Source organism: Scyliorhinus canicula, chromosome 4, assembly GCF_902713615.1.
Source record: "Scyliorhinus canicula chromosome 4, sScyCan1.1, whole genome shotgun sequence".
NCBI lineage: Eukaryota > Metazoa > Chordata > Chondrichthyes > Carcharhiniformes > Scyliorhinidae > Scyliorhinus > Scyliorhinus canicula.
In genome coordinates, this window is record NC_052149.1 from 206,426,290 (window position 1) to 206,570,468 (window position 144,179).

Genomic DNA, 144,179 nt, shown 5'->3' on the forward strand with positions numbered 1-144,179 from the left:
TTTGCTTCTCCCTCCCCCGGTTTCTCATTTTACCCCTCTCCCACCCATGCCCCCCCTCCCCCCTCCCCCATCTACATCTGTCACAGCTTACCATCTGATTTTAGTTTCTCTGCCGTTTGGCCTTTCACTGCTTTTATTGCCTCTGGGGACGGCCATTCGCACTCTCTTCCCTTTGTTTCTGTGGCTATGATTCATCTTTCATTCCCTCACCCTACAGTATAAACATCTCCCACTTTCAATGTCTTTTAGTTTTGACAAAGGGTCATCTGGACTCAAAAGGTTAGCTGTTTTCTCTCCTTACAGATGCTGCCAGACCTGCTGAGATTTTCCAGTATTTTCTCTTTTGGGTTCAGATTCCAGCATCTGCAGTAATTTGCTTTTATCCAATTGCCATATCAGGCTGCGAGGCAGCAGGTAGGATGTTTTCTCTCGTGCACCTGTTAAAATTTCCTGACGAAGTTGAGCGCTGTTGTGTTTTCTTGGTCATAGAGCCAATGGTGGCCCAGGACAGATTATTGCTGATTTTCACACCTAGGAATTTGAAACTGTCAACCATCTCCACCTCAGCACCATTGATGCAGACACAGATGTGTACAATACTTTGCTTCTTGAAGTCAATGACCAGCTCCTTAGTTTTTCTGACACTGAGGGAGAGATTGTTGTCGTTACACCACGCCATCAGGTTCTCTAACTCCCTCCTGTACTCTGACTCATTGTTGTTTGATATCCAATGGTCATTTCATCAGCAAACTTGTAGAAGAGGTTGGAGCCAAATTTTGCCACAGATTTGGGGCAGCACGGTAGCATGGTGGTTAGCATAAATGCTTCACAGCTCCAGGGTCCCAGGTTTGATTCCCGGCTGGGCGGAGTCTGCACGTCCTCCCCGTGTGTGCGTGGGTTTCCTCCGGGTGCTCCGGTTTCCTCCCACAGTCCAAAGATGTGCGGGTTAGGTGGATTGGCCAGGCTAAATTGCCCTTAGTGTCCTAAAAAATAAGGTTTATGTGGGTTGTTGGGTTACTGGTATAGGGTGGATACGTGGGCTTGAGTAGGGTGATCATTGCTCGGCACAACATCAAGGGCCGAAGGGCCTGTTCTGTGCTGTACTGTTCTAATTCTAATTCTAATTCGTGTGCGTATAAGGAGTATAGTAGGGGATAAGTATGCAGCTTTGTGGGATCACGGTATTGAGGACTATCGTGAAGAAGGTTGTTTATCCTTACTGATTGTGGTCTGTGCGTCAGGAAGTTGAGGATCCAGTTACAGAGGGAGGAGCCAAGTCCTAGTTTTTGGAGTTTTGGTATGAGCTTGGCTGGGATTATAGTGTTGAAGGCAGAGCTATAGTCAATGAATAGGAGTCTGACGTAGGAATCCTTGTCAGGTTGATCCAGGGATGAGTGTAGGGCCAGGGAGAAAGCGTCGGCTGTGGACCTATTTTGGCGTTATGTGAATTGCAGTGGATCAAGGCATTCCAGGAGAATAGAGTTGATGTATCGCATGACCAACCTCACGAAGCACTTCATAATGATGTATATTGAGGCCATATGGCTTCAGTTGAAAAGCCTTCTCAGATGTCATCCCTGCTTACTGTTGTAATTGATTCCCTGATCAGAATTGGGACATCTGCACCTCTTTTACCTCCTTCCCTATCTCTCCTGAAGATCATATGTTCTGTAATATTGAGTTGTCCATCCTGCCCTTCTCTCAATCATGTCTCAGTGACAGCAATGACATCATACCCCCAAGTCTTAATTTGTGCCCTTAATTCATCTGCCTTGTTCATCAGCCACCTTGCATTCAAATAAATACCATCTAATCTTGCCAAACTCCCTTGTGACTGAACTGGACACAAGACATTTTATGGCTTCTTGACTCATTTGATGTCTCACCTAATTTTGGCTGTGCATCTATCCCTGTGGAACCTTCTCTCATGATCCCAGGCTCCTGCCAAGTTAATTTAAACCCAACAGCACTAACAAACCTCCCTTCAAAGGCACTTGTTCCATTTTGGTTCAGGTGTAAACCGTTCACCTTGTACAGGCCCCAACATCCCCAAAAATGTTCCCAATGCTTCAGAAATCTAAAGCCCTCCTTCCTGCACCATCTCTCCAGCCACGCATTTATCTGGACTAACCTTCTATTTCTACACTCACCAGCTCGTGACACCAGAGGCAATCCAGAGATTACTACCTTCTGGGTCCTGTGTTATAATCTACTTCCAGCTCCCTAAATTCTGCTTTCAGGATCCCAACCCTTTTTCTGCCTATATCATTGGGACCAATGTATACCACGAAAACTGTCTGTTTGGCCTCCCTCTTCAGTATGCCCTGAAGCCGTTCAGTGATATTCCTGACCCTGGCACCAGAGAGGCAACATACCATCCTGGAGTCTCTTTTTGGAACCACAGAAATGCTTGTCTGTTCCCCTTGCAATTAAATCCCCCACCACTAAAGCCCTGATATTCTTCCTCCTCACCTTTTGTGTAGCAGACCCACCCATGGTGCCATGAGGTTGGCTGCCACTCCTTTCCTCTGCACAGTAATGTCATTGAACAGTATCCAAAACGGTATTTCTGTTAGAAAGGGGAATGGCCACATGGGACTCCTGTACTACCTGCCTTCATCTACTCTGCCTGGTGTTCTCCCATGTCCATTCTGCCTGTTCACTCATCACCTCCTTCATCTACTTTGCCTGGTGTTCTCCCATGTCCTTTCTGTTTGTTTAATCGTTACCTGCAGTGTGACCACCTCACTGAAGGTGCTATCCACAATCTGCTCTGTATCACAGATGCTCCACAGTGAATCCACCCTCAGCTCCAGCTCGAAAATGTGGTTAGCCGGTCACTGCAGTTAGACACACTTCCTGCACATGTGGTCATCAGAGACAACAGAAGCTTCCATGATTTGCCACATAGTACGGGAGGAGTATATCACCGGTGCAAGCTCTCCTGCCATTACTACTCGTAAGTCCATTATTTACTCCCTTTGTGCAAAAGAATACTATTTACTTACCTCCCTGCTAACTTTACTTCCCTTATACTACTTTGCTTACCTATATTACTTTATTATAATAACCCTGACTTACACTTATTTGTGCTGTTTCTCAGTTATTCCCCTCCTAGAAGGAAAAAAAACTTTTTAAACTCACAACTGCATCACTATGATGTTGGTTGTTGCAAAGTCAATGAGAACAGGAATCCGACCTTAGTGATTATGAAAGTCAGCTGTTCTCCGCTCCTGCCCGGATTGATGTGGAGATGCCGGCATTGGACTGGGGTGAGCACAGTGAGAAGTCTTACAACACCAGGTTAAAGTCCAACAGGTTTGTTTCAAACACGAGCTTTCGGAATGATTCACCTGAGGAAGGAGCAGTGCTCCGAAAGCTCGTGTTTGAAACAAACCTGTTGGACTTTAAGCTGGTGTTGTAAGACTTCTTACTGTGCCCGGATTGAGACTGAGCTCCACTGTATCCAGCCCTGCCACTGTTTTACAACTGCTCTGCTATTAAATGTTTTATAATGGACACTTGCATTTCCCCCACTATCGACATAATGTTTCCTTGTTATAGTTCCATGTTATCTCTCTACCTCCCTTTTTAAAAAGTGGGGTTACATAGCTACCCTCTAATCTGTAGGAACTGTCCCAAGGTCTGTAGAACCCTGGAAGATGACCTCCAATGCATCCACTATTTCTAGGGCTATATCCTGAAGTACTCTGAGATGTAGATTATCAGGTCATGGGGATTTATCGACCTTCAGTCCCATCAATTTCCCCAACACCATTTCCCTACTGATACTGATTTCCTTCAGTTCCTCCCTCTCACTAAACCCTGGGTTCCCCAACTTTTCTGGTGCATTATTTGCATCCTTCTTTGTGAAGAAAGACCCAAAGAATGTATTCAGTTGATTAGCCTTTCTTTGTTCCCCATTATAAATTCCCCTGTTTCTGGCATCTGGCTTCACCAATCTTTGTCTCTTCACATACCGAGAGAAACTTTTAAAGTCAGTGTTCATGTTCCGTTCAAGCTTACTCTTGTCCTCTATTTTTGCATTCTTATGAATCCTTTTGTGCTTCTTTGCTGAATTGAGAACTGTTTCCAATCCTCACGTCTGTTGTTTTTACTCTGGCCAATTTGTAAGCCTATTCTACTGTTTCTAATTTCCCTTTCAAGTCATGGTTTGGTCACCTTTCCTGTTTTATTTCTGTGCCAGACATGCTCTCTTTGAATGTTTGGCATTACCTATCCACCATCCTCATATTAAGTAACATTCCCCCTGTGGTATTGTATGATGCAAATAATGGCATGATGGGAAAACTAGTCAAGTCTTCTTGGTACAATTGAATTTAACCTAAGACACAGATTCAGAATACACATAGACAGTATGCCCTGAGAACTGGGTGACTCTGAGAGTCTAGATAAGGCTTGAACTTAAAAGTAGTCTCAATACATAACAAGCTGAACAACTGTCTCTTCCTGTATGTAAACAAATTTCAGTTCAAAGTTCAGTTTTGCTTACCTAATGAATTATGTTTATATTTCTCTATCACAGTCAAGACGCGGGGAAAATATTGAATACGACACCCCAATCCATCACAGCCAACTCACGCTTCCTATCATTATAGTTTCCTTTATTTAGATTCAGGATCCTTGTCTCAGAATCAGATAAGTGGCTCTCCAGCTTGATGAAAAATTATGGTCACACAACCAGATTTCCAATTATTATTTTCTTATTACACAATACCCAGTCTCGGAAGGTCTGTTCTCCAGTTGGTTTCTCAATGTATTGGTTCAGAAAACCATACACTCCAGGAATTCCTCCTCTGCGGTCATGGTGATAATTTGATTTGTCCGATCTATATGTAGGCTAAAGTCACCCATAATTACACGTTTAGTGCCATTCCCAGCATCACCACTGCAGTTTGGGGTCTTCAATCAATCCCCACAAACAATTTTTGTCCGTTGGTGTTTCTCAATTCTAACCGTACAGGTTCCAAATTCTCGGAGTTAATATCCTTCCTCACAATTGTGTTAATTTCCTCTTTAACCATCAATCCAACCTCACTGGGAAGCAACATACCATCTGGAGTTTCACTTGTGGCCATAGAAACACCAATCTTTTCCCCTTACTATTGAATCCCCTATAATTATTGGATTCCCACACTTTTTACTCCTACCCTGTGCAGTAGAGCCAACTGTGGTGCAACGAATTTGGCTGTTGCTACTTTACCCTGAGATGTCATTCCCCCACACATTTCCTGCACAGCCTGTCTAGTCCTCTTCCTCTGCCTCATGGTCACCCATTCCCTTCTGGCCTGTGGGGTCTTAGCCTGTGGTGTGACCACCTCTCAATAAGAGCTATCCATGATACTCTCTGCCTCATGGATCATCCACAGTGTCTCCAGCGGCCACTCCAGCTCTGAAGTCTGGGTGTCCAAGAGCTGAAGCAATCTTGAAGTCTCCAGCAGTACATCCTCACAGCCCTGTGACATTCATTGGCTTTACCAGTGCTGAATCCCTGACTAATCATTGTGAGAGGAGTGATTTTTCAGTGAAATTAACTTCTCTCATCCCCAGGGAACATGCTAAAACTGTTACCAATTGTTAAACACTTAATTTGTTTGCCTGATTCTATGCAATTGCTGCACCCCCACATGGGGTTAGTGTTATTTTTTTAAAATATAAATTTAAAGTATCCAATTTTTTTTTTTACAATTAAGGGGCAGTTTAGCTTAGCCAATCCATCTACCCGCCACATCTTTGGGTTGTGGGAAGGAGAACCACGCAGACACGTGGAGAATGTGCAAACTCCACACAGACAGTAACCCGGGGCTGGGGTCGAACCCAGCTAATCGGTGCCATGAGGCAATAGAGCAACCACTGAGCCACCATGCCGCCTCATTAGTGTTAAAATTAAAACAATCTGATAACTGTTCATCCACATTTTCCTTTACATTGATTGATTATTGCATCGGAAGCTGAATTGGAACTGAGTTGACGATTCTCTGTGAAAAATCTTTATCAGCCGCTCTAGTGACGGTTGTGGGATATATTTCTAAATTTAAAAAATTCTGAAATGTCTTTTAATTTGGTGAAATGGGGGTAGAAAAATAATGGAATGGACAGACCGTGATAGGGTGGTAAATGGGAGACAATAACTGACAAAAGTGTTTCAAAGACCAAACATAGGTTAAGTGATTTATTTTAGAACACCTCTGTTGACTTTGCAAGCAGGGCCCTGTAGTTTGGGTGGCCTGCCATTTTAAATCCCCAACTTGTTCTCGGATGACGTCTCTGTCCTCAGCCATCTGCAGTGTTCAAACACAATCTTTGTCATCATTTTGTTTCACTGTGTATTTCTCTGTTAATTTTGCCTCTCTCATGTTTTTGCTGTTAATGAGTAGCTGCTCATTATGGGCAGCAGGGTAGCACAGTGGTTAGCACTGTTGCTTCACAGCTCAAGGGTCCCGGGTTCGATTCCTGCCGTGGGTCACTGTCTGTGTGGAGTATGCATGTTCTCCCTGTGTCTGCGTCGGTTTCCTCCGGGTGCTCCGGTTTCCTCCCACAAGTCCCGACAGACATGCATGTTTGGTAAATTGGACATTCTGAATTCTCCCTCAGTGTACCCGAACAGGAGTCGGAATGTGGCGAAAGGGGATTTTCACAGTAACTTCATTGCAGTGTTAATGTAAGCCTACTTATGACACTAACAACGGTACTTATTATTATAATTATTCTATCATTCTCCGTATATTTTTTGTTTCTTTATGTAATGTGAGGGCAGCACGGTAGCATTCTGGATAGCACAATTGCTTCACAGCTCCAGGGTCCCAGGTTCGATTCCAGCTTGGGTCACTGTCTGTGCGGAGTCTGCACATCCTCCCCGTGTGTGCATGGGTTTCCTCCGGGTGCTCCGGTTTCCAAAGATGTGCGGGTTAGGTGGATTGGCCATGATAAATTGCCCTTAGTGTCCAAAATTGCCCTTAGTGTTGGATGGGGTTACTGAGTTATGGGGATAGGGTGGAGGTGTTGACCTTGGGTAGGGGGTAGGGTGCTCTTTCCAAGAGCCGGTGCAGACTCGATGGGCCGAATGGCCTCCTTCTGCACTGTAAATTCTATGTAATCTATGTGAGGTTGAAGTTTGTGGTCTGCATTAAGGTTATAAAACAAGGGGCGTGATTCAACCATGACTTGCGGCCGCCGCCGATCCGGGTGAACTGGGTAAATAGCGGTAAAGGCCAAATTCGCGATTCGGGCCAGGCGCAAACCATTTAGCGATTTACACAACCCGCTCCCAATGGCAAGTTCCGGATTAGACCGAAAAATGCCGAGAATATCACAAATCCTCATCTGCATTCAGTTCAATCCCATTAGCGAGACTGAAGCCGAATGCAACGGTCCCCAGGAAATACCCAACTCGGCAGCGGGTAGTCGTGCGGGCGTCGTTTAGAGCTCCTTTTCAAAAACGGGAAGTTGGCACAATGGCTACTGAGCGGAAGTGAGGTGAGTAACCATTCCATTTTCCAGCATGCAGCTCTCAAAAACACAGGAGCTGCCGACCCAGTGGTGTTGAGGGGGATGTGGAGGTGGAGGTGGGTGTGGAGGGACCCCACTGGAGAGTTGACCTTGGTTGGAGGATTTGCCCCTGGTCCGGGGGGGGGGGGGGGGGGGGGGGGGTCGGTGAATGACTTTGCGTTTGTGAGGCCTTCAAGCCATCTTTAAATATTGTGGAAACCCATAACAGGGCCAATCACAGCTGAAGCTGTCCTACCAAACTCTGCCAGGACAGAGCCCTCCTGTGGCTTTTATCCTGAAATTCAATTTTACCCCTTTAACTGTGAGCAGCCGCTAGCTTCACAGCTGCAGGCTATTTCAGAGGAGGAATTAACCTTGCTGGTTGTGATAGCACTTCACACTCAACCCTCAAGTGTCGTCTCGAGGGCACATATGCCATGTCTCCGAGGATGATTAGTGCATTGCATGCCCAGCAAAGCTGAAAGCCTGAACACTGCCTGAACTCTCGGAGCGTCAGCACTACAGCGGCAGCTGCAGACAATCAAACACTAAAGAACAGGGCTTCAGCAATGTGGATCTTCTCGCGACCAAAGGGTAAGAGTGTGGATAAGCATAGTGCAGTTGAGAACAGCCATTCAGATGTTTGGGGTCTGGAGCTCCTGATGTGGCTAGGGATGAATGTGCAGAGTAAGGTTTGCCAGAACAACGGGCTCGCTGGTCGGCACTCTGAGAGAAGACGGGACACATAGGGGTGGGGGAGGCTGGGATATTTGAGAGTCCTGGGAAGGATGCCCTAACTGTTTTTTAGTCTCTCTTCTTCTCTATTTCCATACTGATATAATGATATCTGATGGAATCGATCCCGCAGCTGCTGCCCTTGAGTTGCTTGCGGCAGCCGAGGTGGGCAAATGCCGGAGATGGCAGCAGCACAGGCTGGAGGCAGCATCCTATATGCAGGGGGCCATCACACATCAGGCCGCCCATCAGGCTGAGGTGGGACCCAGAGGTGGACAGGCGTCATTGATCATTCAATGAGCTGAGGACACCATGTGCCACAGAAGATTGCATCTCAGCAGAATAACAGTGCAGCACCTGTGCACATCTTTCAGGAAGTCTTGTGCAAATATAAAGATATGTTCCAGAAGGAGTTGGGTCGAAAAAAGAGAGTAAAGGCCAAGATTTATGTCAACTCAGGCTCAACAGCAAAGTTTTTGAAACTGAGACTGGTCCCTTAAGTTTTGCATTAAAAAATTGGAAGCTGAACTTCGACGCCAGGAAGAACTGAGAATGATCAGACCCGTGCAGTTTTTTGAATGGACAACCTCCATTATCCCTCGATTAAAACCAAACCACTTTTTTTCGGAAATGTGGGGATTACAAACTTACAATCAATCAGGTATTCTAAGTAGATAAATACACAATTCCCTGAATTGAGGATGGCAGTATGCCTCATGTACACCAAACCCCAAACACCAACCTCAGTCATGCCTACGTGCAGTTAGAATTGGATGAAGATTCGTGAAAGTTGCAAAAATTAACACACATAAAGGCCTGTTTCAATAACCAGATTGCCCTTCGGCATCTCCTCAGCCTGTGCAATATTCCAGTGCACAATGGAGAATCTACTCCAGGGCATCCCGAAAGTTGTGGTCTTCTTTGATGATGTCCCAGTTTGAGGGACATCACATGAGGAGCACCTGGCAAGATTAAAAGAGGTGCTGAGAAGATACAGGAATCTGATTGAAACTTGAGAAGTGCACATTGCAACCTAGTGAGGTCACTTACCTTGGGTTGAAAGTGGACACAAAGGTCCTGCATCCACTCGAGGATAAAGTCATACGAGAAGTCCCAGCACCTGAAAATGTTCCAGAGTTAAAGTCCTTTTCAGGATGATAAACTATTATAGTAATTTTATTCCCAACCTAGCAATGGCATTGGTACCACTTCACTTGTTCTTCATAAAACATCAGCTTTGGCATTGGCAGGAAACCACAGGAGCAAGTCTTCCAGCACATTAAGCAGGACTTACAGTTATCAAATCTATTGGTTTATTTTGATCCGAGGAAACCCATCATTCTGACCTGTGATGCATCACCGTTTGGGGTAGGGGTGGTCCTGTCCCATAAAATGGATGATGGGTCAGAGAGGCCATTTGCCTCTAGAAAGCTTTCTGATCCATGAGTGCAAATACGCACAGATCGAGAAGGCAGGCCTCATCATAATCCACAGAGTCAAGAAATTTCACCAGTCTGTTTATGGGCAACATTTCACATTAATAATGAACCACAAGACTCTGTTGGGCCTCCATCATGAAGATAAGCCAATCCCCCAATCTCCTCTGCCAGAGTACAATGTTGGACTTTGTTGTTGGTGGCCTAAGATTACATCATGCAGCATAGGCCAGGCACACAAATTTCAAACACTGATGCACTCAGTTGGCTGCCACTTCCAAAGAAGCTGGAAGCCACGGCGGTACCTCAAGAAACCATCCTGGCATTGAACGTTTTGGGCACCCAGCCAATTTCATTTGGTCACAAAGTATTGGACTCAACGTGACCCAGACCTGTCCAAAGTGAAATATGCTATCTTCACCAGGTGGCACCATCATACATATGACCAATTAAGATGTTAGCTTACTCTTAAAGACAAACTCAGTTATTAAGATGGAGTCATCCTCTGAGGCTATCGAGTGGTTGTATCACCCCTAGCCCAAGAGCTGTTGTCATAAGGATTGCATAGTGCCCATCCGGCCCAGACAAAAATGAAACTTCTCGCTCTTAGCTACATTTGGTGGCTTGGCATAGATAAGGATATTGAACACATGGTCTGCCAGTGCGACCCCTGGCAGACACCCAAAGCCAACCACCACCCTTGGAAGTGGCATGGACGGAGGTATCTGTGACTTTGAACAAAGAACAAAGAAAAGTGCAGCACAGGAAGACGCCCTTCAGCCCTCCAAGTCTGTGTCGATCATGATGCCCTAATTAAAGAAAAACCTCTCCCCATCCTCGCTCCGTATCCCTCTATTTCCTCCATGTTCATGTACCCATCCAGACGCCTCTTAAATGTTGCTAATATGCCTGCTTCCACCACATCCTTTGGCAGCGCGTTCCAAGCACCCACCACTCTCTGTGTGAAAAACCTATCCTGCACATCTGCCTTAAACATTTCCCCTCTCACCTTGCCCCCTTGTAATTGACACTTCCACCCTTGGAAAAAGCCTCTGACAATCCATCCTATCTGTGCCTCTCATACATTTGTACACCTCTATCAGGTCTACCCTCAGCCTCCATCTTTCCAGTGAAAACAATTCAAGTTTATTCAACCTCTGCTCATAGACGGCACCCTCAAGATCAGTCAACATCCTGGTGAACTATTTTACACTCTCTCCAAAGCGTCTATGTCCTTCTGGTTACATGTGACCAGAACTGCACGTAATACTCCAAATGAGGCCGAACCGAGGTTTTATACAGCTGCAACATGATTTCCTAACTCCTGTACTCAATTCCCGGCTGATGAAGGCAAGCATGCCATTTGCCTTCTTAATCACCTTGGCCACCTGTGTTGCCACTTTTAGGGAACTGTGGACTTGCACGCCCTGTTCCCTCTGTATGTTAATATTCTTAAGGGTTCTGCCACTTGCAGTATAATTCACACCTAGATTTAATCCTCCAACATACATCACCTCGCATTAGTCCAGATTAAACTCCATCTGCCATTTTTGTGCCCAAGTCTCCAATCTATCTATATCCTGTTGTATCCTCTGACAATCCTTGGAACTATCGGCAACTCCGCCAATCTTCATGTCATCTACAAACTTACTAATCAGACCACCCACATTTTGCTCCAGATCATTTGTATATACTACAAACAACAGTGGTCCCAGCACCAATCCCTGCGGAACACCACTAGCTACAAATCCCCATTCTGAAAAACACCTTTCCAGTGCTACTCTCTGTCTCCTATAACCAAGCCAGTTCTGTATTCATCTAACCAGCCCACCCTGGATCCCATGTGAATTTACTTTTTGTACCATTCTGCCATGCGGGACCTTGACTAACACCAAAGTCCATATAAACTACATCTACAGCCTACCCCTCATCAATTTTCTTTGTCACCTTTTCAAAAACTCAATTAAATTGGTGAGACATAAACTGCCCTGTACAAAACTATGCTGCCTGTCACTAACTAGTCAATTTTCCTCCAAATGTGCATACATCCTGTCCCTCAGTTTCTTTTACAAAAGCTTCCCACCACTGATGTCAGGTTCACTGGCCTATAATTTGGTGGATTATCCCTGCTTCCTTTCTTAAACAAGGGAACAACATTGGCTATTCTCCAGTCTTCTGTAACCTCACCTGTGGTCAAAGAGGATGTGAAGATATCTGTTAAGGTCCCAGTTATTTCTCCTCTTGTCTCCCGCATTAACCTGAGATAGATCCCATCCGGCCCCAGGGACTTGTCTACCTTAATGCAGTTAGGGATACTCAACACTTCCTCTTTTGATATATTGACGTTCTCCAGAGCGCTTACACACCTGTCCCTGACCTCAACATCTGTCATGTCCTTCTCCCTGGTGAATACCGATAAAAAGTACTCATTAAGGATTTCACCCATTCCTGTAGTTCTATGCATAACTTCCCTCCAGTCCTTGAGTGGACATACTCCTCTTCTTGCTTCCCTCTTTCTCCTAATGTATGCATAAAAAACCTTGGGATTCTCCTTGACCATGTTTGCTAGAGACATTTCCTTGTCCCTTTTAGCCCCCCTAATTCCACGTTTAAGTTCCTTCCCACTTCCACTGTACTCCTCAAGGGCTTCATCAGTATTTAGATGCTTAGACCTATTGTATGCTTTCTCTTTTCTTTTGACTAAGCTTACAAATTCCCTTGTCATCCACGGTTCCTGAATCCTGCCATTTCTATCCTTCATTTTTGCGGGGACATGCCTGTCCTGCACTTCAATCAACTGGCCTTTAAAAGTCTTCCGCATGTCTGACATTGATTTGCCCTCAAATAACTGCTCCCAATCCACATGCTCCAGTTTCTGTCTAATTTGGATGTAATTGGCCCTTGCCCAATTAAGCACCTGTCATGTTCTGTAGACTGGCTGATATGAATGATGCACCCCAGAACATCTAGATTAAATTATTTATTATGAAACAACTGCGTGGTAAAGATAACTGGAATAAATAAATAACAAACTACTAACACTAACTAACTATTATAGAGGTACTGCAAACTATGTCTACCCACCAACACAACTTACTCCCAACTGCCCACGCACAGAGCCACATGTTAGATTTACACTGCCACCTGCTGATCGGAGGTTGTGTATAATTTTACATACATAATTGCTTTATGCAAATCATCACAGCACCTTCACCCACAGGCCACTCTTGTCCTTATCCATGACTACTCAAAATCTTGTGAAATTATGGTCGCTAAGACCAAAATACTCCCCCACTGAAATATCAATCACCTGGCCTGGCTCATTCCCCAATGCCAAGTCTAGTATGGCCCCATCTCTGGTTAGATTGTCAACATACTGTTACAAAAAGCCTTCCTGGACATCTAACAAATTGCTCTCCATCTGAACCCCTGGCTGTAAAGGATTCCCAGTCAATATAGGGGAAGTTAAAATCACGCATCAGAACAGCCCTGAATTTTCACACCTTTTCAGTATCTTGGAATCATAGAATCATAGCATTTACAGTGTAGAAGGAGGCCATTCCACCCATCGAGTCTGCACTGGCCCTTACAAAGAGCACCCTACTCAAGCCCATCATGTCTCTACACTATCACCATAACCCAGTAACCCCCACCTAACCTTTTTGGACACTAAGGGCAATTTAGCATGGCCAATCCACCTAACCCGCTTTGGACTGTGAGAGGAAACCGGAGCACCCGGAGGAAACCCAATCAGATGCGGGTAGAGCGTGCAGTCTCCACACAGATAGTGACCCAAGCCAGGAATCGAACCTGGGACCCTGGAGCTGTGAAGAAACTATCCTAACCACTATGCTACTGTGCTGCCCCAACAATAATAATCGCTTATTGTCACAAGGAGGTGTCAATGAAGTTACTGTGAAAAGCCCTTAGTCACCACATTCTGGTGCCTGTCAGCGAGGCCGGTACGGGATTTGAACCCGAGCTGCTAGCATTGTTCTGCATTTGCAAGCCAGCTGTTTAGCCCACTGTGCTAAACCAGCCCCAGACTACACAATTGCTCCCGTCTCCTGCAGACTGCTGGGAGGTCCATAGTACACTCTCAACATTGTTGTTACGCCCTTCTTATTCCTGAGCTCCACCCATTATGTCTCACTGCAAGATCCCTCCAATGTGTCCTCCCTCAACATAGCTGTGATCTGTTTCCTACCCAGCAATGCAACTCCTCCACCTCTTTTTTTTGGCCTTCCGTCCCGCCTAAAATAACAAAATCCCGGAATGATAAGCTGCCAGTCTTATCTTCCTTTCACCACGTCGCCGTAATTGCAATTACATCATAGTCTTGGTCCATCCTTGGACAAAATGGGCTTGGTTCTCCGCCCTGCCGCACTACTTTTCTGCCCTGACCCGCCAGCGGGATTCTCCATTACGACAACCGGTCAATGGGGTTTCCCATTGCGGGGTAGCCCCACGCCGTTGGGAAACCCCCGGGTGCCGGCAAAATGAAGAATCCTGCCGGCGGAGAACCATGCCCAATGTTCGTCGCTTTGGTCGATGGCCAATCAGAGTGGATGGAGGTTCAAGAGATGGGAATGACGACCTCAGCAGCCACAGTAGAGGCCTTGTGGCAGGTGTTTGCTACGCATGGCCTCCCCAATGTAATGGTGTCAGAGAACAACACTTCGTTGACTGGTAAGGACTCTCAGGACTTGATTCGAATGAATGGCATTCATACCAGAATAGTTCTCTGTCATTCTGCCTCAAATGGGTTATTGGAGAGAAGCAAACATTCATGATGAAGAGGTCCAGTGGTCTGTCGATCAAGTTTATTTTGTTGTATAATACGAACCGCACCACCGCCCCCCCCCCCCCCCCCCCCCCCCCCATGTCTCCACCTGTATCAGACCAGCTGAATTGCTTATGGGCTGTTGTCTCCGGACCCACTTAAACTTGGTTTTCCCGAATTTGGCGAGGAAGATAGAGGCTCTGTAGGTGGAGGGCTCGCTCTCGCTGACGTCTTTCTCAAAGCGGGCATAGAATGCATTGAGCTCATCAGGGAGGGGTGCGTTGGAGCCGATGATTTTACATGCCTTCACCTTGTAGCCCGTTATGTCTTGCAGACCTTGCCATGGTCGGCGGGAGTCCATGTGGCTAGCCTGATTTTAGGGTGCCAAATTAGGAGAGAGTGCCTTATTAGGAGAGAGTGCTTTATTTGTAGAGAGTGCTGTATGAGAGTACTGTAGGAGGAGAGGGTGCTGTATTAGAGAACAGTGCTGCTTTGATGTGAGTGCTGAATTTGAGGAGAGTGCTATATTAAGAGATTGTTCCATACTATGTGAGAGTGCTGTAGAAGGCGAGAGTGTTTACCACAAGGATCTGTTTTGGGGCCGCTGCTGTTTGTCATTTTTATAAATGACCTGGAGGAGGGCGTAGAAGGATGGGTGAGTAAATTTGCAGATGACACTAAAGTTGATGGAGTTGTGGACAGTGCAGAAGGATGTTACAAGTTACAGAGGGACATAGATAAGCTGCAGAGCTGGGCTGACAGGTGGCAATGGAGTTTAATGCAGAAAAGTGTGAGGTGATTCATTTTGGAAGGAATAACAGGAAGACAGAGTACTGGGCTAATGGTAAGATTCTTGGTAGTGTGGATGAACAGAGAGATCTCGGTGTCCACGTCCATAGATCCCTGAAAGTTGCCACCCAGGTTGAGAGGGTTGTTAAGAAGGCGGACGGTGTGTTAGCTTTTATTGGTAGAGGAATTGAGTTTCGGAGCCATGAGGTCATGTTGCAGTTGTACAAAACTCTGGTGCGGCCGCATTTGGAGTATTGCGTGCAGTTCTGGTCGCCACATTATAGGAAGGATGTGGAAGCATTGAAAAGGGTACAGAGGAGATTTACAAGGATGTTGCTTGGTATGGAGGGAAGATCTTATGAGGAAAGGCTGAAGGACTTGAGGCTGTTTTCGTTAGAGAGAAGAAGGTTAAGAGATGACTTAATTGAGGCATACAAGATGATCAGAGGATTAGATAGGGTGGACATTGAGAGCCTTTTTCCTCGGATGGTGATGTCCAGTATGAGGGGACACAGCTTTAAATTGAGGGGAGATAGATATAGGACAGATGTCAGAGTTAGATTCTTTACTCAGAGAGTAGTAAGGGCGTGGAATGCCCTGCCTGCAACAGTAGTGGACTCACCAACACTAAATGCATTCAAATGATCATTGGATAGGCATATGGACAATAAGGGAATAGTGTAGAGGGACTTTAGAGGGGTTTCACATGACGGCGGAACATCGAGGGCCGAAGGGCCTGTACTGCGCTGTAATGTTCTATGTTGTTTTAGGGGTGGGTGTTTTATTTGGGGTCTCGAACAGTGCTCTCCTTTTTTGAATCTTTAATAAATAAATTGTAACCCGAACCTGATGTTCCCTGCGGTTAGTTTGTACAAGTCCCACGCAACAATTCCTTTCCTTCTCTGCAGCTGCCTTGCCTCATCATTAAGATATTGTGATTCAATGTGTAATTCAGCTTGGTGAACAAATTGGCACAACATAATCGATTGGGAGCAAGTTCTTTTCAATCATTAAAGTCAATGTTGCCATTTTCATGGTGTGCGAAGAGTGTATTTGAAGCATTTTTTTCTTCTTCCTAGAATGTTGGCAAATTGATAATTGAGAAAACAGGAGCTGGTGCGGGAGACTGCTTTCAACCCTCTCGGAACAATGTCCCGCCCATCTAAGTAATTTTCACCAATGTTGCCCAAATGTTTTGGACCTGGTTTCAGAAAGAGACCGGGGTCTGTTTGATGGTCTAAAGCCTGTAGGTATTATGACTGCTGACAGCATACGGGGCATTGATCTACATGATGTGCTTAGTATGATTGGACACTATCTGGTCACTGAAGGGTGAAATCTTTTATAGTTGGGATACATTTCAGAATTTACGAACAGTGCCCGTAATGTGATGTGGCTGCAGTAAATTGAACAATAGGAATGTTGGCACAATTTTTTGCCTTAAGCCTTTTTGTAGCCATGCCATTTTGCCAGCAGTGAGAATGGGGTCAGACGGCCAGTCCTCCTAGACTCCAATTGAACTCCTTAAGTGTTCAGTTTAGCATCACTTTCCACCCTGCTGGCACTTTACTCGTGAAACGGGGAGGCTTCCATCATGTTGTGATACTGCTGGATAAACTCTATTGTAACCTCTCAGCAGGCTTTGACCCATGGAGAGTCTCCTGGCAGCAATAGCTTCCCTCATGATATAGGTACTGCTTGCCTTCATTAATCTCCCTCCCTTCTCCCCAACTGCCCTCAGCACCCAAGAATCCACTTATCTGTTTATGAACGGTCAGGTCCATCACTATATCCTTCTCCTCCGATTGCAGCCCCAGCCATGACCACCACTCCATGTGGGCACTTCTGAGTATCTGACCCTCTGATTGGGCTGGCAGCTCTTGGGGGCTAATCGTACTCCTTTAATGGGTTTCTGTGTGCTCAGTGGCAGGACTTAATTGGCTGCCCCTTATAAAATGCAGCCCCGGAGCTAGCCACCCACTGAAGTGTGATCAACCCCCACCCCTTCTTTTGGTCCTTGTGGTGGGTTCCATTCTGTCTCCACAAAATCCCAACTAATAGCTTCCCCTCATGCCACATCATTGCCTGTGAAGTTTGGCAACACTGAGTGTTGGCATGTGGGCATACACCCACAATCACTTCAACTATCTCGGCAACAGGCAGTAGAAATCAATCAGCAACTGACCCATGAGTTGTTGATAATCCCGTTCTCTAGGTCTATGTATGGGTCTGACAATGAGTTCTTCCTGTATGTTAAGAGAGGGCTTAGCTGGAGAGTTGAAATCAAAAGGGGCTGATTTTGCACAGTGGGCTAAATAGCTGGCTTTTGAAGCAGATCCAGGCAGGCCAGCTGCACGGTTCAATTCCCGTAACAGCTTCCCTGAACAGGCGCTGGAATGTGGTGACCAGGGGATTTTCACAGTAACTGCATTTGAAGCCTACTTGTGACAATAAGCGATTTGCATTTCAAAAATGGCTCCTTGAGAATCAAATCGACAATACATGCTAACATCGCTGACTGATTAGCCTACTCTGCATACTTTCTTCACCCACACTTACCAAAGTGGTATTGGCTCAGCCAGAAGTAGATGCACATTGTGGATTTGTTCCCCATGATTTTTATCTCCTCAGACATTGGAGCTGAAATTCTGTTCACCTTGTCATGGCACAGAGGGATGGAATATTAGCATTTCATCCGGGTTTTGTGATATTCCTGTATTGGGAGAGTGAAAGGCTTCAGCTGCTGTGTGATGCAGACCTCATTGGTACTCTTGCAGTAATGGATTTGGGTTTGTGGTATGTTCTTGATGTCGTGTAAGCTCCAGTCAATTGCATCACTGGCACAATACTCATGCTGTACTCATGCTTTAAAACTGAAAACTAATTACACGACACTGCAGCTTCAAAGCCCCTGGAGGTACTCCTAAAAATTGTACCTCAGTAATTCAGGAGTGATTGTTTCTGAGTTTTATTTGCGTTTTACATTTGCAGGTACATTTCTCTGATAAAATTCCTTGATTTTAACGATGTGTGCACAACAGTAAATGCAATATATAAATGCAGGTTGTTGCCACGGTTGATGAAGGATGGGGACTTTTACATTCACTCCTTCTGGCAGCTGGGCATCTTGGCACTTCTGACCTGACAGTGCAGGGTGCCAAGGTGGCATTGGAGGCTGGCAGTGGCACTGCTAGTGTGCCAAGCTGGCAGTACCAAAATGCTGGCAGCCAGTTTGGCACTGCCAGCGATTGGGCCTGGGGGACCTTACATAGGTTGGGGATGGGAGGGCTATCAAAACTGGCGGGGTGGTCGAGATCGTGCTGAAAGAGGGAAGGGGGAGGGGGAGAGACCGGGGCAGACAGAGAAAATGGTGCCCCAATCAGCGAGGAGCCTTTCCTGTTGGCAGTAGATGTGCAACTCAAGTGCAACCTCAGCAGAGAGAAACTCCCCAATGCCAAAATAAACAACAAAGTGCCGTTGAATAGCGGGGTGCTTCATGGCACTGTTGTTGCCAAGAAACACCTCACTGAACCCACTCAAAACCGGACATAATAATCTATAAAGAGCCATCTGTTATTCAATAAAAAACCAACAATCAATGAAACACATATTTGAGGGGTGGTGGAGAGTTCGTCAGAGGGTGTGGCGGTAACTTGGGTGGTGGGAAGTGTCGTCATGTGTAGGGTTTGGTCAGAGGGCTGAGGGTAGAAGGATTGGATGATCAGGTTGTTCAGACGTGCCAGGAGGGTGAAGTTGGGATTGGGTGCCAGCCGGGATGCTCAGCGGGTTGGTCATGGGAGTAGTCAGGGTAGTCCAGTGGGATGATTGGGGTGGTGACATGGGGTAAGTAGTACAGTTGCCAGGAGATAGGAGTGGTTTTAATCCTTCTAACTTTTCCTGGGGAGCTATGATGTAAAGAGAGTCAGAACGGTCTGAGCTCTTCGATTTAAATCAGAGTTTCGGATGGTTCCCAGTGCAGATTCCCCACCAGAAGATGAAACTGCCATGGCAAGTCCGGTGCAGTCCTTGCATGAACAAGCCAGGCAGCTCGCCGAGTCATTTTCCAGTGTATTTCTTGGGTACAACACTCGTAGAGAACAGAAGATCTCGGCCTCTGTTGCATTTTTAATCTCTTCTTTTTACCCATCCTACGTGGCAATCAGAATGGTCTTTATACTGAAGCTTTTTAAAAAGCTTCACACAAAAAAAAACGGAATTTTCATCTTATCACTGGCTCAGTCAACAAGCCCCTCATTAACTAATTCCTTTCCACTGAGTTAATATATACTGTATTACTAGAGGAACAGAAAGAATGATTTATGGTACCACGTGGGATTCAACAATAGCAGACAAAAGCATTTCTGTGTATAACCAAGTAATTGTAATAAAATGAATAACAATATTATTTGCAGAGTTACCAACACCTGAGCAATAACTTATATATGGAATACAGATATGTTTCTGTGTGGTGCTTAACTTAATTTGAGTTGGATTTCATTAATTAGTCAACCACATGTACTTGAATTGAAGATTTCAGTTTCTACTTCGGGGCAGCATGGCAGCATAGTGGTTAGCACAGTTGCTTCATAGCTCCAGGGTCCCAGGTTCAATTCCCAGCTTGGGTCACTGTCTGTGTGGAGTCTGCATGTTCTCCCCGTGTGTGCGTGGGTTTCCTCCGGGTGCTCCAGTTTCCTCCCACAGTCCAAAGATGTGCTGGTTAGGTGGATTGGCCATGATAAATTGCCCGTAGTGTCCAAAAAGGTTGGGTGGGGTTACTGGGTTATGGGGATAGAATGAATATGTGGGCTTTGGTAGGGTGCTCTTTCCAAGAGCCGGTGCAGACTCGATGGACCGAATGGCCTCCTTCTGCATTGTAAATTCTCTCTCTCTCTGATACTTACACACAAGGTGAGTTCACTCATAAACAGACAAGTTGAAACACGCTCTATTATGGTCACATGAATCTGACCAAAATATTAAGAAATAGACCATTCAGCTTCTTGAATTCTAGCCATTCAGTCTTATCATGGCTGATTTATACCCTAACTTCTCTTTACCTATCTTGGTTCCACATGATGGACTGGATTCCCTATTGCCCGATGTCGGTATTCAAGAAGGTGGAAAGTGGAGTGTCGGCTGAAAAGCGGGATCAATGTCGGGTGCCAATCCCGTTCCGATGCTTCAGTCTCCTGCCAAGGGAAGCAGTGAGTTACATGCTCAGTGCCAGTGGCACCATGCAAATAGGTGATTTTCATCAAATTGCATCTGATTAATAGGCTGGAAGCCGGAGTCTCCACCAGGGAATAACTTGGTGGCAAGGGTGTTAATTTGGGGTTTCCTCTTGCAAACAGAGTGCCCTGGCCGAGACCCTCATTGCTGCCCCAAGTCACTTAAACCGCCCCCGAAGGTTCAAATTACAGGCACCTGGCTGTTGAAACAGCTGACTGCTGACAGTATCCTGCAAATGCTCAGATCCCCAACCGTGCTGCCCTTCTGGAAACCCGAACAATATCATCAAGGGGATGGGTGTGATCAGGCTCAGTCGCCAGCCCACCAGGTGTTGGCATTGCTCAGTGCGCTTTTCAGAAACACAGCTCCACAGCCAAGCAAGCAGGCGGTTAGCAGAGCTCACCCAAAGGGCACATACATTGTGGCCGTTGGAACCCACACTGGCACATAGCCCCTCTCAGAGTAAACGTCTCACCAGTGACACTGTCAGCTAGCCCACCCCTGAGGATCACGAGATATCTCCAAGCTCTGCCTGTCCACCGCACCCCTGATCCCATCCCAGCCAGAAAACCTGACCAGCTCCCTGTCACAACTTGTGTGTAAAACCCAGGACCCACATAGCACTGCAGCTAAGGTCCCAGTAAAAGCACATATCGCTCGCTCACCCTCATCTGGAGGACCTGCCCACATACCAGGCTCGAAGCATGGAGGTGAATGGCTCCACAGTATGAACGTCTCCACCACAAAACCAGTTGCCACCTCCTGGCAGGGTAGCAGAAGGCTCACCCAGTGAGAATACCCACAGTCAACCCCATTAGGAGAAACAGGACGGGGGCCACAAAACCTATCGCTAAGACCTGTTGCTGCAGCCATTGGTACCCCTGTTGGCAGGGATGGATGGTGAAAGTAGAGGCTCCCCACATCACAGGCACGGTGCCAGTCACTAATGGGGAGAGGGTTACAGGGCGGACTGCATCATGTCGAAAGAGCCGAGGGAGGGGGATGGGGGGCACATATTGACGGTGGCGCAGTAGTATAACTCGGGATGACCGGGTAACCTGCTGGCACTGGATGGTCGAGGGAATACTAACCTTGCTGACATTCTCTGTTTCTTCCCCCCCCCCCCCCCCCCCCCCCTCCCGATTTCGGATTATAGCCAGCAATGCTTCGCGAGAGCACCAGGCTCAGCCCAGGGAGGACCCTACACAAGAGGAGCCTGCCTCAGGGGAGCAGGTCCAGCCAGTGAGGCTCAGTGCTGGCTATCCAAGATGCCGAGGAGGAGATGTGAAGGAGGCACGCATCAGGCCATGTGTATAATCGTCGGAATCAGTTCTTCGAGGAGTTGCCAGGCCGTATGACCCATTATAACGATGCTCACAAATCAACTTACCAACTAGGAGACATGGCCAGCAGCAGCTCCACCGCCCTGTCCCACCTCTTCTCCCCCCTCCCCCTATTTCAAACCTCACCACTCCAACACAAAATCCACCTTCCTCTGAGACTCTCAACCTTCCTTCCTCCCTTAGTCCCACCACCCTTCCCCTCTTCCTTATTTCATCCACCCCTTCTCTGTCTCTTAGTCCATCTGCCCCTTCTCTCCCTTAGTAATTCACTCCACTTCCCCCTAGCCTTTTGCCCATCCCACTACCACAGCTCCCCCTTAAGGGTCACAGCAGAATCACCACAGGGTGTTGTCCCTGGGTTGGCAGTATCAGTGGGCTTATCCACAGGATGGAGGATGATGATGTGACTCGCTGTGAGATGAGCCCTGCTGTTCCTCATTGTCTGACAAATCTCCTGCCTTTATGATAACATATCATTCTCCAGCCGGATGATGACTGCATGTCTGCTGACGATTCCTTCTCACGGGTCCAAATAAGTTGGTTGGAGATTAGTGACATTTGGATAAAACCCTCGTATTGGGTGCCCAAACTTCCCTCCTATTTTAGGTGGTATGTTTCACTTAAAAGGAAAATCGGGTTTCATCGGACCATGATTACCATTTTAGGTTGCAACTGGCCAGAGTATGTGCTGTGCACAGACAGTTCAATTGCAGATGGGAACCAATGAGTTCCAGCCAAGTTAAGTCTTTATTAGTTTTGTTAAATACCAAGCAGTAGAAAAACTCCTCCTGGTTTGACTAAACTAATGAGCTGTTGCTGCCACGGGACAGCATACTGTGTGATTCTGGCCCAACTCCCAGGGCTTGCTACTGGACAGGGCAGCCCATTAATGGGAGACTTCAAGCTGATGAACAGCATCAGAATACCTTTTGTGTTCTTCACAAAGTAGCTGCTGGATGTTATTGAGGTCAGCACCTCGGGTTTACAGCTGTTTCTTCTCTGCTGGAGTGGGTGATCGGTCAGCCTGCCTGCTCCATTGGTCTGTTGTCCAAAGGTAAAATCCAACCCATAATACATTTGTTGTCCAAACTGTGGCACTGCGTAGTGTGTTACATGAGAACACATTCTTGATTCCGAACGGAAGTGAGAATATGTAGGAAACCTAAAATAGTGCAGCATCCCATTTATCTAAGTACTTGACAGTAACCCCTGAGTACCTCGATTGCCGAGTATATTTCAATAGAACATAATGTTAGTCTGTTACATAAACAATATCTTGTCCATTTCTCCATTGCTGCTGATCTGGGGCCAAGGCTGGGTTAAATTTCCTCCTTTTTACTGACCACCGCATTTGCTTCTCCACTCGTTCCATTTATATTGAATTGATTGTGGTTTCTGTCATTGCTTCCACATTTGAACCTGCAACCAAATCAAAATAAGCGTCATCATTCCCTGTCACATTTCACTGGGTAGAGACATTTGTTTATTTCATACCAGATTGCTTTTGTTTCCATAATGCAAAGAGGTTTGGTATCAGCTGGGATGTCACTGAAGCTGGCTCTGTTAAATTTGTATCTGTGAAATTGATATCTTTCAGTCAATCTCGGGTTGATCAGGGAAGTCAATCTCAACTCAGTGGGCAGGGGACACAAGCAAAACTATCTACATTCAACAATAAATGGACAGGTGGAGTGGAAAATGGGTTAGGCAGATGGTGATGAGGATCAAGCACAGGATTCTGAGCAGCCTTTTCGGAACTCACCCATGACAACTCCAGTAAGAAACAAAGCAAAAAGAAAATCCTAGAAATGGCCTTGTTTGGGAAGCTTGAACCTTTTGATGTGAATGTGGAGGAATGGCCCCAGTATGCCGAACGCATGCACTACTTCTTCTGCGCCAATGGCACAGAAGAGGATGACAGACATGAAGTAATCCTTCTGACAGCATGCGGACCCTGACTTTCAGCATTATTAAGTGTTTAACTTATCCTGCTGAACCTGACACTGAAACAAAGAACAATTACGATTGAAAGCCGTTGTAATCCTCCAGCGTTACCTATTCATCATAACTGGGGGAGGACCACTGGGGAGCCAGTGACAGAATTCCTGGCTAGATGGGGCGGCACGGTGGCGCAGTGGTTAATACTGCTGCCTCACGGCGCCGAGGTTCCAGGTTCGACCCCAGCCTCTGGTCACTGTCTGTGTGGAGTTTGCACATTCTCCCAGTGCCTGCGTGGGTCTCACCCCATAACCCAAAGATGTGCAGGGTAGGTGGATTGGCCACGCTAAATTGCCCCTTAATTGGAAAAAAAAAATTGGGCACTTTAAATGTTAAAAAAAATTCCCGGCTAGATTATGGAAGTTGGCCGAAGGCAGCGAGCTTGACCCATCCCTGACTAAGATGCTACGCGATCGGCCAGTGTGTGGGATCAATGATGTCGCAATATCAAAAAGATTTTCACCAGAACGCATCCAAGACCTTGAAAGGGCTATAGAATTATCACTCTCCTTGGAAAATGCTGAAAAAAGGGGCCAAAGAACTCCAAGGGATGATGGACAGTAGCTTTCTCAGGCTGGGGAGTGGGGGGACCCCACTTTCAGAAAAGCCAGCATTCCCAGGGAAGGCTCCAACATGCACCATTGTCTCACCCACCACCAACTCAACATTCAGCCAAGACATTCTGACATCTCAAAAGACTGCGAGATAAACCAGAAAGCTTCCCTGGAGGAAGACAAGTGTCAGCCGCAAAGCTGCTTTGACTGTGGCCAGAGACAACGACTCAGGCAAGGCTGCCAGAATCAGCAGTATGTGTGCCACCCAGGTCCAAAGTCAAAGCTACCTCAAACCGTGGCCTTGCAAGTCTATCAGCCCGTAGCAGATGAAATGATGCAACTAAACTGTTTAATCGCCCCTGAGGTTGCCCCGATAAAGATAACACTTGGTGAACGGCCATTCCCTGGAAATGGAGGTGGATACGGGAGCTGCCATCTCTATCATCTCCGGATGGGCATCTTGCCCCTTGGCCTGTGAAACACCAGGGCCAGGTTGACCTCATATACTGGACTGGTTTTATTATTCCTTCACACTCCAATCTCTTGATTTCAGACTTTCTCCCTTAATGCGAAGGGTACCGGTTGGGCCTTGTAGAATTTTGGGACTGCCTCTGGATCTCCGTGTAATGCCGCCTTTACTCCCTTTATTGTTCCGAGCCCTTCTCAGAAAACCTCTGGGTATTTGCACAGGACTTCGGTCAGGCGGCCATTTTCCAGCTGGAAAATGTTTACCCAATCCAGCTTGATCTCTTTTAGCCAGTTTTGTCCCAATAAGCTTGGCCCCACACCTCTCACTACCACTAAAGGCAGCCTAAACAGTTGCTCTCCATAAGCCACAGTTACATGCGTTGTGCCCAACACTCTCAGTGGTTCCCCTGTGTATCTCCTCAGTTTTGCCGAGGTCCTAGTTAGATATAAGGGTTGGAGTCCAGTGCGAATTTTATTAAATACCGTTTCCCCTATCATTGATACGACTGCTCCCGTGTCGATCTCCATTAATGTTGAACGTCTTATGGTTATGGTCTTATGGTTAATTTAATGGGTCTTGATTTAACCATCGTTACACAATTTAGTTGTTCCTCGTCGGAAGTAGGTGGGGCTTCCAAGGTGTGCATTCTGCTGCACCCCGGCCTACGTGTCCTGTCCGAAGTGTTAGTTTTGGACTTCTATTTTTCTTCACTGGCTCCGAACTCTGGCGACAACGACAATTTCTTGCCGGGCGGAAGTCTTCAGGGGCTGCTGTCTGTCTGGTCCCAATATTTCCTTGCTTGGGAGCGGTTCTGCAAGTGGGCCTGGGTTCCTTAGTATCCAAGTCATTTCTGAGGATGGCTATGCAGTTGCCTATCCCCCAGCAGTAGTCCCTTAACTCAGTTGCACTGGTGCGGGCATCTACCTCCATTGAAGTACCTTGTAACTCATGTGCTCCACTCACCACTTTATCCAAGGACAAAGTCAGCTGCAATATTTGTTTGCAATACAGCTCAGCCTCTGCTAGCAGATATTTTTGTATTACTAAATTATTTATTCTGCACACCAACCGGTCTCAGAGCATCTCATTTAGCGTCAGGCCAAATTTGCAAGCCTTTGCTAATTGCTTTAACCTTGTTAAAAATTAGTGACTGACTCCCCAGTGTCTCGGAATGCTGAGTAAAACCGGTACCTTCGCAGGATCAGAGGTGGCTTAGGGTCATAATACTCTTTTACTTAGACCTCCAATTCCTGGAAGGTTTTCCTGTCTGGTACCTCCGCAAATGTGAGGCGCCACAAAATGGCAAAAGCCGTCGGCCCACACAAGGTCAGCAGAATGACCCGTTGCTTTTCATCCGGAACTATTATCGTTCTCCCTGAAAAAGTACTTCATCCGCTCTACATATTGGGCCCAGTCTTCCACTGCAGGGTCAAAAGAGCCCAACTTCCCAAATAAGGGCATTTTGCCTGTCAGAAGCTTACTCTCAATATGTGGCAGCTGATAATGAGAAGGTTCCTTTGGGTCACTCGTTTTTCTTCGTTGTCACTGTAATAAGTCCACGGGGGCAGAAGTTCCTTCACCAGAATCCCTTTTATTAACAAAACCAACAGCAGTACAACCAGGTGCATTCAGCTTGCTGTCTACCCTGGAAGTGAAGAGGATTTGACACTCCCTGTTATACACTGAGAAAGGGGTTCCCTGATTGGCCCACTAATCAGGAAACTCGTATTCCAATTGGCCAATCTCAAAGGCCTAAGGTCTAAGTCATTACAGGGGGTCAGGAGGGAGTTACACGCCGTAGGTTTCTAGCCTTTGACCTGTCCTGGTAACCACAGTATTGACCTAGAGCATGTTGTGGGGTGAGTGTCACCCAGCAAGTAAGTAAGTAAAGTCACCACAGTCCCAGATGACCATAGACTGCTTTCCTCTTTGAGGGGGAGAGCTGACTGGCGGTGTTTAACATGAGGATCACCAGACCTCAGGCAAAGGGCAAGGTTGAGAAGGCGGGGGCCATCATAAATTGCCTCAGCTGGTAGGGGTATTGAACCTGCGCTGTTGGCCTCGCTCTGTATCTGTCCAGACAACTGAGCTAAACCGGCCCCCAGAGCAGTAAATATTCAGGCATTGATGCATTTCCCCGTCCCCGTGACTAAGCAGGATATAATGCAATTTCTGGCCATGTGTAGGTCCTACCGCAAGAGTGTCCCAAACTTTAGCTCTATAGCTGCCCCACTCAAAGATATGTTACAGTAAAAAGCAAAGGTAATGTGGTCGGGCGGGTGCTTAACAGCTTTTAAGAGGTTGGAAACCATGTTAGCACTGAACCAATGCTGCAGCGCCAAACTTTACCAAACCTTTTGAAGCAGCTATTGATGTCATAACGGTAGGTGCTATGCTCCAAGATGATGGACAAGTGATTGAGAGACCCGTTAGGTATTTCTCCTGAAATTTAAACAGACACCGAAGAAGATACCCCGCTGAAGAAGGAAACTTTAGGACTATTACTGGTTCTCAAAATACATTGAATATATGTCCAAAATAGATATAGAGACATCTTAGTTCATGAAGGTCACAATCCCTTGACATGTGTGGAGAAATTCAAAACCAGAATGCAAAGCTATTTCAAAGGAGTTTATTTTTCCTTGAAATCTGGATATTCTTTTGGGGGTAAGGTTGTAAGCAATGTGTATGATGCTTTATCCAGAGTTTAACTCTACATGGCACCATCTTGTTACAAAAGTTCAAATAGAACTTTGCTATAGCAGAATAAAGTTGAGGTGTAAGTTTTTGATGATGAATGCACATATTTTTTTAAATTAGAACCTTATAATGAAAGTTTACTATTGTTACATTTCATTTTGTGTGGCGTGGAGGTGCCATGAAGATGTGCTTTATGTCAAATAATGATTTTTAATCCAATGGGTGAAAATATGAGCAAATGCTTCAAAAATACCTTTTTAAAATATAGAGACAAAAGTGGTTTTCACTCACAACCCAATATGTCTAACCCCAGTTTGTATCAGCCATCTCCTGAAGAACAACCAACTCAGCTGAATACATCTTTTAAGTCGGAAAAATCCAGAGCATTGGATTCAGCGAAGTCAACAAACTACATAATCTTTTACTTTTAATGGTCTCTAGTTAGCCAACCAATCCTTCCCCACCTTGAAATCTGTCTTTCTGTGTGTGTGTATTTTGAGTTTTTATGTGTGCATGGATGTACAAACATTTTTTTTTACAAATTCAAATTACCCAATTGTTTTTTTTTCGAATTAAGGGGCAATTTACATTGCCAATCCACCTGAATCAGAGGAATGTCACGGCTCCCATTATTTGTATTCAGAATTTTGACATTTGTGTTTGATTTGTCAACATTGTATGTTCTTTGTTCGTTCATTTACAATAAGGTAAACATTTATTTTGCTTTAATGGCTGATTTGGTTGGATGAATGCAATAGATGCCTGATGTAGCACAAGCAACCATATGGCCTTGTTTCATGCTGTTGTTTTCGGTTGGGTTAGTATATCAAACTGTTGTAAACATAGAAACATAAAATTTGAAGGAGACAGTGATCTTGCACAAGGAAACATCAATGCCTTAGAGCCCAAGCTGAAGGTGTACAAGATCAAAGCATCACTGGTGTCCCGTCTCCTGAAGGTTCCTGTCACCTGCCCTCACATCCTCATCCTGTGCCTCTCTTTCCTCCGTCTCTACTGGGACCCCCCTGCAGGAGCCAGAGCCAGATTGCGCAGGGTGCAGCATGCCACAGCTATGAGGAAGACATGCTCTGAAGGATACTACAATTTTCTCCCTGATTTTGTTCAGGCTCCAAAAGGACATCTTTTTTTAATTGTACCCAATTATTTTTTTTCCAATTAAGGGGCAATATAGCGTGGCCTATCCACCTACCTTGCACATCTTTGTGTCGTGGGGGCGAAACCCAAGCAAACATGGGAATAATGTGCAAACTCCACATGGACAGTGACCCAGAGATTGGACCTGGGACCTCAGCGCCGTGAGACAGCAGTGCTAACCACTGCACCACTATGCTGCCCTCCTAAAGGACATCTTGAGCAGTGTAAAAGTCCCTCGTGTTTGATTCTTGTTTATTATTGAATTTCCGTTTTATTTTATATTTTTTGCTTTTGCCATTTTAATCCATGGATAATTAATGGACCTGTGACTTTAATGCAGCCTGTATCTTTAAGGCAAAGCAGCCTACAGACGCCTATACCTTTAAATTCAAATAGAGGATTGCAGCAGCAGGAGACATCAGTGATAACTCACTTTGATGGACTTGTCTGGTCACCAATGAAATAGCTCAAATGCCCGGTGGCCAGTGATGATTGGTTTTGGCCCTTCTGGCATGTTTCTCAAGGCTGATTTTCTCGTTTCACTCACAATTTTGCAAGCTGGATGGAGGAATACTAACTCGTTTCAAAGATCTGCTGTGGGGCTCTCCCTCCGCTGGATCTTCTGCCCCTCCGGCTGCGTACCCATTCCTGCACGTTTCCCAATGGCATGGGGTGGCTCACAATGGAAAACCCCATTGGCCGGCTGCAGGAACGGAGAATCTCGCTGCTGGCGGCGGGAGAGAGGAGGCACGCAGTGCCAGAAAATGGGGCTGGCGGGACACAGTATCCTGCCCCTGATGAATTTTCTCTAGAAATCCAGTGGAACAGCTCTCTTTCTCTCTCTCTCTCTCTCTCTCTCTCTCTTTCTCTCAGGAAAAGGCTATGCACGCAGAATCCAGAATCTGATATGAGGGAGAAAGGAATGGAAGAAGATTCTGAAAGGATTAGAGGGATGTGCAGCATCAATGCTAGCATAGGGCAGGTAATCCTCTTTCCATACTGTAGACTTTTTTATTTCCATATATATTTCAACTATCATAGCATTGCTTGCTTTCACCCAAATTTCACCAATATAATTATATCTCTGTACATCCATCTCTTTCAATGCCCTTCTTGATCGTCTTCCATGAACTTCAAATCATCTTAAGCTCTGCCATTTTCAATCCATTCTCCAATATGTTACCTTCAGCTAGCACCTCCCATCCCAGTTGAATTCTTATCCCCCATTTACTTACAATTCTCATTCTTGCTGCAAAATGCTTCACAATCTCATTTCTTGTCACCTCTACAACCTTCTCCAAACAATTGTTCCTTCCCTTCTCTCTGAACCTGGCCTCATCACCATTTCCACATACACTTCATTCTATCTTTCATGGCAGAGCCGTCAGTTACTGTAGGAGTGCTCTTTGGAAATATCCAAACATCTCCAGTTCTCCATCCCTCCCTCTCTATTTCACACACACTTCTTCAGTCAGGCTTCTGATCACCTCTTCTAACTCTCTCTCAAAGGACTTTGCTTCTTTTCTTCTCAGTGAAACACGGGGCATGTTGTACATTGAACATATAAGTATTAGTTGCAGTTTAGAGCAGAATTTCAGTTTTAGAATTGGAAAGACTATATATACTTACCCATTCATTGTCTGCATCTGGTCAATGGTGTCTGGGAGAGGAACATTCACAGTTTCAGGCAGAAACAAGACTCCAATTGCTGATGACATTGCCAAACCCCCCATCAGAATGAACGGCAGAAATTCATGATAAGTATCTGTGAAAATAATAATATATGTGAAAAATAAACGGTCATTAACAACATCAACGTAAAACCATAGATTGCACATGGATCACAGGTCTAGTGTCCAATAACCACCCTGACATGTCTCAATTAAGAATTAATTGCATGAGCATAAAATCCTGATCTATCATTCCATGACACAGCGCAGTGAGACAGCAACATATAGTGCTTTGGGCTGGGACTGTCCGGCTCCGGCATGGCAGATGCGGTAGGTCAGCCAAAAATCTGTTGACTTCAGGAAATCTGGCCCAGGATGTCAGATATTTTGTGTGTTTATTACAGAATGTCCTGTGTACCAGGACAAAGTTCAAGTATCCTAACTCACATCAAGTCCTATTCTTGAATTCACTTTTGGAACAAAGTGAGTATCATCCTGAAATAAAAAGTCTGACCCCACATCTATATTGATGTCACCCAGGCCTACCTCACCTGGTGGGAAGAGAGAGCCACCAACAGGCAAAAATCTATGTTTAAAAAAAATTAATTTACAGGTTGTGGGCGTCCCTGGCTGGGACAGCATTTATTGTCCATCCTTAGATGCCCTCTGACTTCATCCTCGTGTGATGTCAAATAATGACAGAAGACACTGAATCCAGCAGAGGCTATGGGCCTTGACAACATCCCGAGAGTGCTTCAGCCCTAGCGTCTCCAGTATATCTAGAGCACAGACATCAAATTAATTGTAGAAAATTACGCTGATATGTTCTGTCCTTAAAAACCAGGACAAAGCCAATCCAACTAATTACCAGTTTACCTTCAAACTTCAGCAAAATGATGAAAGGTGATGCCGACGATGCTATAAGGGGTCTTACTCAACAAGAACATGCTCATCAATTCATAATTTGGGTTCCGCCAGGACTGCTTGGCATCAAACTTCATTAAAGATATTCCCATGTCCTTAGTGCGCAGAAATATATTGATCTGAGTACCGATCGACAATCCACAACCATTTCCTCTGAAGAAATCTAAATATTCAGTATCCTCTGAATGAAAACCTCCCGGGAAAAATCTGGAGGGCCGTCGTGAACTTGGCCGAGTTTCACGACGGCCTTGGAGGTCGCTCCTCGCCCCCTATTCTCCCCTCCCGGCGGGGCTAGGAGCGGCGCTCCGTAACTCTCGGCCGCGAGGGCGTCGCGCCAAAGAATGACGTGGCCGGCGTGCCTAATGACGTCTGCCGCGCATGCGCAGGTTGGCCGGCTCCAACCCGCGCATGCGCATCTGACGTCAAGAAGCTGACAGCTCGAACCCGCGCATGCGTGGTGGTCGTCTTTCCCCTCAGTTGTCCCGCAAGACGTGGCGGCTTGATCTTGCAGGGCGGCAGAGGGGAAACAGTGCGTCCGATTGAGACGCCGGCCCAACGATCAGTGGGCACCGATCGCGGGCCTGTCCCCTCCCCAGCACAGTCGTGGTGCCCATTCCCCATCAGGCCCCCGACAAGCCCCAAACGGGCATCTCCACACCCGTTTCACGACGGCAGCGACCAGGTGTGGTTGCCGCCATCGTGAAACGGTCGCGAACGGCAGGCCGCTCGGCCCATCCAGGTTGGAGAGTCGCCGGTCGCCGTGAAAAACGGCGAGCGGCGATTCCTCCGAGCCGGGGACGTGGGGGGGGGGGGGGGGGGAGAGGGGGGAGAATCGCGGGGGGCGCGTGGGGGTGTGAAATTTGTCGGGGGACCCTCCCGCGATTCTCCCACGTGATGTGGGGAGCGGAGAATTGCGCCCAATGTTCCTCCAAAACTGCAATGTCTGCCACCTGCCCAATTGCAGCCAGAATATGGGAATACCACACATCCATCTCCCCCTCCTAGTTACACATTTTCCTGACTTGGAACTATAGACGGAATCCACACATCCTGCCACAATGGGCTGCTTAATAGTGGAAACACAATTTTCACCTCATGAAATTTCATTAAAACAGCTGGCTGCTGGAATCCCGTGAGGCCTTCCAATTGTGTTATGTCAGTGGGAATTACATCGTTCTAAAACCCGATTGATGAAGGGCAGAATATTTGGACTTTTCTGCAAAATGTCACAGCAGGTGGGAAAAGCAGCAGTGAAGCCACCAGTCTCCACTGCGACTTTCTCCACCGTATCCTTAGCTTGACAGAAAAAACCTCAAGCGCAGACAGCCTACCCCACCTGCAATGTAGTTTTTGAAAGAACAATAGGAGCAGCAGGGTAGAGCACCTGGGGCAGCAGGGTAGCATGGTGGTTAGCATAAATGCTTCACAGCTCCAGGGTCCCAGGTTCGATTCCCGGCTGGGTCACTGTCTGTGTGGAGTCTGCACGTCCTCCCCCTGTGTGCGTGGGTTTCCTCCGGGTGCTCCGGTTTCCTCCCACAGTCCAAAGATGTGCGGGTTAGGTGGATTGGCCATGCTAAATTGCCCGTAGTGTCCTAATAAAAGTAAGGTTAGGGGGGGGGTTGTTGGGTTACGGGTATAGGGTGGATACGTGGGTTTGAGTGGGGTGATCATGGCTCGGCACAACATTGAGGGCCGAAGGGCCTGTTCTGTGCTGTACTGTTCTATGTTCTATTAACAGGGCAGCCTTTAAAAAGGATGGGCAATACATAAATATAAAACAGAACATCCTCCTCCAAACACCAGCCGCCTCCCTGCAAACACCTCTCTCCATGCACACACACAACTCAACACCCGCCCGACACACACAAACAACCCCACACGCAACACCCCTCCATGCAACACCAACCCCCATGCAACAACCACACCCATGCAACAGACCTGGAAACTGCACTGTGCCACTGATCCCTGGCACTGCCTGGGCAGGACAGTGCCAGGATTCAGTGCCTATGCAGTGCCAAAAAGTGGTGCCAGGAGCAATGTGCAGATAGTTCCAGGAGGCAATGCCTGGTGTCCAGGTACTGACTGGGCAGGAGGCTCTCCCCCGAGGATTGAGCCCATCTGAACTCCTCTGGTGAGTTCTGCTCGCCAGGTGCATTCGGTGGGAGATCTGTTCTAATTCATGTTTGGCACCCTTATGCCAACGTGGATAGATAATGTATCAGGATAATGTAGAAATGCTCACAGGGCCACACATTCTCTCGTAGAGCAAACCAGAAAACGTTTGAAGATGTGACTCGGGTGCCAGGACTGTTCAAGTGGCTCTCTGCAATACGCAGCAGGGAGTATTTGCCACACGATCACAGTTTGCTGTGCCCTTCACAGGTCTGAGAGGTGAGGAGAGTGGCAAGGGCCTGCCAGAGGGTGACCTGGAAGTAGAGCAGCCCTCCTCAGAAGATGAAGGTGAGGAGGTTCAGGAAGCCAGGGGCTGCTGAGGGGCAACATGGACATGCTGATGACATGAAGAAGGGAAAATGTGGAAGGCGTGATTGTGATACCCTCATAGCTGACAGCTTTCTAGAGCAATAAAACTAAATCCAATCATCAGCAAACATCTCCTCCAGCCCTCCAAGCCATTTTGGGACTTGTGAGGGAATAGCCGAACCATCGCTGAGAGGATGCATTCATATTTGGACCTGAAGAGATCATGACTCACTGGGTTTAAATCAGTGGTCTGCTAATGTGCTCACTCTGCCAACTTAAAGTCCAGCTAGGATGAATAGCGATGCGAGTCGAAGTAGATACTTCTTACGTAAGGATGCAAACACTCCCCCCAAGGAAATGTGGAGAAGCGTAGAGCTCTCATCCTATTGTTCATGTCTTGGTTTGGGACGCTATCAGTTAGGAAACTCAGATACCCAGGGAGTCACATTGCTGATGAGCCTCCCTCAGCCATTGCCATCACGTGAGCACTAAGGTTTGAGAACTCATCCATTAAACACTTCATCCTGACAACATACATGGGTCCGGAAACAAGTTGGACTGTGGTTGACATCGAATTAATGTTCATCTTAAAAGTGGACACTCGGAATGTGAGGAAGTCTGAACTTCGGGATAAGAGGGTTGCAAAGATCCAAATCAAAATGCTTTCATTTGACTATAACATTCAAATACCCATGGAATGGTTTTCAAAAAGTGCAATTTATTCTCAGTGACTGAGCACCTGTGACCCTGAGGTGACATCAAAACTTTATAACTTTCCTAACCCTACCGCAAGCCTTGGTTCAGCCCCGACATCCGCAACTGGGGTGGAGACAGCCTGCTGGCTGCTGCATCCTGATGTCTGTGATGACCTTGGCAGAGGTTCTCTGGTGGTCCAAGCCCTGGTGGGGCCCAGTCTCACAAGGGTCTCCTGCTCAGGGGCAGAAGCACCGATGGCAGCTTGTGCTGATGGAGTTGGCATGGGCACAGGCAGAAGCGACTGTGAACGGCTGCACACCCTTGGCGTGTCTTGAATGGAGGTCCCCAGGGTGTCTGGCTGATGCTCACCCTCCCTGTGGGTGTCAGAGGATCCCGACAATGGCTTCTGCAGGTGATGAGCACCTGGAGGGAAGTCAAGCTGCTTTGTCCCCATTTGGTCTACATCCTGTTAGTTTCCACAAGAGTGTGTAACCATGGAGTGCACAACCACGCAAAAATCCATCAGTACCTGCTGGACCGAGGTCTCCATGGTGGACACCAACCTTCCCATGAGGGCCTTGAAGCGCTCGCATGTCGGAGCCAGAACATCAGACTGAATGTGGACAGATTACCTCCATCATGCTCTCTGGTCTGCTGATTGACTGTCGAATCTCTGCCCCATATTCCGCTGCTTCCCTTTGCATCTCCACCAGTCAGCTGGCAACCACTTCCAAAGGGGCATCATCTGAGCGCGACCGATCAAGTGGTTGGCCTCCAACAGTCCTCCGAATGCCTGAGACTTGGACTGTTCCTGCCTCCGACTGTTGCGGGGACGTATCTGTGAGGTTTTCCCCTGAAAATGACCGAGTCTAAACTTGAACTGTGCTCCACCAAGGCGTGCGTCCCTGCACTGGTGGAGGGTGGGGGTGAACGCTATTGCAGTTCTTCCTGATCCCCCTCAGCTCAGCTCAGCTCAGCTGACTAGCTGGCTGCAGTCTGCCGGTACCCAAACAATAAAAAAGTCAATTTTGGTGGATAAGCTGAAGCGAATTCAAAGTACATTGCACACAGTGTGAATTGCAGGATTGGTGAAGTGATGGAGCTGATATCTGTACTAGGTTGTTGGGAGAGGCCAAGCCTTGTGTTGCCACAGGAGTGATCCCTTTCCTCCCTGAACTCTGCAGCAGCCTAGCTGAGGACAAGTATCTCTGCAGTTCCACCCCCAGTTTGTGTTTGCTCATATTAGTTGTGTGCACGTTTGGCCGAGAGACAAACAGGGATAGAGCAGAGTTTGGATGAAGTGCATGTCCCCTGTATGTGGTATGCCCCAGCCAGGAGGGCAGAGAATGGAGTGTTCGGAACTGGACAGATGGGACGGGGGATGGTGGTGTTGTGAATGTTTTGTGGAAAAAGTAAGTGTTGATGCCTGGAGGCCCGGACTCCTTCAATAAGGGCCTTGAAGGCCTTGGTAGTGGAAGGAGGTGCTGCTGTCTTCTTGAGACTGCTTGCCTTTTGCATCTGGTTTCCTGACTTGTTGGAGGTGATGTGTTAGGTGGGTTGGTTTGATGTTAACTGCAACTGGATGCAGGGAAGCTAGAAACAAACGTCTAACACCGGAGATGATCCCACACAGTTTTATTTAAACTATGAACTGCTGTACATGTTCAGCTGTGGGTTGACACTCTACTAATCCTCCTGACGACCTCTTACTGGCTCGACCAGACTTACTAGCTACCACATGGCTCGACCAGACCTACTAGCTACCACATGGCTCGACCAGACCTACTAGCTACCACATGGCAATAATGTCCACTGACTTGTGCACTCTGACTGTCTCAGTGTCTGGGTAACGAAAAGAGCGGGAGTCTTAATGCCCTGTGAGCTTTATAGTGGTGGTGTCCTGTCTGGTGATTGGTTGTTCTGTGTTGTGTGTTCATTGGTCATCCTATGTGTCAATCACTGCCTGTCTGCATCTCATCACATACATGAGTGGATATTATGACATCTCCCTTTTTAAAAAATAAATTATGAAACGTGAAGGTATATACATGCCTGACTATGTACAAATGGTGAGTTAACGAACATATGTACATGGGAAGGTCTCTATTGTGCAGATACAGAGCAAACTGAACGAAATGTACAAAAGTCTATAGATTCAGTCTTTGAGGCGGGCGCCAAATTCTGGTGGATTGCTGCAGAGGTGGAGCAGGAGGCATCGGCACTTGGACAGGCGGGATCGCTGGCATTGCGGCGGTGTCGTGGACAGGCGGGATCGCTGGCAGATTGGTGTCCTTTTAGCAGGAAACGTCCGGAGGAGGCACAATAGCCGGCGGAGCAAGTGGTTAGGTGGTGGGCAGGGAACTCTCTGCAGCGCCCTCCTGTTGCGCCGGAGAATGGCGCGATCAAACAATTGGACAATGAAAGGCCCTGGGACGGCCTTCCTGACAACAACAGCTGGGACCGACCAACCTCCCTCAGGCAACTGGATGCGAACAACATCTGCGGGAGCCAGCGCAGGCAGATCCATGGCACGAGCATCATACGTGATCTTCTGCTGGTCCCTGGACCAATGCACTTTTTACAGCACCGTGAGGTGGTCAAGGTCTGGAATATGGATGGCTGGAACAGTCGTCCTCAGGTTGCGGTTCATGAGCATCTGCGCCGGAGACAAACCAGTCGACAAAGGGGCTCCCGTAGGCCAGCAGCGCCAAGTTGAAATCGGAGGCTGAGTCTGCAACCTTGCACAACAACCGCTTGACGGTATGGACCCCTTTTTTGGCCTTCCCGTTAGATTGCGGGTAATGGGGACTGTAAGTGATGTGTCTGAAGTTGTAGGATCATGCAAAAGCAGACCACTCCTGGCTGTAAAAACACGGACCGTTGTCACTCATTACTGTGAGTGGTATCCCGTGTCTGGCAAATGTTTCTTTGCAGGCTTTGATGACGGACCTAGACATGAGGTCCAACAATTTCACCACCTCCAGGTAGCTGGAGAAGTAGTCGACCAGCAGAGGGCAGCAGAGCGGAGCTACTGATTGGCTGTTCCGGGGAGATTTGCATACGTGCAGTGCGGTCAGCGTAATTTGAAGGTGTACCTGTGCAAGAGACCCTAGGTGTTCAAGTGAAGGCAAGCATCCAGCAGAGGGCAGCAGAGCGGAGCTACTGATTGGCTGTTCCGGGGAGATTTGCATATGTGCAGTGCGGTCAGCGTAATTTGAAGGTGGTTTGTGGAGGGGCTGTTGTCAAATGACAGTTAAAACCCATAACACTTCCTCACTGCTTCCACCCCACCCCCTCCTCTAACCAAAAAAACAACAACCGTGATTGTCGGGGAGGTAACTTTATCTCTTTAAAAACTTACCTTGAAGGGTGACATCACAGCAAAGCAGTGACCTGATTGGCTGGTAAGGAAAGTGCTTCAATTAGCAGTAGCTGGGAGAAATTTAACTCTGTGCATTGGTATGTATTGTGATTGTAAGTAAAATCCTTATTCCTTTCATTTATTCATTTTTTTATACTTTATTTGTAATCAGTTAAGGTAAAGTGTGAAAATGGCAGGAGATCCCAGACCGATATGCTCCTCATGCTCAATGTGGGAGTTCAGGGACGTGGCCGATGCCCCTGACTCCTTCATGTGCAGGAAGTGTGTCCAGCTGCAGCTCCTGTTAGACCGCATGATGGCTCTTATCTGCACCACGACAACTGGCTGTTCACACTCCCCCTTCAGTCTGTCCTGCAGCCAATCTGAGCCTTGCGAATGGACTTACTTTGGAGCATCCGTGATGCTGAGGAGGTCGTGGATAGCACGTTCAGTGAGTTGGTCACACCGCAGATTAGGATTGGTGAGGAAGACAGGGAATGGGTGACCAAAAGGCACAGAAAGAGCAGGAAGGCAGGGCAGGTGTCTCCTGCGGTCATCTCCCTCCAAAACAGGTATACTGTTTTGGATACTGTTGGGGGAGATGACTCACCAGGGGAAGGCAGTAGTAGCCAGGTTCATGGCACCGTGGCTGGCTCTGCTGTACAGAAGGGCGGGAAAAAGACTGGCAGTGCTATAGTCATGGGGGATTCAATCGTAAGGGGAGTAGACAGGCGTTTCTGTGGTCGAAAACGAGACTCCCGAATGGTATGTTGCCTCCCGGGCGCACGGGTCAGGGATGTCTCAGATCTGCTGCAGGACATACTGAAGGGGGAGGGTGAACAGCCAGTTGTCGTGGTGCATATAGGCACCAACGATACAAGTAAAAAATGGGATGAGGTCCTACAATCAGAATTTAGGGAGTTAGGAGATAAGTTAAAAAGTAGGACCTCAAAAGGTAGTAATCTCAGGATTGCTATCAGTGCACCGAAACAGCCAGAGTAGAAATGTAAGAATAGTCAGAATTAATACGTGGCTTGAGAGATGGTGCAGGAGGGAGGGGGTTCAGATTTTTGGGACATTGGAACCAGCTCTGGGGGCGGTGGGACCATTACAAATTGGATGGTCTACACCCGGGCAGGACTGGAACTAATGTCCTCCGGGGTGCTTTTGCTAACACTGTTGGGGAGGTTTTAAACTAATGTGGCAGGGGGATGGGAACCAGATTAGGAAGTTAGAGGTCAGTAAAGAGGCAGCAACTAAAACTAGTAAGGTACTGGATAATAAACTCAATGTGACTAAGGGGAAGAGTAGACAGGGAAGAGATGATGAACGCAAAGGGACAGGTGGTCTGAGGTACATTTGTTTTAATGCGAGAAGTGCAGCAGGTAAGCAGATGAATTTAGGGCTTGGATTAGTACCTGGGAATATGATGTTATTGGTATTACTGAGACTTGGTTGAGGGATGGGCAAGACTGGCAACTAAATATCCCAGGGTATAGATGCTTCAGGAGGTATAGGGAGGGAAGTAAAAGGGGTGGAGGAGTTGCATTAGGGTGCAGGACAGACATGTTCCTGTGAAAATGAGAGATAGAAATGGCAAGATTAGGGAACCATGGATGACGGGTGGAATTGTGAGACTACCTAAGATGAAAATGGAACCATACATAAGATCGAGGCGACTCAAAACTGATGAAGCTTTGGAGGAATATTGGGAAAGTAGGACAAATCTCAATACAGAGATGATATCACAGCTGTGATTAAGGAGGGCACGATGGAGGATTCGAGCTCTGAGGCAATATGGATATAGCTAAGAAATAGGAAGGGTGCAGTAACATTGTTGGGACTTTACTATAGGCCTCCCAAAAGCGAGCGTGAAGTAGAGGTACAAATATGTAGACAGATTATAGAACAATGTAGGAGCAATAGGGTGGTTGTGATGGGAGATTTTAACTTCCCCACATTGAATGGGACTCATGTAGTGTTGGAGGCGTAGATGGAGCAGAATTTGTAAGGAGCATCCAGGAGAGCTTTTTAGAGCAGTATGTAAATAGTCCAATTCGGGAAGGGGCCATACTGGACCTGGTATTGGGGAATGATCCCGGCCAGGTGGTTGACGTTTCAGTCAGCGATTCCTTTGGGAATAGCGATCACAATTCCATAAGTTTTAGAATACTCATGGACAAAGACGAGAGTGGTCCTAAAGGAAGAGTGCTAAATTGGGGAAAGGCCAACTATAACAAAATTTGGCAGGAGCTTGGGAATTTGGATTGGGAGCAGCTGTTTAAGGATAAATCCACATTTGAAATATGGGAGTCTTTTAAGAAAAAGTTGATTAGGGTGCAGGACAGACATGTTCCTGTGAAAATGAGAGATAGAAATGGCAAGATTAGGGAACCATGGATGACGGGTGGAATTGTGAGACTACCTAAGATGAAAATGGAACCATACATAAGATCGAGGCGACTCAAAACTGATGAAGCTTTGGAGGAATATCGGGAAAGTAGGACAAATCTCAAACGCGCAATAAAGAGGGCTAAAAGGGGTCATGAAATATCTTTGGCTAACAGGGTTAAGGAAAATCCCAAAGCCTTTTATTCGTATATAAGGAGCAAGAGGGTAACTAGAGAAAGGATTGGCCCACTCAAAGACAAAAGAGGGAATTTATGCGTAGAGTCAGAGGAAATGAGTGAGCTTCTTAATGAGTACTTTGCATTGGTATTCACCAAGGATTGGGACATGATGGATGTTGAGGCTAGGGATGGATGTTTAAATACTCTCGGTCATGTTTGCATAAGGAAGGGGGAGGTTTTGGGTATTCTAAAAGGCATTAAGGTAGACAAGTCCCCAGGACCGGATGGGATCTATCCCAGGTTACTGAGGGAAGCGAGGGACGAAATAGCTGGGGCCTTAACAGATACCTTTGCAGCATCCTTGAGCACGGGTGAGGTTCCGTAGGACTGGAGAATTGCTAATGTTGTCTCTTTGTTGAAGAAGGATAGCAGGGGTAATCCAGGGAATTATAGACCTGTGAGCTTGACGTCAGTGGTAGGCAAACTGTTGGAGAAGATACTGAGGGATAGGATCTATTCACATTTGGAAGAAAATAGACTTATCAGTGATAGGCAGCATGGTTATGTGCAGGGAAGGTCATGTCTTACAAACCTAATAGAATTCTTTGAGGAATTGACAAAGTTAATTGATGAGGGAAGGGCTGTAGATGTCATATACATGGATTTCAGTAAGGTGTTTGATAAAGTTTCCTATGGCAGGTTGATGGAAAAAGTGAAGTGGTATGGGGTTCAGGGTATACTAGCTAGATGGATAAAGAACTGGCTGGGCAACAGGAGACAGAGAGCAGTGGTGGAAGGTATTGTCTCAAAATGGAGAAAGGTGACTAGTGGTGTTCCACAGGGATCCGTGCTCGGACCACTGTTGTTTGTGATATACATAAATGATCTGGACGAAGGTATAAGTGGTCTGATGAGCAAGCTTTCAGATTATACTAAGATTGGTGGAGTTGCAGATAGCGAGGCAGACTGTCAGAGAATACAGCAAAATATAGATAGATTGGAGAGTTGGGCAGAGAAATGGCAGATGGCGTTCAATCCAGGCAAATGCGAGGTGATGCATTTTGGAAGATCTAACTCAAGAGCAGACTATATGGTCAATGGAAGAGTCCTGGGGAAAATTTATGTACAGAGAGATCTGGGAGTTCAGGTCCATTGTATCCTGAAGGTGGCAACGCAGGTCGATAGAGTGGCCAAGAAGGCATACAGCATGCTTGCCTTCATCGGACGGGGTATTGAGTACAAGAGTCGGCAGGTCATGTTACAGTTGTATAGGACTTTGGTTAGGCCACATTTGGAATACTGCATGCAGTTCTGGTCGCCACACTACCAGAAGGATGTGGATGCTTTAGAGAGAGTGCAGAGGAGGTTAACCGGGATGTTGCCTGGTATGGAGGGTGCTAGCTATGAAGAAAGGTTGAGTAGATTAGGATTGCTTTCATTGGAAAGACAGAGGTTGAGGGGAGACCTGATTGAGGTCTACAAAATTATGAGAGGTATGGACAGGGTAGATAGCAACAAGCTTTTTCCAAGAGTGGGGGTGTCAATTACAAGGGGTCATGATTTCAAGGTGAGAGGGGGAAAGTTTAAGGGAGATGTGCGTGGAAAGTTTTTTACGCAGAGGGTGGTGGGTGCCTGGAATGCTTTGCCAGTGGAGGTGGTAGAGGCGGGCACGGTAGCATCATTTAAGATGCATCTGGACCGATATATGAACGGGTGGGGAACAGAGAGAAGTAGACCTTGGAAAATAGGCAACAGGTTTAGATAAAGGATCTGGATTGGCGCAGGCTGGGAGGGCCGAAGGGCCTGTTCCTGTGCTGTAATTTTCTTTGTTCTTTGTTCTTCGTTCATTTGACCAAAAGCACGTAATCACGCCCATTGTTGTGAAAGAGGTCTACTCCCACTTTAGAACACGGACAGGTCACAAGCTTGTGCTTTTTGCGGTGTGTCTTTGGGCTGAGCCTGTTGAAACTTCTGGCAGGTTGAGCAGTTGAGGACTGTGTTAGCAATGGCCTGGTTGATACCCGGCCAATAAACCGCCTCCCGAGCTCTGCGTCAACATTTTTTGACCCCAAGGTGACCCTCATGGATCTGCCCGAGCACCATAGCTCGTATGCTTTGAGGAATGACGATCCTGTCCAATTTAAGAAGGATTCCCTCAATGACCGTTAACTCATCCTTTACGTTAAAGAACTGGAGACACTGCCCCTTTTGCCAGCCGTGGGCGAGGTTTTGCATCACGCGCTGCAGTACAGGATCTTTGGCAGTTTCTTCACGTATTGGGACCACACGTTCATCAGTGGCTGGTAAGTTGCTGGCACACAACTGCATCTTAGCCTCTATGTGGCAGATGAAGTTGCCCTGTTCACACGGCGTGGTGATGGACCTGGATAGGGCATTTGCGATGATCAGCTCCTTACCCGGTGGGTAGATGAGTTCAAAGTCATAATGGCAGAGACGAAGAAGAACGTGCTGTAGCCGAGGCGTCATGTGATTTAGATCCTTCTGGATTATGAGGACTAAAGACCTATGGTCTGTTTCCACCATGAACTACGGCAGGCCATATACGTAGTCATGAAACTTGACTATTCCTGTCAGGAGACCCAAGCACTCCTTCTCAATCTGGAAATACCGTTGCTCGGTCGGCGTAATGGCCCTGGAGGCGAATGGCACTGAAGCCCAGGATGAGGAGTCGTCTCGCTGGAGGAGCACCACCCTAATGCCATCCTGGCTAGCGTCAGTAGATATCTTGGTGTCCCTGGTTGGGTCAAAGAACGCCAGTACTGGGGCTGTGGTGAGCTTCGCCTTTAGCTCGAGCCACTCCTTTTCATGTGCGGGCAGCCACTGGAACACTGTCAACTTCTTTACGAGATGCCGGAGGGCCGTGGTGTGGGCTGCCAAATTGGGAATGAATTTCCCGAGAAAATTCACCATCCCGAGGAAGCGGAGGACCGCCTTCTTGTCCTCCGGGGTCTTTATGGCGTTGATGGCCAACACCTTGTTGGCATCAGGTTACACCCTGTGTTGTGAAATGTGGTCACCCAGGAACTTGATAGCGGATTGACCAAATGAGCATTTGACCCTGTTGAGCTGGAGGCCATTTTCGTGAATCCGATGGAAGACTTGTCGGAGGCGGGCAATGTGATCCTCGGGCATTGTGGACCAGACGATCACATCGTCCACATATACTCGCACCCCCACGATGCTCTCCATCATTTGCTCCATGATGCGATGAAGTACTTTGGAAGCTGATATGATACCGAAGGGCAAGCGGTTGTAGCAATAGCGGCCAAATGGGGTGCGGAACGTGCACAGCTTCCGACTGGACGCATCCAGCTGTATTTGCCAGAAACCCCGGGAGGTGTCCAGCTCGGTGAAGAATCTGGTGTGAGCCATCTCACAGGTTAACTCTTCACGCTTCAGGATCGGGTAGTGCTCCCGCATGATATTGCGGTTCAGGTCTTTGGGATCAATGCAAATGCGGAGTTCACCAGAGGGTTTTTTGGCGCATACCATGGAGCTAACCCAGTCTGTTGGTTCTGTGACCCTTGAGATGATGCTCTGGTCTTGGAGGTCTTGAAGCTGCTTTTTTAGGCGATCCTTGAGCGGAGCCGGCACCCGGCGTGGTGCATGGATCACTGGGGTGGCATTTGGCTTCAGCAGAATTTGTAGCGATATGGGAGCATGCCCATTCCATCAAACACATTGTGGTATTGCGTGAGGTGTTGTCTATCTCAGCCTGGAGATTCACATCGGTCGAGGTAGTCGCTGGTGTCGAGGACATGGTGTGGACTCGCTGGACCAGATTCAGGAGCTTGCAGGCACGAGCACCGAGCAGGAACGCCCTGTCAGGCCGAATGATCTCGAATCGCAAGGTTGCCTTGAACTTCTTGTGAGCTACCCCTAGCCGACACGATCCACTGGCAGCTATGGCATTGCCATTGTAGTCGAGGAGTTGGCACGCTGGTGGCAGAATGCTTGGTCAGTCGCGGATGCTGTTGAGATCTGACTGCGATAGGAGGTTCGCAGACGAGCCGGTGCCCAGTTTAAATCGGATGCGACCCTGGTTGACTGTGAGGATAGCACAGCACTGATCGTCGGGATCCACACTGAGGATTGAAAGGCGGGTTGCAGGTGCAGTGGAGACCAGCTCGCCTGTGGTTATGATGCCCACCCGATATGGAGATTCGAAGCAATCAGCATCAGGATCCGTTGGGCTGCCGGGATCAGTATCCTGCATGTCTGTTGTACTGAACAGATACTTCTGCGCCGTATCTCGGACCGCTGGCTGATAATCAGTGGAGCGGACCTGCAGCAGGCCGCGTAATGGCCAGGATTCCCACACTGTAGGCATCGCCGTCCCTTGGCTGGACATTGTCGCTTTAAATGGGCAGAGCCACAATTCAGACACGCCATCACGCTGACGTCAGCGCGTTCTGTGCACCAACGCTCATGCACGGTGCGGTCGGCCGACAGACGCACCTGCGCATTAGGGTTGTCGGCCTCGTCGACCACCCGGCTGTGGCATGCATGCGTAGGGACATGGGAAAAGCACGCGAAACAGCCACTCTCCTCGATGCTCAGGCCTTGCATTTTTTTTATGGTCTTCATCCGTTCTGCCTCATGGGAGGCCAGTTTTCCATTTTCCGCCGCCCTGATGTGGGAGTAACGATTCCTGGCATGCTCATGGACCACGCACGCCTCAATAGCGACGGAGAGAGTTAGCTGTTTTATTTTAAGGAGCTGCTGCCGAAGGGAATCGGAGTGGACCCCGAAAACTATCTGATCCCGGATCATAGAATCAGCTGTCGAGCCATAATTACATGACTGCGCCAGGATGCGGAGCTGGGTCAGGAAGGACTGAAAAGGTTCATCCTTACCCTGAAGCCTCTGTTGGAAGATGTACCGTTCAAAGCTCTCATTCACTTCAATGTCGTAGTGGCTGTCGAATTTCAGCAGGACCGTTTTAAACTTCGTCTTATCTTCGCCATCGGCAAACGTAAGCTAGTTGTAGATATGGATGGCATGACCCCCGCGGTTGAGAGAAATAGTGCCATCTTCCTTGCATCCAAGGAAGGTCGGAGGCCTCGATATACAGGAGGAACTTCTGCTTGATGATCTTCCAATTGGCGGCGAGGTTGCCGGAGATGCGGATCTGCGGAGGAGGCTGGATGTTTTCCATTTCGCTGGATGGCCGCTTTCTAGTCGTTGCAGATTTACTCGAGGTAGGTTTGGCAGGATTAATAGCACTCTGGTACCATGATGTGTTAGGCGGGTTGGTTTGACATTGACTGCAACTGGATGCAGGGAAGCTAGAAACAAATGTCTGACACCGGAGATGATCCCACACAGTTTTATTTTAACTATGAATGGCTGTACATGGTCAGCTGTGGGTTGACACTCTACTAATCCTACTGATGACCTCTTACTGGCTCGACCAGACTTACTAGCTACCTCATGGCAATAATGTCCACTGACTTGTGCACTCTGACTGTCTCAGTATCTGGGTCCCGAAAAAAGCGGGAGTTTTAATGCCCTGTGAGCTTTATAGTGGTGGTGCCTTGTCTGGTGATTGGTTGTTCTGTGTTGTGTGTTCATTGGTGATCCTATGTGTCAATCACTGCCTGTCTGCATCTCATTATATACATGAGTGGATATTATGACAGGAGGGTCTCCTTAAGGCAGGTGGGCTTGACAGAGGAATATGAGTGTGCTGGACTGGTGTTTAAATATTGTGCCAGGACTTTCAAACTTGGGAGTAATTGTCAGGCAGATGAATCAACTGCTGGTCCACCAGGTGATTCGGAAACAAACTCGCCTACGCAATTAGTGAGCTTCCAAGTGTAGAATCTGGCGTGAGATCCCACCAATCTAGCCCACGGTTAAGACACCCATGGCACAGCCCCCCACTGTACTTAGTCTCAGAGATGGATAGTTCTGTCCTCTGTCCCTGTCGCTGGAATCCTAATTCTGGAATGTCCCCCACAACAGCACGGTGTTGATGCCTTTTCAATTAATGATGGCTTTGCATGTGATACTCACATCCCATGAACAAATAATAGAAAGAGTCACCAATTGCCAGAATCCGAGTCAACGGCGATCACATCCTGTAAATGAATGTTTTTTAAAATGGTAATTGATGTTAGGTCAGTTGTTAACTTTAATACTGAGATTGATCACTTTTGCTAATCCCACTGAATAGTAGCAAGGACCTACGTTTCTAACCATGAATGTATACTCAGAACATATGTCCAATCTACAGGAAGTACTAAAACTATCCCAGTGGTTATATTTAGAAGAGATATCCATGTATCACTATCACATTTCTGTGGAGAGACGTAGCACAAGCAGTCAATTCTATGTCATATTATACACACCAGTATATCATGGTGCAGACACACACTGATTGACACACAGCAAGACCAATCAACACACACAACACTGCAGCCAATCACCAGTTAGAGCACACTCACTATAAAGACAGAGGACACTAGTTTTCCCGCTCATTCAGGATGCAGCCTCTAAGAAGGACAGAGCTCACAGCTTGTAGCACAGACCTTTACCATGTGCTGAGACTATAGACTGGTTAGGATAGGCATAGGTCTTCAGTTTAATCTAAAATAGTGTCGACCCACAGTGAAAGAATATTCAACAGTTTCTATCTTAATAAAATAGTGTTGTACTATTTCAAGTGTTGGTAGCCTGTACGTGTTACTGCTGAGGTAAACGCAGTCTCCACAAATCCAGAGTACCCAATACATCATGGTACCAGTACGTGATGTTAGAATTTATTAGACATACCTGCAAGTGATCTGCCTTCCACCAGCATACAGCCATCCTGCAAAATGGACAGCGTCCGCCCCCCACCGCCGCTCCGCATCACCGGTATCCTCGGGGCCAACTGGAAGATCTTCAAACAACGATTCCAGCTTTACCTTGAAGCCACAGACCTGGAAGATGCTTCAGATGCCAAGGAGATCGCTCTCTTCCTCTCCACGGCCGGGGACCACACCATCCACATCTTCAACTCTCTCACTTTTGCTGAGGGTGAAGACATAATCAAAATTCAAGACGGTCCTCCTCAAATTTGACAGTCACTGCGACATCGAGGTGAATGAAAGTTTCGAGCGCTGTGTCTTCCAACAGCGTTTGCAGGGTAAGGATGAACCTTTCCAATCCTTTTTCACCCACCTCCACATTCTTGCGCAGTCCTGTAATTACGGGTCCACTTCCGACTCCATGATACGCGACCAGATTGTTTTCGGTGTTCAGTCGGACCCCCTACGCCAGCAGCTACTCAAGATTAAGCAACTCACCCTCGCGATTGCCATCGAGACCTGCGTGCTGCATGAACACGCCACTAATCGGTACTCACACATCCAAGCGGCTGAAACGGCGCGGCAAGGTCCCCACGAGGCAGAACGGGTCCAAGCAATCAAGCAACTCCAGGGCCTCAGCCTGAATGAGGGCGGCCATTTTGTGCGCTTTTCGTGGCCTCCCGCGCATGCACGCACTGAACGAGGGGACGCCGACATGGACGATCGCACTGCGCAGGTGCAGTGGCACAACGAGCGTAATGACGCTACAACGTGCAGCAATTGTGGCTCCGCCCACTTAAAGCGGCAATGTCCTGCAAAATCCCGACGCTGCCTACAATGTGGCAAACTTGGCCACAATGCTGCTTTATGCAGGTCTGCTCAGCCTGCCAACTCTCGTCCCTCCAGCCAGCTACGCAGGGATGTCCGCGCCATCCAACCCACGGTCACCGAACCTAATGCTGACTTACTGCCTGGCATTGACACCGAGGACCCAAAGGCATCTTTTTGAGTCTCAGGACACTGGTTTTAGGGCACTGCGCAACGCCATTATTAACCAATACCACGATGTTTGAGGGTATGGTCATGCTCCCATACACCTACAAGATCTTATTGAAACCGAATGCCACGCCTGTGGTACACGCACCTCGCAGGGTCCCAGCGCCCCTCAAGGACCGCCTCATGCAGCAGCTGCAGGACCTCCAGGACCAAGGAGTGATTTCCAGAGTCACGGAACCGACCAACTGGGTCAGCCCCATGTATGCGTGAGAAAACCTTCCGGCGAATTGAGAATATGCATTGATCCCAAGGACCTCAACCGCAATATTATGAGAGAGCACTATCCCATTCCCAAGCGCAAAGAGCTCACATGTGAGATGGCTCGCGCCAAGTTCTTTACCAAGCTAGACACCTCAAAGGGATTTTGGCAGATCCAGCTCGACGAGTCCAGCAGGAAACTCTGCACGTTTAATACCCCCTTTGGAAGATATTGCAACACCAGGATGCGTTTTGGGATCATCTCTGCATCAGAAGTGTTCCATAGGATTATGGAACAGATGATGGAAGGTATTGAAGGTGTTCGCGTCTATGTCGATGACGTAATCATCTGGTCCACCACCCCGCAGGAGCACGTTAATTGCCTCCAGCGTGTCCCCAGACGGATACATGAGCATGGCCTCCGCCTCAACAGGTTCAAATGCTCCTTTGGTCAACCAGAAATTAAATTCCTCGGAGACCACATCTCCCAGTTTGGTGTGCAGCCGGATGCGGACAAGGTAGCTGCCATCAAGGCCATGAAGACACCGGTGGACAAGAAGGCGGTCCTCCACTTCCTGGGCATGGTCAACTCTCCAGGGAAATTCATCCCTAACCTCGCCTCTCACACCACGGCTCTCAGGAACCTGGTCAGGAAGACGACAGACTTCCAATGGCTCCCTGCCCACGAACACGAATGGAGGGTATTCAAGGCAAAGCTGACCACGGCCGGCCTTAGCTTTTTTTAACCCAGCCAAGGAGACTAAAATTTCTACAGATGCCAGTCAATCTGGCATTGGAGCAGTGCTCCTTCAATGTGATGAGGCCTCATCATGGGCCCCCGTTGCATACGCGTCGCGTGCGATGACCCCCACCGAACAGCGTTATGCGCAGATTGAAAAGGAGTGCCTGGGCCTTCTGACCGGAGTCGTTAAATTCCATGATTATGTCTACAGACTCCCTCAGTCACCATAGAGACAGACCATAGACTGCTGGTCAATATCATACAAAAAGACCTGAACGATATGACACCTTGCCTCCAGCGTATTCTTCTCAAGCTCAGGCGATACGTCTTCCAGCTGGTATACACCTCGAGCAAGGAGAGCATCGTTGCTGATGCTCTCTCCCGGTCTGTCACCACTCCATGTGACCCAGCGGGATTTGTCTGCCAGGTTGATGCCCATGTGGCATTCGCTGCCTCCAATCTACCTGCCTCAGATGAACGCCTTGTTCAATTTCGTCGTGAGACGGCTGCCGACCCCTTGCTCCAGCGTGTCATGCGCCACCTAATGGACAGGTGGCGCAAGGGACAATGCCCTCAATTCTATAATGTCAGAGATGATCTGGCGGTAGTGGACGGGGTTCTTCTAAAACTGGACCGCACAACATGCCATCATCATCCACAAATCAAAGAACATCACACTATTCATAGTAGAGAATCACCTACAATATCTTCTCTTCCGACATCACCATTACATCTGGTTTCCCCCACTGATCTATCAATGGCCCCTTCCTGTTTCCCATGTGCATACTCACCCATAGTGACACCATCCAAAATTATTCAAAGAAATTAAATAAGCACCAGAAGAAGTATTCAACGATTGCGAAGAAGACTTTGAGCTTGGTGCTGGCATTGCAACACTCTCAAATTTATATTACAGTACCAGCAAATCATCTGAAACAATTATATGAACTGATAATAATCCATTGACGTTTTTTTAGCGATTCCGGAATAACAATGCCAGACTATTTCGATGGAGTTTATTGTCATTTCATTCAAAATAATACATGTGGCAGGACAAGAAAATGTGATAGCCGATGCTTTGTCACGAATGTGATGAAGAGAAGCAGGTTCGGTGGAGGAAGAAGAATTAGAATGGACTATGTTATTATAAATGTATGCGTGTTTTGTTTTTGTTTACAAAAAGGTGTATGTATTGTCAATTTTGCTGAAAAGAAAGTGAAAAGGTGAAAAGTGAAATCAACTTAAAGTTGATGGTTAATTTTTTTTCTTGGGGGAAGTTGTCATGGGAGTATCACTTTAAGAAAAGTTTGTCTTCTCAAGTGGCTGCAGTGATGTCATCGTGTGGGTGGAGCTGGGCTCTCGCTCTGCTTTTTACTTTTGTTTTGAGCTGGAAGCTGTTTTTGGCTCTGAGTTTTAGTTTTGGTTTTTAGTTGGGGAGCTACATCCAAACCAAGAAAGTATATTTTTGGTCTCTCTCTCTGCATGCTAAAGAATGTCTCCAGATCACTTGATGATTTCAAAGTAACACCTGTTTCTGGAAGGAATGCAATCCTATTGTTTTTTGCAGAAAAAAAGGGCGTTTGGCTTATGGATGTTGTTAGGAAAGTTATTTAGGGTAACCTATAGAGTACTGTATCTTAGGGGGGGGTGTCAGTGTTGGTCGTTGATAAAATGTTAACTGGTTTATTGAATAAACATTGTTTTGTTTAAAAATACTTTAGGGGCACGATTCTCTGAACCCCCCCCCCCCCCCCCCCCCCGCCGGGCCAGAGAATCGCCGGGGTGCAGTGTGAATCCCACCCCGCTGCCCCGATGCAGGATTCTCTGGCGCCGGTTTTTCGGCGGGGGGCGGAAATTGCATCTCGCCGGTCGGGGGCTGTTGGCAGGGGCCCACCCGGCGATTCTCCGCTCCGCAATGGGCCGCGTGTCCGCCCGCTTTCAGCCAGTCCTGCCGGCGTAAATCAAACAAGGTCCTTAACGGCGGGACATGGCTCTGAGGGTGGCCTGTGGAGTCCTAGGGGGAGCGCGGGAGGATCTGGCCCTGGGGCAGCCCCCACGACAGCCTGGCCCGCGATCGGGGCCCACTGATCTGCGGGCGGGCCTGTGCCGTGGGGGCACTCTTTCCCTCCGTGTCAGCTGCTGTAACGGTCCGCCATGGCCGGCGCGGAGAAGAACCCTCCTGCTCATGTGGTGGGATCACGCCAGAACACGCTGGCGCTCCTGCTGATGCGCCAACTCGCACCGGCCGGCAGAGGCCAATCGGCGCTGATTGGCGTGGCGCCAGCCCCACCGCCGCCGGCTGGCGTGGCGGCAACCCCGCCGCCGCTGGCCTAGCTCCTGAAGGTGCGGCCCAACGCCAGAGTGCTTCACGCCACTCCTCGGCGTCGGTACGGCCCACCTTGACGGATAGCTGAGAATCCCGGCCACGATCTCTGTTGCATCACACCTAGAAAGTGGGCCCTTGTGCTCCTCATAACCAAAATCTATTAAAAGTTGTGGCTCAGGTGAACTCCATGATATACTTTGGTGTTCTCTAATCCCTGGCCCATACTAATATAGATAGGTTAGGGGAGTGGCCTAGATCTGACAGATGGAGCTTACCGTGGATAAGTGTGAAGTCATGCATTTTGGTCAGAAACGTAGGAAGGCAACTTATTATCTAAACGGCGAGAGACTTTAGGGTTCTCTGTTGCAGATCCATTCATGAATTGCAGAAACTAGCATGGAGGTACAGCAGATAATAAAGAAAGTGAATGGAATGTTGGCATTTATAGCTAAAGAAATTGAGTATAAAGGTAAGGAAGTGTTGTTGTAACTAAACAAGGCATTGGTGAGACTACACCAAGTGTATTGGGCACAGTTTTGGTCCCATTATTTGAGGAAAGATGTAGTGTCGTTGGAGGCAGTTCAGAAGAGGTTCATTAGATTGATTCAAGAGACGAGAAGTTTATTGTATGAAGAGATTGAATATTTTAGACCAATCCCCCTAGAGTTTTGAAGATTTAGGGGAGATCAAATTGAGGTATACAAGATGATAAAATGTTTGGATAAAGTAGACATGGAACGGATGTTTCCTCTTGTGGGGCATTGTAGAACGAGAGGTCATAGCCTTACGATAAGAGGTAGCAAATTTAAAACGGAGTTGAGGAGAAACTACAGACGTGATTCACTCAACTAATTGGGAACACGTTTAACCATGTGTTTCCCAGCACTCGCAGTGCCGGTAAATGCATGGCTATGCAATATGACTTGTGTTGTATAAGGGGCTTCAGTGGTGAACGCAAGGCCAAGGCTGCACATAACCCTGTTTTGTACAGCGGGGAGCTACGCTCACCAGAACTCCCCAGTGTCGCGAGAGATCGGGAGGCCATTTTTAAATGGTGCTCCGATTTCCAAGGCCCTCAAAGCGATCTCTGACAACCCCCGGCCCAATTACACGTGCACAAAAAATGCCACCTTGGCAGTGTCAATTTGGGGGGGGGGGGGGGGGGGGGGGAACTCAATCAAAACTCCAGTGAATGGGTGGGAACAGTTAAAACACCATTTCACAGTATTTGACTGGAAAAAGAAAGCTGCCACTTGAGAGGCAAAGACAAAGGAGCTGCTGGAGGAATGTCACGTGAGAGTACCTTTAAGAAATGGATGTTTAAGCAATGTACCTTTAAGAAATGAACCAGCTCACATTACTGCAGTGATGTCAGAGGGTGGGGTTAGCTGAGTTTTGAGAGAGCAGCTGAAAAATGCCTGGCTGCTTTGCTGAGAGCTGCATGAAGAAAAAGAGCTTGGGTGTGTCTGTGTTTCGCAGTGAGCTGGATCTGCGGAGATCTCTGCCAGGAAAGAATACCTCGGAATCACTTGAGTGATTTAAACTCATAACAGTAATGTCTTCAACCTGATGTGTTTCTGTTTAAAGGTGTTAAGTCTTTTGGAGGTTTGAAGGAACATTTTGAGGAATTATTTAGCGTTGTATTATTTTAGGGGTTATCTTTGAAGTAAGGGGTGTTAAGGTACCCAATGTTTATTTAAAAAGGTGAAGTTGAATTCATGGAATAAACATTGTTTTGTGTTTAAAAACCCACGTGTCCATAATTGTGATATCACACCTGGAAACCAAGCTGTGTGCTTCAAAAGCAACAATACATTAAAGGGAGAGATTGGTTGAACTCCATGATACATTTTGGGGTTCTGAAAATGCCGCTCCCATAACAGTAAAGCCAAGGGCACTATTTTTGTGTTAACAACCAAACAAGATGCTGGTGAGAGTTTTGTTTTACTAAAGAAAATGAATAGAACAGGTGGAGACTCTCGAAGTTAAGGAAAGGGGAGATATCGGGGGGATTCTCCGTCCCGACGCACCACATTTCTGCCTCACCACGCTGGCGGGATGCTCCGTTACGCCAGCCAGTCAATGGGGTTCCCTATTGTGGAGCAGCCTCACACCGTCGGGAGTCCCCGGGCGCCGGCAAAACGGAGAATCCCGCTAGCGGAGAATCCCGCCCTTCAAGTTGTACCTTGCTGTGGGAATCATTTACTGGAAAAATTAGGCTGAGTAGAATGATTGTCAAAATCATTCCTTTGGGGTGAGATTTTCTGTCGGCTGATGCCGGATTCGGGAATGCGATTGGGCAGAGAATCAACTTTGACGGCGAAATCGTGGCAGACACCAGTTTGATGCCAAATCACAATTCTCCGGTGCCTCGACAGTGGTGTCAATGCGTTCCACACGTACTGTAAACGCTGTTGGCTTATCATTAGCGGGCCTGACCGGTATTCTGCGGAGCTTCACTGAGGGGTAATCCATCCGGCACGGTTCACTTATGCTTTTAAGAATTGAGTAACAGGCGCCGTAGCTGATGAGGGAGAGAGAGGAGGTGGGACACACAGAGGCACAACCGTGGGCTGCTGGTACTGGCACACCCCGCTGACCACCCACCTTGGCCCCTGGTTCTGCAGAGTGACACTGGTCATATGGGTGCCCACCAACACAACCGCACCCCAGCCCCCATTCCCTATCACACCCTCTGCCAGACCTCCCCCTCGCACACCCAACAGTCTACCACCCGCCGGCGGACCATCACGTGACCCACATAATGGCAACGTCCACAGTAGCCCCTACAGGGGGCCGCCGGACGGGGGTAGCAGAGTGTACCGCTGACAATGGCAGCACCAGCAGATTGTCTCCCTGCCAGCAGGGATGAGCGTCAGGGCCAGAAGCCCGTATGGTGCCGGGCACCGATGGGTCTAGAGTCCACAGTGCCAACTGTGGCTACATTGTAGCCTGATGGACCTTGTAGCCATCTAAGATGGACACTGGGCTACAAAATGGAGAACTGCTAAGACTGCAGGGAAAAACAGTCATAGTGAGGACAAACAGCTTGCAGAAGACTGTTTTGCATTCTGCACGTACAGAAACCAGTTTCTGGCCAGGTGCAGAGTTTCAGCCAAAGGTGCAAATGGGAAACAGATCTGCATAGTAATGAGGTGATCCAGATCCAGACCCCGGACAATAGAAACATTTAAGTATCAATGGATACTTTTCCATAGACGCCCAGACAGAATGGCGCCAAAGCAACCAACACAAAGAGCCGTAAGGACCGCCCCACCCATCGAGGAACGACCCTAAGATTGGGGAGTTTGAAAGATATCGATTGGGAAAGACCCAATCGATACCTAGCAGGTGAAAGAACCCGCCCCAAGGGGCACGGACTTCTAGGACCTATAAGAGTAGGTCCCGCACATGGTTCGGTCTGTTGTTTGCTCCGGCCCAGACCTGTTACATCGCATCCTGACTCCAGTTTCATCACCGGCCGTTGAGCCTCAGCCATCGAACTGTAAGTGCCAACACAACGATCGCTACGTGATCCAGACCTTGCTAGCCCTTGACAACTTTGCAAATCAGAAAGTTACAGACCAAGAACGGGACGAAGGCCTTGCTCCCTGACCTTGCCTGTTCCTGTCTAGATAAGTATTTAGTTGTTTAGTATTAGAAGTAAGTTAGTCTCTTTAGCGTATGCATGTGTATTTATTATATTTGTTATAATAAACACCAATCGTTTGGACTTACTAATCGGTGTACGGATTTATTACTTTGAACCTGACCTTGATATACTTGTGACGGTGTCTCAATACGGCACCTGGCGACTCCGAGCATAATTACACATACAGAGCCATAGTAGTGTTAAGCACACGGCCTTTAAACGGAGGCGTGTTAATCACACTCCAGTAAAACGAGCAACAACCTGATTGGGAGCGAGGGTACACACTCTGCCAACATGTTGACCTTTCACCCCCTGCAGATAATGGATATTGGAATTCAACCAGAAATTGTGGCCTTTATCGTAGTAGCCACAGCCCTGGGGGATGCACTGAGGCTGTATTAATTGGAGCTGCCCAAGGAGGAGGAAGCACCAGCATTCGCAGCCTGCCCCAGAGGAACAGAAGGCAGCCACTGAGGATGGAGAAGCCAGCCGCCCAACAGTCCGATGAGGCGCTGCATCAGGCCTCGTGTTGACCGGCACAGCATCTCATTCGCGTTCCTGGTCACCATATCAATAATCCCTGCCACATTCTTCATCTACACCATCTGTATATGAATGGTGTGGATTCAGAAATGTATCAGGATAGTGCAAGAATTTTACCTCGAGACAGAAGTTGAACCAATAACTTACCAAGATAAAAAATGTAAGGTGAGATGATGCTGCCAACCCTGGAGGCTGTTGTGCTCATTCCGACACCCATGTTTCTTATCGTGGTTGCATACAGCTCTGCACAGTAGACATAAACTATGGCAAAGGCACTTGTGATCCCAAATTTTCCAATCATCACCAGCACAGTGGAAATTACTGAAAGATCTGGAAGAAACATGTGTACCAGTAAACTTAGTGGAATGTGTATTGCTTTATAAGTGCCTGGCTGTATAATACCATCACACACTCAACACCTGGGCTAATTTTCCAATTGAGTAGTTCTAACAACACCTCTCCGTCAACTGGTAGTACATTTTGGAACTTGATGACGATGCCCCCATCCATTAAAATTAATGAACGGAAATGCACGATCCACATTTTCCAATTATATACTCCGAATGGATGAGATGAGAGGGGTTGGAGCCTTGAAGACGGAGGGATTGAGGGATCCATGGGGAAGTGGGGGGGGGGGGGGCAAGGATGGTGGGGTGGGTGATAAGAGATCATGAGATGGAGGGTTCGGAGGTAAGAGAGGGTGGCTGGTGGTTGGGGAATCGGGTCAGGTGGGAAAGGGGTCTGATCAGGTCATGTCCACGGATTGTGAGGCAAGGGTGGGGGAGGAGTCAGTTCGGGTCCACAGATCGGATACTTAGCGATTCAGGATGGTGGGAGTGGGGGGTGGTGCGTGGCCGGGAGTGCAGGGAAATCCCCTGGGGTGTCAAGAGTATGGGGTGGGTCCCCTGGGGTTGGCTGAAATCGGGGGGGGGGGGAAATCGGGGGATGGGCCTTGAGCTTTCTAAAATTTACAAAGAAGTTCGAGGAGCTTTTAATTTTTCTACTGTTTTTGGAACTATTTGCATAACCCAAGTGGAACCATCTGAAGTTACCAGTTTTAATGGTTTCTATGAGAAAATTCATCATTCTAATTTACAATTTCTTATTCAGACCTTACAATGGTCCATTTCCAAATCCTTATACACAGTTGTTCATTCAGGTCCCAGATGCCCTTGGGCAATGCGCCATGTCAGTCTCCCACCTTTACACAAAATATAGTGCCAATTAAACAGAAAAGGCTGAGTCTGGCATAATGTTTTCTTTCTGTTTCTGTTGTAATGCTATTTTGCTGATACTTCATGTTTCTTATTAACAAAAAGGCGTTTTTTTTGTATACATCTCTAGTCATGTCTTAATTTGATGGTATAATCATTTTGGTTAACATCCTATTGGCCTATTTGATAAAGTATACGTGATTAAAGGTAGCACGGTGGCACAGTGGTTATCGCAGCTCCCTCAAAGTGCCAGGGACCCAGGTTCGATCCCAGCTTTGGGCGACTGTGAGGAGTTTGTATCTTCTCCACGTATCTGCATGGATTTCCTCTGAGTTCTCCGGTTTCCTCCCATAGTCCAAAGATGTGCAGGTTAGGTGGATTAGCCATGATTAATGTGTAGGGTTATGGGGACAGGGTGGGGGAATGGGCCTAGGTAGGGTTGGCTCAGACTTGATGTGCTGAATGGCCTCCTTCTGCATTGTAGGGTTTCTGTGAATGAGGCTGCTGTGTTAATACTGACACAGTATTAACTGTGCATATGGTTGAGGAGGATGAGGAAGGATAATGCACTACAGTCACATTTACAGTGAACACTGGTCATGACCTTGATAAAGGCAGTTTTGGTCCTACAGCAGGGATTGGAACACAGAATTGAAGGAGAGATGGGCAGAACAAATTCAAACATTTGGGGGCAGAAATAGACAGTCACAGAATTGTTACGGTGCAGAAGGAGGCCATTTGGCCCATTGCATCCGTATTGGCTCCCCAAACAAACATTATGGCTAAGTGCCATTTCCCCATAGCCCTGCATATTGTTTCTATTTAAGTAATCATCTAATGCTCTCTTGAATGTCTCGAATGAACCTCCCTCCACCACATTTCCAGGCAGTGGATTCCTAACGCGAACCACTTGTGTGTGAAAACGTGGGTGAAATTCTCCGTTTGAGTAAGTATTGACCCTGGGGCTGAATTGCGTGCCGTTTGTGTTCCAGTTAAGGGCACTATTCGGGGAGAAATTCAGGACATGCTAATGGACCATCATTCTGCTGACGCAAATTGTGAGCTGTTCACTGCCCAGCGGGCGTTCTAACTGCTGGGACTGGAGTTAGCGCCAAAGAGCCTGACAACTGGAGCTGTTTTTAAGCATCCCACTTACCACACGCTCACTGCAGCCACCAACATGGCTCAGAGAAGACCTACCCCTCCGAGGTCAGGAGTCTGAGGTGGACTCCAACTCCAAGCCAGTGAGGAGCAGAGGGCACCCTCTTCCCCAGCATGGGGTGCAGATGAAAGCCTGCACTCCTGAACACTGCCTGGGAGGTGGTGGCTGAGTCAGTCAGCGCTGCCAGCATCACCAGGAGGGGACAGCCGGTGATCTGGAGGGCTGGGGGTCACTGGTGAGTCCTCTGTCATGAGAGGGGCAGAGAATCAAGGAGGGTTCTGTAAGCCACAGTGTGGGTGTCCTCTGGTTGGGGCGGGCTCTACTGAACCCCTGCTTCCTCTGCAATGGGGCAGCATTTTGAGGAGTGGCAACACCTGGTGGGCTCCTGATTGAGCTTTATCTTTGACGATGCAGCTGGGGAGTGAGGGTTTCCAGAGGGGCAGCCTGGGTGGGTCCCAGATGACCAGAGACCTTCTGACCATTTAAAGGACAGAGGCAGCACTCAGCAGTGTGAGCAGCCAGGAGTCCGTAAGTAGCACTAAAGGGGTGCGTTTAAAACACAGACTGCAGCAATGGCAGTCTGAGACCAGACACCCTGATCCCAAGGGGGACACCCCATGTCCAGGGACCAGGCACCAAACCACTACCCATGACTGTCCCTGGCTTGGGCAGCCACCCCCCTGTAAGCCTGACAGTTGTCAATGGTTTTTCAATGTTTTCATAGCCTCCGCTCCCCTTCCGCAGCCATGGCACCCAGTCCACGTCTATCAATACTTGTATTAATTCACACCCACCTGAGAGGAGCGGAGCATCGTGGAAAGGCGAACCGTAGTGTGTTCAACCAGCTAATCACATTTATGTGCATGCAAATGCCGGTTTTGCTTTCTGGCGCCAACGCGGGGCGCAAACGTCATTATCGCCACCAGCGAGGGACTAGTGCATGGCATCAGAATTGGCACTGAGCATGGAATTCAGTTTAGGACGGACACCAGGTCGCAGTTTGCGTTTGCGGCATCGCGAGGCGGAGAATTGCGCCCGGTGTTTTCTCACACCACATTTGCTTCTTTTGCAAATCACTTTAAATCTGTTCCCTCTCATTCTCAGCCCTTTCACAAGTAAGAACAGTTTCTCCCTATCTACTCTATCCAGCCTCCTGATGATCTTGAGCACCACTATCAAATATCCTCTTAGCCGCCTTCTGTTCAAGGAGTCCCAATTTCTCCAATCTATTCTCTATAACTGAAGTTTCTCACCCCTGGGACCATTCTTCTAAACTCTTCAGCACTCTCTCAAATGCATTCACATCTTTTCGATAGCATGGTGTCCAGAACTGTACATGATATTCCAGCTGGGGTCTAACTTGTGTCTTATTGATGTTGAGACATTGAAAACTAGGCGCTAATTTGATTGCGGATATTTTTAAGGAAGGGAATTATGATAGTGATTTTGAAGGGAAGAGGAAGAGTCCTGAGTGATTCGGACTCATTTACATCCTGGCAGCAAAGCTAGGTGATCAGCTCTTAGATGCTATGTGTGAATTTATGATATATTTGAAGCATGTGAACCATGGCAGTATCTGTACTGGGACTCTGAAACTCAAAAGAAACATATTTTGCATTTGGTCATAGCATTCCTGCAGTGCAGAAGGAGGCCATTCAACCCACCGAGTCTGCACTGACCCTCCAAATATGCACCCTACATAGGCCCAATCCCCCTCCCGATCCCCGGAACCCCAACTAATCTTTGGACACTAAGGGGCAATTTAGCATGGCCAAGCCACCTCACCTGCACATCTTTGAGAGAAAACCGGAGCACTCAGAGCAAACTCTGCACAGTCACCCGAGGTCGGAATCAAACCTGGGTCCGTGGCGTTGTGAGGCAGCAGTGCTTACCACCATGCTGCCCTATGTGTGAGGGTTAATTCTCCCTCGATAAAAGGTGGTTTGATGTATCAGCTCATCTGCCAATGCAAGTATTGAGTGAAGTATGAGGTGCACACAACTGAACTAGGGTTTGATACCCACCAATTTTGCCTCCCTCATCTTCTCCTCCCAGCATCTCATCCTTACAACACAGCTAAGATCAGTAAAACTGCGATGGCTTTTCAGTTTGTGGAACAGTGAGCCAGAATGCTAAAATCTCTGAAGGACAGCATGCATATTTCAATTTATCCCGAAATGCTGTTTTAAAATATTCAACGAAAACAGATTATGATTATTTTTGTTGCACTGTAAAAACTTACTTGAAGATATGAGCTGGATGGAGAAGAGGACAATTCCAGCAAGGCAAAATGAACCTGAAAGGCTGAACCTTCGGGGAAACCTCCGGAGAAAAAGCCAAGCTGCTACGTAGGCCGGAACTTCGATAGCAGCAGACAAAAAACAGTTCAGATAGTTATCACCATGGAGATTGGATGTGTTTAAAGACAGTCCAAAGTATACACCTGACAGAATCATCCTGTTAACAGAATAGTAAAACCTTTTTACAAATTGTTTTTCTGGACTATCCTCCTACATCTCTTCAATTCCATCTAGTTTGATTAGGATTTTCTTCCTCTCTCACTTGTGCTGCTTGCTCTACCTGTCATATTCCACCGAAGGTGCTGTGGCTAAGGGAGGGGGTTGCAGGCGGCAGATCTGCTCTCCATACTCTGCATTAATGTCAAATGTTAAAATGTGGAGAGGAACATTCCCTGCAGCTAACTTGCCTCTCATATGTATCCTCTCCCCTACCTGCAATGAGAAACAATAGCCTGAATAACAGGTGAGGGGTGGGGGGGGGGGGGGGGGGGGGGGGGGGGGGGGGGGAAGTACAGAGCCAACATACACCACACTGACCTACCTCACAGCCATAAAATGCGAGGGGGGTGGACTAACGAGGGCCTTCCTCCAACTCACTGCGGAGAGGATCCTGCTCTCCACCAGTCCCGGCAGCACCATGATGGTGCCAGTGGCCCAGCGCTAGGACTGCTGGAGAAAAAGAAAACCAAGGCTCATGGATCGCTAGAGCAGGTACATCCAGGGTCTTGGGCCAGGAGGTTTTGGGTAGGCTAGAGAGAAGGGCGAAGAGAAGGAGGGGTGGGTTTAAGGGAGGGAATGGCTAGGAAGGAAGGGTGCAGAGTTCAGTCAAGGAGGGCCCACCCCACAATTGAGAAATGAGAGCTCCGAAGTGCAAATACCAATCCCCAGTTCCTTCTTGCCCTTTAAGCATTGTGGTGAAAAATGATCGGTCTTTCCATTCCCACCTGACAGCCTAATAACAAGTCTAATTGAACCTTGATTATTCATTTAAATATGGTGGGTGGGCTGCAATTTCAACACCCACCTCACCCCCCCTATTATGGAGGTGAGCTCCAGGTCGCTGCAGCGAAAGTGAGGGGAAGAGCACCTTCCCTCATGCTCCCTTCCTCACACCTGTGGGAAAAAAGCTGCCAGGGGCATGTAACACTCAGCCCAACAGCATTGTGATTGGAACCAAATACAAAATGCTGGAAAATCTCAGCTGGTCTGGCAGCATCTGTCGAGAGAAAAAAGAACTAACGTTTCGAGTCCAGATGACCCTTTGTCAAAGCGATTGTCAAAGCCCAACAGTATTGCAATTAGAATTTGTTTGGGAAATCAAATTTTGTGCACGATATCTGTATATTTTATTCCATTCTAATATTATGGGCGGGATTATCCGTCCGTTCATGGCAGCGAGACTCTCTAGTTCCGCTGCAGTGGATGGGAGATGCTGCTGAGCAATAACATTGGGGTGTCTTAGTTAAATGGGCAAACAATGCAAGTAGGTTATGTTGATATCATCAGGGGAAACCTTACTGGGTCATGCTGTGATAGCTCTTTTTGGTTTGTGAATGATGTGCTAGAAGCTGAGCATCAAAGTTATATTTTATTGGATCATGAAATGTTACTTTAAAATGACTAACAAAGAAACAGCATTGATAAATGTACAAGGAAAGAGCTGGATGAAAAAAAGGGCAACTCCACCAAGATAAAATAAAATAAGATATAGTGAGCTGAACTCTCTGCTCCTCGACGCGCAAGGACGAATCGCGAGCGGACAGAGAATCACACAAAATTGAAAAATTGAGGTTTGTGCCTGACACCAATTCCGACACCATGATCTTGTCCCTCACTGGTGGCGATATCGATGTTTCCGCCCCACACAGGCGGATCCATGCAAAATCGTCAGTTATAAGGATTTTAATACCATTAGCGGCTTGGACACGGTATACTCCACCATCCTGCAGAGGGGAATGGAACGCAAACAAAACACCGAAAAATCCCTCAAAAACTGACAATTTGTTGGGGGGTGGCTGCCCGGGCCGGGGGCTGCGGCGGGGAGCCACTTGGTGTCAAGTCCGTGGACACGGGGTGTTGGGCTTGGCATCGGGTTCGCCTGGCTAGATCACCATTGCTGCAGTCTGTCTTTGAAACACATCCCTTTGGTTCCTGGCTGCTCACACTGTGAAGTACTGCCAGTGTCCTTTAAATGCTCAGAGAGCCTCTGGCCATCTGGGAACACATCCAGTCCACTCCTCTGGAATCCCTCATACCCCAGCTGTATCATCAAGGGGATGGACGTAGCTAAGCACAATGACAGCTTCTGCCACCACTTCCCAGCAGGTGTTCAGGAGGACAGGCTTAAGTCTGCGGCCCACCCTGGGGAAGAGGGCGGCCCTCCTCTCCTCACTGGCATGGAGCTGTGGGTCCACCTCGGACTCTCGACCTCGGGGGACAGATCTTCTTTGAGCAACTTTGTGGCTGCAAGGAGTGCGTGGTAAGTGGAGTGTTTAAAAAAAGCTCCTGCTCTCAGGCTCTTTAGCCAGTGGTTAGAATGTCCGCTGGTCCGGGAATTGCTCTGAATTCACGCTGACAAAGTGCTGGCATGTTTACATGTCCTGACACATAGTGCCCCTAATGGGAATGTGAATTGCATGCAATTCAGTCCCAGCAGCAACACGTGGAAACGTTTCCGTTAGATCGTGCCTTAAGTGTTGCAGCAAACTGGAACAGCCAGATGGTTCGCAATGGCCAACCCGGTGAGGTCTTCACTGGTATCTAACTGGAGTTGGCACCAGCTAATTTGCTTGCACTGTGCCCAGACGCTCCCTGCTAATGCAGGGGAGCAGCTCTTAAACCAATCCTGCAGAGCAGACCCCAGACAGCATGCAGCAATACCGCCATGCAGACCGGCGCCACGTTTCGGTGATGCCAACCTGGCCCGACTGTTGGACATTGTGGAGGGGGGTGGGGGGGGGGGGGGGGGGGGGGGGGGGTTACCAGGAGGACCGGCTCCCAGTGTTGTAAGAAGCTCAATGACCTCCACCGGCCGCATCGGTGAATTGGCATCAACCCCCTGGCACCAGTCCTGCCTGTCACCCCTGGCCGTCCCCACACACCCCGCACCGCACCCTCCCCTTCCCCCCAGCACATTACCGCACCTGTGCCCCACCACACCCTAGCACCCACCTGCACACCCCACTCATGTCCAGCGGTAATGCCAATGTCTGACCCCTGCCATACTGCCCCTCGATGCATGAAGCATGCAGTTCACGATGCCCTCTCTTTGTCCCTGCAGGAGAATTTGGCCCACATCAGACATGAAAGTCCAGACAGGCGGCAGGGTGCCGGACATCAGAGTCCTCACCCCGACAGCGAACGGGCCCTGGAAGTCGCGGTGGTGGCCGAGGACAGAGCAATCACCGTCATTGAACTCGGCCTGTGCCGCAGAGTTGACGATCCACCAGCCCCTACCCATTACAGAATAATGATCCTTCCCTCTAACTGACCACATGTCCATTCTCCCGCAGGATCTCCATCCGATGGTGCAAACCCACCCAGGGTGCTCCCCCAATCATCTCCCAAGGGAACACCTCAGAGTAGAGCTCCGAGAATGCCACTGTCGATGCATCACAGCTGTCATCCCCACCCTCCACCAGTGCAGAGACACACACCTCGGTGGGCGAAAGTAGTGATCAGGCTTCTAGGGCACAATCTGGTGAGCACCACACAGTTGCTGATGCACATCAGGTGGAGGCAGGAATGTCCAGAATAGACAGCAGTCAGAGGTCTGCTGGACCCCAGGACCCAGCTGGGTCACATTTAGAAGCTGAGCGATTGGACCAGGTTATCTATCCCAGAATTGATGCTGACATTACGATGCAGCCTTGAGATTCAGAAGAGGATGTTAGCGACATTTGAGGGGGTCCATAGCCAATTGGAGGAGTCCCAAAGGCACCGGACTCAGGAGACAGCACTGGCAGTGTGTGGCACCGAGCCAACACTGCGAGGGTGGTGACCGCAATGCAAAGCCTACAGCAACGTCAGCATCTTGAGAGGTGGTGCCCATGGCATCACTTAGTCAGTGACGGCTATGACTGAGCGCCTTGGCAGAATGTCCCAGGCGCTAAGGACAATGTCCCAGTCTCAGGTGGGCATTGTCGAGGCGCTCCGGAGCATGTCCCAGTCGCTGACCACCGTGTCCCAGATGCAGGTGAACATTGCCGATGCACTGCAGAGCGTGACCTGATCACAGAGCGGCATCGCTGAGGGCATCCACAGAATGGTACAGCCAATGGGGAACGGCCAGGAATGGCAGAGTCAGATGGCGCATGGGCCTCTTGAGCTCAACCGAGCTGTCCCTCCATCCCACGATGAGCCCCAGGGCCCTACGGGCACCGACCGGGAGGTGGGAGAGCTGGAAGCCAATCTGGAGCCTCCCTACAGGGATACAATGGCGGTCACAGGTTTCTCCAATTCCCCCCAACCTCTGACAATGACAAGTCAGCCGGGGCAAACATGGCATCCATGACTTCACGGATGTACTTGTGAGATGTTGGTTGGGATATGCCACACCTCTCAGCTTGAACCTGGTATGAACCCGACGCATAAATGATCAGGCTGCGGTGACATTGACGGTCAACAGGAGCAAGTATGCTCCTCCTCCACGTGGTGCCAAGTCCGCAAAGACATGGCACAGGTGCTGCACCATCTTATTTGTTGAGGCAGAGCCTAATGCAGCACATGCTGTCCGACATCTCTTCAAATGACCAGCAATGCCTGGAGACCTTGGGCCGTTCATGGGCTCCCCCTCTGGGTCCCTCTGGGCAAAGTGGAGGATCAGCGCCATTGGGGCCGGCGTGGTCGGCGCAGCGCCGGTCGGGGGGCGCTCTACGCTGCCCCCCCCCCCCCCCCCCCCCCGCAATTCTCCATCCCCGCTGGCGCCGTTCTAACATGCTCTGAGCCGGCAGGACCTCGGCATTGAAGAGTCCGGGGGTGGCCTCTGGGGGGGCAGGGGGGTCCGACCCGGGGGGGGGGGGGAACCTCCGATGTGGCCTGGCACGCAACCGGGACCCACCAATCGGCGGGCCAGCCTCTCTTGTCTCCCAGCCTCCTTTCTTCCGCGCCGGCGCCTGTGCTCCTGCGCCATCTTGAGTCGGGGCCGGCATGAACAAGGGAGAATTGCTGCCAGCCGCGTGCGCGCGGTCAACGCGGCGCCGGTTGGGGACCGTTGTAAGAGGCCTCCATGGCGATTCTCCGCGATGGACCGGCCGGTGCCTGCCAAGTTCCGCCGACGTGGTTCCTGTATGGTTCCAACCGGTGGGAGCTCGGACCTGCCGTGGAAATTACGCCGGTGGGACTGCGCATGCGCGGGTTTGCGCCAGACCCACTGCGCATGTGTGCATCCCCCGGCACCCGTTCCATGGCTGGATCAGCAGCTGGAACGGCGTGAACCGCTCCAGCACCCTGCCGGCCCCCTGTGGGGGCCAGAATTGCTGATCCTGGGGCCATTTTGATGCCGTCGAGAAACGCAACGGCGTTTCCGATGGCGTCAACGCTTAGCCTCAGGATGAGAGAATCCCTCCCCAGATGTGTGGGGGCAGAGACATTGTGGTCGGAAATGTGAAGGGAGACAATAAAGTGGCCCAATTTTAAAATGCTTCCAGTGGTTGACACAATTTCTGTTGCTGCTGTCCAGTATAAATGTTCTTTATGGGTGACCCTGGTGTAACAGAATCTGTATCCAGCTGAGCATTCCTTGCGGTATCGGCACCTTCCAGTGGCAATGGGAAAACTCCACTATTGACCCCGTCTCAAATACCTGCTCCTGCTCACCTCTGATTTTTCCATTTTATGGCTTGGAGATATGCAGAGACAATGAGTGGAATCTTATCAGAATTTGGCAAAGTGCCAGGCTCGGACAGAAAACTGATGTGCAACTCTTGCACAGACCAGGGCAGTGATTCTCCGAGCCTTGGCGGCAAAATCACGCTCGGCACAGGGGCGGAGATGGGGTCTCAGACCCGCGGCGCCAGTACGCAATTCTCCACTGACCAGAGAATTGCTGCCAGCCGCGTGCGGTCAACGCGTCGCCGGTTGAGGGCCGTTGTAAGAGGCCTCCATGGCGATTCTCCGCGATTGACCGGCCGGTGCCTGCCAAGTTCCGCCGGCGAGGTTCCTGTATGGTTCCAACCGGTGGGAGCTCGGACTCGCGGCCGTGCTGGCCGTCCTGGTGGGGGAGCGTGACTCCTGGGGGGGTATTACAATTCTGGACATGTGGGTTTTTAAAAACAAAACAATGTTATTCCATGAATTCAACTTAACCTTTTTAAACAAACATTGGATCCCTCAACACCCCTTACTTGAAAAGATAACCCCGAAAATAATACAACACTAAATAATCCCTCAAAATGTTCCTTCAAACCTCCAAAAGACTTAACACCTTTAAACAGAAACACATCAGGTTAAAGACATTACTATTATGAGTTTAAATCATCCAAATGATTCAGAGATAGTCTTTCCTGGCAGAGATCACGGCAGGTCCAGCTCACTGCAAACACAGACACACCCAAGCTCTTTTCCTCAAAACTGGCGTTTCCTTTCAAACAGCTCACAGCAAACCAGCCAAGCACTTTTCAGTTGCTCTCCCAAACTGAAACCAAACACTGCAAAATGGCTGAGCTAACAACCCAGCTCCACCCACACTCTGGCATCACTTCAGTAATATGAGCTGCTCCATTTCTTAAAGGTACATTGCTTGAACATCCATTTCTTAAAGGTACTCTCACATGACAGCAGCGTCGAAGAAGGGAGGAAACGTGGGCTCGCCATTGAATGAGAGGACCAGCAAAAGCGCTGACAAGATGGTGGGTGCCGGACCGTATGGTGGGCTGCACTGCTTACAGTGGAAAAGATGCCCAAGGTGATGGCTGAGGAGCTGGAAAATCAGTTTGCGAGGCACATGGAGGCTTTGAGGAAGGAGATGGCGGTCGCATTCAAGTCATTGGTGGAGGAGGCAATCACCCTGGTGAGGGTAGCTGTGGCAAAGTCATCGGCCGAGTTGAGAGAGCACGGCGAGAAGATGAAGAAAGTGTAGGTGCCCGTGTCGCAGCACAGCGACCAGCTCACCTCGATGGAGGATGAGCTGCGGAGGGTGGTGGAGGTCAACAGAGGACTCCGAGCAAAGCTCAAGGACTTGGAGAACCGCTCGAGATGGCACAATTTGAGAATTGTGGGCTTGCCCGAAGGGACAGAGGGCTCGAGGCCAACAGAGTACTTCACTAAGAGGTTGATGGAGTTGATGGGGGAGGGTGAGAACCCCTCCCGGTATGTGCTAGACGTAGCTCATCTGTCATTAAGGCTGAAGCCCAAAGTAAATGAGCTGCCAAGAGCAGTAATTATCTCCTTCCAAAAGTACTGCATGAAGGAGAAGGTGTTAAGCTGGGCGAAGCAGAAGCGCGAGGTGCAGTGGAATGATCTTAGAGTTCGGATTTACCAGGACTTGACGGTGGAGTTGGCAAAAAGATGAGCAGCGTTCGGCTGAGTGAAGGTGGTACTGTGCACCAAGGGGGTGTGATTTGGTATGGTATACCCGGCGAAGCTGAGGGTAACGTATAATGCCAAAGACTTTTATTTATGAAACAGTGGAGGCGGCTGAGCCGTTCGTGAAGGCAGAAAGCTTGGGACAGACATGAGGAGCGGAGCTGGAGCATGGGGGAGGGGGGGGGATTGATGCTGGGAGACGGCTTGGGACAGGCATGAGGAGCAGAGCTGGAGCATGGGGGAGGGGGGGGGGATTGATGCTGGGAGACGGCTTGGGACAGACATGAGGAGCGGAGCTGGAGCATGGGGGGGGGGATCGATGCTGGGAGTCGTTTATTCCAGAGGAAACGTGGGGGGGATTCTGGGAGGGAGGAAGGGGTTAAATGTTAATAATGATAGGGGTGGGTCTGGCTCATGGGGCAAGGCTTGGTGGTATCATGATGGTGGATACGAAGGGTGGGGGGGGGGGGGGGGGTGAGAGACCCCCAGTTAGGAAAGTCACGTGGAACATGAGGGGGTTAGGACGTCCGGTCAAGAGGTCAAGGGTGCTTGCGTATCTTAAAAGTTTGAAAGCCGATGTAGCAATGCTGCAAGAGACTCACTTGAGGGTGATGGACCAGGTGAGACTTAAAAAGGGCTAGGTTAGTCAGGTGTTTCACTCTGGATTTGACGGAAGGGGTAGCGGTAATGATCAGCAAAAGAGAACGACTCCAGATGGAGAATGTGGTTGCAGATCAGGGGGGCAGATATGTGATTGTGACAGGGGTGCTGGAGGGGAGGCTAGTGGCGCTGGTAAGTGTATACGGTCCCAATTGGGACGATGTGGGATTTGCGAAGGTGTTTGGGGCCATCCCCGACTTGGACACACACAAACTGATAGTGGGGTGACTGGAACTTGGTGCAGGAGCCAAGATTGGACAGGTCACGGCCGCACTCGCTGGTCCCATTAGGGGGGGCAAAGGCATTGGTTGGGCAAATGGTGGAAATGGGAGGGGTGGGCCCTTGGGAGGTTTCTGCACCCGAGGGAGCAGGAGTACTCGTTTTTCTCAGCGGTCCATAAGATGTACTCGCGGATCGACATTTTCGTGGTGGGGAAGGCTTTGCTAGCTACGGTTAAGGGGTCGGAATACTCGACAATTTCAGTATCAGATCATGCTCCGCATTGTGTGGATATGGTACTGGAGAAGGGGGTAGCACAGAGACCGAGGGTTCTGTAACAAAATTGAAAAGGTAATTGAGGAATATGTAGGTTTCAACTGTACGGGTGAGGTGTCGAAGGCAGTTCTCTGGGATGCTCTAAAGGCAGTGCTGAGGGGTAAGGTGATCTCGTTTAAGGCTAGGGTGGACAAAGAGGAGAGGGTGGAGCGGCAGAGGGTAATAGATGAGATGTTGGAGGTAGATAAGAGTTATGCAGAAGATGGGGATCCAGCGAAGTTGGAAAAATGGAAGGAACTACAGGCGAGCTTTGACCGACTGTCTACCAGGAAGGCGGTGCGCCAACTGAGGCGAGCAAGGAGTGCAGTTTACAAGCATGGAGATAAGGCTTCGAAGAAAGGCAGCGGTAAGGGAAATTGTTCAGATGAGAGATAGGGCAGGGAAGTTGGTGGTGGCTCCAGATCTGATTAACAAGGTCTTTGAGGAATTCTATGAGAGGTTGTACAGGTCAGAGCCACCTGGGGAAGACCGGGAGATGCAGGAATTTCTAGATGGGTTGGAGTACCCGAGGTTAGGGGAGGGGGACAGGGCTACATTAGAAGCAGCGGAGCAGGAGTTAAAGATGCGATTGGGAGGATGCAGTCGGGGAAGGTGGCAGGGCCGGATGGGTTTCCGATGGAATACCATAAAAAATTCAAGGATAAGCTGGCACCCCTGATGGTGGGGATGTTTGAAGAGGCGATAGGGAAGGGGGTGTTGCCACAAACTTTGGGGCAGGCATCGATTTCTCTGTTGCTTAAAAAAGATAAGGACCCAACGGAGGGTGGGTCGTATAGGCCCATATCACTCTTAAACGTGGACGCAAAAGTATTGGCGAAGGTGCTGGCGGGTGGGCTGGAGGAGTGCCTCCCGAAGGTGATAGGTGAAGATGAGGCGGGGTTCGAGAGAGGGAGGCAGCTCTTTTCAAACGTTAGAAGGGTATTGAACGTGGTTATGGCACCGGCGGAGGGGAAGGAAACAGAGGTGGTTGTGGCATTGGACGCTGAGAAGGCGTTTGACCGGATAGAATGGGGGTACTTGATGGCAGTTCTGGAGCGGTTTGGGATTGGACCAAGATTTGTGGACTGGGTAAAGCTACTATAAAAGGAGCTGAGGGCGAGTGTCCGCACAAATAACATCAGGTCGAGGTACTTTTCTCTCCACTGTGGGACTAAGCAGGGATGTCCTATGTCCCCCCTGCTGTTTGCACTCGCAATTGAGCTGTTGGCTATCGCATTAAGAAGTTCGGGGGTATGGAAAGGAATAGTGCGTGGGGGGGAAAACAGAGCATAGGGTGTCCTTATATGCCGATGACTTGCTGTTATATGTGTCGGAACCGAGTGTGTCAATACGGGGAATATTGGAGCTGCTTTGGGTGTTTGGGTCTTTCTCGGGGTACAAACTAAATCTAGACAAGAGTGAGTATTTTGTGGCATCTCGGCCGGGGGTGGGGGCAGGAATGGGGGGGGGGGTGCTGCCATTCCGTAGGGCAGGGACTCACGTTAGATACCTGGGAGTGCAGTTGCCCAGGAGTGGGGGGGGGGGGGGGGGGGGGGGGGGTGCTGCACAGGTACAACATTTCTAGTCTGGTGGGGAGAGTGAAAGCTTATCTGGCAAGGTGGGATGGTCTCCCTCTGTCACTGGCGGGTCGGGTACGGGCGGTTAAAATGTATGTATTGCCGTGATCTCTGTTTATTTTCCAATGCCTGCCGATTTTACTGCCAAAGGCATTCTTCAGAGAGATTGAAGGAATGATTACGTTGTTCATATGGGGAGGGAAGGTGGCCAGAGTTAGAAAGGTGCTGCTACAGAGTGGAAGGCCGGCAGGGAGTTTGGGTCTTCTGAACCTGATGTATTATTACCGGGCTGCGAATATGGAGAAGGTGCGGAGCTGGGTAAGAGGTGTTGATTCCCAGTGGGTCAGAATGGAGGAGAGTTTGTGCAGGGGAGCCAGGATTGAAGGCGCTAGCAACAGCGCCACTCCCGATAGCCCCGGGGAAATACTCAGGGAGTCCGGTAACAATGGCTTCATGTGGTTAGCACAACCGCCTCACGGCGCTGAGGTCCCAGGTTCGATCCCGGCTCTGGGTCACTGTCCGTGTGGAGTTTGCATATTCTCCCCGTGGCTGCGTGGGTTTCGCCCCCACAACCCAAAAATATGCAGAGTAGGTGGATTGGCCACGCTAAATTGCCCCTTAATTGGAAAAAATAATTGGGTAATCTAAATTTATTTTAAAAAAAACAATGGCTTCATTGAGAATTTGGAGGCAGTTTCACCAACACTTCGGGTCGGGGGCAGGGTCATGGGAAATGGTGATTTGGGGGAACCAAAGATTTGAGCCAGGGAAGTGCGATGGAAATTTTTGGAGATGGGAAGAGAAGGGGATTAAGAAACTAAAATATTTGTTTCTTGGGGGTCGCTTTGCAGGATTGAAGGAGCTGGAAGCGAAGTATGGGCTGGAGCAGGGGGAAATGTTTAGATATATGCAGATTCGCAAGAATAGATGCAGGCTAATGCTGCCTTCTCTCTAGTAGAGAACAGTGGTTAGCACTGCTGCCTGACGGCACGAAGACCCGGGTTTGATCCTGGCTCCAGGTCACTTATCATGTGGATATTGCACATTCTCCCCGTGTCTGCATGGGTTTCACCCCTACAACCCAAAGATGTGCAGGGTAGGTGGATTGGCCACACTAAATTGCTCCTCAATTGGAAATAATATATTTTTTTTTAATGATAGGCGATTGATTGTTTTCTTCCTTCACGGCACAAAATGCGTTTATAGTTCCAATCACATTTCCTGATACATCTGTTGTGACATACATTTCCACATGGATTATGGCTGCGTGGTGCAACTGTGCTGTGTTCCCAAGGACTTATGCAAAACAATAGTTTATTCACTAACTGAGCAGCTATTACATGCTTGTACTCTGCCCTCTCTCCTGGGGTGAACTCCTGCGCTCAATTGTCAACGTATTGTAGAACCGTTTGGGCTGCGTGTTCCTGTTTGAGTCTGTTGAAGACCACTTTATGATGCACCTGCTAAAACCATTTGACATCTATATGAGTTATGACACCAGGGGCGGGATTCTCCGACCCAGCAGGGGTCGGAGAATTGCTGGGGGGGGGGGGGGGGGGGTTGGGCACAGTGGTCTGGCCCACGATTGGGGCCCACCAATCTGCGGGAGGGCCTGTGCCGTGGGGGCACTCTTTCCCTGTGCGTCGGCCTGTGTGTAGCTCCGCGATGGCAGAGAAGAAACCCCCTGCGCATGCGTAGGGATCCCACCAGCGGTTCTGCGCATTTGTCAGAACACGCTGGCGCTCCTGCGCATGCGTCAAATCCCGCCAGCCGGCGGAGGTCCTTTGGCATCGGTTGGAGTGGCGCCAACCACTCCAGCGCCAGCCTAGCCCCTGGAAGTGCGGAGGATTCCGCACCTTCCGGGCGGCCTGATGCCGGAGTGGTTCACGCCACTCTTTGGCGCCAGTACAGCCCACCCTGCTGGTTGGGGGAGAATCCCTTCCCTGGTGTCATCATCCAATGCAGCTCATTGACCCCTTTCTGCTTCATGGCTACTGGTACTCTTCTCAGAGCAGAGATAGTTGCTGGCACTAAATCATCTCGTTCATGTGTATATTACTGGTAGCATTAAACTATTCCCCATTGTTTTGCTTTAGACGTCAGACATAATGCACCAATTTCTGTGCATTATTTACAATGTCTGCTTTCTCAAGTTTACAGAAGCTTACCTCAGTTTAGATCTTTTTTCATTACCTATATGTAGACTTAACTAATCACACACACAGAACAGATCCAAATATTGAAATAAGGTTAGGAGTTAGAAGGAGATTAGAATGAGGATAGTGTAGTTTTTGTAGTTTATACGGATTTCAGCACAGCCTTTGACAAAGTCCAACATGGAATACAGGGTAATTTGATAAGGTGGATTCAAAATTGGCTTAGTCGTAGGAGACAGAGTGTGCTGACAGATAGCTGCTTCAGTGCTAGAAGCCAGTAGCATACCATAGGGGTCTGTGCTGGTTCGCCGACTATTCGGCATTTATATAAACGACATAGATGACTATGTGGGGGGTAGGATTAGTAAATTTGCAGATGACACAAAGATTGGTCGGCTGGTTAACAGCGAGGTTGAGTACTTGGGTTACAGGAAGATATGGCCGGGATGGTCAAAGGGGCAGATGGAATGTAACCCTGGAAAGTGTGAGGTGCTACACTTTGGAAGTAGAAATTTGACAAAGAAGTATTCAATGAAGGGCACGAAACTGGGAAGTTCCGAGGAACAAAGAGACCTTGGTGTGTTTGTCCATAGATCTCTGAAGGTGGAAGGGCAGGTTAATAGGGTGGTGAAAAAAGCAGATGGGACACTGTGTGCAATTCTGGTCGCCACATTATAGGAAGGATGTGATTGCACTGGAAGGGGTGCAGAGGAGATTCACCAGAATGTTGCCTGGGATGGAACATTTAAGTTATGAGAGAGATTGGATAGGTTTGGGTTGTTTTTGTTGGAGCAGAGAAGACTGAGGGCCGACGAGTTTGAGATGTACAAGATAATGAGGGCATTGACAGGATGGATAGGGAGCAGCTGTTTCCCTCAGTTGAAGAGTCAGTCACAAGGGGACACAGTTCAAGATGGGGGCAGGAGGTTTATGGAGGAATGTGAGAAAAAAAATTTCTTACCCGGAGGGTGGTGACGGTCTGGAATGCACTGTCTGGGAGGGCAGGAGAGATGGGTTGCCTCACATCCTTTAACAAGTACCTAGTTGAGCACTTGGCAGGTCATAACTTTCAAGGCTATGGGCCAAGTGCTGTAAAAAGGGGTTAGGTAGATAGATCAGGTGTCTTTCACGTGATGGTGCAGACTCAATAGGCCAAAGGGCCTCTTCTGCAATGTGTTTTCTGTGATTCAGTCCAAAGAGGACAAAAACCCAGATGTTATGCTCATATAGAACTTGAATAAAATACTAGTTCATTCTCAACCCCGATATTGTCACCACCCCTCAGGAAGAATATGAAGATATTGGAAAAGGTACAGAAGAGATTGACTGGAACGTCTCCAGGAATCACAGAATTGTTACAATGTAGAAAGAGGCCATTCTGTCCATGCCAGCTCTCCAAAGGAGCGACTCCATTTGTGCTTTTCCCCTGTTCACCCCGTAACCCTTTCAGAAAACAGCCCAATTCCTTTTTGAATGCCTCGACTGGAGCTGCCTCTGAACGTTCAGACACTGCATTCCGGATGTTAACTGCTCATGATGTGAAAAGTGTTTTCATGCCACTTTTGCATTTGCAGTTACGTGCACAAAGTGCGGAAGTTAGGGTTGTCCCCCACCGAGAAACTATAGAAGCGTGGGAGGAGATCAGAGAGTGGTTTAGAAAAATTAGGACAGCTTTAGATGTTGTAAATAAAGAGAAAACTTCCCAATGGCTGTAGAATCAATAACTGGAGGGCACAGATGCAAGGTGATTGGAAATCTTTAAATGGCATGAGTGAAAACTTTTTTATGCAATGCTTGGTTAAGATTTGAAATACACTGCCTATGAGGGTGGCAGATACAGATTAAAGTCATAGTTTTCAAAATAGAATGAGTTGAATACTTGAAGGAGAACATTTTTACAGGGGATGAGCAAAGAGCAGGGGAGTAGGATTAACTGGATTGGTCTTCAAAAGATATGGTGCAGAGTTGATGGGCTGAATAGCCTCCTTCACTGATATATTATATGTTTCGGTGAAATACTCACCACATTAGGAAATTTATGATAGTGATGGCTCGAACTTTACGGATTTTAACCAAGTGAATAATCGAATGAGATTGTTTGCTTTTAGCCTTCATATCTTCGAGCTGGAAAGAAAATAGAGAGAAATCATGTTATCACGGATTATCATCTGTTTTATTATCTATTATTCGGAGTTCAAGTTGAGGATGGATGATGCAAAAAAACCTATTTGAAAAGAATGTAGTACAAGCACCAGGAGGAAGAAGAATCCTGTTAAAGCTGGGAGGAGCTTCAGAATGTAAACAGAAGAGTGAGAGTGTGGTCTAATGCATAAACATGGCATGGGGTTTTTAGTTGTGTTGCAAATTTTCTGTAGTTCAGTGTTTTAGTTGCCGACTAAGTAGCGTTTCGTCAAAGTTGATTTTGGTTTATTTGTAAAAGTCTTAAAAAGGGAAATCCTGTCATGTGATTCTTTACATTGGTCAGTGGAAAATCCATCCCTCTTAAATGAGATTGGCATCTACAGGGATTGAAGCAAAAGAGAAAAATGAGCTAGGTGGGGGCGGCACGGTGGATGTGGTAAGCACTGCTGCCTCACAGCTCCAGGTTCAATTCCGGTCTCGGGTGACTGTCTGTATGGAGCTTGCACTTTCTCCCATGTCTGTGTGGGTTTCCTCCGGGTGCTCCGGTTTCCTCTCAAGTCCAAAAATGTGCAGGTTAGGTGGACTAGCCATGATAAATTGCACCTTAGTGTCCAAAAAGGTTAGGTTGGGTTACTGGTCTAGGGTAGAGGTGTGGGCTTATGTAGGATGCTCTTTCCAAGGGCAGACTCGATGGGCCGAATGGCCTCCTTCTGCACTGTGAATTCTCTGATTCTAAGATCCTCATGCCTCATTGCTATGCTGTGAATCTTGGTAAATTTGTATTTGCTTTTGGCTGAAAGTAGAATAGGACCTGTCTGAGATCCTTAAACTCAGATATGAAAAATAAGTTATTAGGACAAGGGAGGTAACTGACACCAATGTAACCAAAGCACAATAAAGAGTCAGTGCCTTCAATAGGGAAGGAGCATGAGACAATTGACAATTAAAGAGCAGGTCTATACTAAAGGCTGAATTATCACATGAGAAATAAATGCAATATTCTGTGCCGGTACCTCAAGATCATTTAAAAGCCCTGCTGGTGGAGTCATTCCATTTTTCTTTGCAATGTATCTGAGTATTGTTTCAGCCTCCTGTACCCTTCCATTTAACATCAGCCAGCGTGGAGATTCAGGAATAAACCTGGAATTAAAGTATTTTACTGTAAATAAGGAGTACTGAAGTCACATAAAGTGGGCAGCACGGCAGCATAGTGGTTAGCACAGTTGCTTCACAGCTCCAGGGTCCCAGGTTCGATTCCCGGCTGGGTCGCTGTCTGTGCGGAGTCTGCATGTGCTCTCCGTATCTGCGTGGGTTTCCTCCGGGTGCTCCAGTTTCCTCCCACAGTCCAAAGATGTGCGGGTTAGGTGGATTGGCCATGCCATGCTAAATTGCCCTTAGTGTCCAGAAAATGTTAAGCGGGAGTTACTGGATTACAGGGATAGGGTAGATACGTGGGCTTCAGGGGTGCTCTTTGGGCCGAATGGCCTCCTTCTGCATTGTAAATTCTATGATTCTATGAAAGTAACCCTTTTGTTGCTAATAATATTTAAATACATCTTATGGTGAATCTTGACATCTAATTAATTCAAAAGGAGTGGTTCGGAAGTGGCAATTAATTAAATTAAAATTCAGTGTGTTGTGCAAGAAATTCTTCTCGCTAGATTTTTCATTCAACTGATGCTAATTGGAGTGTGGTTGATGAAGACAAAAGTCTATCGCAATTCGTACTTTTTCTTTAGGTTTCCATGCACTAAACACCATATCAGGGCAAGACACTGTCCAAAATGAGCAGATCTTTCCTAATGGTACACACGATATGGGCATTTCTTGTCAGACTGTCAAATTCCATTAATTTAGTGGAAGGAAAATCAGATGGGTTCTGTTACCAATATGCAATAACCTCTTTCTACATTCTGCGCAGGCAATCTTCAATATCCATGCAGCAATGATGAAAATCCTTCTCATTTAAGTTCCCGAGGGCAATGGATATTCAATCTGATTGGTAGGATTTTTTGTTTTAACTGATCTAGTTAATTCTTTCAAATCATTTTAAAAGTCAATGCAGCTTGTTAAAATATTTCTTCATGGGATCTGGGCATGCCCAAGAATTATTGCCAATCCTTAATTGACCCGAAAAAGGTAGAAGTGAGCCACCTTCTTCAACTGCTGCATTCCATGTGGTGTAGGTACATGTGCATGTTATTCAGGAGAGGGTGTCAGGATTGCAACCCAGTGACGATGAAGAAGCTATGATATGGTTCCAAGTCAGAACGGGATGTGACTTGGAGGGGAATGTGCTGCTGAGGGTGTTCCCTTCGATACCAGGTTGTTCCCACCGCCAGGATTATTAAGACATTAATGACGGTAAACATATTTGATGATATATTCCTGCCAGCCATTAGCCTATCTCTTCAACATGGAAATACCCCAATGGTTAACATTTCCCATTACTGCTTCTCTGAAAATTTCCTGCAAACAGAAGGTAAATCGTCAGTAAATTTAATCTGTCAAAGGAATTATACCAAGGAGATGGGTTAATAAGCTTATCCATTTCCACAAATGTTCTGAGAATTGGTTCGAGATACAATTCTATTCCAGATATTGAAGGCAGAAATGAGAATCCCCAACTCTACTCCTGTTCAAGAAGGACTCTCATTTTTTTTTAAGGTCATAATTGAAATCAGTGGCAGAAATTTAAGACAATAACTTACCTATTAATTACAAACATTAAGGTTTGCGAGCCTACTTACCACCACAAAGGGATGAACAGCAGGCCAATTAGAGACAGTGTGAAAAGCAAGAACTGCCAGTTTCGTATGAAGTATGCAACCAGAGGCAGGAACATATAGCCAAATGCATAAGAAATGCAAATTCCCAGTGCAGAGTATGTAATCCGAATGGATTTTCCAAGGAGTTCCAACCCTGTAAAAAGAGAATAATGAGGTTAAGAACAAAAATTGTGAGCAATTTCCTCCTCATATTTTATTGCCCAATGTTCCACGTTGAAACAAAATACTTATTGGTCTGTTAAACAAAACTTTCAGCATTTAAGTTGAATGCTCTCTAAACATGGTCTCACAAACCAATCTGTATGAACAATCTGGATATATCATCTCAGCCCACCTTATTCACCTCCCAGAAGCCAGTGATTGAACACAGCTTAAATGGAAATTTAAACAATGGAGTTCGGCACACAATAGGGATGGAGAGGAAAGAGGAGAGGAATGCATTTGAAAAATGATTAAAAACAAAGCAAAGTTGAACAGTGAAAAGAAAATCTGCAACAGAGATAGGGCCTCTGTTTTTAGGTTGGCTCTCCCTATTACAGGGGTCTCTTGCGGGGAGCTCCCTATTGCAGGGGTCCCTGGGGGGGGGGGGGGGTCCCCTTATTACAGGAGTTCCTTTGGGGGTTTCCCTATTTCAGGGATCTCTGGAGAAATCTCCTATTACAGGAATCCTGGGGCTGAGGGTTATCCCAACTGCAGGGATCTCTGGGGGAGGGGTTTCCCATTTACAGGGATCCCTGGGAGGGTCCTCCATTACAGAGGTCCCTGGGGTTGTCTGGTAAATGCAGGGTGCGCAGGCAGTAGATGGACTTTGGGGGTAATTCCCTGAAGGAGTAAAAGAAAATTACTGCGGATGCTGGAGTCTGAAACCAAAGAGGAAATGCTGGAAAATCTCAGCAGGTCTGGCAGCATCTGCAGGCAGATAAAAGAGCTAACGTTGAGTCGAGAAGATCAAGGCTTTGACAAAGGGACATCTGGACTCAAAACATTAGCTCTTTTCTCTCCCTACAGATGCTGCCAGGCCTGCTGAGATTTTCCAGTATTTTCTCTTTGGCCCCCGAAGGAGTTACCACTTTGGCCAGTGAGGTCCACTCTGCCAGGGCCACGGTGGTAGAGACTACAAGTTCTCGGCACCCACGTGATTCACTACCCCGGGAAGCGGAGAATCACGGTGTGCCGGGCCCGCTAAATGGGTCCTAATGATCCATTTGCATTCATTTACATCGACCCGCCAGCGTGTGGTCATGGACCTCGATTCCCGCCACCAGCAGCGAGCGATGGTGGGCTGGGGGGGGGGGGGGGGGGGCAGGGAAGAGTCAGATCATCGCGACCGAGTCACCACCCACCGTCGATCCTCATTTTCCCCCATTGCCCAATTATCCGTCCCATCGGGAAACGTGATCTGGGCGTCACAGGACTGAGAATCCAGCCCACTGTGATCCGCCTTAATAAAATGGGCATAACCCAGTTGGTAGGATAGAGATGATGTATTAATGGGAGGAGCCAGCGGCTGAAGCAGCCAGATGGGGAGTTTTAAAATTTCTCTGGAAGGTGAGCTGAGAAGCAGTTTCTGAAGAATACGGCCAGTGATTCTGCATTATTCTATCAGGGTGTCTCTTTTCAAGCCGTCTCAAAGGATCTCTATGCAATGATTGGCAAATCCTTTGTGCTTGTTAACTCCAGTTAAAAGTGGGTTTTGATCTGAGATAGGTTTGTTTGATTGGTGATAAAAAAGATAGCAGTTGTAGTTAGTGTTTCATTTTATTTTTAAGCATTGTTTAACTGTTAATTAAAAGCTACATATTTTATGATTTTGAAGTTAGTTTAATACCGTTTTAGTAATAAAGTTTGTTTTAATATACCATGGGCGGGATTCTCCGACTCCCCCACTGGATCGGAGAATCGCCGGGGGGGGGGGGGGGGGGCGGCGTGAATCCCGCCCTGCTGCTCAGGCGCCTGCTGCCGAATTCTCCGGCGCCGGTTTTCAGGCGGGGGTGGGGATCGGCAGCGCCAGTCGGGGGACGTTGGCAGTGGCCTCTCCGGCAATTCTCCGGGCCCCCATGGGCCGAGCGGCCGCCCGTTTTCGGCCAGTGCCACCGGTGTAAAATGGACATGGTCCATCCCGGCGGGACCTGGCTTGGAGGGCAGTTTGCGGGGTCCTCGAGGGGGCGTGGAAATCCGGTCCCAGGGAGGTCCCCACAGTGGCCTGGTCCGCGATTGGGGCCCACCGATCTGCGGGTGGGGCTGTGCCATGGGGGCACTCTTTCCCTCCACGCCAGCCTCTGTAAGGCTCCGCGATGGCCGGCGCGAAGAAACCCCCTGGAGTTGCCGCATGCGCAGGAAACACGCCGGCAATTCTGCGCATGCGCCAGAACACGCTGGCAGTTCTGTGCATATGCCAACTCGTGCAGCCGGAGGCCCTTCAGTGCCGGTTGGCATGGCGCCAACCCCTCCAGTGCCGGTCTAGCCCCCGCAACTTCCGGGCGGCCCGACGCCGGAGTGGTTCACGCCGCTCTTTGGCGCCAGTACAGGCCACCCCGCCAATTCCGGGAGAATCCCAGCCCATATCCCTATTTGTGCCTGGAGTCACTCCTGGAGTGAAGTATCCTTTCCTCACAGTCTTATAAATAAAATAAAATACAAAATTGGGGTTTCTGTCCAGTATCCTAGCAACTGTTGGGGTCTGGTCTGGAATCATAACATGAGTCTCTTGATACTACTGCATTGAAGAGTGCTCAACATGAAGTGCAGAGGTTTAAATGTTAACGTGCATTGCAGTCAACCTCTGTCAATGAATCTTTCATTGGCCGACCTGTAATGTCAATTTGGGCCTCACGGTAGCATGGTGGTTAGCATAAATGCTTCACAGCTCCAGGGTCCCAGGTTCGATTCCCGGCTGGGTCACTGTCTGTGCGGAGTCTGCACGTCCTCCCCGTGTGTGCGTGGGTTTCCTCCGGGTGCTCCGGTTTCCTCCGGTTTCCTCCCACAGTCCAAAGATGTGTGGGTTAGGTTGATTGGCCATGATAAATTGCCCGTAGTGTCCTAAAAAGTAAGGTTAAGGGGGGGGGGGGGTTGTTGGGTTACGGCTATAGGGTGGATACGTGGGTTTGAGTAGGGTGATCATTGCTCAGCACAACATCGAGGGCCGAAGGGCCTGTTCTGTGCTGTACTGTTCTATGTTCTATGTCTAGCAGATTGGAATGTGTTTTACTTATGAACTAGAAACCAGGGCTCTTATACTCTCTTGGCAGTGCAGTCTGCAGTGTTATCTAATGTATGCCTTTACACCAAAAAAAAATCACCCCAGTGTCAGTTCACACCTTCCCACTTCCAAGCTGCAGAGCTATGGACCTCATTGACACATGTTGAGCCTCGTTTTTCACGCTGGATGGTAAGACTATGTGAGGTACGGAGTGTGTGTAAAGGCCTCACATCCTGGACTTTCAGTTGGCAGGATACTGCCAATGGACCAGGCGGAGGATACTGTGCTCGTATTCATTACAGTAACCCTGTGCCAGCTCTCAGATGGTCATTCAACATGAGGTAAGGTAAAATGACTATTGTCCCAGATGGCCATAGGTTGCTTTGCCCTTTGAGGGGGAGAGCTGACTGGTGGTGATTTAGTCTGAGGATCATCACACCTCAGGCGAGGGGCAAGGTTGAGAATGTGGGGCCTTCATGAATAACCCCAGCCGGTACAGGAATTGAACCCACACTGCAGGCCTCGCTCTGCATCACGAACCAGCCATCCAACCAACTGAGCTAAACTGGTCATTTAAGGTAATTTATGTGCTAGTTACAATGGCATCAGGGTAACTATTTCATTTTGGATGAGACAAACTTGTGGAATGAAAATGTGGAGACTTTGACTAGGATGACAGCAAAACTTTAAAGCTCAAATGTGTGCTATCTATTATCAAAGATTAGAGTAGTTAAAGCTGAGGTGGAGTGTCAGCATTTCTGGGATGACACATGCCACAGCTGGAGACTCAGTATGTTAATGAAGCTTGAAGACTTGTGTTGCATGAACGATTATCGGTACGAAAATACTGCAGTACGGATTATGATTAAACCTCAGACATCAAGATGAGAACCACTGAGCAATGAATGTCCTCCCAGAGATCTCTTACTACACTGCAGGCATATTGCCATGAGTGCATTGAGGATTACTGAGGATCCTGCTTCATGAAGCATCTCCGTAGGCAACAGGATGTTGGTGAGATGCTTTTTTTAAAAAAAAATTCCAATTAAGAGGCAATTTAGCATGGATAATCCACCCCTGCACATCTTTGGGTTGTGAGGATGAGACCCATGCTGTCACGGGGAGAACGTGCAAACTCCCACACAGACGGCGGAATCAAACCTGGGTCCTCGACGCCGTGAGGCAGCCGTGCTAACCTTAGGGGTTTAAACCCAGCTGATGTGGTTTACCCAGGAATATACAGGCACTGCTTTCTTTGCTTGAGCCAGCAGGTTACTGCGCAGGTGAGTTTATAAGCAGTGATTTCTTTTTTACCCACTGTCTCTGTCTCGACTGCACCCAGCGTGAGGCGATCCTTCTCCAGCGCAAGAACATCGTCCCCCTCAACCACTGTCTGCTTTAAAACCTTTTTTTCCCCCTCTTGTATCTTTTCCATTTACATTGGTTTGTGTGTATGCTTTTTCTTTGAGTCTTAAATTGGCTCTCATCTCTTTAGTTCATGGTTTTCCCTTTAGGCAAATAGAACATTTTCCCTTTGGGAGTATAAACTGGTTCTGTATCAAATTAAATTACGTTTTGAACACAGATCATCTGTTATTTTATCTGATCGTTATCAAGTTTTCCAAGCGCAAATTAGCTGCTGAGTTTTTTTACGTTACAACAGTGACTACACTTCAAAAGTCATTGATGAGCTGTAAAGGATTAATCAAGAAACTGAGTAGTTTGTTTCACATTTCGCCCCAATCAAACACTACATCAAACTCAATCATATTATGAATGCCATTAGGTCCATGTACAAACATCATGAGGCTGCAACATTACTCATTGCTAAATTTAATATGGTTCCTGAATGTGAAACTGTTCCAAGAACATTCAGGAAATGCATGACATGTTTTGATCGTCTGCAAATCCCAATCTACCTGAAATTTGCAATCCCCTCATTAAAACTGCACTGTCTCTGTTATGTTTGTCTTATCTCAGAACTTATATAGTCCCACTTCAGACCTACTACAAAGAGTCTACACACCACTTTATTTTTACTATTCCTTAAGTCTGCACACAAAATGTATAAAGAAATCATATTAGTGAATCAATTTCTGATGCTATCCAAAATCAAAGGCTCAGAGGGTTGTTACGACGCAGAAGGAAGCCATTTGGCCCATTGTGCCTGTACTGGATCTCCAAATTGGCATAATGACCTAGTGCCATTCCCTTACATATTGTTTCTATTCACATAATCATCCAATACCCTCAAGTGTATCAATTCAACCCATCTCCAACATACTTTCAGGCGCAGTGCATTCCAGACCCGAATCACTCATTTTTTTCTCATCACAGTTGCTTCTTTAGCAAATCACCTTAAATCTGTGACCTCTCATTCTTGTTCCTTTTACCTGGGGAACAATTTTCCCCATCGTCGAGGGGGACCAGTTTCTCCCTACCAACTCTGTCCAGCTCCCTCATGATTTTGAACATTTCAATCAAATCTCCTCTCAGCCTTCTTCTCTCCAAGGAGAGCACTCCCAACCTCTCCAATCTATCCTCATAACAGAAAACGTCTTCTATGATCTCACCAACACATTCACATCTTTATAGCATGGTGCCCAGAACTGTACACTATATGCCAGACTGACAAAATCAGTACATCAGTTAAAAAGTTAGGAGGCATAGAGATGGAGATAAGTGTTGATGCCAGGACAGGATTAGTAGAGTTCTACATCAGCAAATTGGGCGGCATGGTAGCACAGTGGTTAGCACTGTTGCTTCACAGCACCAGGCTTGATTCTCACCTCTAGTGTGGCAGGTGGGGGGGAGGTGTTACCGATGTGTGGGATGGGGTTGATGTAGGGACACAGTGCTACCTACCCACCCTGGCTATCCTGAGGAGGATGCAAAGTTTCTTTCGGCACTGCTGGCCAGTCCTGACAGTGTTGCACATGGTGCTACGAGCACTGTGTCCCTAGCACCAACCCTGTCCCACACACCCATAACACCACCTCAACCCTCCCCCCCCCCCCACACACGCTCTGGAGGACAACTGAACTCCTGCCTTGCACCACATGCCAGCACCCATACCTGCCGCCATCCACCCACCCCCTGGGCTGAATGTGTACTGTCCAACATTGTCCATTTTCTTGTTTCCTCCCCCCCCACCCCCCGCCCCCCAACCACCCCTCTAGGAGCAGGCCGCTGACATCCGTCAAGAGCGGGAGAAGACTGGAGGAGGTCTGCTGGACCTGCAGCCCTCCACCGCAGCAGAACATAGGGCATTGGACATGGTTGAGGGCCTGAAGAAAGGGGAGTCACTGGGGCGGAGGTCAGCATTGGGTGAGGAAGTAAGGCCACGCTGCGTTGCAGTTCCCAATGTGTCAGGCCCCCACCATCTCCCCCCAACCACTAACCCCCCCCCCCCCCCCCCGGTCACGATACAATCATGCCTCTTGTCTTGTGCAGGAGTTGATAATGGCACAGGCCCTTCTGGTGTCCCCTGTCCCCTGCCACAACCAGAACCCCAGGTGATGACCAGCGACGACGATGACCCCAACATGGACGGAAGCCATAAACTTGCATCCCGGAACTCAAGTCCGGTGATGACACTGATTTCCCATCACAGCTGTCTCCAACACCCTCCACAGTCCCAGAGACACTCACCTCGCTTGGGCACTTTAATGAAGAGGCTCTTGGGACACAATCTGGTGCTCATCACACACATATTCTGGTACAACAGGTGGAAGTGGGATTTCCTGAGGGGGCGGACAGGGGGCATAATCAAAGATCCCTCCCACCCGGCTTACTCACTTTTCCAACTTCTCCCATCGGGCAGGAGATACAGAAGTCTGAGAACACGCACGAACAGACTCAAAAACAGCTTCTTCCCCATTGTCACCAGACTCCTAAATGACCGTCTGATGGACTGACCTCATTAACACTACACCCTGTATGCTTCATCTGATGCCAGTGCTTATGTAGTTACATTGTATATCTTGTGTTGCCCTATTATGTATTTTCTTTTATTCCCTTTTCTTCCCATGTACTTAATGATCTGTTGAGCTGCTCGCAGAAAAATACTTTTCACTGTACCTCGGTACACGTGACAATAAACAAATCCAATCCAATTCAATCCAATTGGAGAGCAGGCCAACACCACGGACTAGCTGCCGTCCAGATGGGTTTCTGGAATGTACGGTCCCATCAATTGTGGAGATCCAGTCACAGAGCCAGGGACTGCATGAGAGGTTGTCGGCAAGCATTCAGAACCTGCAGGTACAGTTGGAGGAGTCCAACCGTGTGCAGGAGTAGAAGGTCATGCTGACCATGTGTGTCACCCAGGCCAACACCGCATGGGTGGCGTCTGTGATGGACGCCTTGGGGGCAAAGGTTTTGGCCATGGGCTTTGGCCGAGGCCCAGGATAGGGCTGTCCCATCACAGACAGCCATGTCCCAGAGCCACCTGGACATTGCAGCGGCACTCAGAGTGTGGCCCAGTCACAGCGGGCCATGGCTGAGAGTGTCGGCTGCATCCCTCATGAGCCACGGCGCCTGTTTCCCCAATTTTTAAAAGCACAAATGAATCTCGCCATCACGAATTCCCACTGGTGGAGGCAGAGCATCGCGGAGACCCTGGACAATACCGGGTCCGACCTACTAATAGTATGCAAACGGCGTTTACAGTACGTGCGGAGTAGCTCTCATTGATGCTGCTCACAGATAGGAGGAGGGTGGGAGAAAATGCTATTACAGAGTAATGGACACTTGGAGGTTTAAAGTTGATCATGTGACAGGTAGAAAGTGATAAAATGAAAAGATTAGGCATCTTGGAATAGAAATTGGATACAGGTGGTAACACAAGATAAACAGTATTGGATCGGCAGCACCTGATAGCGGGCGGCCATTCTGTGTTCCTTTGGTATTGCTGTACGCAATGAATTTCGTACCCAGAAGCTTAACACGAATGGTATTCAACCGACCATGTGATGAAATCAGAGTGAGTTTTCTCACTGAAACTACAAGGTGGAGAATGACATTGCATAAAAAAGGGGCCATTCGATCCATCATGTCTGTGTCAGCTCTTTGAAAGGGCTGCTAAATTTGGTCTAGCACCTTAACGATCTCCCGTTATCCCTGAAAATTAATTTCCATCAAATAAATGCCCGCTTGCCTTTTTCTAGCTGATTCCACCACTATTTCAGGTAGGTGAGAACAGAGCTGTAATTTTAGTGGGACTTTTAATAAACCAAATATAAACTGGGAAGGTTCAAGTGGTTAGAGAGCCAGAGTTGGCAAATGCAGTGTTGGCAATTGCTTATTGATCCAATCTGTTAATGAGACCACAAACAAGAATTCTTATCTTAATCTGCTATCCGTTAATGATTCATAAAATGTACAAGATGGATGGCACAGTCCTTACAGAATAATCAATTTTAGCGTAGTCTGGGAGTTGAAAATTCCAAGTCCTTGGCAAATTCAAACGCCTTAGGAATGAGCCATGATTTGTGGTGTGCCCACGCCCATTCATGTTGAGGTGGTTAAGACACAAAATTTGTTCACCCACTTTACTGGAATGATTTTGGGGGCACTTTCTGTACCTCCAGCACTTATTCTCAATGTTGCTGACAGCTCTGCTGTCTGCCTTTTCAAGGGAAGTGGGACAAAAATGTTGCAAACCGTACATCAGCAGAGACAGAGTGATCCAGACTGGCAGGCATTACATTGGAAGCATTGGAGGAGTAGGTGAGAATAAGGAGAGACACCATTGTTCCACAGGGACCAGGGGACTATCCAAGACCCCTTTACAGAAGGAAATGGGAGCAGGTGGCCAGACGTCTTCCATCTGAACATTATCTCAAATAGGTGATCAAGATCAGTGAATGCATCTGTGTAACATGACGTTCTCACCGCTCCACCAGCCTCTTATCCTGCTCAATTCACCACATTGCCATCACTCACTTAATAGCACTTCCTGGCATTCAGGGTCAAGCCGAACATTCAAATTATTCACCTCACACGTGCCAATAGTGCCAACCTCACACCCAACACTCACTGCTTCTATGTATATCCAGTTATTCAGCCAAGGCAGGTGCATCACCTAAACACATTGCTACTCAAATCACGACATTCTGCTCTCTCTTGCAGGAGAAGATGCTATGCCATGGAAGGAGGCAGAATAAAGGTGGTGAGGGAAACATTTACCTGCATTTCAAGTCCTACAAAGAAAATGGTTCCCGCTAAGGTTGCAACGGAGCCCACAGAATCCAAAGACGCGCAGAACATTGACAATAGTGTATATTCCTGCATTATACCCCTTCGCAATTCCCAAAACACCTTTATCCTGTCAATTGGTGTGATGAGTGAGCAGCTGGAGTATGTAACCATTGACCTCTTTCTTCAGCCAACACTCCTCCTCTCATACTAACCTTCTCCTGAGTTCCTGCTTTCAAGTGTCCAAGAAGTGTTGTCTGCGCGGCTGAGCACACCCAGTAAGAGGAGACCAAGTGCAAAGCTTAGCAGCAATGAAAAGACACCCCTTAAATCAGACAGATAGTCACAGTCAGGAGATTACAAATTGACACTGCACTTACCTTGGGAGGTGAACACAGTGTTGACATCTGAACATGGCCAGTCACCAGCCTGAAATCATGGTTTCTTTCCAGCTCACCAGAGATTTCTTGCCACCTCACCAGAGGGCATGTGGGAAAACAGCTTTTACAGTAGGGGGTTCAGCTGTAACCATTAATCAGCTGACATACAGCAAAGTGCTGAACTGACAAGCATGCCAAAGTGCATTGGCTGTCCAGCAAGATAGCCTCCCATCTCCCTCATCTCCCATCATCCACGCTAACACGTACCAACATTGACAGATGCACCATAGAAAGCATGCTATCTGGTTGCATCACAGCCTGGTATGGCAACTGCTCAACCCAAGACTGCAAGAAACTTCAGAGAGTCGTGAACACAGCCCAGTCCATCACACAAACCTTCCATTGACTCTATCTACACCTCCCGCTGTTAAGGAATGGGTTGAGAACCATTCCAATTAGATGTCTCATTGATCCAATAATTGCCACTAATATGCAAAGAGGCTACAGGTGGCCTTGGGAGGATGTGATGTGATTTGGTTTGATTTGATTCAGTTTGGTGCTGAGTGTGCTCAAAGAAAAATAAAGGTGTTTGGGAAAAGGAACAGAACTCTTGATTCTTTATTCAACAGCAGCCTGAAGCTAACATCCGCTGCCTTGTGAAAGCGGACAGCATAATCAAAGACCTCTCCCACCCAGTTTACTCACTCTTCCAACTTCTTCCATCGGGCAGGAGATGCGAAAGTCTGAAAACACGCGCGAACATATTCAAAAACAGCTTCTTCCCCACTGTTACCGGACTCCTAAACGACCCTCTTATGGACTGACCTGATTAATACTACACTCCTGTATGCTTCACTCAATGCCAATGTCTATGTCTTAACATAGTGTACCTTGTGCTGCCCTATTACGCATTTTCTTTTCTTTTTATGTACTAAATGAGTTGCTTTCAGAAAAATACTTTTCACTGTACCACGGTATGTGTGACAATAAAGAAACAAACAAACAAACACTGGGATAAATATTGGGAAATTCCAAGATATGTTATATGAATGATCAGAGGCTTAAACAGACCTGGAAAAACATTTGGTATCTGAGCCTACGGATAATAAGAATAAATTATTTCATGGAAAAACATCAGAGGCAGTGAGATACAGCTGAAAGCTGAAATCATTGGAGGATGGTAGCAAAACAGTAAATATTTAACTCCAGGTATTCACAAGATAGTGACAAAAAGTTTTGAAATTCTGGTTCCAGGAGAGGACCTCGTGTGTTTATGTCCTAAGGGTTTTAGGTGTCTGATTTGTAACATTAGGATTGTTTTTGTTTTGTCAAACAATTTTGTGCATCTTTTCCCATGCTTTACTTTTTTTTGGCCATTCAGTAATCCTCTGGTTTACACTCCCAGCAGGAACATTGCTTCTGGTCACATTTCAGCACTTATTTGGCCAATTGTGCACAGAAATAAATTGGGGAAAAAAAGCAAGGCCTCAGAATTCCTTGGGTCTCCTTCCAGACCTTTGGGCTCCACGTGCAATAACCAGAACCTCATGTCACACAGAGAGTGACAGAAGGAGCAAAGGCAACAAGAAAAGCACTAATAAAAGTACTGAATGTTGTTGAGCCTTACCAAGAACAAAGGCAGCCACATAGTTTGAAATCTGTCCAAGACCCATAAGGAAATTTAGAATGCAGAATATTTCCCAGTTTGGAGAGAAGACCTGAAGCATGCCAAATCCAGTATGTACAGCCAAGGTTCCAAACAGAACTATCTTTCTCCCAAACCTGCAAAGCAGAAGCAAATAGTATTTCATCTCGATCTATTACATACCAACTAACATAATTGTAAACTCACGCAAGTAGTCATACACATGCTAAATCGCAATCTACAAAAAGGTACATGCAAACATGTGTACCGTATTTATATTCTGTCAGTTACGTAGCTGTCAAACATTGAACAGACATATCCACTTATGTCTTGATTAACATCGAATCACATGGGAATCAAAAACCTATGATCTTGTTGTCACGCAACTGCGATAAATTTGATAACAGTTCCCAAGAAGGGTTAGAAATTAAGTTAGGACCACAGAATATGCAAAATCTCAATCTTATATCTGGGATTGTGGAGAGCAACCTCTGCTGGCTTCCAAAAACAAAAGCTATTGGAATATGCAGGAGGTGGAGTCAGGAGTTCCCACACATCTAGCCCTGAGAGCAAGAGCAGCAGCATAATACTGATGAAGAGGCCCTGTCTCTTTGTCAGAAAGTCACAGCCACTGGATTAAAGTGTGACAGTGCACTTACCTTGGAGGTGAGCACAGAAAATTAGCAGAAAATATTAAAAAGGATAGCAAAAACTTTGATAAGTATATAAAAGGAGAGTGGTGAAAGTGAACATTGGCCCCCTGGCGGCTGCGACCAGGAGTTAATAGTGGGGACCCCAGAAATGGCGGAGCTGCTAAATCAATATTTTGCCTCAGTTTTCACGGTGAGTGACACTAGTACCATCTTAATAGTAACAGGTCATACAGAAGCAACAGAAACGAACAAATTTGGAACAATGAATAGGGGATAAGTACTAAACAAACTATTGGGATCGAAGGCTGACAAGTTCCCAGGGCCTAATGGCCTATATTCTCAGGTCTTAAAGGAAGTGGCAGTGGAGACAGTGGATTCATTGATGATAATATTCCAAAGTTCCCTGGATGCAGGAAAGGTTCCAATGGATTGGAAAAAAAAAACTAACGCAAAGCCCTTATTCAAAAAGGGAGGGAGGCAGAAAGTAGGCAACGATAGACCAGTTAGTTTAATATCTGTCATTGGGAAATTGTTAGAATTCATTATTAAGGAAGTAATAACAGGACATTTTGAAAGTCAAATCACAATCCATCAGAGTCAGCATGGTTTTATGAAGAGTGAATAGTGTTTGACTAATTTGTTGGATTTCTTTGAAGATGTAATAAGCTAAGTGGATAATGGGCTTCCAGAAGGCATTTGAGAAGGTGCTGCACAAAAGGTTAATACAGAAGGTAAGATCACAGGGCATTAGGTGTACTTTATTAGTGATCCCAGACCAGACACCAACAGTGGCTTCAATACTAGGCCGAAACCCCAATGTTTTAGTTTAGTTTGTAAGACTGCGCAGAAAGAATACTTTGCTTCAGGAATGATTGCACAAAGAAATAGAGGGTGGGATTCTTTGGCTGCGCCTGCCCTGTGATCGGAATTTCCCACTCAACGTCATCGGACCTCTACATGGTCCCCGTCCTATCCATGGTGATCTTGCAGTGGACAAATCCGAAGAATCCAGCCCAGGGATTTGGTATTTTAAAAACAACATTTTATTAGCACAATATTAGCATCTTTAGCATCACACCCAAAAATAGCTTACAATTACCCTATAAACATTTCTACTCAATTCCTAATGAAACAATAAGAAATTTTAAAGAAGATTAATACTAGCTCTCCATAACAGATTTGGCTCCTGTTAGAACCACTGCAGACTCTGGCTAGATGTCTTCAAAAAGCGGTTTCAACTTCCTCCTTGTTCAAGTCTGCATCGCTTGAAACAATATTATTATTTTTTCAACTATCTAACTGTGAGAACAAAAGACCTTCCTTGTGGACTCTTCTAGACCTCAATTCAGCAGCTTTCTCAAAATGTCTGAATACCCTACCTCCACCCAGCAATAACATCATCTTCTCAAGTTGAAAACACGTTGGGCGCAGTCTTCCGGCTGTGCTGCGATGGAAAAGCAGCTTGCTGTGGTGCACTGTGACCAGTGAAAACCAGGAGACCCCACTCCCGGGATCTACCCGGCTTGCAATGCCTCACAAGATTCAACGCAATCTTGTGAGATGTTATGATGTGATTCCCGCCCACAATGGGCAGGATCACTTTACAGCAAATCTGCATATTAAAACGAGACAATAAGCTTCACTCTAATGTGCAAATTCCCACGGTATCTGAGGTTTTGGGATTCAATCCCTTCGCCTTGGATGAGTGCTGTTTGGTCCCACAAATGGGGACCAGACGGAACGGCACTCATGGTGGTCTCCATGGGGATCAGAGGCCCCCAGCTGCATGCCCTTTGGGCAGTGTGGTGCCCTGGTACTGCTGGTGCCGCCTGGGTACCCTGGCAGTGCCAGCTTGGAATATTGGCAGTGCCAACTGGGTGGCAGCCTGGCACTGCCAAGGAGCCCAGGTGGCATTATACCCAGGGACTCTTCTAGGGTGCCAGGGTGACATTGCCAAGGTGCCAAGCTGACATTTTTTGCACATGTGCGATTGGGCAGGGGTTGCCAGTCATGAGTGTTCGAAGGTTGGGGGGCAGGGCCGGGGGCCACTCTCATTTTGCGTTCGGGTTGGGTTTTTTTTTCAGGGCCTCGGATATCGGGACACCATTTAAAAATGGCTACAACGGGGAGTTCCGGCGAGTGGAGCTTCCCATTGTAAAAATGGGGTTCTGTGCAGCTTCGGCCATGCCATCTCCGTTTAGGCCCCTTATTCAAAGCGAGTTGAGTTGAATAGTCATGTGTTTCTCAGCACTGTGAGTGCCGTGAGACACGCAGATAAACGCGCTCGCTCGGGGACTTGTTCCCTTTTAGGAAGAACGTGCTCGTTAACTCACTGTAGACTCTCCCTAGTCAACCAACAATGAATTAGCCCAGGCTTTTTACTCTGGTCAAGTGGGGTGCCACAGGGTTCGGCCCTCAGGCCCCAACTATTTACAATATATGTTATGACTTGGATGCAGGTATAGAAGGTACTGTAGCCAAATTAGCAGATGACATTAAAATAGGTGGGATAAGGGCAGCACGGTGGCGCAGTGGGTTAGCCCTGCAGCCTCACGGCGTCGAGGTCCCAGGTTCGATCCTGGCTCTGGGTCACTGTCCGTGTGGAGTTTGCACATTCTCCCCGTGTTTGCGTGGGTTTCGCCCCCACAACCCAAAGATGTGCAGGGTAGGTGGATTGGCCACGCTAAATTGCCCCTTAATTGGAAAAAATGAATTGGGTACTCTAAATTTATTTTTAAAAAAAATAAAAATAGGTGGGATAATAAGTTGCAATGAGGAAATAAGAAATTTATAAATGGATATTGATAGGTTAGGCGAGTGGGCCAAAATTTGGCAGATGGTGTTTAACGTGGGTCAGTGGTTGCAAAAATGGAAAGGGAACTTATTACTCAAATGGAGAGAAAAGTCAGAGTGCTTCGGTGCTGAGGGGTCTGGCTGCCCTTGTGCAGAAGAAAACTAGTATGCAGGTACAGCAAGTAATAAGGAAGGCAAATGGAATTTTGCCCTTTTTATGGCTAAAGGAATAAAGTATAAATGCAGGGAGGTTTTGCTGCAACTCTACAAGGCATTGGTGAGACCGCACATGGAACTGTGTTCAGTTTTGATCCTGTTATTTGAGGAGTGATGTAGTTGCATTGGAGGCAGTTCAGAGGAGGTTCACTAGATTGATTCCAGAGATGAGGGGCTGGATTCTCTGTCCCGCCACATTTTTGTTTCACCCCACCGGCGGAATGCTCCGTTACGCCAGCTGGTCAATGGGGTTTCCCATTGTGGGGCAGCTCCATGCTGTCAGGAAACCCCTGGCAAAATGGAGCATCCCAGCAGCGGATAATCCAGCCCGAGGGGTTGTCTTATGAAGAGAGATTGAGTAGTTAAGGCCTAAACTCTCCCATTGTGAAGAATGAGAGGCGATGTCATTCAGGTACATAAGATGATAAAAGGTTTTGACAAAGAAGACACATGGAGTGGATGTTTCTTCTTGTGAGGAAATCTGGAATGAGAGGTCACAATTTTAGGATAAGGGGTAGTAGGTTTAAATCAGAGATGAGGAGAAATTATTTCTCGCAAAAGGATTTGAATCTATGGAATTCACTACTCCAGAGTGCGGGGACATTGAGTAAATTTGAGGAGAAGATAGACAGATTTTTTATCATCATGAGTTGAAGAGTTATAGAGAACAAGCAGGAGAGTGGAGTTGAGGCAGAGAGATCAGCCATGATCATATTGAATGGCGCAGCAGGCTCAAGAGGTTGAATTGCCTACTCCTGCTCCTAGTTCTTATATTCTTATGTAGTTGGGATGTGAACAATGTGACTCACTAGGCTGAAAGAGTGGTTTGTTTCCCAATTTACCAAAGGGCATGTGGGAAGACATTGCAGCAGAGTACTCAGGTGTAAACATCCATGGGCTGGCATACAGGTGAGTGTTGAACAAACATGCACCAAAGATAGCCTCCCATCGCTGGGATAAATCTTGGAAAATGCAGAGACATGTAAAAAGATTGATCAGAGGTTCAAACCGAGGCCTAGAAAATTTTTTGGCATCTTTTTCATGTTGCATTACATTCACCCCCCACCATCTGGCCTGGACTTGCAAAATCCTACCAACTGTCCTGGCTTGAGACAGTTCACACCTCTTTAACCTGGGGTTACCCATATCTCTGGATCTGCAATGATTTAATTACCCGCAAATGCTCGCATTACAAGCATTGTCTGGCATCTTTGAATTTGCCTATATATATGTTTCTGGAACATACCTCTCCATTCACCTGAGGAAGGAGCAGTGCTCCGAAAGCTCGTGTTTGAAACAAACCTGTTGGACTTTAACCTGGTGTTGTAAGACTTCTTACCATGCTCACCCCAGTGCAACGCCGGCATCTCCACATTAAGGGAGGTGGCAGCAGAGATAATGGATGCATTGGATATGATACTTCAGAATTCCCTGGATTCTGGAAGCCTCCCAATGGATTGGAAACAGGCTAATGTGATGCCGCTATTCAAAAAGGGAGAGGGGCAAAAATTAGGAACCTACTATTTCCTAATTAGCTTGGCCTCTGTGGTGGGGATGTTGTTGGAAGCAATCATTAAGGAGGAGATGACTAAACAATTGGAAAGACAAAGCTCAGTCCACCATTGTCAGCATGGTTTTATGTTTGGCAAACTTGCTGGTGTTCTTTGAGGATGTAACCAGCAAGATGAATAATGGAGAACCTGTGGATGTGGTATCTCAACTTCCAGAAGGCATTTGATAAGGTGCCACATAAAAGGCTGATGCAGAAAATGAGATCGCAGGGGAATGGGAGTAGAGTACTAGATTGGATTCAGGATTGGCCGACTGACAAAAAGCAGGGGGTTGGGATAAATGGGTCCTTCTGTGTCCGGTGAACTGTAACTTGCATACCGGGGTGCTACAGGGGTCAGTCCTCAGACCTTAGCTATTTACAATCTATATAAATGGTCTGCAGGCAGGGACAGGGTATAACATAACAAAATTTGCAGATGATACTAAAATAGATGGGAAAGCAAGCAGTGAAGAGGAGATAAAAATTTTACAGATGAATTATCTAAATGGAAAGCAAACTCAAGATGTGCCTGGGCAAAGGAATCCCAGAAAGTCGGTATGCAGGGACAACATGTCATTAAAAAGGCAAACGGAATGTTAGCATTTATTGCAAAAGGACTGGAGTATAAAAGTAGAGAAGTGTTGCTGCAATTGCATGGGGTGTTGGTGAGACCACATCTGGAATATTGTGTCCAGTTTTGGTCTCCTTATTTGAGGAAGGATGTGGTGGCATTGGAGACGTTTCAGAGAAGGTTCACCAGATTGATTCCGGGAATGAAAGGGTTAACGAATGAGGAGAGATTAAACAGTTTGGGCACATATTCGCTGGAGTTCAGAAGGATGAGAGAGGATCTGATCGAGGTACATAAAATACTAAAAAGGATTGAAAACGTAAATGTAGACCAAATGTTCCTCCTTGTGGTGCAATCTAGAATGTGATATTACAGATATAGGTTGGTAGATTTAGAACTGAGATGAGGAGGAATTACTTCTTGCAGAGGATGGTTTATTTGTGGAACTCACTGCCTCATAGTACGGTGGAATCAACATCATTCAATGGTTTCATGAAGGAGATAAATATATTTCTGATAGAAAATGGGTTAAGGGGATATGGGGAACAGATGGGGAGGTGGATTGAGACTAGGAAGAGATCAGCCATGAGTTGATTGAATGGCAGAGCAGGCTCGAGGGGCTGAAATGCCCACTTCTGCTCCTACTTCCTATGCTGCTATGTCCCTATGCTCCTGACAGAGGATCAGCTGCGAGAGAGTGTTTGGTTTACACCCTGAGGGAAAGGATTTCCATTAAAAAATGCTCAGTGCCGGACTTCAGGTGGCGGCTATGAAGGTGTAAATCTCACATTTGGTGGCTCCCGCTCTGGTCGGACTTTTGGACCTTTTCCCCCGATTTTCAACTGGACTTGAACTGTAAAACTGAAGACAGAGGCAATTGTGTACTGAATTCCCACATCGGTGCATGGAGAGAAGGACTAGAAGTGCTCGTAAAGGCAGAAACAGAAAGACAGAGAAGGCTTGGGCTGAAGCTGCAGCAGGAGACAGCATGGCGGAGGACTGGACCTCTGGTTTGTCGACCCAGCGGTCAACGGAGCAGCTGGTGCAAGTTATTCAGGAAGGCTTTGCTAAGCAGAAACGGGACTGCTTGGACCCGATAAAAGAGTCAATTGAGCGGCTGGAGCTTAGATTGGACGCCCAGGATCGGGCGATCCTGAAGGTGGAGAAGGTGTTGGCTGAGCAGAAGGAACATCAAATTGCGGTCGAGTTGGAGGCAGGGGATGCTGAGAGACCAGCAGAAGAAGCTCCTGGAAAGGTGAAGGACCTAGAGAATAGGTCCCGCCGGCAGAACTTGAGAATCGTTAAGTTCCTGGAGGGGTCCGAAAGAGCGGACGCTGGGGCATACATCGCAGATATGTTTGAGAAGCTGCTGGGGGATGGGGAATTCTCCCAACCCTTGGAGGTGGACAGGGCTCACAGAGGACTTGCGAGGAAGCCGCGAACGGGAGACCCCCGAGGGCAATGGTGGTGAGATTCCACAGGTACTTGGATAAGGAGCGCATTCTACAGTGGGCCAAGCAGACACGGAGCTGTAAGTGGCACAATAGTATCCTGCGGGTCTACGAAGATCTGAATGTGGAGGTGGCTAGGAGAAGAGCAGGTTTCAACCAGATTAGGTCAATCCTTTTTAAGAAAAAGATGAAGTTCAGACTGTTGTATCCGGCCCATCTCTGGGTCACGACGAGGAACAGCACTTTTGTTTTGAGTCGCCTGAGGATGCACTGGACTTTGTGAAAAGGAAAGGACTGGCGGTGGACTGAGAACATTTGAACTTTGCTGCAGCGTTCATGTTTTTTGTTCTTTTAGTTTCTCTGTTCTTTATAAAAAAGTTTCTCAATTTTCGTTTTGTAGAAGCTGTTTGTAATGCCATCTGTATTGATTTGGGACCAGTGGCAGAGCTGAGTGAGTTAAGGTTTTCATTTTCACTGTTGGGGGATGGAGGTGTGCTTGTTTAGATTTTGCAGTCTTTCTGTCAGGCAATTGTGTGGGGATTGTTGGATGTTGGAGTATGTTCGTATGAGTGGGGGGTGGGGGTGGGGGGGGGGGGGGGGGCGGGGATGGGAACAATAGGTGGGAGACTATCCAGTGCCAGGGATGGGGTGGTATTAGTAAATGTGTACACGCCAAATTGGAATGATGTGGAGTTTATAAAGAGGATGCCGGGGAAGATACCGGACCTGGACTCGCACAGGTTGGTCATGGGAGGGGACTTCAACACAATTATTGACCGTGGCTTGGACCGGTCAAGCTCGAAAACGGGCAGGGCGCCAGCCCTGGGTTCATGGAGCAGATGAGGGGGTGGATCCATGGAGATTTGGGCAGCCGAGCGTGAAGGAGTTCTCCTTCTACTCACACGTGCATAAAGTGTACTCCCAGATCAAATTCTTCATTTTGAGCAGAGCATTATTGGCAGGGGTGGTGGACACGGGGTACTCGGCGATCACAATCTCACACCCTGCTCCGCACTGGGTTGACCTGCAGGTTAGTAAGGACTGCAACCAGCGCACGTACTGGAGGTTAGATGTGGGACTTTTGACTGACGAAAGGGTGTGCAAGCGGCTGAGGAAATGTATTCAGAACTACCTGCAGGTCAACGACACGGGGTAAATTTCAGCAGCGATGGTCTGGGAAGCACTGAAGGGAGTTTGAAAGAGGAACTTGAGGGGAGCTGATCTCGATACGGGCCCATAGGGAGAGGGTGGACAGGGCAGAGATGGACCGACTGGTTAAGGAGATACTACAGATCGATAGGAGGTATGCAGAGTCTACAGTAGCAGGGTTTTAAGGGAACGGCGGAGGTTACAGGCAGAATTTGGCTTGTTAACCACAGGGAGGGTGGTGGAGCAGCTGAGAAAGGTAAGGTCAGGTGATCTACGAGTATGGAGAGAAGGCCAGCAGAATGCTTGCACAACAGCTTAGACAGAGGGAGGCAGCCAGGGAGATAGGGAAAGTAAATGACGGAGATTCAGCAGGGTTGAATAAAGCATTTAGGGATTTCTACAGTAGGCTGTATAGATCGGAACTTATTGCGGGGGGCTGAATTTCCCAGAGGTGGACGGGGAGCTGGTAGAAGGGCTGAGAGCCCCAATAGGGTTGCAAGAGCTCATGGAGGGTCTGAAGGTCATGCAGTCAGGTAAATCCCCGGGGCCGGACGGGTACCCAGTGGAGTTTTATAAAACTTTATCTGGGATATTGGGGCCGGTGTAGATGAGGATGTTCAATGAGGCAAGGGAAGAACGGGTGCTGCCCCCGACGATGTCACAGGCATTGATTTCGCTGATTCTTAAGCGGGTCAAGGACCCAGAGCTGTGTCGGTCCTACAAGCCGATTTCCCTGTTGAATGTGGACGCCAAACTGCTGGCCAAAATGTTGTCCTCCAGGATTGAGGATTGTGTTCCGGACGTTATTGGGGAGGACCAGACGGGGTTTATTAAGGGTAGGCAGTTGGTGGCCAATGTATGTAAGAAGGCTGTTAAATGTGATCATGATGCCCCCGGAAGGTAGGGAGGTGGAGGTAGTGATCGCAATGGATGCAGAAAAGGCTTTTGATCGGGTAGAATGGGATTATCTGTGGGAGGTACTGGGACGGTTCGGGTATGGGTGGGGCTTTATTGACTGGGTCAGGTTGCTGTATCAGGCTCCTGTGGCAAGTGTACGGATGAATAGGACAACATCGGACTATTTTAGACTGCACCAGGGGACGAGACAGGGATTCCCCCTCTCCCCACTGTTCACGCTAGCTATAGAGCCGTTGGCAACTGCTCTGAGAGCCTCAAGGGGCTGGAAGGGGCTGGTCCGGGGGTGGGGGATTCTGGGGTAATTCGGACGTTTTCGGGGTATAAGCTAAATATGGGGAAAAGTGAGATGTTTGCTATCCAGGCGAGGGGACAGGAGAGGCGCTTGGGAGAGCTGCCGTTTAGATTAATAGGGGGAAGCTTCAGATACCTTGGCATTCAAGTGGCGTGGGAATGGGACCGGCTGCATAAATTAAATCTGGCCCGACTAGTAGACCAAATGAAGGAAGATTTTCGGAGATGGGACGTGCTCCCCTTGTCATTAGCTGGGAGGGTGCAGATGGTGAAGATGACGGTCCACCCGAGATTCAACCGGTCCACCCCATCTTTATTATGGGTCAACAAAGTGCTCACTGGCTTTGTTTGGGTGGGCAAGACCCCGCATGTAAGGAAGGTAATTTTGAGCAAAGTCGGGGAGAGGGCGGGCTGGAGCTGCCAAATTTTAGTAACTATTACTGGACGGCGAATATAGCCATGATCAAAAAGTGAGTGGTAGGGGAGGGGTCGGCATGGGAGCGTATGGAGGCGGCTTCATGAAAGGGCACCATTTTTGGGGCATTGGTAACTGCACCTCTGCCATTCCCGCTGGCACGGTACTCCACCAGCCCCGTGGTGGTGTCGGCCCTGAGAGTTTGGGGCAATGGACGAGACATGTGGGAGCAGAGGGAGCATCGGTCTGGTCCCCAATCTGTGATAATCACCAGTTTGCCCCGGGGAGTATGGACGGGGGGTTCCGGATATGGCGGAGAGCAAGGATTGAGAGGATGGGGGATATGGTTATAGAGGGGAGCTTTCCAAGTATGAGGGCACTGGACGAGAAGTTTTGGTTGGCGAGGGGAAACAAATTCAGGTATCTGCAGGTGCGGGACTTCCTACGTAAACAGGTGTCAACCTTCCCGCTCCTACCGCTAAGGGGGATTCAGGACAGGGTAGTTTCCAGAGGGTGGGTAGGAGTAAGGAACGTCTCGGACATTTATAAGGAGATTATGGGGTCGGAGGAGATGCAGACCGAGGAGCTGAAGTGCAAGTGGGAGGAGGAGCTGGGAGGTGAGATAGAGGATGGTCTATGGGCAGACGCGTTGAGTAGAGTCAACGCGTCCGCAACATGTGCCAGGCTCAGCCTGATACGCTTCAAGGTCGTTCACCGGACTCACATGACAGTGGCCCGGATGAGCAGATTCTTTGGGGTGGAAGACAGGTGTGTAAAATGTGCGGGAGGACCAGCGAACCATGTCCACATGTTCTGGGCATGTCCGAAGATTCGGGGATTTTGGCAGGGGTTTGCAGATGTCATGTCCACGGTGTTAAAAACAAGAGTGGCGCTGAGTACAGAGGTGGCGATTTCCGGGTGTCGGAAGACCCGGGAATCCAGGAGGAGAAAGAGGCAGACGTTCTGGCCTTTGCTTCCCTGGTAGCCCGGAGACGGATACTATTAGCTTGAAGGGACTCAAAGCCCCCGACGTCGGAGACCTGGCCATCGGACATGGCTAGCTTTCTCTGTTTGGAGAAAATCAGGTTCGCCTTGCGAGGGTCACTGTTAGGGTTCACCCGGAGGTGGCAGCCGTTCGTTGACTTCTTTGCGGAAAATTAATCGTCAGCAAAAGGGTGGGGAGTGGGTGGTGGTGGGGGGGGGGGGGGGGGGGGGGGGGGGGGTTGTCATAGAATTTACAGTGCAGAAGGAGGCCATTCGGCCCATCAAGTCTGCACCGGATCTTTGAAAGAGCAACCTACCCAAGCCCACATCTCCACCCTATCCCCATAACCCAGTAACCCTACCCAACCCTAGGGGAATTTAGCATGGCCAATACACTTAACCTGCGCATCTTTGGACTGTGGGAGGAAACCGGAGCACCCGGAGGAAACACGGGGAGAACGTGCAGATTCCGTACAGACAGTGAACCAAGCTGGGAATCGAACCTGGGCCCTGGAGCTGTGAAACAATTGTGCTAACCACCATGCTACCGTGCTGCCCACAAGTTCAGCTTAGAGTAGGGGGTTAATACAGGTGGGACCTGGAAGGGAGGGAGACGGTTTTGCACTATGTTTATAGTTTCATATACATTGTTTATTGTGTTGTTGTTATATCAAAATAATTCCTCAATAAAATGTTTATTAAAAAATAAAATGCTCAGTGCCTGCAGGAGACTGCAGCAACAACTGGAATATGTTTGCATAGACCATTGCCAGTCATTCTTCCATTGGACCTTTCAGCTACTTGTCAGGCATGAATCTCAAAGGTTATTTGTAAAAAAATTCTTTCTCCCACTGTTGCTATTATTCATTATCTATTCCTCGTTATTTATTATCTATTCCCAATTATCCCGAGTTAGAACTTGATACAACTGAGTGATTTGTTAGACCACTTAAGAAGAAAGACTGGTGCCAGAGGAAAACCAGACAAGGTAAGAGTGGCAGGGCTCCTTCCCTAAAGAATATTCATGAATTAGGCATGGTTTAATAATAATCTAACAGTTTCATGTTCACTGATAACAGCTTTTCATAGAATCCCTACAGTGCAGAAGGAGGCTATTCAGCCCATCCAATCTATACCAACCCTCCGAAAGAGCACTACCCAGGTTCAATCCCCCACCCACCCTATCCCCGTACCTAACCGGCACATTCCTGAACACGGAGAGGCAATTTAGCATGGCCAATCCACCTAACCTGCCCATCTTTGGACTGCAGGAGGAAACTGGAGCTCCTGGAGGAAACCCATTCAGATACGAGGAGAATCGGCAAACTCCACACAGTCACCCAAGGCTGGAATTGAACCTGGGTCCCTGGAGCTATGAGGCACCAGTGCTAACCACTGTGCCGCTACAATTCATTTCCATATACTTAAACCTTATTTCAAACTCCAGTATGGCGAGATTTGAACTCATGTTCAGTTGAATTCTTAGCGTATCGGTGTCTCGCGAGCCCCTTTGGGGATTTTGTTGCAAATTATTGGGCCACTGTAATCAGCATTTATGAGAATATTGGGCCATTGTGAATCAGCATTGCGGAAAACATGAGGATGTGTTCCTGCCTTATTTCCACCTGAACCTCATTCTACAACCCAGCATGAATTCCAACAGCAGATGGCATGACCGTGGATCTCTTGCTTTCCAACCCAAAAGGGGGGAACAAAACATTAAAAATGGAAAGATAAGAATGTTGGCCCAAACTGTTTTTTCCTTCTGGGAACCAATCCACTTTCCATCAATCCAATCTTCCGCTTTCTGATTTCCTGCTTTCAGACATCCAAAAACTGTGTCCTATCCAACCACAGCTGCCTCAGTATGAAGGGTGTGAGAAAGAGCAGATATTTAATTAAGCAGCATTGTTGCTCGACCTGACATTCACTGACAAAGTACTAGCGAGGGAAACAGAAAGGCAAAATCCCCATGCAGTGAGCCAGTGGCTGGTTTAGCTCACTGTGGGCTAAATCACTGGTTTTTAAAGCAGACCAAGCAGGCCAGCAGCATGGTTCGATTCCCGTACCAGCCTCCCCGGACAGGCGCCGGAATGTGGTGACTAGGGGCTTTTCACAGTAAATTCATTGAAGCCTACTCGTGACAATAAACGGTTTTCATTTTTCAGTTGCCATTGTGGCCAAATGGCCACCTAAGATGGCCTCCTGCAAAGGATGTTGGGAGAATTGGAGAAGTTTGAGGACAAGCAGACTGCAGCTCAAATAAACACTAAGAAATAAACTAATGCCCAGGTTCTAGCAAAACACAGGGAAAAGGACATATCCAGGCATCCCGGGGCCATAGGACTTGCATGTTAATTTGACCTATCTACCAGACACGACAGCGCCTGCCTTCCTCATTTGGAAAGGCTGAAATGGCCGGTAAGGATACGCCCAGCCATCAAGGTGGCGAACCTTGATTGGACTTGGTCGATCAGGGAGAATGGCCTCCTTCTGCACTGCAAATTCTATGATTCAATGATTTGATCTTTGGACTGTGGGAGGAAACCGGAGCAGCCGAAGGAAACCCACGCAGGCACCAGGAGAGTGCAGACTTCGCACAGACAGTCACCCGAGGTTAGAATTGAAACTGGGACGCTGGAGCTGTGAGGCAGCAGTGCTAACCACTGTATGAAGAGTCATCCGCAGTGGGCAAGTACCACAGATTTCCTTCCCTGAAGGACATCAGTAACCCTGATGGATTTTTGCAACACGGTCTCATTACACCTTTAATTCCATATGTTTATTGAATCCACATTTCACTTCTGGCATGGTGAGATTTGAACCCGGGTCCCCAGAGCATTACCCTGCATCTCTGGATTACTGATCCAGTGACAATACAACTAATCCACTGCTTCCACTTGGAAGAGGAGGAAGCAACTCTGGGACATGGTTTGAACATTCTTTCTGACAAAAGTTGATGAAGATAACAGCTCACCTGTCTGATAACTGCCCAGAAATAATGGAGCCAATCAGCACTCCGATAAAGAATACAGACATGGAAAATGGCCCTTTCCAGTCATTATCACACACCAAGTCCCACTGAAATACAAAGAGAAATGAAACACTCCTGACATGGGATCGAGGAACAATTACAGACAAGCCGTTTTACTGCACAGGACCCAAAAACAGGCAAAATAGGATATGAGGAAAAACCTATTTGCTTCATCAAGCCTGTGAATAGGTTAGTCTCAGCTCAGTGGCTGTATTTATACCTCTATCTCAGAAAACAGTTGGTTCAAATCCTATGCAGGGCCTTGAGCACAGTCTGAGCTGACATTTGCAGTTCAACTCAGTGCTGTGTTTAAGATGAGATCTGCCCTTGTGGATGGATGTAAAACAGTCCATTGGACACCCTGAAGAGGCATAGAACATTTTTTTCAGTCAATTAGTTTTCCTCAACAAACCTTACTAAACAGATTATCAAGTTGTCCATTTTATTGCTGTTTGTGGGATGCTGCCCTGACATTTATCTTGTTAGAATAATATTTACATTCCAAAGGTAATTCATTAGCAGGGCAGTGTTTCATGACAAACTAAGGGCATAACAAGATGTGTAAATGCAAGTTACAGACAATATACAATTGGTATTATTGTTGAATCTCCAAAATATATTGGGCGAGATTCTGCGTCGGCCGTGTGGTAAACCACTGTAGTGTATAATATGTGTATTGTGGTAAATGGCCACTGTATTATATGTAATGTGATAAACCACTGCCCAATGGCTCCGCCTCCCCTCGGGCCAGGTATAAAAGGTGGCTGGTCTCTGCCTCTGATCCAGTTTGGGATCAGAGGCCAGGAGGCTTTCTGTTTAGTTTATTAAAGCCTCAGTTACGTTCACTACCCGTTGCGTGTTGATTGATGGCATGTCAGGCTGATGCTGCAATCGGGAAACGCGATTGGGTGCAGAATCAGTTCTGATGATGGTTTCAGGCCAAATCGCAATTCTCCATTGTATCAACAGCAGCATCAATGTGTTCCAGAATGCACATACAATAATTTGCCTTCGGCATATTATTAGCGTGCCTGACTCAGTATTCTTTGAGGCCTACGCGATTCTCAGCATCCAATGGGCTGAAGTCCCGACAGCGAGGTTCACTTGTGCTTTTAAAAACGTGAAATTGGTGTCATGGCTGACGAGGGAGAGAGAAGAGGTCGGACACCCAGATGTGCAACTGTGGGCTGCCGGGCTGGACATTGGCTCGGGTGGGGGGGGCGGTGGGGGAACAGGCTGTATTGCCCGGGCAACCCCCAATGGGACTGGGGCAGAGTCTGTCATTGCCACGACTTGAAAGGCAGCCATCTCGCTGCGCACACCACTGGCCACCCACCATGGCTCTGCAGAGTGACACTGGCCGTATGGGTGTCACACCCCCCTCACCCACCCCTCCGCCATACTCACCCCACCCTCCACCCAATTGCCACCGCCGGAGCGGTTTCAGGTGGTCCACCCAAGGACAACGCCCACTGTAGCCCCTGTGGGAGCACCAGATGTGTGCCAAGAAGTGTACCACTGGCATGGGCAGTGCCAGCTGACAATATTCCTGGCAGCAGGAATGGCCACCAGGGCCAGAGGCCCCTATTGTGACAGGCACCGATGGGGAAGAAAGACATACAGGGGCAGAGTGCGCAGTACCAACTGGGGGACACCACGTCGCACATGTTTGGGCACAGGGGTACACATCATGCTAACATGTTGGCTTTTCATTCGACAATGAGTATTGGAATATAGCATTTCCAAGATTTTGCCTGCCTGAATATGATTGAACAAAATTCTAGAATGTCAACAACTGCTAAATTGGCTTTGTGAATTATTTATGTAGATCTATAAAGAACTGTAGGTCATAAAGAGGGGTGGCGGGCGGTGCAGTGAGTGTGTTAGAATCCCTTTATTTTAATTCTCTTATTTTTTATTATCCGTTTCTATTTACAAGGCTCAGGGGTGGGATTCTCCGGGTCGGGGAATCGCCGGGGGGGTGGGGGGGGGGGGTGAATCCTGCCCCGCCGCTCCGACGCCGGCTGCCGAATTCTCCGGTGCCAGTTTTCGGGCGGGGGCGGAGATCGTGCCACGCCGGTTGGGGGCTGTTGGCAGCGGCCCCCCCGGCAATTCTCTGGGCCCCGATGGGCCGAGCGGCCGCCCGTTTTGGCCAGTCCCACCGGCGTGAAATGGATATGGTCCATCCCGGCGGGACCTGGCTTGTCGACCATCTAGCGGGGTCCTCGGGGATCCGGGCCCCCACGGTGGCCCGGCCCGCGATCGTGGCCCATCTGCAGGCAGGTCTGTGCCGTGGGGGCACTATTTACCTCTGCGCCAGCCTCTGTAAGGTACCGCCATGGCCGTTGCGGAGAAGAAACCCTTGCGCATGCGCAGGAAACACGGCGACAGTTTTGCATATGCGCCAACGCACGCCGCTGGCATCGGCCCTTCGGCGCCGGTTGGCGCGGTGCCAACACCTCCAGCGCCGGCATAGCCCCCGGATGTGCAGATAATTCCGCAACATCCAGGCGGCCCGATGCCGGAGTGATTCGCGCCATTCTTGGCCACCCCGACAATTGCAGGCGAATCCCCCCCAGGTCTCTTATACTTTCTCAACCTGTCCTGGCCAATGATTTCTACACATTTAACCCCCCTATTCATCAGTTCCTGCATTCCCTTTTACATTTAACTCTTTGCTTGTATCAAGGAGACACATCCTGAGTGAGACACATCTAGAGTGGGATTGCAACTTACTTGGTAATTTGGTGCAGTGAGGTAATTCAGTGCAAAGTGTGAGGAGGTGCTTTTTAACCCTGGGAAGTAATTTTTCTTTTCATTGTCTAATTTATTTATTTTTATTTTGAAATTGTTGTTGTATAAGTTTACCTAAGGTTTAAGACATGGCAGGAGATCCCAGACCCGTGTCATGCTCCTCGTGTGCGATGTGGGAGCTCAGGGACACGTCCACTGTCCCTGGCTCTTTCACGTGCACGAAGTGTGTTCAGTTGCAGCTCTTGTTAGACCGCTTGACGGCTCTGGAGCTGCGGATGGACTCACTTTTGAGCATCCGCGATGCTGAGGAGGTCGTGGATAGCACGTTTAGCGAGTTGGTCACACCGCAGGTGAAAGTTACTGAGGGAGATAGAAAATGGGTGACCAAAAGAAAGAGCAAGAGTAGGAAGGCTGTGCAGGTGTCCCCTGCGGTCATCTCCCTGCAAAACAGATATACCGCTTTGGATACTTCTGAGGGAGATGGCTCACCAGGGGAAGGCAGCAGAGGCCAGGTTCATGGCACCGTGGCTGGCTCTGCTGCACAGCAGGGCAGGAAGAAAAATGGCAGGGCTATAGTGATAGAGGACTCGATCGTAAGGGGTCCCTGGTGCAAGGGTCAAGGATGTCTCGGAGCGGCTGCAGGACATTCTGGGGGGGGAGGGTGAACAGCCAGCTGTCGTGGTGCACATAGGCACCAACGATATAGGTAAAAAAAAGGGATGAGGTCCTACAAGCGGAATTCAGGGAGTTAGGAGTTAAACTAAAAAGTAGGACCTCAAAAGGTAGTAATCTCAGGATTGCTACCAGTGCCACGAGCTAGTCAGAGTAGGAATGTCAGGATAGATAGGATGAATGCGTGGCTCGAGAGATGGTGCAAGTGGGAGGGATTCAAATTCCTGGGGCATTGGGACCGGTTCTGGGGGAGGTGGGACCAGTACAAACCGGACGGTCTGCACCTGGGCAGGACTGGAACCGATGTCCTAGGGGGGGTGTTTTCTAGAGCTGTTGGGGAGGGTTTAAACCAGTGGTTCTCAACCGGGGTCCACATGGACCCTGGGGGTCCATGTAACATTACTGGGGGTCCACACAAAAAAAATACCGAATTGGGGGTCCACGGTGATATTTTAGTGGTCCATAGAGCAATTCTACTTCAGAACAATTGTTATTACTGAGAATCAAGTAGAAGAAAAAAATGTTTGTTTTCATGATGAATATTCACCTTTCTCTCTCTCTCTCTCTCTCTCACTGACAAAGGCCAAAGAGAGATTATAATCTATCTAATTTACCTTGAGGGCTGAAGGGGCTCAGAACCAAAAAGGTGCATTTGCTGTGTTTATTTTTGTGGTACTGTATTCTGAGAAAAAAAAATCCATACCGGTTGATGACAAATGGGTTTATTGTGCTTTAATGACAGTTGTTGTTGAAGATTGCCTGGGCTATTGTCCCCTAGGAACAGCCTAGGACCTTTAATGACAGAAGCAGCTTATTAAATACCCACGGTTGACCTGACGCTTATGCCACGTTTCTCCTTGACAAGTTTAATGAATAATTTAACACAGTAATCACTAGAAACTGTGTATATTTGATATGAATTGGTTATTTTTAGAGTAATTTAATTCAATTTAGTCAGTAAAAAGTTTTTTCATTACTTTTCATATTAGAATAAGTTTGGCAACGTACGAAAATACCGCTAATCCGTTTCCAACCCTCACGGTAAGGTAGATGGACTTTAGGATTAGTTTACCACGCATATAAGAAGCTTTTTTTTCTGTGGAATGGCTATGGGGGTCCACAAAAAAAGATTAAGAGGAAAAGGGGTCCATGGGTTAAAAAAGGTTGAGAACCCCTGGTTTAAACTAATGTGGCAGGGGGATGGGAACCGATGCAGGAAGTTGGAAGGTAGTAAAACAGGGACAGAAGCAAAAGGAAGTAAGGGGAAAAGTGCAAGGCAGAGAAGACATAGTCAAAAATCTAAAAGGGCGACAGTACAAGGTACAGTGACTGAGGGGAGCTCAGTGAATAGGCCCAGTAATAACAAAAGGAATAAAACTGGATATGTTAAGATTCAAAACAGAGGTAAAAAAAAACCCAACATAAGTGTACTTTACCTGAATGCTCGTAGTATTCGGAATAAAGTAAATGAGTTGATGGCACAAATCATCGTAAATGACTGATTTAGTGGCCATTACTGAAACATGGTTAAAGGATGGTCACGACTGGGAGTTAAATATCTGAGGGTATCAAACTATTCGAAAGGACAGAGTGGATGGTAAGGGAGGTGGTGTTGCTCTGTTATTTAAGGATGACATCCGGGCAATAGTAAGGGATGACATCGGTGCTATGGAGGATAAGGTTGAATCCATTTGGGTGGAAATCAGGAATAGTAAGGCGAAAAAGTCACTGATCGGAGTAGTCTATCGGCCACCAAATAGTAACGTTATGGTGGGGCAGGCAATAAACAAAGAAATAACTGATGCATGTAGAAAAGGTACAGCAGTTATCATGGGGGCTTTTAATCTACATGTCGATTGGTTTAACCAGGTCGGTCAAGGCAATCTTGAGGAGGAGTTTATAGAATGTATCCGCGATAGTTTCCTAGAACAGTATGTAATGGAACCTACGAGGGAACAAGCGGTCCTAGATCTTGTCCTGTGTAATGAGACAGGATTGATTCATGATCTCATAGTTAGGGATCCTCTCGGAAGGAGCGATCACAATATGGTGGAATTTAAAATACAGATGGAGGGTGAGAAAGTAAAATCAAATACTAGTGTTTTGTGTTTAAACAAAGGAGATTACAAGGGGATGAGAGAAGAACTAGCTAAGGTAGACTGGGAGCAAAGACTTTATGGTGGAACAGTTGAGGAACAGTGGAGAACCTTCCAAGCGATTTTTCACAGTGCTCAGCAAAGGTTTATACCAACAAAAAGGAAGGACGGTAGAAAGAGGGAAAATCGACCGTGGATATCTAAGGAAATAAGGGAGAGTATCAAATTGAAGGAAAAAGCAAATAAGTGGCAAAGATTGCTGGGAGATTAGAGGACTGGAAATCTTTAGGGGGCAACAGAAAGCTACTAAAAAAGCTATAAAGAAGAGTAAGATAGAGTATGAGAGTAAACTTGCTCAGAATATAAAAACAGACAGTAAAAGTTTTTACAAATATATAAAACAAAAAAGAGTGGCTAAGGTAAATATTGGTCCTTTAGAGGATGAGAAGGGAGTTTTAATAATGGGAAATGAGGAAATGGCTGAGGAACTGAACAGGTTTTTTGGGTCGGTCTTCACAGTGGAAGACACAAATAACATGCCAGCGACTGATAGAAATGAGGCTATGACAGGTGAGGGCCTTGAGACGATTGTTATCACAAAGGAGGTAGTGATGGGCAAGCTAATGGGGCTAAAGGTAGACAAGTCTCCTGGCCCTGATGGAATGCATCCCAGAGTGCTAAAAGAGATGGCTAGGGAAATTGGAGATGCACTAGTGATAATTTACCGAAATTCACTAGACTCTGGGGTGGTCCCGGTGGATTGGAAATGAGCAAATGTGACACCACTGTTTAAAAAAGGAGGTAGGCAGAAAGCAGGATACTATAGGCCAGTGAGCTTAACTTCGGTAGTAGGGAAGATGCTGGAATCTATCATCAAGGAAGAAATAGCGAGGCATCTGGATAGAAATTGTCCCATTGGGCAGACGCAGCATGGGTTCATAAAGGGCAGGTCATGCCTAACTAATTTAGTGGAATTTTTTGAGGACATTACCAGTGCAGTAGATAACGGGGAGCCAATGGATGTGGTATATCTGGATTTCCAGAAAGCCTTTGACAAGGTGCCACACAAAAGGTTGTTGCATAAGATAAAGATGCATGGCATTAAGGGTAAAGTAGTAGCATGGATAGTGGATTGGTTAATTAATAGAAAGCAAAGAGTGGGGATTAATGGGTGTTTCTCTGGTTGGCAATCAGTAGCTAGTGGTGTCCCTCAGGGATCCGTGTTGGGCCCACAATTGTTTACAATTTACATAGATGATTTGGAGTTGGGGACCAAGGGCAATGTGTCCAAGTTTGCAGATGACACTAAGATGAGTGGTAAAGCGAAAAGTACAGAGGATACTGGAAGTCGACAGAGGGATTTGGATAGGTTAAGTGAATGGGCTAGGGTCTGGCAGATGGAATACAATGTTGACAAATGCGAGGTTATCCATTTTGGTAGGAATAACAGCAAACGGGATTATTATTTAAACGATAAAATATTAAAGCATGCCGCTGTGCAGAGAGACTTAGGTGTGCTAGTGCATGAGTCACAGAAGGTTGGTTTACAGGTGATTAAGAAGGCAAATGGAATTTTGTCCTTCATTGCTAGAGGGATGGAGTTTAAGACTAGGGAGGTTATGTTGCAATTGTATAAGGTGTTAGTGAGGCCACACCTGGAGTATTGTGTTCAGTTTTGGTCTCCTTACTTGAGAAAGGACGTACTGGCACTGGAGGGTGTGCAGAGGAGATTCACTAGGTTAATCCCAGAGCTGGAGAGGTTGAGTAGACTGGGACTATACTCGTTGGAATTTAGAAGGATGAGGGGGGATCTTATAGAAACATTTAAAATTATGAAGGGAATAGATAGGATAGATGCGGGCAGGTTGTTTCCACTGGCGGGTGAAAGAAGAACTAGGGGACATAGCCTCAAAATAAGGGGAAGTAGATTTAGGACTGAGTTTAGGAGGAACTTCTTCACCCAAAGGGTTGTGAATCTATGGAATTCCTTGCCCAGTGAAGCAGTTGAGGCTCCTTCATTACATGTTTTTAAGGTAAAGATAGATAGTGTTTTGAAGAACAAAGGGATTAAGGGTTATGGTGTTCAGGCCGGAAAGTGGAGCGGAGTCCACAAAAGATCAGCCATGATCTCATTGAATGGCGGAGCAGGCTCGAGGGGCAAGATGGCCTACTCCTGCTCCTAGTTCTTATTTCCTCTCCTTCTACCAAAATATATTAGTTTGGAGTTCAGGGCATTAAATGACACCTATCATGTGTCTGTCTGTTACATCATCCTGTCTTTTTTCTCTTTCAATCTTTCACTATCCTCCTACCAGATGGCAGTTTTCCCCATGTGTCTGCTGCCATTGATCTTCTGGATGTTCGTGAGTTTGGAAGGTCCTGTCCACAGAGCCTGCTCTGGCAGTGCATCTTGTAGATAGTGCACACTGCTACAATTGTTCATCAGTGAATGTTTGAGGATGGGGTAGCAATCAAGCGGGCTGTTTTGTCCGGATAGTGTCAAGCTTAGTGTTGTTGGCTCTGCACTCATCCAGGCAAGTGGGACACTATTGCATTACACTCCTGCATTACACTCCTGACTTGTGCTTTGCAGATGGTGGGAGTTAAAAATTGAGTTATCACCACAGGATTTCGAGCCTCTGACCTGATAATAATAATAATATTTATTGTCACAAGTAGGCTCACATTAACACTGCAATGAAGTTACTGTGAAAAGCCCCTAGTCGCCACATTCCGGTGCCTGGTCGGGTACACGGAGGGAGAAGTCAGAATGTCCAATTCACCTAACAAGCACGTCTTTCAGGACTTGTGGGAGGAAACCAGAGCACCCTGAGGAAACCCACACGACACAAGGAGAATGTGCAGACTCCACACAGACATTGACCCAAGCCGGGATTCAAACCTGGGACCCTGGAGCTGCGATGCAACAGTGTTATCCACTGTGCTACCGTGCCGCCCATGCTGATCTTCTAGCCACAATGGTTGGTCCAGTTCAGTTCTTGGTGAATGGTAACTGTTACTCATGATTAATGGTCTTTTGAAATATCGTCAGGTGACCAACGCTCATTGAACTGCAGAATTGCCACCTTCAGGAGATGATGGATGGATCGGTGGAAGAGGAAAACCATAATGGAAGAAAACAGGAAATCCTCTGTCTCCAATAATTGACAGTAAAGTTTCAGAATGATCAAACTGCTTTTTTTTCCAGCTAAATGTTTTTTTGGATCTGCAAACCAGTATTTTCCAACTGGATTTCCTAGTATTTATAACTATGCCAAGCTGTTATGAAAACAACTGTTCACCACTACTCTTACTTCCAGTGATGTGGAGATGCCGATGTTGGACTGGGGTGAGCACAGTAAGAAGTCTTACAACACCAGGTTAAAGTCCAACAGGTTTGTTTCAAACACGAGCTTTCCGAGAGCAGCTCCTTCCTCAGGTGAGCTAGGTGCTCAGGTGAGGAAGGAGCAGGGCTCCGAAAGCTCGTGTTTGAAACAAACCTGTTGGACTTTAACCTGGTGTTGTAAGACTTCTTACTGTGCTTACTTCCAGTACCTTTGCATCCCTCCTATTTATTCCACAGGTTTTAATTTGCTGGACAAACCATGATTGATGACAGAGGAGGAAGCAATTAAAAATGCGAGTTCAAATTCAAATCTCTAATGCTCAGGAGTAACCAAAACACTAAAGTTAAATATTAAAATGTATCTGGTTCCAGGCTATGCAAGATAACGATCCAGGTCTCTTTATCTGATCATTTTGAATTAAAAGGCACCTGCATCTTTAAAAAAAAATCTAAATCAGTTACCCTCACAATCTATTCTCAGACTGACTATTGCCAATGTAATAACTGTATTCCTTCAGCCACTTACCTCGCTGACGATGGTGGAGATGTACTGATCCTTACTGTACTCCCAACCATCCAAACAGGGCTCCTGTTCCACCTCAGACATATTGATGGAATCTGGGTCGGCAAACGTCGCTGAAAGATTCCTGATCACATCCAACCGGTACCGTCTGCACTGGCTGTGCTGGAGTTTGCCTCTTTCTTGTTCCAGAGGGATAGTCCGATTCAGCCACGCTTCACTCAGATTGAGATTCCCGGGAATTAAACAGCGATGTTCCGGAACATCCCCGACAAAAACTATGGACAATCCGCAGAAACCGGTTGGAAAGACGATGAGGCTCAAAAGGAAGAAGATAATTTTCTGGAAGGGTCCCCATTCTCCCAGGAAAGCGGTGATTTCATCGTAATCCCGCATGTTAGTGAGAGCGGGAGGACTGAGAGCGACTGACTGACTTCCCTCAAACTGCAGCAATTTACCTTTGGGGGAGGGGGAAGGGGCTATTTCAAAAGCTGCTTCAATCTCAATCGTGTCCACCTGCAAATATTAGTCTGTTTGCATTAACGTGAACTCCGCCCCCACTGTCCTCTTAATAGACTAAAATACACCCACGGTCCTCTTAAAGGGATTCCTTTAATGTAAACAACTTGCTCGTCAGCACTGAATTGTTCTGATTCCTATTCGGCTGGAAAAACAGTCTTCTTTGAAGTTACAATCAAATAAGTTTTGCAAAGTCTAATTACAAATTGATTACAGACATAGGAGGACACGTTACTTTTAAGAATCGTGATGAAGGTTGTGTGTGTGGGAGGGGGGGAGGGGTTATATTGGAGGCAGCCCGGCTATTCTAACATTAAATCTGCAATGCCCAGTATATTTTACTCTGAAATTTAGGGAAGAACCCAATCTAATTCCTTTTAAAAATCACCCCCTCATAAAGGTAGCAATTTCCAGGTCATTAATCAGTGATCTGACATATGAGCACAGTCCATGTTTTGGATGTCAACCCTTTCGTCTACCACCATTTCTATTCCCGCTTCCTTCAGAACCCTGAGAAGCAAGCTGTCCGGACTCAGCAATTTATTTATTCCTGGGATGAGTGCTCTGTCCTGTACTTCCTGCCTATCAATTTACACATGCTTCTCCTGGTGTGCTATCAGTGCCTTCACAGCAAACGCCGATACAAAATACTAATTAAAATTCCAGCTTTGTCCTGTACCTCTAAGCATATATCACCTTGTTGTTCCTATGAGGTCTCACCTCACCTCTTATTATTCTCTCACTACAGGTATTTAGATGCTGGCCACACATCTTGGGTTATCCTTTATGTTAATTGCCATTCTATTCTCATATTCTCTCTTTGCTAGTCTTATTTTCTTCTTCCCTTCCCCTTTCAATTCTATTTGACCTGATTTTCACTTGAAGAATTCCCATCTGAAGGGATGTTCTCTTTGATACCAGCCACCAGTCACAGGCGAGTGTCGGGAGAGCCTTTTGAGCAAAGAGATGGGTGAACATTTTATTTTGAAGTTGTGACCTCAAACCTGTGATAGCACCCACTTTTGCCAACCGGCTGACCTTTGGGACCCACGCTGGCTGATCTTCGTGACCCACACCAACCGACCTTTGTGACACCCGCCACGTTCTCTTGCGTTTAATGCAAAACTGGTGTCTGCTCGGTCCTCACAATTTCACACCAATCAGAGTCACAGGAGGAGGGCAATGTGTATAACAGGTGCAGAATTCAACAAGTTCCATTGTGCCGTCTTCATCTTCGTGAGAACAGAAAATCCAACCTCGTACACGTAGGTCGTCGTGAAGAGCAATAGCAGCAAAACTCTTGTTTTACTCAGCACTGGATACTCCTGGGAGATGCTACGCCAGAATGCTGACAGCCTCAGCATTTCTTTTTTTAATATGCTACCACAGGTCAGGTACAGTAGTGCCTTTTCATTTGCAGTCAGCTGTAAGCTAATAACTGACTCAGGTCTCAACCTGAAAAGGAAATTTTCAGCTACCACTTCGCTCCATAACCCTCCCGATCACCCCCTGTGACACACCCATGGGTCACGACACACACTTTGAAAAACCCTGCACTGATGTCTACATTAGAGAGCTTACACTGAAGTGGACTCCAATGCAAAGCACTATGACAAAGTCTCTCATCACTGACCCCATTCAAGGTCCTGGCTGGGGCATCGTTGGGGACCCTGTGAAGTTAAAACTCTGATCCACTGCATACATTCAATGCCCGATCGCCTAACACTTGGATTGGGGAGGGTGCGATTGGTCAGGGGTGGCTTGGGGGGGGAGGGGGGGGAGGATTGGTTGAGGATTAGGTACCATTGAGACTCCCTAGGGTCAACAGAATCATTTGGGAGGAGTTGCGAGGAACATCTGTGGGGAAGTGGCTATTGTGTTAAAGGAGAGGGAGTGAAGCTTAGTGGAGAGGTGTTCACCAAGGGTGAAGTGCATTGGTGGATGTCCCAGAAGGGTTGAAGGTCATTGCACTATTAGGAATCCTCATTGCTCACTTTGATGTTCTCTTCCTTTCAGTTTCTGGAGAATCTTGAAGTCAGTCGCGTTCGCCATTCAGTTGATTCCGATCGAGCAGTAGCAGCAGCAACATCGACGTGCCTCTGCATGCGGCTAGGGACAGCGGCTTGCAATTGAGGGGGAGGCCAGACCCATGGCTTTTCCAGGAGCAGAACCACAGATGGAGGAGCCTTGAAGGCAACATTATCGGCAAAGGGTCTTCCAATGTCAAACTTCCACAGATGCCAGAGCTGTAGTGCCGGAGGAAACTGTGTCTGTCCAGGCAGATGGTGGACCACCTTTGCCAGGTTATGCAAGAGCTGAAACCATATGGGCTGTGAAGTCATCCATTGCCTGTGGCCCATAAAGTCACTGACACTCTGAACATCTGTGCCAGCGGCTTATTTCAGGGCCTCTGCGGCATCTCCCAGTCAGCCATGGTGGTCACAGATGTAATATTCGCTTGGGCACACATATACATCAATTTGGACCGGGACCGGACAAGCCAGGACATCAGGGACATGGCCATTTGACGGGCAAGCCCCAGATGCAGGGCATCATTGTCTGCACCCATTTGCTTCTGCAGCCTCCATGGTTGCATGCAGCTCCATTCATGAACCAAAACGGACACCACTCCCTCAATGTTCAGATCACCTGTAACCACGCTATGCGCATCATGCATGTGTGTGGCCATTTCCAGGGGAGTGTCCATGATAGTTACATCTTGCAGGGCTCGTTGATCCCAGCCATTTTTGAGGTAAAGCAGTGGCTGGAGAGCTGGCTCCTCAGGGAGAAATGTTACCCATTCAGGTGGTGTTTACTGATGTCAGTTTGTAGGCCACAAGCACCTGCTGAGACTTGCTATAACAAGGCTCATGTGTCAATACATGTGCTGATTGAGCAGGCAACTGGACTGATCAAGATGCACTTCCGGTGCTTGAATCAGTCTGGGAAGCCGTCCAAGACAACCCCCAAAGGATGTCACGCATCATAGTGGTCTGCTACACTGTACACACACTGTCCAGAGGGGAGAGGGGTCTCACGGTAGCATGGTGGTTAGCATCAATGCTTCACAGCTCCAGTGGTCCCAGGTTCGATGTCCCGGCTGGGTCACTGTCTGTATGGAGTCTGCACGTCCTCCCCGTTTGTGCGTGGGTTTCCTCCGGGTGCTCCGGTTTCCTCCCACAGTCCAAAGATGTGCGGGTTAGGTGGATTGGCCATGCTAAATTGCCCGTAGTGTAAGGTTAATGGGGGGATTGTTGGGTTACGGGTATACGGGTTACGTGGGTTTAAGTAGGGTGATCATTGCTCGGCACAACATCGAGGGCCGAAGGGCCTGTTCTGTGCTGTACTGTTCTATGTTCTATGAGAGCTGCTGGACCTCTATCTTTTGAAGGTGGTACCTACATGGCGGGGGGGGGGGGGGGGGGGGGGGGGTGGGGGGGGAATCTGTGATTGCCGCAGATGGGGGCCATAAGGGACAATTTGGTTATTCCGAAGTGCTGTCTCAACTGGGTACACCTTCTCAGCGTGGCCGCTACCACTGGGCTCGTTGTGTACCTTGTTGAGGGGGATGGGAGTGCTACTGTGGCCAGGGCCCAGAGGGTTGTTCCTTTACAGGATGCCTCCTCCATTTGTACCCAATCTGTGTCGGGTTCTTGTACCCATCCCCTAACTTTTTCTATCGTTGCTGCCCAATGGTAGTATTGTAGGTTTGATAAGGCCAAGCCCTCTTTGATTTTCCTTCTTTGCAGCGTCTGTTTGGTAATTCTCGGGTTCTTACCCCCAACACAAACGCCATGATTAGACTGTCTACGTTTTGGAAAAAGGCCTTGAGGATGAAGATCGGAATGGATCTAAATAGTAAGCGGGACCTTGGCAGGACGTTCATCTTGATCATCTGCACTCTCCACGCCAGAGAGAGTGGGAGTGAGCCCCACCTTTGAAGGTCTCTTCTTACTTCTTCGACAAAGCTGGTCAGGTTCCACTTGTGTATCTGTGTCCAGTCTTTGGCTATCTGGATCCCCAGGTAGCGGAATCTGTTCTGGGCTATTTTAAACGGGAGCCCCTCCAGCTCTCTCCCTCCCCCGTTTGGGTTCACTGGGAATGTCTCGCTTTTGCCCAGGTTAAGTTTGTAGCCCGAGAAGGTTCCAAACTCTTTCAGTATTTGCAGTATTGCCTTCAGTCCCTCCTGTGGCTTCGAGACATAGAGGAGCAGGTGATCTGCATAGAGTGAGACTCTGTGCTCTCTGTTTCCTCTCCGGATTCCCTTCCAGCTTTTCACGTCCCGCAGGGCTATCGCCAGGGGTTTGATCGCTAGCGCGAACAAGAGTGGGGACAGGGGGTAGCCCTGTCTTGTTCCTCTCTGCAGCTGGAAGTATTTAGAGCTGGTGGTGTTAGTTCGGATGCTCGCTTTGGGAGCGTTGTACAGGAGCGACACCCAGGCAGTGAACCCTGTTCTTAGCCCAAACCGTTCCAGTACCTCGAGGAGGTATTTCCATTCGACTCTGTCGAAGGCCTTTTCTGCGTCCAGGGAGACAATCACTTCTGGTGTTCTCTCCCCAGAAGGGGTCATTATTACATTCAGCAGCCACCTGATGTTCTCTGTGAGCTGCCTACCCTTGACAAAGCCTGTTTGGCTCTCTGCGACCACCTCTGGTACACAGCCGTCCAGCCTTTTGGCCAGGACCTTTGCGAGTATTTTCGCATCCACGGTCAGCAGTGAAATCAGTATGATCCACATTCCGTCTGGTCTTTATCTTTTTTGGGTATCAGTGAAATTGTGGCCTGCGCTAGCGTGGGGGGCAGGGTGCCCCCTGCCAGTGAGTCCGCGAACATATCCCTTAAGTGTGGGGCCAGGACTGATGCAAATTTTTTGTAGAAGTCCACCGGGAACCCGTCGGGTCCCGGTGCCTTCCCCGCCTGCATGGAGCTGATGCTCTCCATGATTTCTCCCAGGTCTATTGGTGCTTCCAGCTCTCCCCATCTGTCTTCCCCCACAACTGGTAGTTCCAGTCCGTCTAGGAACTGTTTCATCCCCGCGCCCCCATTGGGGGCTCGGAGGCGTACAGTCCCCGGTAGAAGGTAGAATGCCCGATTGACCTCCTTTGGTTCTGTTACCAGTCTGCCTCTGCTATCCTTTACCTGCGCTATTTCCCTTGTGGCTGCCTGCTTTCTCAGCTGGTGAGCCAAAAGGCAGCCAGCCATGTCTCCATGTTCGTAGAAGGTCCCCCATGTCTGGCGGAGCTGGTACATTGCTTTCCGAGTGGGTAGCAGGTTAAAGTCCATTTGCAGCTTTTTTCTCTCCGCCAGCAGCTCGATGGCCGGGGCCTCGGAGTATTTTCTGTCGACCTCCAAGATGGAGTCCACCAGTTGTTGCCTGGCCACCCTCTCTTCCCTATCTCTGCTTGCCTTGTAGGCTATGATCTCTCCTCTAATCACGGCCTTCAGTGCCTCCCAGAACATGGAGGGTGAGACCTCCCCGTTTTGGTTGTTACTAACGTAGTCGCCTATGGCCCGCGATGTTTTCTGACAGAAGGGCTTGTCGGCCAGGAGGTCCATGTCCAGCCTCCATGTGGGGTGCTGGTCCCGGCCTCTCTCTAACCTCACATCCATGTAGTGTGGAGCGTGGTCAGAGATAACAATTGCGGAGTACTCCATTCCCGTGATCCGTGGAAGCAACAATTTCCTCACTGCAAAGAAGTCGATACGGATGTATACCTTGTGTGAAGTATGAAAATTCCTTCTCTCCCGGATGCAGGAACCTCCATGGGTCCATTGCCCCCATCTGTTCCATAAATGCTCCTAGTTCCCTCGCCATGCCAGTGTTTTTCCCTGCTCTGGGGTTTGACCGGTCGGTCAGTGGGGCCTGTACACAGTTGAAGTCGCCCCCATGATCGGTGTGATGGCCACGGTCGCCGCTCTCGCCATGAGGTCGGACCCCAGGGCTCCAGGGTTTCCTTTTGTTCAGAGGGCACCCAACATGGCCACCAGCTATGTGTACGCCACGTGGCTGCGTCCCTGCACTCCAGCCTCTCCCTTCGCCCTGAAGCCCTCTCAAGTGGCTGTTTGTGGCACCATCTTGGTTACTCGCACTGCGCCATGCCTTCCGAGGCCTGTGTTTGTGCTGCTTATCTGCCTCACCCCTCTCTTTGCTTCTGTTTTGTTCTGCGCTCTCCCCCCAACTCCGTTTCCCCCCCCCCCCTTAGTTCCTGTTCCTCTGTCTACCCCTTGTGTTCGTCCCCCCCTTTTGCCCTGTCCCCCCCTTCTCTTTATGCCGGGCGCTCCCTCTCCCCTGAGAGGCGCGCTGTGGCCCTCCTTTCTTCCTGCCTTCCCGTGTTAGCCCTCCTCGCTAGCACCGTGGCCCCCCTCCCAGTACTTGCCCTGCTCTGGTCCTATTTTACGTTCCTTTTGCTAGCCCTTGTCTCGCCCTCCTGTCTGCCTTTCTCACCCTCATTCACCTTGCTTCGCACCCACCCCCATTGCATTGAGAGATGGAACGAGCCCGGGAACGAGTTAGCACAGTCCCGCACAGTGCACCAAACACGCGTGTGCAGTTCGTGATCGTATTGTCTCTGTTTGCTGTCTGCCATCTGCTTTTTGTTCCGATTCTTCCTTTCTTTTCCATCCCCGTCGCTTTCATGATGGCCGTTGCTCTAACAAACTCCTCCGCCTCTGCTGGGGTGTTAAAAACAGTTCCTTCCCCTGAAATATTACCCAGAGTTTGCCGGGAATAGCGTCCCAAATTTCACATTACTTTTGTAGAGTGCTGATTTGGCCCTGTTGAATTCAGCCCTTTTTTTGGCCAGCTCCGCCCCAATGTACTGGTACACCCTTATGGTCTTCCCTTCCCACGTGCTCCATTTCGCCTGCCGGGCCCACTTTAGGATTTTTCCCCTGTCTTGGAACCTGCGCAGCTTCACGATAATCACTCTGGGCTGCTCCCCGGCTTTAGGCCTGGGTCGGAGCGACCTGTGCACCCTGTCGATTTCTGGGGGATTTGGAAATTTCTCCCTTCCTACTAGCTTGCCCAGCATTTGGGTCACGTAGCCTGTTGGGTCTCTGCCCTCCATCTCCTCTGGCAGATCCACTATTTTAACATTCTGCTGTCTGGACCTATTTTCCTGGTCCTCCACTTTCCCTCTTAGGCTCCCCGGGGTCGTTACCAGCCTTTTCACCTCGGTTTCCTGAGTTACCATCCTGTCGCTCTGGTCCAAGGCGGCCCTCTCCAACTCCTGAATCATTTTCTCCTGCGCCTCCACCTTCCTTGCCAGGCCGTTAATGGTTCGCTGCATTTTGTCCGTTGTCTCCGCCGCATCTCCTTCATCGTCGTGAGGAGCTCCGTCCTGAGTGCCTCCCTCATGGCGCTTATCTCTGTTTTTATCTCCTCCTTTATGGCGTTTATTTCTGTTTTCAGCACGTTTCTCCATTCCTCCCCCTGTGCCCGGTGGGGGGGGGGGGGGGGGGGGGAAGAGGATGGTCGCTGCGTCCTGTTCCTGCTCCGCTGCTTCGCTCACCAGCTTTTCTGCTTCCTGGTTCGCCTGAACCTCCGCCTCGCCCCATGGGGTTGTCTGCCTGCGCGGCTGCGCGGCCGCAGATCCTGCTTTTTTCCTTCACCTTTGCTGCTGCTCCTTCTTACATCTTACCGTCCCCATCCGATTTATTATTTGCAGGCATATTTCTGTTATGTGCCTTTCTCTTTTTTGTTCCTGGGTTTTGGTGCGAAAAATAAATTCTTTTTCTTGTTCCCCCCAGAGGATAAAAAAACCCAAGGGTATTTTCTCCTTTTAAGAACTATTTTTTTTCTAAAAATGATTTTTTTTTTTTTCTTTTGAAAGTTTTTATAAGCTTTTTTCAAAATTTTCAGGGGAGCAACAAGAAAGGTTGAATTAAAAAAATTATTTTGTTTTTGTGTTATCCTCTCTGCGCTCCGACTTTCAGGCATTTTCTGAGCGATCCCCACTCCTCCTCCACGAGCAGCTCACCGTGACAAGTCTCTCCTCTTTTTTTTTTTTCCCTCTTCAGCTCCGTGGAACGGAGCTTTAGTGCCTGGGCAGGGCCGATTTCGCGGGACTTTAAATTTAAAAAAAAATAACTCACTGGGAAAACCTCCGAAAAAAGTTGCGATCTTGTGGATGTGCGGGAGTGTCTTTGCTGCGGCCGCTCCGTTTGTGATCGCCACCGGAAGTCACCAATTCACACCTCTTTAACCTGGGGTTACCCCTATCTCTGGAGTTTGGTTAGGATTTTGGTGCTGGCTCCCTGGCAGCCATTCCCCCCAACTGGATCTGGAACATGTCCTGGGCTGGCATTTATATGGAACGCCCATTGATTTCAGAGTTTAAGGGCGCGATTCTCCGCAAATGCGGAGAGTCGTAAAGACTGCCGTGAAACCGGCCGTGTTTCACAGCAGCCTTAACGCCCGTTCCCGGGACCCGATTCACCCCCCCCCCCGGTCGGGCTAGCATCGCGGCCCCGCGAAGAACGGCAGCGCGGGCTTAGCGAACGTTCGCTAAACCCGGCCGCCAAGACTCATGGCGGCTGACGCGCACGATGACGTCAGCCGCACATGCGCGGGTTGGACAACTCCAACCCGCGCATGCGCGGATGACGTCATCGCGCATTTGCGTCAGACCCGCGCATGCGCGGTCCGTAATGCCCCTCAGCTGCCCCGCGGACTGATCCTGTGGGGCGGCGGAGGGAGAAAGAGTGCGCGGGGTAAGTACCCGCTGCCCACGATCGGTGCCCACCGATCGCGGGCCCATGCCACCCTTGGCACGGCCGTGGTGCGTGGTGGCATGGTTGTGCAGAACGGCACTTTGGCGCCGTTTTCACAAACTTGTATAGCAGGTGTATTCAAATTCGTGAAAACGGCCGTAAAGGCCTTGGAAATCGGCCCATCGGCCAGGGGAGAATCGCTGCTCGCCGTAAAAAAATGGCGAGCAGCGATTCGTGTCGGGGGGGGAGAATAGCGGGAGGGCGTCGGACCAGCGTCGCCGTAAAAATTTGCGCCGCCCGCTATTCTCTACCCCGTCGTGAGTGCGGAGAATCGCGCCCTAAGTTCTTCCAGGGCAAGCGAATCAGCAGTAGGCAACCATGAGCTCGACGTGATTCTTTTTTTTTTTAATAGGCTCAATATTCCGAGTGATTTTCTGCTGGCGCTGATGGTGTTATTCTCTCTGATCTTCTCACCAGAACCGACGTTTGAAAAAATATTACAGGATTCCACTCATCATTTCTGCTTCCAAAGGACAGAGCATGTGTATGAATATATGCAGCTTCTAGTTTGTGTGAAGGAGCTAGATCGAGAGTCCAACTGATACTCTTAAATTACTTGTCAGTGCTATTCTTAGCATAACCACAACTGCTGAGCAAGTGTTGTCCAATTGTGGAATAACATCTAATGTTGGATACTATGTCATCAGCTTTGCAAGCACAGGCTGCTGAATATTGTCAGTATTCTGCTGATTGCAAACATCCAAATTCTGTTTGATACAATCCAACAATTGGTCTAAATGTTTGGCGTCACCCTGGAACTGAAATTCACACACCACATTGTTCGTTTGTCTGGTAGACAGAATGACATTTTGGCTTCACAGAAACATAGACCAGGCACATATTAGGACTGGGAGTGAGGCTCATTGATGAGTTTTTATAATATAAAATGAACAATCGTTTGATCGGCATCACCTCAAGGCCCTCCGCCGATGCTCCGCACCCAATGGGCCGATTTCACAATGGCGCGGTTCACTCATGGTCTCAGCCATGCGGGAAACTGCCATGGTTGCTGCTGACTGTGTCCAGTGCCGCCACAGTCAAGCGGAAGCTGTGCTGCTGGCTGGGGGGGACTTCTGTGAGGTCTGAGGGGACTGGTGGGGGGGTGGCCAGGGGAGCAGTATCCGGCAGGTCAGGCCCGCGCATGGCCGGCGCCATGTTTTAAGATGTAATCACTGGAGGTCAACATCATGCGCATGTGCGGCCATGGAGCCAGCCATTCTCTGAACGTTTATTTCGTGGAGGTCGGGAGTTTTATGTGGCACGGCTGCTAGCTCCTCACCGGTCGCACGGTCGGTGAGGGGGCGCCACTGATTGTTTCCCCATAAAACGCCACAGATCCTCTGCATCTGGGCTCAGAATCGGACATTGAGTTTCCCACTGGTCGCTGTGTGAAAGTTGATTAATTATGCAATGGCATGTTGTGCATTGAATCACGTGGCAGAGCAGGCACTAGTTCATCTGCCCGTCATTACCTTATGGGGTCGGATTTCCTGGTGCCATGTTTAAGCAGAGCCTAACCACACATTCACTCTCTGCAGGCCAGCTGTGTTGGTGAGGTCGAACGACATTTCCTTGGAGAAGCAAACCCTCTCGTGACTAGATTCAGCTGATACTACCTAGTGACTCTCCTCCAGGCCATGTGTGAACACCAAGGTGCTCTCTTCCTGAGGGATGGAAACAAGAGAGTGAGCAGCCTAACCTCACTGGCCTGGGAGGAGGTTACCCGGGGATAAGTGCCCATGGTGCACAGAAAAGAAGCACACTGCACTGCAGGAAGAAGATGAATGATTTCTTCAACTCCCCAAAGTAAGTAAATCTACTCACTCTCAACTCAAGTTCTCATAAAGGTGTCCGGCGGTCTACGAATTACAGTCCACGTGGATCTCGAATGCTATTCGCAGAAGGAACATCTGCACTGAATGTCTCACATAAACTTTAACATCACCACCATCTCATGCATCATCCTGCACACTCAACGTCTTCTGTCCTGACTGAGTAGGGCACAGTATGCACAACAGCCATGCCTGTTTCCCAACTCCTCTTCCACCTGTTCTCATCACATTCCATTCTATCTGTCAGGCAAAACCTTCACGCACGAGGGAGAAATGGCAGCACGGTGGCACAGTGGCTAGCACTGCTGCCTCACAGTGCTGAGGACCGGGTTCGATCCCGGCCCTGGGTCACTGTCTGTGGGGAGCTGTTTACATTCTCCCTGTGTTCGTGTGGGTTTCACCCCCACAGCCCAATGCTGTGCAGGGTAGGTGAATTGGCCACGCTAAATTGCCTCTTAATTGAAAAAAATAATAATTGGATACTTTGAATTTATATTAAAAAATCAGGCGGGAGAGATTCCAGACCAGTGGGATCTGCTGAAAAAGGAGTTGACTGCGTTCGAGGAAAAGACAGCCACGTTGGCAGGCAAGGACAGGGATCACTTCTGTGGTGAAGGGGAAATCAGCCTTCCCCAGCAAAAAACTATGGACAAACCCTCCATTAGTTGAGCACATCATGGTATTCACAGTGAGTTAAATGTAATGTTGGATTCTGCCTACTCAGGAGCTAATTCTATCTTCTTTCTCTTCCGAGCACCAGTAGGAGCAGGTAAAGACACACTCACAGCCAGCCCCTCAGCCCAGGCCCCAACCTACCTGATGCTGAGGATCCACTAGAAGTGGAACTATCAATGAAACTGTCACATGGGCAGCACGGTGGCCTAGTGGTTAGCACAACCGCCTCACGGCGCTGAGGTCCCAGGTTCGATCCCGGCTCTGGGTCACTGTCCGTGTGGAGTTTGCACATTCTCCCCGTGTCTGCGTGGGTTTCGCCCCCACAACCCAAAAATGTGCAGAGTAGGTGGATTGGCCACGCTAAATTGCCCCCTAATAGAAAAAATAATTGGGTAATCTAAATTTAAAAAAAAAAAAAAATGAAACTGTCACATGCTGGAGTCATAAAATTTTACAGCACAGAAAAAGGTCGACCAACCCATCGCGTCTACTCTGGCCATCAGGCACCTATCTATTCTAATCCCATTTTCCAGCACTTCGCCCGTAGCCTTGTACGCTATGTTGTTTCAAGTACTCATCTAAATATTACTTAAATACTATGAGGGTTCCCGCCTCTACCACCCTTTCAGGCAGTGAGTACTAGATTCTCACCCCCTCTGGGTGAAAATGCTTTTCCTTAAACCTTTCAAAATCTCATGTCGTTTACCTGAAATCGATGTCCCTGGTTATTGGCACCTCTACTAAGGGGAAAATGTTCTTCCTACCTACCCTATCTATTTCCTTTATAATTTTGTGCACATTCATCAAGTATCCCTTAGACTTTTCTGCTCGAAGGAAAACAACCTCAGCCTAACCAGCCCTCTCTTCATAGCTGAAACTCTCCAGCCCAGGCAACATCCTGATGAATCTCCTCTGCACCCTCTCGACTGCATCCTTCCTTATTTAAAATTTTTTTTAAAGTGCCCAATTATCTTTGTTCCCAATTAAGGGGCAATTTAGCATGGCCAATCTACCTAACCTGCACATCTTTGGGTTGTGGGGGTGAAACACACGCAGACATGGGAAGAATGTGCAAGCTCCACACGGACAGTGACCCAGGGCCGGGATTTGAACCCGGGTCCTCAGCGCCGCAGTCCCAGTGCTGACCACTGCACCACATGATGCCCTGACATCCTTCCTTATTGAGTGGCGATGAGGACTGTGCACAGTCTCAGTCTCTAGCTGTGGATTGTATGCCTCAGTTAGTAACAGAAAGTATCCTATATTACTAGTGGCAAAGACTGCACAATTTGCAGTTGACTCAGTTTGCATGCTGGTGTGCCTCCCTTCACATTGCACAGGAGCCACGTGCAATCTGTGGCTCTCAAGCCATTTCAGATATGGTGCAACCCCATCAATTTGATGATGGTCTACCAAAACCCCAGCCAATCAGAGATCATGCAGTTAGAGGAAACCCCAAATTACCTGTAGACATACTGAAATTTTAAATAAGACCTGTGAAGACCATGTGATCTGATGATCCTGTGAGCAAAATCCCAGATGGGTTTGTGGATTTTTGTTTTCCGGGAATATAAAAAGACTGGGATCAAAGCCATCCAAACAATTGGGTTAGTGCTGGCTCATGCTAGGTGTGTCAGCGTATGACACAGGAGGAGGACGGATAGTGGACTCCCGCAAGTTTTGCAGATAACCCGCTGTCTCTCTGATTGCAGAAACAGTCCAAGTCAGCAAAAACACAGTTGAAAAGTAAACATGGCAGATTCGCTGCTTTACCACCAAGCGTCAGAATCTCAAAACCTGCTTCACAAATCACAACAGCTGCAAAATCTACTCTTCACGGACCAGTCAAAATCTGATTTGCATATTTCTAAAAAGTACTTTTGGACTCAAATCTCATCTGTGTGACTGTATGTGCTTTTTTAAAAAATAAATTTTGAAGAGTACCCAATTTTATTTTCCAATTAAGGGGCAATTTAGTGTGGTCAATCCACCTAGCCTGTACATCTTTGAATTTTGGGGGTGAGACCCACGCAAATACGGAGAGAATACGCAAACTCTTCACAGACAGTGACCCGGGACCAGGATTGAACCCGGGTCCTCAGTGCCGTGAGGCAGCAGTGTTAGCCACTGCACCGCATGTATATGCATGAGCTTCATCTTGGTTCTCGCATTTCGAAGCTCATAACTCACTCTTTCTCCAACTCAAGAAAACCAGGTTAAATCGGCTCCTTTAAACACGTAGGTATTGGGCTGGGAACAGGTATCTGCAAGGGAAGGGATCTGCGATGATATGCACAAGCAACCATGTAAATAGTATATAGAAATAGTAAATAGAATGTTGTGAACGACCTCCAATCAGTAAATCTACCACGTGACTGTGCTTCGAGGAGTCTGGAGATAGTCACTCTAGGATAATTTATCATAATTAGTATTTTTCAAAGTTATCTGGACCACGCGTTTAATAATAAGAATTTTTATTAGTCTCACAAGTAAGCTTACATTAACACTGCAATGAAGTTGCTGTGAAAATTCCCTCGTCGCTACATTCCGGCACCTGTTCGAGTACACAGAGGGAGAATTCAGAATGTCCAATTCACCTTCTTACCAGCTCATCTTCCCACTTGCACTTTAACGCCGCCCCCCCCCCCCCCCATCTGGGTTTCCTCCCACTCCATGAGCTCTTAATAAATTTCCCTTCCCGCACTCCATCATGGACCCCACGCACGGCTGCCCCAGCGGGGGCCTTACCTAGCCAATACGTCTGCGCCACGTGCCAGCCAGTGAACCCTGGGGGTCCCCGATGTTACTTTTGCGGGCAGCAGAAACACCCCCGCCAACGTTGCCCGGCCCACGCTGCCCTTTTTAAGGCTTGCGGTAAGAAGGGGCACTTCGCAGCGGTGTGCCAGGCCCGTGCAGTCACCGCTATCGCCCCCACCCCCCTCGTTTATGGACAATGGGCGCCGCCATCTTCAGCTCCCCGGACCACGCGCGGCCAGTGGGCGCTGTCATCTTCTCCCCCTCAGACCACGCGCGGCCAGTGGGCGCTGCCATATTCCCCCCCGCTCAACACATGCGGCCCATGGGCACCGCCATCTTGTTCAACCCCCGCCACGTGTGGCCCATGGGCGCCACCATTTTGTTCTCCTCAAGATCTTCAGGTGCCGCCATCTTGTCTCCCCCATGGCACATGGGCACCACCAGCGTTCCAGGGACTGTGCCCCCTGGGCTCCCCATCATCCAACACCAGCGACGACCGACCACGACTCGTCTCAATGACCATCGACCAGTCTCATCCGCACAAATTGGCCACCGCATTGACCAGCGTGAAAATCAACGGACACGTGACCTCAGAATGTCCAATTCACCTTCTTACCAGCTCATCTTCCCACTTGCACTTTAACGCCGCCCCACCCCCATCTGGGTTTCCTCCCACTCCATGAGCTCTTTATAAATTTCCCATCCCGCACTCCTGTTTTTGAAACTACCTTATCCTGTATCCTCTGTGGCGGCAGAAGTGGAAAGGTCGAAACCTGCCTTCGTACAAAGTCCCTCACCTGCAGTTAGCTAAACCCATTCCTACCCGGCAATTCAAACTCCTCCTCCAAATCCTCCAAACAGTGAATGCTCCCATTGATAAACAACCCTACCAGCCTCTCAATACCTGCTCTCTGCCACCGCCAAAATTCCACATCCAACCTCCCCGGGACAAACCGGTGATTGCCACAAATTTGAGCCCACACCGACACTCCCTCCACTCCCATATGCTTCCGCCACTATCCACAAACTCTCAGAGCCGCCATCACTACCGTGCTTGTGGAGGATCGAGCAGGCGAGAACGGCAGAGGTGCTGTTACCAGTGCTCCTAAATATGTGCCCCTACAAGACGCCACCTCTACCCGCTCCTGCACCAACCCCTCCCCCACTACCCACTTCCGGATCATGGCTATATTTGCCGCCCAGTAGTAATTTCTAAAGTTCGGTCAGGCCAACCCCGCCCCCCCCCGCCAGCCCCTTGGCTCCAATAACATAATTTTCCTCACTCGCAGAGTTTTACCCACCCCTACAAACCCAGAAATCACTGCACTAACCCGCCTAAAAAAGGCCTCTGCGATAAAAATAGGGAGGCACTGGAAGACAAACAAAAATCTCGGGAGAACTGTCATCTTTCCTCTCTGTACCCTCCCTGCCAATGACAGCGGGAGCATATCCTCCCTTCGAAAGTCCACCTTCATTTGCTCAACTAACCGGCCCCATTTAATTTATATAACTGCTCCTATCCCCGTGCCACCTGAATTCCCAAGTACTGAAAACTCCCTCCCACCAATTTAAACGGCAACTCCCCCAGACTTCTGTCCTGCCCACCCCCCCGCCCCGCCCCCCCCCCCCCCCCCCCGCCCCCGCCCCCCCCAACCTGGATCACAAAGACCTCACTCTTACCCATGTTCAATTTATACCTCGAGAACCGCCCAAATTCCCCTAAGATCCGCATAATGTCTCACATCCACCCTAACGGGTCAGAAATATACAGGCAGGAGTAGGTTGTCTTCATACAGGGAGACCCTGAGTTCCACCCCACCACCCCCCGGACTAGCCCCTTCCAGTCCTTTGATGCTCTCAGCACCATCGGCAACGGCTCTATAGCCAAGGCAAACAACAGTGGGGAGAGTGGACATCCCTGCCTCGTCCCCCGGCTCAGTCTGAAAAATTCCGATCTCACTCAGTTTGTCCTCACACTCGCCACTGGAGCCTGGTACAGCAACCGCACCCAGTCTACAAAACCCCGCCCAAACACAAACCGCCCCAGGACCTCCCACAGAAACTCCACCCGGTCGAAGGCCTTCTCCACATCCAGAGCAACCACCGCCTCCACCTCCCTCCCCTCCGTGGCCGTTAGCTACCTTTCTTTGACAAATCCCATCTGGTCCTCCCCTATCACCCCCGGAACACAATCCTCTATTCTCGAGGCCCAAATCTTGGCGTCTACATTTAGTAGGGAGATTGGTCTGTATGACCTGCATTGTTCTGGGTCCTTCTCCCCTTCAGGATCAGTGAGATCGAGGCCTGTGACATTGTTGGGGGAAGAACACTCCGCTCCCTTGCCTCATTAAATTCCCTCACCAGCAGCGGACACAGCACCCCAGACAACCTCTTATAAAATTCCACTGGGTATCCATCTGGCCCCAGGGCCTTGCCTGACTGCATGACCTCCAATCTCTCTCCTACTTCAACAATCCCGATTCGGACTCCCAGCGCCTCCACCAATCCTTCCTCCACCTTCGGAAACTGCAAACCCTCGAAGAATTGCCTCGTCCCCTCCACCCCAGCAGGGGGCTCCCACTCATACAGCGAACTGTAAAGTTCCTTGAACACCCCATTCATCTCCGCTGAGTCCAAGACCGTATTCACCCCTCTATCCTTCACTCTTCCTATCTCCCTGTGTGCCTCCCGTTTCCTGAACTGGTGTGCTAAAATCGTACTGGCCTTCTCCCCATATTCATACACTGCCCCTCGCACCTTCCTCAACTGTCCCACCACCTTTCCTGTGGATATCAGACCAAACTCCATCTGCAGCTTCTGCCGCTCCTTCAACAGCCCCACCTCCGGGGCTTCCTAGTACCTTCTGTCCACCTGGAGAATCTCCCTAACCAGCTAATCCATCTCTGCCCACTCCACCTTCTCCTTATGAGCCTGTACCAAAATCAGTTCCTCCCTAACTACCGCCTTTAGTGCCATACTGTTGCTGCCGAAAACTCCCCTGTGTCATTTATCTCCACATAATTCTGGATGGCCTCCCTCACCCGCCCACACACCACATCCTCTAACAGTCCTACATCTAATCTCCAGTGCGGGCGCTTGCTCAGCCATAAATCCACCCAGTGTGGGGCATGGTCTGACACAACAATCGCCGAATACTCAGCATCTACCACCCCCGCCGGGAAAGCCCTGTCCAAAACAGAAAAAATCGATCCGGGAGTACATTATGTGAACATGGGAGAAAAAGAAAACTCCTTCGACCTTGGCCGTCCAAACCTCCACGTATCTACCCCTCCCATCTGCTCCATAAACCCCTATTAGTTCCTTCGCTGCAGCTAGCACCCCCCTGTGGTAAACCACTGTTGCACCTATATTAGGTGATGTATGGTAGGACCTGTACCACACGTCGGTAGTCCCTGCCTGCTGGCTCCGCCCAGTAAGCGGAGTATAAATGTGTGTGTCCTCCATGCTGCAGCCATTTCGCCAGCTGCTGTGGGAGGCCACACATCTTAGAGCAATAAAGCCTCAGTTGCATTCAACTCTCGTCTTTCTGCAATTGACCGTGCATCAATTTATTGCTCTAAGATTTTCAAAAGATGGACCTCCGTATCAAGCCTGATCGCCTGCAGCTGGATCCGCAATCAAGCGACGCCAAAAGGGACTTTCAGCACTAGCTAGCTTGTTTCGAGACGTACATCAACTCGGTGCCAAGCCCTGTCTCGGAGGTTCAGAAAATACAGATACTGTACTCAAGATTGAGCTCCAACGTCTTTCCGCTGATCTAGGATGCACCAAACTATGCCGAAGCCATGACGCTTCTCAAAGAAAATTACGCTCAGAAGACGAACACGCTCTTCGTACTCGCAACTTGCTCTCAACTCCCTGGTGAGTCCATAGAAAACTTCTGGAGGGCCCTAATCCCACTCGTCCGGGACTGTGACTGTCAGACCGTTACGGCCACGGAACATTCAAACCTCCTTATGCGGGACACTTTTGTTACGCTCAATCTCGCAGAGACAAAGAAGATAGCGCTCTCTATGATGGTCGCATCGCGCAACATTCAGGCCTACACCCCCAGCTGCGCAGCCCACCCCTCCATCATGGACCCCACGCACGGCTGCCCCAGCGGGGGCCTTACCCAGCCAATACGTCTGCGCCACGTGACAGCCAGCGAACCCCGGGGGTCCCCGATGTTACTTTTGCGGGCAGCAGAAACACCCCCGCCAACGTTGCCCAGCCCACGCTGCCCTTTGTAAGGCTTGCGGTAAGAAGGGGCACTTCGCAGCGGTGTGCCAGGCCCGTGCAGTCACCGCTATCGCCCCCACCCCCCTCGTTTATGGACAATGGGCGCCGCCATCTTCAGCTCCCCGGACCACGCGCGGCCAGTGGCCACCACCATCTTCTCCCCCTCAGACCACGCGCGGCCAGTGGCTGCCACGATCTTCTCCCCCTCAGACCAAGCACGGCCAGTGGGCGCTGCCATATTCCCCCCCGCTCAACACATGCGGCCCATGGGCGCCGCCATCTTGTTCAACCCCCGCCACGTGTGGCCCATGGGCGCCACCATTTTGTTCTCCTCAAGATCTTCAGGCGCCGCCACCTTGTCTCCCCCATGGCACATGGGCACCACCAGCGTACCAGGGCCTGTGCCCCCCGGGCTCCCCATCATCCGACACCAGCGACGACCGACGACGACTCGCCTCAATGACCATCAACCAGTCTCGTCCGCACAAATTGGCCACCACATCGACCAGCATGAAAATTAACGGACACGTGACATCTTGCCTGCTGGACACCAGGAGCACCGAAAGCTTTATCCACCCGGATACGGTAAGGCGCTGCTCCCTCACGGTACACCCCGCCAACCAAAGAATCTCCCTGGTCTCCGGATCCCATTCCGTGGTCATCCGGGGGTACTGTACGGTCACACTCACGGACCAGGGCGTAGAATTCAGCGGCTTCCGACCCTACGTCCTACCTAACCTCTGCGCTGCCCTACTACTCGGCCTGGACTTCCAGTGCAACCTCCAGAGCCGAACCCTGAAATTCGGCGGGCCCCTCCCACCCCTCACTGTGTGCGGCCTCGCGACCCTAAAGGTTGATCCGCCTTCCCTCTTTGCAAATCTAACCCCAGATTGCAAACCCGTCGCAACCAGGAGCAGACGGTACATCGCCCAGGACAGGACCTTCATCAGGTCCGAGGTCCAGCGGCTGCTTCGGGAAGGCATCATCGAGGCCAGCAACAGCCCCTGGAGAGCCCAAGTGGCAGGAGTTAAAACTGGGGAGAAACACAGAATGGTCGTGGACTACAGCCAGACCATCAATCGGTTCACACAGCTCAACGCGTACCCCCTCCCACGCATATCTGATGTGGTCAATCAGATTGCACAGTACCGGGTCTTCTCAACGGTCAACCTCAAATCCGCCTACCACCAGCTCCCTATTCGTAAATCGGACCGTCCATACACTGCTTTTGAGGCAGACGGTCGCCTCTATCACTTCCTCATGGTTCCTTTCGGCGTCACTAACGGGGTCTCGGTCTTCCAAACGGAGATGGACCAAATGGTCGACTGGTACGGTTTGCGGGCCACCTTTCCATTCCTAGACAACGTCACCATCTGCGGCCATGATCAGCAGGACCACGACGCCAACGTTGCCAAATTTCTCCACACCGCCACTCACCTACAAGGATAAGTGCGTGTTTAGCACGACCCGCATAGCCATCCTCGGCTATGTGGTCCAGAACGGAGTTCTGGGGCCCGATCCCGACCGCATGCGCCCCCTCATGGAGCTCCCCCTCCCCCACTGCCCCAAGGCCCTCAAATGCTGCCTGGGGTTCTTTTCATACTACGCCCAGTGGGTCCCAAACTATGCGGATAAGGCCCGCCCACTCATACAGTCCACCCATTTTCCCCTGACAGCCAAGGCACAATAGGCCTTCACCCGTATCAGAGCCGATATTGCTAAGGCCGGGATGCACGCAGTAGACGAGACACTGCCCTTTCAATTAGAGAGCGACGCATCAGATGTCGCCCTAGCCACCACCCTCAATCAGGCAGGCAGACCTGTGTCATTCTTTTCCCGCACCCTTCATGCCTCAGAAATTCGGCACTCATCCGTCGAAAAAGAGGCCCAAGCTATCGTAGAAGCTGTGCGACATTGGAGGCATTACCTGGCCGGCAGGAGATTCACTCTCCTCACTGACCAGCGGTCGGTAGCCTTCATGTTTAATAACACACAGCGGGTCAAGATCAAGAATGATAAGATCTTGAGGTGGAGAATCGAGCTCTCCACCTACAATTATGAGATTTTGTATCGCCCCGGCAAGTTCAACGAGACCCCAGACACCCTATCCCGAGGTACATGTGCCAGCGCACAAGTAGACCTACTCTTGGCCCTACACGACAGCCTTTGTCACCCGGGAGTCACACAGTTGTACCACTTCATAAAGGCCCGTAATCTGCCCTACTCCGTCGAGGAAGTACGGACAATCACCAGGGACTGCCAGGTCTGTGCGGAGTACAAGCCGCACTTCTACCGGCCGGACCCTGCGCGCCTGGTGAAGGCCAGCCGACCCTTTGAGCGCCTCAGCGTGGGTTTCAAAGGGCCCCTCAGCTCCAACGACCGTAAGACGTATTTTCTCAGTGTGGTCGATGAGTATTCCAGATTCCCTTTCGCCATCGCATGCCCCGACATGACGCCTGCCACCGTCACCAAAGCCCTAAACACAATCTTCGCTCTGTTCGGCTTCCCTGTCTACATCCACAGTGACAGGAGATCCTCAATCATGAGTGATGAGCTACGTCAGTTCCTGCTCAGCAGGGGTATCGCCTCCAGCAGGATGACCAGCTATAACCCCCGGGGAAACGGGCAGGTAGAGAGGGGGAATGGGACGGTATGGAGGGCCGTACAACTGGCCCTACGGTCCAGGAACCTCCCGGCCTCCCGCTGGCAGACGGTCCTCCCTGATGCACTGCACTCCATTCAGTCACTACTGTGCACCGCAACAAACAACACACCCCATGAAAGTCTATTTGCCTTCCCCAGGAAGTCCACATCCGGGGTGTCGCTCCCCACTTGGCTCGCAGCTCCAGGACCAGCCCTGCTCCGTAGGCACATCCGACTCCACAAGGCAGACCCGTTGGTGGAGAGGGTGCACTTGCTCCATGCAAACCCCCAGTATGCTTACATGCCGTACCCCGATGGCTGCCAAGATACTGTCTCCCTCAGGGACCTGGCACCAGCAGGTTCCACACACACACACCCCTCCGGCCAGGCACCACCCTCCCCTCCCCCGGCAGTCCCAGCTGCAACCCATCCAGGAGCATCCGTCCTCCACCTGCCCACGCCTGAGGATTAAGAGGATTTTGGCACGCTCCCGGAGTCACCGAAGATCAGACCAGCATGGGCATCGGCGTCACCACTGCGTCACTCCCAGCGGCACATCAAGGCCCCGGACCTTTTAAACCTCTAGCTGGTCCACTGGACTTCAAAAGACATTTTTTTTCTCTCGAATATTGTAAATGTATAACTCATTAGTTGTATATAGTTCTCCACCACCCTCCCGGACTCAATTGTAACAGGGGGTGAATGTGGTAAACCACTGTTGCACCTATATTAGGTGATGTATGGTAGGACCTGTACTACAGGTACGTCGGTAGTCACTGCCTGCTGGCTCCGCCCATTAGGTGGAGTAAAAATATGTGTTTCCTCCATGCTACAGCCATTTCGCCAGCTGCTGTGAGAGGTCACACATCTTAGAGCAATAAAGCCTCAGTTGTGTTCAACTCTCGTCTTTGTGCAATTGATCGTGCTTCACCCCCCCGTCCTCAAACTCGACCGATCAAACCTTGGATCTATAACCGTATTGAAGCCCCCACCATGATCAGCCTAAGCGAGTCCAGGTCCGGGATCTTCCGCACCACCCGCCTCATAAATTCTGCGTCATCCCAGTTTGGTAGATAGATATTCACTAATACCACCGCCATTTCCTCCAACCCCCGAATCCGCCACTATGCTCCCAACCTCAAATGACACCCGCTTATTGATCTAAATCGCCACCCCCCTAGTTTTAGAGTCTAGCCCTGCATGAAATACCTGCCCAACGCACCCCTTCCGCAGCCGAGTCTGATCCACCACCCTCAGGTGTGTCTCCTGTAGCATTGCCACGTCCGCCTTAAAGCTTTTCAAATGTGCGAACAAACAAGCCCTCTTCACCGGCCCATTCAACCCTCTCACGGTCCATGTGATAAGCCTGGTCAGGGGTTTCCCCCAGCGCCGATCAACCATAACCCTTTTTAGCCCTCCAGCCCGCGTTCTGTGCCTCTTCAGGCCCACCCTCGGGCGCCCACCATCATCGACACCCAGTCTGCCTCCAAGCACCAGTCCATCCCGTGTCAGCAGATCAATGCCCCTACCCTCCCCCCCATAACAGAATAAAAATCCCAAACACCCTGAGCAAGCTTATTACCTGCTCGCCCCCACTGCGCTTCCATGAGCGAGACCGCCCAGCTCGCCTGGTAACCCCGCCCATGGCGCCAAACAGCCTACCCCCCACTGATCTCCCTCCACCCCGCTCGACCATACATATGCAAACATTACAGTCCCCAGCAGATACAACGAAGAAACTTCCACCCACCATCCCCCATTAAGAACAATGTTAATCCACAAACAAAATTGAGCAATGGCCCCAAAATTAATACAAAACAATACAAACAAAAGCAGAAGGAAAAAAAGAGAAATTTAGCAGCAGATCAAAAACATAGCTACTCACCCCCAACTTCAATGTCCTCCATCACCTGCCAGTTCCCTGTCTTTAACAAAGTTCATCGCCTCATCTGGTGATCACAAGTAAAGTTCCTGGCCCTCATAAGTGATCCACAGACGTGCTGTTACAGCATACCATATTTCACCCCCTTCTTGTTAAAACTCGCCCTTCTTTTGGTCAGTTCCGCACCCAAGTCCTAGTAGATACACAGTTCATTGCCTTCCCATAAAGAGCTCCTCGTCTGCCTTGCTCACCTCAAGATCTGTTCCTTGTCCAGGAACCAGTGCATTTGTATGACCATCACCATCGATGGCTCATTCCTCAGCGGCTTCTTCATAAGCACCTTGTGCACCCTGTCCACCTTCGAGGGCGAGCAAACATACCTTCCCCCGGCAGCTTCTTGAACATACGGGCCATATCTGCACCTGCGTCCGATCCCTCGCTGCCCTCCGGGAGGCCAACGATCCTCAGGTTCTGCCTGCGCAATCTGTTCTCCAGGTCCTCCACTTCCTCTTGCAGCCTCTTCTGGTGGTCCTTCATCATCTCCATCTCCACCCGCCATCGTGACTAACTAGTCCTCGTGCTCAGCCACCACCTCTTCCACCTTCTGGATCGCCTGGCCCTCGGTTTCCAGTCTCTGCTCCACATGATCAATCGGGTCCAGGTATTCCATTCTTTGCTGAGCGAGTTTCTCCTGGAGAAAGTCCACCAGCTGTTCTGTTGACCACTTGGCCAGCAGTTTCGGTCCCTGACCTCCGCCATACTCTCCTGTGCTGCAGACCCCACTCCCGTCCTTGACCAACGTTCAGACCTCTTCTGGTCCACAAATCCATACACTGGTGGGGAATCCTTCTCCTCTACTTCGCCAGTCTCCTGGTTCGACAATCAAATCCTCCATAAATCGGAGAGAAAGGTCCAAAAGGTCCACCATGAGCAGGAGCTACCAAATGTGCGACCACTCATCCATGGCCGCCACCGGAAGTCATCGTGAATGCGTTTTTCTAAAGAATATTTACAAAATCATTGCAACCGATGCGCAGAAGAATATGTTGAGATTGAATCGTATTTTAATCAAATAAATTATATTGTAGTAGCAGTTTCTAGTAACTTATCCCCAAAACACGCCATTAACTCATTAGTGTGGCCAATTCACCTACCCTGCACATCTTTTAGTTGTGGGTGTGAGACTCTTGCACACACGGGGACAATGTGAAAACACCATGCAGACAGGGACCCGGAGTCGGCGTCAAACCCGGGTCCTCAGCGCCATAGGCAGCTAGTGCTAACAACTGCCATCATTCCGCTCTTGGGAAGCAGAAGTTAACATTTTAGTATTGTTACAAAAAATAAATATAGGGTGAAAATTGATGGTCCTGACAAGGGCGGGGGCTGGAAAATGCAGCAAGCCTTTTCAACGTCCATTGACTTTGGTGGGACTAGAAATTCCCATCACCAGGAAAGGACATAAAATTCCGTCCCTTGCTCTTCACATTTGTTGTCCTGCATCGTCCGGACAGGACAGATGTAAGAATAAAACATTTCAAAGTGTGCAACAATTTATACTGCCTGAAAAAAAGGTGTTTATTGATTGGCAAGTCAATTCTGATTGGTCGAGATGTTGCCATGGGGAATGCACCAGGGAACTATTGGCCCATGGGAAGACTTTGATGTTTTAATAATAATAATAATCTTTAGTGTCACAAGTAGGCTTACATTTACACTGCAATGAAGTTACTGTGAAAAACCTCGAGTAGCCATATTCCAGCGCCTGGTCGGGTACACAGGGAGAATTCAGAGTATCCTAATTACCTAACAGCACGTCTTGTGCGAGGAAACCGGACCACCCGGAGGAAACCCACGCAGACATATGAAGAATGTACAAACTCCGCACGGTGACCAAAACCTGGGAATTGAACCTGGGATCCTGGCGCTGTGAAGCAACATTGCTAACCACTGTGCTACCGTGCTGCCCTATTGACCCAATAATGGAGAAACACGTGTCCAAGTTGGGATAACGTGGAGGGAACAATGGTCGGCATTGGTGCTGGAAATGTCCAACTCAGTATGTATAGGGGAACCTCTAAACCTCTTGGTCTCCAAGGCTCAGCTACACATTGTATGACTCACCTTTGAATTCAAAGCTTCCTTTGTTAGAACAGTCCCTGAGAAGTCAAATACCATATACGCCTTCTCAATTGTCTTGTTACCAGAGGGGTAACTTGTTTCATCTAGACTAGAGCAAGAAATGTGGCCTGTATCCACATGCAATGCTGCATACCCTCCCACCAGCTGAAACTAGTTAGGCTGGTTGGACTAGTTACTCTACCTCCAAGGCAACTATTGTCTTCAGCTCCACTAAGCAGCAACTTTGTTACACCTGGCTTTCCCACATATTAAACATTAATAATAGACATTGCGAACACTGGGGCAAAGTCGTCCACTGTTCAGCTATCACCCCCTGTGTTTGCTGACCTACATTGCTCGAGAAATGTCTTTAGTTTAATATTCTCATCCTTGTTTTAAAATCTCCACAACTCCACACCGCCCCCCCCCCCCCCCCCCCCCCCCCCCCCGGGCCAATCTGGTTAGCTCCACTGTCCCTACACGCCTGCGTTCCTCCAATCCTGGCCTTTTGTGTGACACTAATTTTAATCCCTCCACTGTTAGCAGCCAGGCCTTCAGCTGCTGAGTCCCCAGGTTCTGGAATTCGTTCCCAAAACCTCAACACTTCTGTCTCCCTTTCCTCCTTCAAGCTGCCTTAAAACCCACCTCTTTGACCAGGCTGTTCGTGGCTTTCCCAAATATCTCCTTATGTGGCTTGGGGGGGTCACATTTCCTTTGATAACACTGCTGTGAAATACCCTGGGCCGTACTTACCATGTTAAAAGGTGGTATATAAACGCAACTTGTTGATTTGCACATTGAACAACTGCCCACATCACTGCTGTCATGCTCCCCCATTCTGAGCAATTTTCTTATTCCTTTTGTCAAAGAATCTCAGTCTGACTGAAGAAGCCTTATTAGATTCAAAATGTTCCTCTTTCCACAAGTGCCAGGCTGGATCCCCTTCCCCACAGACGCCGAAATCGCATTCGGCGACGGGACGGAGAATCCGTTTTGCCACCGAAATCGGGAGCGGTGCCGGTTTTTAATTTCTCCGCCCCCCCCAAAAATCTGCGTTCTCGTGGAGTACGCCGCGCTAAGTGTCCACTGCCTGAGGCCCGCCCCGCGATTCACCATCCCCGACTGGCTGAATTCCCAACGGCGTGGGACTCGTATGGTCCCACCGTCCGGGATCCCGCATTGCGGCTGCGGACTCAATCCGGGTTCGCCACAGTCGGGGAGGGCTAATCGTCAGGCAGGGGGGCTTCATTCGGGGCTGGGGAAAATGTGTGCGGGCGGTCCGGAACACGCAAGCGGCCGATGCGGGACACTATTTTGCCGATCCAGGTCCACGGGCTGAGTCCCCATGGAGCACGGCGTGGCCGCTGGAGGCCCCAACCATGTGCATGCATGGCCTGTGACCCGGAAGTGCGGGGAGCCGTATCGGCAGCTGGAGCTGCGAACTCTACGACGGCTGCCTGCTAGCTCCCAGCAAAACGGGGAATCTGTGGCCTTTTGACACCAGCTTTCCCGATGGAGTGGGGACTTAGTCCCAGAAACGGAGAATCCAGCTCGCCGTCTTGACCTGCTCTTTCTGTGTTTTCCTCAAGATGTGTCATTTGTCTTTCCCGAAATCTCCATCAGTGTGCAGTGTGGGAAGCAAGTTACGGAGGCCCCTTATGGAGAGCAGGCAGGAGAATGGGGATGAGAAAAATATCCACCATGATTGAATGGTGGAGCAGACTCGATGGGCCGAGTAGCCTATTTCTGATTCTATGTCTTACGGTCAATGGCATCATCCAAACCCACGACTTCTACAATCTAGATCTAGAAGGACAAGAGCAGCAAACACATGGGAGCACAGCCACTGCAAATTCCTCTTCAAGCTACGCAGCCCTGACTTGGAAATATATCGGCCGTTCCTTCACAATCACTGGGTCAACATCCTGGAAACCCCTCCTTAACAGCACTGTGGGTCTACCTCAACCAGATGGACTGCAGAGGTTCAAGAAGGCGGCTCACCATCACCTTCTCAAGGGGCAATTAGGGATGGGAAACAAATGCTGGGCCTGGCCGTCAATGCCCACATCCCGCGAATGAATACAATTTTTAACCATAGGTAGCCTTCCAATGTCCCCATTTCAATCTTCCTGGCCTCTTCCTCCCCTCTGTTAGCCTACCATTTCCCCTGGAAGCCTGCTGACACCTCCTCCACGTCAATATTCTTCATGTCCCGAGGCTATTGGATGTTGGTAGGTGTTCAATTCTTGGTGGTTGGAGGAAATTAACGGAGAATAGGAATATAGGGAGAGGACACCTCTTCTGCCTGTTCCGTCCTTCGATTGGATCATGGTTAATCCGAGTAACAGATATCCAGGAATAGGGCAGGGGCAGGAGCACCATCATAAGAAGCCTCCTTTTAACATTGGGCATGCCTCATCATCACAAGAGCTGGTTCCTGGCTCCTTCCCCCATAGCCTCAAAACCAACATCAATACCCGACTCCGCGCACACCTAACCCCCCACCCCATCCCCACAACCCCACAACTAGGCCTTACCAATCTTCCCTGCCCGAAGACTCACAAAATGTCACTGGCCTGGACTTCCAAGACTGGTAGTATGGACTTGGCCACTGCAGCTTCTGCCAGAGCAAGAACTGTTGGCGAATCAGATCAGCTGGCAGCTCTCTAAGGCAGGACATCTTCCTAACTAGGGAGGCGGTGGGGGGGGGGGGGGGGGGGGGAGGAGGAGTCCCACCCCCAGCCATTTAATTTTTCCTGGAACATGAAATTAATGTGGAGCAACCAGAATTTGTGACAATGTGTTTGCCACCGACTTCTTGGAAGGCGGAAAGAGATTGTCTGCGATCCTAAACATCCTGGCTTATGTTTTTGTTTATTTCCGCACTGCTTGATCACACTCCTGGTCGCTATATGGGTGTCATTGTCGCGGGTCTCAGCGACAGTCTATGGCCTCTGGATAGGTGTCATCAGCCATGACCGTAAGGGCCACCCAGGAGCCAACCCCTCAGCCAGGGGGGATGTCCCTCGAACATGTCTGGGATCACCGAGGATGCCAGGATGAAAGACACCCCCCCCCCCCTTGGAACCCGGAAGCTGCACCTTGGCAAACTTCAGATGGGGTTTCTTTTTATTCCAAATAAATGAGCTGATGGTTCCATTAATCTGCTTTAAGACTTGAGCAGATAACAAGATTGGCACCAACTACAAGGAATACGGCAATCTAGACTGTGGGCTGGATTCTCCGGTTGCCGAAGCCGGAATTGCGTTCAGCGATCGGCCGGAACATCAATGTTCCCGATCCGCGGGCAGAGGGTACTTTATCTGGGGCTGGTGGCATTGCGGAGAGGGTGGTCTGGGTGTGCCAGCCGACCGAACAGGGGGTCTATTTAGCAGGCCGGGTCCGCGAGTGGCCGGCGCCATCTAGCACGGCGCGGCCGTAGCCGTGCGCATGCACAGACCTGGCAATTCTCTGGGCCGTATCGGCAGCTAGAGCCGGGTGCTCTATGTTGCTGGAATGCTAGCCCCCAGCAAAACGGGGAATCGGTGGCAGTTTTACCCCATTTTCTCTGCCGTAAAACGCCGCCGTTCCCAAGCTGCCGTGCAGACAGCTTGGGAATCCAGACCGATATGTTCATCTGAATCAAAGCAATCCCCTCCAGCCACAATACTGGCAGGGTGGAGCAGCATGTCAAGTCCCATCTAATACATGTAATTAACTGCGGAAAATTGCCCCTGTCTAGTTGTTTGAAAAGTGTCTGAAGGCCAGAATTCTTGGATCTGTAACCATTTGGAAGCATTGCTACCAATGGCCTTTTTCCAACGCCTCAATCAAATTAACATATTCCTCACCCAGCCCAAATCTTCACAATTTATAAATGAAATAATTCCACTCCACTCTGTCAAAATCTTTCTCTGCATCCAAGGAGATCATTAACTTATCCAATGTCCACTTCTGGAAAACTTGGTTCACATTCAGTAGTCTCCCAACATTATTACTGGAAAACTGACCCTTTGTGAACCTAGCCTGGTCCTCCTGGATGCTCGTCGGGAGAATTCGCTCTAACTGACGCGCCAACACTTAAATCAACACTCAAAAGTGAGATTGGCCTAAGTGTGGCTGGCACAATCCTCCGGGTCCTGGCCTGCCTTGAAACGCAAATTTGCCTCCCAGAGCATCAGTGGCAGCCGACCTGTCCAAAAGGAATGACAGTACACACCGACAAATGGATCAATTCACAGGTCCTTAAATTCCCTGTAAAACTGATGCCCAAATCCATCTGATTGAGGGGCTTTGCTTGGCTGAAGTTCTCCAATGACCACAACCACCTCACTTTTAGAGACAGGAGCAACAAGGACCAAACACTAATCCTCTGAAGCCACAGGAAGCTCGAGGGAAGAGGAGATTATAATTACTACCTTTAGATTCACGCATAGAGGGGATAACCCCAGAATCTGCCCTCTTCGCTGTCAAAAAAAACAAAACTACCCGACTTCTTGCCAAACTCTTGCAATCTTTGCTTCAGATTCCTGTCAGCCCATTGGTTCAGCAGGGAATCAAGAGCCACCAGAGCCGCATTAATCCCCCTCAACATCCGCCATCTAGAATTCTTCCTTTGCTCCTCCATTTCAGCCAATCCAACCAATGCTGGCTTTCCAGTATTCAACGCATTTTGGTAACTGTAAAAACACCGCATAGCATAAACTTTACAGGTCACCCACAAAATAGAGGGGGTCACATCAGAAAGGAAATTGACTGAATTAAAAAGTTCTAATTCTTTCCTAAAGTATGCAGTAAAGGGTTTACCCAAAAGTAGCGACGTGCCAAAATGCCACGACCTAGGTTGGGGAGGGGGGCAAGCTCTCATGCAAGAACTCAAGGAAATCAGGAGCACTGTCAGAGATCATGATACTACCCACAGAACAGGAGGATAGAATCCATAGAATCTCGACAGCGCGGAACGAGGCCATTCGGCAATTCCCGACAGCCAATATGCCTCGCGAGATCTATCCTCACTCGGTGTCACAAACAGGATACTGCCCACAATGCGCAGGACCAAGCTTCAGAAGCCAAGTAGTTTTAAAACCTGTTTCGGCATGCTGACCCAGGATCTATCAAGCTCCTGACATCTACTCAGGGAGTCCAGAGCTGGATTCATTCAGCTCCGGTCCACGCAAATGTGGACCAGGCGGAACAGCACCGGGGGATCTCCCAAGCTATCAGAAGGCCCTGGGTGATCATGGACATGGCAGGGTGGCCCTCTGGTGCTCCCCATTGAATGCAAGTACCTTGCCATGCCACCGTGGCATCTTCCCAAGGCGGTCGAGGGGCACTACAAAGTCAGCAGGAGCACTACCAGTGCCCGGGTGGCACTACAAACGCCCGGGTGGCACGGCCAAGGTTCAGGCATGAGGGCAGCCAAGACAATAAAAGGAGGGTGGAGGGGATTTGGAAGGGTGGGGCTATGCAAGGTGGGTATGAAGGGACTTCCAGAAGTTTGATGGAGTGAAGGGTGAGTTCCTGGAAGGGGGGCACGAAAAGGCCTGATAAGGTGGATCCACCAGCGACCCCATCGTGGGGTGCCATCACTTGGGGAGGTATGGGGTAGTGCCCACATGTTTGCAGGACGACATTGCCCGTGGGTGGGGGGGATCCTCAAGCCCACTTAGAGATCAGGATGCCCTTTCAAAATGGTGACCTGATCTCTGAGGAGCCGGTCTGGTCAGTGAGTTCTGCTAACCAGTGATGAAAATAAGTCTAAGTGTGGGCAAGCTCGGTGAGAAACCCCCCAGGGCCCACAAAATGGACTAAGTGTAGTTAGATAACGGTGGGGAACTCGCCGACAGAGCCAGGGAGAAACTCAAACCTACTACAAATGTCACTTAAAAACATTCCCGTTAGACCAGTGTTCTTCAAACTTTCTTTTAGGGACCCATTTTTACCAACCGGCCGGCCTGCGCGACCCACCATTTTCTCTCACCTTGGGCGAAATTCTCCGACCCCACGCAGGGTCGGAGAATTGGCGGGAAGCGGCGTTATTTCCGCTCCCGCAGGTTTTTGAATTCTCCCGCCGGTCATAAACCGGCGTTGTGCAAATCCCGCCGGCA

The 144,179-nt window shown here is 48.7% G+C and overlaps 1 protein-coding gene across 2 annotated transcripts; it reads right to left on the reverse strand.

The window, feature by feature from the left end:
- Positions 1 to 23,038: 23,038 nt before the first annotated feature.
- On the reverse strand, positions 23,039 to 113,068 carry LOC119965335 (solute carrier family 22 member 5-like). 2 transcript variants are annotated; one of them, XM_038795957.1, is made up of 10 exons: positions 112,636 to 113,068; positions 103,185 to 103,288; positions 89,197 to 89,351; positions 77,754 to 77,925; positions 76,017 to 76,143; positions 74,885 to 74,985; positions 60,353 to 60,567; positions 55,882 to 56,064; positions 30,330 to 30,465; positions 23,039 to 23,243 (listed from the first exon to the last, which is right to left on the reverse strand). In XM_038795957.1, exons 1-10 carry the CDS (start codon positions 113,023 to 113,025, stop codon positions 23,144 to 23,146), a joined length of 1,683 nt encoding a protein of 560 aa, XP_038651885.1. In that variant the 5' UTR covers positions 113,026 to 113,068; the 3' UTR covers positions 23,039 to 23,143. The 2 variants fall into 2 exon arrangements, with proteins under 2 accessions (XP_038651885.1, XP_038651886.1); XM_038795958.1 differs by lacking the exons at positions 76,017 to 76,143; positions 103,185 to 103,288.
- Positions 113,069 to 144,179: the final 31,111 nt, after the last annotated feature.

What these genes read in the sequence shown, in the direction of transcription:
- LOC119965335 (XM_038795957.1), bottom strand. Translation starts at nt 113,025, where the DNA reads ATGCGGGATTACGATGAAATCACCGCTTTCCTGGGAGAATGGGGACCC. An exon ending in TCTCCACCATCGTCAGCGAG is followed by an intron (nt 103,289 to 112,635) that starts GTAAGTGGCTGA and finishes TTTGTATTTCAG; the next exon opens with TGGGACTTGGTGTGTGATAA. An exon ending in TGTGGCTGCCTTTGTTCTTG is followed by an intron (nt 77,926 to 89,196) that starts GTAAGGCTCAAC and finishes CTCTTTTTACAG; the next exon opens with GGTTGGAACTCCTTGGAAAA.